Source organism: Amblyomma mixtum, chromosome 3 (genome assembly GCF_055824585.1).
Source record: "Amblyomma mixtum isolate Tamu chromosome 3, ASM5582458v1, whole genome shotgun sequence".
NCBI classification, from domain to species: domain Eukaryota; kingdom Metazoa; phylum Arthropoda; class Arachnida; order Ixodida; family Ixodidae; genus Amblyomma; species Amblyomma mixtum.
In genome coordinates, this window is record NC_143014.1 from 246515402 (window position 1) to 246659580 (window position 144179).

Sequence of the window (144179 nt, forward strand, 5' to 3'; positions counted from 1 at the left end):
TCAACGATCCTGCATGCGCAAACCGCCTCTCGTCTGCCCGTTCACCCAGAAAAAAAAACAGTCCTACTACTTTCAGAACAGACCCTGTATGTTGACAGAAGCTTAGAGAAGCATAAGTCTATTGTCTGTTTTTGGGGGGACCTATGGGGGCATAGTCTGTTGTTTTTCTTTTCTGAAACTTCACATAATTTTGGTGATGAAATTACAAAAAGTCTTTATTCATAGATACCCCTCTTTTCCCAATTGTGTGTAAGCAGGGACGGGTTGCAACGTGGAAAAAAGATCATTAGTACAACGCATTTGGTTACAAGAAAGTTTGTTCCACACTGTTATGGTTCTTGCAATAATGAATTAACGTAAGCGTTTGTTCACCAAACGAAATTTTTTCACTGAATCCACTTGCCTACCTCTTCATCGAGCTGTTGGATGTGTAATGCATTTTTAATTTTTATTAGCCATGAAAGCAGACAGGTTATACACCTTGACTCTTTGCCGAGGTTTTCTTCAGCCACAAATTTTTTTTATGCAATTTTTGCAAACCGTAGTGCTCTTTCGTTTGCAGGTAACAATTTTCAATGTTCTTATTGTGATTTTTTTTGACATTGCAGCTGAAAATGCCTGTCATTCATGCCCAACTACTTTGCTAGAGGAAGCTAAATAGCATATACAGAAAACTGGAAGACATCCTGAGGCATGTGTATGAAATATATAGCACACAGAAAGTGGCAAGAGGCAATTCGAATTTGTGACATGTAACATTCTGTAAAGTAGCTCAGATAATTAAAGGGCCTCTTCACTGCAAGTACTGCTTGTAGATTTTTTGTTTGTGCAAATATTCTTCCTGCAAAATTCACATCACGCATCTATCTATTCCTTACTCAGATCCAAAGAAGTGAATCTATCTGCACCCTAGCTGTGGCTTCTTGAACCACGAAAGATAACAGTGTATCTGTTTCATAGAAAAATGGCAAGAAATAGAGCCAAGGTCTTGAGATGTGCAAGATAGGTATCACTTCAGTTCTCTTGGGGTGCTCTCCTGATGGCATCGGCCGTTTCTCATGTAGGTGGTGTGGGGGGCAAGAGATGGTTTGGAGACCATATGCCCAATGAAGCTGCAAAATTTCTTTAATAGTTACCTTAAATGGCACCATATGAAAGAGGCCCCTCATCGTCTGCAGTCAATACCTTTGCTATAGTAGTGTACATTTTGAGGCCACTCCATTCCAGGCATTGAAAACCTTGATTGACGAAATGTACGTGGTACAAGTCATGTCACAGTTCCTTAAGGAAGTAAGGTATTTGACATCCCTAATTGATGTTGGCTTTCACACAGGTAGTTCATAAACTATTAATTTTTCAGTCACCATCCTGCAGCTTAACACAGTGTGCATCCACATTGGTAAATACTGCATAAATTTACCCGAATATACGCAAATTGTAAACTAGGGCCACGCTCCGCGTATGAGTTAAACCTGTACAGCATACAGTGAAATACCACCAGAATGAATGCCAATTTATCAGTTAAACATTTTCTGGAACCTCATGTCCATCACACGTTATTTCTGGTAGGCTGTAGTTTGGCTTCATAACTTCAGAATGACTTATGCTGTCAAGAAGACTTCATGCGTCTGTATGAAAGCTGATGTCACTTTAATGCCCCTCAAATTTCTTATCTCATTTAAATATTTAGCTTACTGCTTTCAGTGTGGTTGCTGTTTGTATTCTGTAGCTCTGCAAGGATTCACATCAACAATGTTTTTGTATTGGTGCTCTGTAATTCGTTTCACTGAGGTTTCACTGCGCTACGATGTTCACCAGTGTTGTGTGGGTACTGTTGGCGGATATTGGTATGCATTCTCTACACTGGGCTCAAATAAGTGTGATAACGTTTTGCAAGTGAATGTGTGTGATTGCTGTGAAGTAGTGGTTGTAATGGTTGAGATAAGAGTGCCATAAGATGGCAGTGTAATTTTTTCAAAAATAAATACCACTTTGCACTTAGTGTGAACACTAGTCTCATTTATTTATTTACCAAACTGTGCTGTTTGATGCAAATGATATCACTGACACTTAATTGTACTGTTCCCTCCCTGCTTAAAACTAGGAGAGGGCTTTGATGTGTTGGCACAGCCGTGTAAGTGAAAACTGGTGTCTAATTCTTCTGTGGTTTATATTAAAAATATTCAATGCATAATGTCTTTGTGACTATGCTTACTCATGAAAATACAACATAATTCCTTCTCAGTGCAAGCTCATTATAATGGTACTTTGGTCGAGGCAGCAGAACACTACTATAAAAACTGAAAATTCAAGAAAATAATCTTGTGTACGTCAATTCGAAGTGAAGGCTTAAGGTAAGCGCAGCTCCAGTGGTGGTGCAGACTATGTGAGTATGTAGCAGCCAATAGCTATGTTAATAACCTTGTCTCTGTGTGTGGTTAAGTTTTCCACTTGATGTAAGCTACTGTAGAGCAAGCCATAACACATGCTTGTGAGTAATGCCACATGGCTTCTGTATCTTATTTTCCCCAAACTTACCATTTTATTCTCAGGCACAACTCAAACATTGCCACACTTGTTGCAGTTGCCCACTAATCCTTAGGGAGAAGTAAACTACGAAAGTGAGAGTAGCGTAGGAAATAATATCAAGAGAAGCACATTGGATGCAGATGCATTATTATGTACAGCAGTTCCCTATCATGGGGACACAGAAACACCAGTGCCTTGTTACGACAGTGTGCAAATCTACTGACAGGAATTCCTGACAGCCTCCTTGGTTAACTCGCTGCTGAGCCTGTGTGGCTTATTATTCAGTGCTTAGCAGGTTTTTAACATCAAGTGTGGCTTGATATGAATGTTAAAACTGTTGTGCATGTGGATGCGCATCAAATCTAGAAGGAGCTCCTCCATGCCACCGTGACACCTCCTTCCGAGCGAGTAACGCATGCCTTCCAGCGCGCGTCTCTGCTTACCCATTGCTGTGTGCGTGGCCTTGGCTTCTAGGCGTGCCGTGTCGGCTAGTCGTCGCTTTGCCGGACTCCACGCAAAATAAATACGCGGTTCATGTCTCAAGGGCAAACATTTACAGTCCGTCGAGCGGCGCCGAACATGCGAACGATCGCTCAAGTGACGCTCGTCACAGTTACTCGTGCAGTCCAGTATTGAGCCCTGTGCCACTGGCTCGTTGAGAATATATTCGGTGAAATAAGCAGACAATCATAGATTGCTCCCCTGCACGCATTTAGCGATCACTTTAACTTAACAGCACGAGCTTGAAGTGGGGTATGATCCGCGTAGTTCCAGTTCTTTATGTGCACCGACGTTGCGATCGCAAAGGTGAATATGAGCACAACAGTTTGCAAGACTTTCGGTCCTTTGGATACTTGGAAAGGTGAAATCGTACCCCCAGAAGTGGCGAAAATAGTACGGTCGGTGTGACGTTTACCAAATCCGCGGAAAATCGCAGTACGTCCAATCCTCCGGGCCGATCGTTAGGACGAAGAACATTTATTAGACGATGTGCCCCTGCGTCGACACGGACTGCGGAAGGGTGCAGATTTGTTTTTCCCTTCGATTTTTTCGTATTGTTTTTTTTTTATCTCTATGAGCGTTATTCTAACGTGAATCCAATAGGCTGCCGATGGGGGTCTGCTTCTGGACCTCCACTCTTCGTTTCTTTTGCCTGCGCCGCCTGGTGCTGCATGGACAAGTTCATTCGCGAATGCCACCCTAACATTCTGGAATCAATGGTACACTGAAAAGAAATTAATAGAAGAATCGAATAAAAATGAAAATATTAGCATGCAGAATGATGCCAAAAAAAGTACTTGTGTGGTCATCTTCCAAGTGTAACGAATAAGAAGCAGCAGCAGAGTAGCGCGTGGCCACGCAGCGCGTGCATCACTCGCGCGACAGCGTGTATAGGGGACACAACCTCGGCCAGAGGGCGCCGCGGACGCCAGTGAAAAGCGCCCTCTCTGAGCAACTCCTCGTAACTGGGCGGGCAGGACGACCAGCGCTCCTGCTCGCTTGCGTGTCGACGCGCGGAAAAAAAAAGCTTTGCGCGCGCGCGCTCGTCCTCCTCCGCACGCGCCGCTCGCGCGAAGATGCCGCTGTTGAGAGAAATTTGATTCTCGCGCGCGCGGGCTCGTGCTTGGATGCCGTTGTCGGCGAAATCTTTCGCGCGCTCGCGCTCCTGCTTTGTTCGCCTGGCCTTTCGCGCCTCCGTGAAAGCGGCCTTTTTCGCACGCGCGCTTGATACTCGTGCTCTTTCGCTCGCTCTTGAACACCGTAGTGCGTCGAGTGTGCAACGATGTACACACTTATATGTGGTTTCAAGAAAATAGTTGACAGTGAGTGCTTTTTTCGCAGTGCGAACATAAAAAAGGGAGAGCTGCTGGTGGCCCATGTGCACTGCGTTGAGCAAATTGTTGAGGAGAACAGTGTACTCGTAAAGGCGAAGTGTGTGTCACAGGTGTCTGACAACATCGTTTACGACGTGGAATTTGAGGTAAATCTTTTTACCTTTCAGCATGAGAAGTTTAGCAAGAGTACGTTCAGCTTTGTATGTACGGCGACCGCAACCATTTGGTGCGCTTAGTTTGGATGTGTGTCTCGGTCGTTGCACGCGAAGAAACGAAGTAAACAAATGTGGTTTAAGAGCACTGTTAAATACCTAAAATAAATAAATGTGTTCGTGAGGGGCATCAGTGCCGAACTTCGATGTACAAATGATCATTGCGCACGACCATCCAGGACAATTTTTGTGCAATGTCCACCAGTTTCCATTCCCTTGTCAGTTCTAGCCTTGCTTCTTTATGTCGAGGCCTTTCCTATCGATGACATTTCTTAGATACAGTGGCACGTGAAGTAAGAGTTCAAAAGCTTTTCCGATGGAAAAGGGAGGCCTTTCGGTTGAAGAGCTTTAGGGGAAATGCCTTTAGGATGAAGGCCGTGGGGCCAAATGCATTCACTCTGAAGGCTCGGGCCTTAGATTAAGAATTTCAGCGTAAATGCCTTTGACACAAAGGCTTTCATGCTAAATGAGTGACCTAAGGACTTTTACCTAGGGTTATTTAACATAAAGGCTTTTAGTGGAAAGGTCTAGAAGCTGAGGCCTTTAAAATGTCATTAGTTGCGAACTAGTAAACAAATATAGCTAAATATATATAGTAGCCCACAATGAGACAAATCCTTCCGCACTCAGAGAATTAAGTAGTCTCAAGTGCCCTCCGCAATTTTTTTTTTCAGCTTGCATGGTCATGCCCTCTAAAACGCCAGCTTACAATTTGCCGTGCCAAGTGCACTTGCAAGGCTGGTATCAAGGGGCACTGTAAGCGCGCTGCTGCTGTGTGCTTTTTCATCAATTCTTATGAAGAGCAGTCATGCACAAGCCAGCCTCAAAAATGGGGCAAACCAAGCAGCAAGAACATGAGGCCTTCATCAGACGACTTGATGGACTTGTTGCATAGTAAGTTTGCTTAGCCAGCCCGTTTCAAAAAGTTCCTCATTTTCTTCTAACCACATTTCTGTGGCTGGTCATACGTATTTTGTCAAATAGACTTTCATATAGTTAGTCCTCCGATAAGGCTAGTGCATTCTGCCAATGGTGTGTTCTGAACACTTTTAGTTTGCAGACACAAAGTGTGACATCATTTCATCTTCCTCGCATTATTAAACAGGTCAGAAAGCCAGGTACGTAGATGTGAAGCCTGCCACACGTACTGTGCTGCTCAAGTATCCAGAGATTGTGTGTCCACTGCAAGAAGTGCTAGAGCTCACGACCCAACACACAGACGAATTGATATGCAAAGAAGTCCTGGATGGCATTATTGAGAGAGCTTCGGAAGCTGTCGAAAGAGAGCTCCTGGAAGACCTGTTGGCGCCGATGCTGAGGAGGCCAGTCTACCATCACCTTGAAGTTATAGACGATGAGAAGACGAGACCGCAGGACTTCTTATCTGACCTCAGTTTGGATCAAAAAGAAAAATACAAGCAAAAAATACTGGTACATGGGAGTTTTGCCGACCTGCCTATTCTTACCCAGGGCCAGGCGAACTGTGCGAGGTATAGTGGATTGTAACAGAGAAATTCCACAAAGCGTGAATATCAGACCGTCAACATTACGTATTTCTCTTTTGTTATCTAGGTGGCATGTGGAACGGAGGCTCAGGATCAGCGCTTCTAAAGCTCACGCAGTCATGACAAAAAAATGTGATGAGGGTCTTCTCAAGGCTGCTCACCAACTTTCAAAAGTGACCTCCTACACAAGTCCTGCAATGCGCTACGGTTGGTTTCCTAAATCCATGATAACCCGGTAAATTGGAAATGATGTTCAAGTATGGTAGCCTATTGCGAGTCATGATTTGTTCGCTTATTGGAGTTCATGTGTGTACTACATTTTTAGTACTTAACTATCATGCGTTACTATTTGACAGGCATCAAGACAGAAAGCGCAGCGCGACAGAGCTTGGAACAGAAACTTGAAGCACGTATTGTCCAGGTGTGTAGCTGCTTTGTTTTGCAATCCATGCCCTCCTCTTTTATTAAACAATGTGAGTATTGTAAATTTTTTTAGAAATACTAATAACCATGTTGAATTTTGCAGACAGGATTGGTGGTGCTGCCGCAGCAGCCTTGGCTCTGTTGTAGCCCTGACGGACTGGTCAGGATTGGGGACGAAACAGTGCTCATCGAGATAAAGTGCACTTACAAATTTAAGGACTGTCCATTTGTGGACTATGAACTGAGGATGTGCCATCTCCCCTATCTCACATTCACTGACAACGTAATCACACTCAAGAAAACACATCAGTACTACACACAGGTACAAGTATCATTGTATGTACTAAATTTACAGAGATCACTCCTGTATGTGTATTCACCCAAGCAGTCAGTGATAGTAAGTGTACTTCGCGATGAGCTTTTCCTTTGGGAGCTTATCCCAAAGCTGGAGCGTTTTTACTTCAAGTTCTTTATTCCAACATTGTTTTAGCTTCTTACTCCGATTTTGTTTTCACCTTTCTCCAATTTTTGATAATATGTGCTAAAATCCTTCGTCTGTGATCACTGGATTCCACTGTTAGATTACCTTTAAGCCCGTACATTGCACTGTGTGTTCCGAAGTGAGAATACATTGTTGTGTTAAATTTTTGCAAAATAATGGGTCACAGCAGTGTGGTATATCGCAGTAAAAATGATTCCTATCTTGTGCCCTGAGCATTCATCTGTACTGAGGGCTTCGTCAGCCGTGAGAGTGTTACTTCAGGCGAAATGACCTCAAACATTACAGTTGAAATAATAGAAGTGTACCATTGAGGAAGTATTTTAATGTTTGGAATTTTGTTGCTACGAGTCTGATCTAGTCACTTGCCTAGTGAATCTAGTCTAGTCTAGTGAATCTGGTCACTTGCAAATACTGTAATGGACACATGAAGGGAAGATGAAGTTGTTTTTTAAAAATATAGGCTTCTTGAGGTATGAAGAAGACTTCTGCGGCACAATACCAGAGTCTGTGTGCATCAGAAAACAGGTCAGTGAAGCTAACTAGTTTGCCGAATAACTACATTTGATAATTAACTCATCACGAGAACAAGAGACCTAGTTGCAATTAATCATTAGTAGCCAGTCGTTAATATGAGCCTCACTGGGTTTTAAAGTTTCGATAGCACGATTATCCTCGCGCTGTGGCTCAATAAAATTCAGCTTTCAACTAGTTACGTGCACTGAAGGAGTTGCTTTGCCTTCATGTTTTTCAAAAGAGTGTATTTTGGCAAGATGCAGCCAAAATTTGTTTGGCCATAGCGCTGAGGAGAATTGCACTTTCGAAATTATGAAGATTCATATGGCTACTATAAACCATTGGCCAAAAATTTCCAATTCCAGCAAGGTGCCTCTGATAGTTAAAAAAAATGGATTATCAGAAATTAATTGGCTATTATCTCAAAACTGTAACGCAAAAAGACAAGGGACCATGAAACGAGGAGGCACGCACTCTTTGCGCTATTGTTTCAAAGCATGAACCAAGAAGCCCGAATTTCGACGTTCCTATTTACTTTTCTTCACCTGTACTGCTATTTTCATCAATGCTGGTACTATTCTGCGACAAAAACAGTCTTCATACCTCAAGGAGCCTATTTAAGAAAATTAGCCTTTGCAGAAACCAGTAAAACCATGTTTTCTGATGAGAGCATCATGCAGACAAGTTTATTTCAATCTTGACTGAAATTACAGGCATGCAGCTGCTGCGGTAAAAGGACAAAGTGCATGCATGGCTTCCAATTTTGTTTGGAATGTCTTGTCACTGACACCCACATGCTATAACAAAGACAGATTTTTGTATGGTGACAATAAAAGTAATGGTGAAACTTGATTTGTATGGAGTGTTGCATGAGTGTTGCAGATCATCCTTGTCACTTGGCGGTATCCCACCATCTTCAGATTTGTCACTCCAGTCCATTTGGTGCTCGTGCTCGTCTTCGGTCCTGTCTGCACTCACTGAAGCTTTTAGTGCTGGTGCTGCTGACACTGCCTCTGTGGTTGATGGTGCCAATTGTTGCATTTGTATACTCTGTAGACTAGATGAAGCTGCCTGCATCAAGCGCCGCTGACACCTGCATTGAACAAAAATGGCAAAAGCGAAATGTCAAAATGTAACAGCGATGTTAAGCTGTAGCAAGCACGTATCTTCCATGCAGTGCAATGAATTACCGCTTCTGACAGTGTGCATAGACCATAGCCTCACACGTTTACTAAAAGTGGCTGCTAATTCTATTCCCAGTTTCAGTGGCAGTCTTACCTTTGCGTTCTTTCTCGGTCAGGCGCTTTCTTCATGTACAGGGGTGGAAAAATAGTTGGAATGTACGACGGATGCTCACTCATATCACTTTTGCAGTTGTCCACAAAATGAGTGCTGCAAATTCGTGATGATTTTGTAGGTATCCATGGAGTTCCATCAGGGCTGCGCCAAGGATCAAGAGAAACACCGTTAAAATCAAGCATGCAACATTCAGTACCAAGCAGCATATCTGTTCAAATCATGTAGTTCTCCCAAAGATGGACTGAAATCTACTCCTGGGCGCTATTGTCGAACAATTTTTTAAATGAGGAAAATACGTATATATGTGGATCTGAAACACTGGTTCCCAAAGCATGCAACCGAGGTGAACTATTTTAACTCATTCTGCTAGGCTCGTAGTCATCCTTTCTAGCATAAATAAACCATTCAAAGATGAAATATTCATAAGTAATAATTTTAATGTTATTACTACTGCGATCTTTTTACTCTAATATAGATACAGTGACGAAATGCTGCTTGGAGGAAACGAGCCCGAAAGTGGAATGGTCGTGCGCATACACAGCGACAAGATTCTGGTCAAGCATATTTACTGTAAGCTAATCATCATGTCATCCTGTTGTGTCGCCGCGAAAAGCTTGAAGCAGCCGGCGGGGCCGAAGTGGCGCGGTCATTAAACACAAGCGCAGCGCAAACGGAGAGAGGCGATAAAGACAGCGTCCCGCGGCCGCGGAGACAAAAACAGTGGCCAGCGGCTGGCGAACGAGAGGCGGCGAGCACACCGAACACCAAGAAAACCACGTTTGAAAGTAGGAAGCCGGCGAGGGGAGCGCGGCAGAGCCGTACTCACAGCCAGCGTACGAGACTGTCGAACAAAACAAGGCAACCTGCGCCACGACCTGAGAACACGGGGTCTAGCCGTCTCTCGAGATTGTCTCCACTACTGCGTGCCCACGCCCGACACAGCGAGAACGACGAACCGACGACGAGAGCAGAGCAGCCTCGCCAGCTTCATGGCGCCCGTACTACACCACGCCGACGCAGCCCCAGCGATGTGGAGCACAACATTAGTAATTGTGTCTCGCAAGCGTCAGCATATAATGCACTTCTATTGCCAAAACTCTTGGCCAAAACAAAAACAAATACTGGATTCATCAGCGCGAGGTAGGTTAGCAAAATACTCCTTACTAAATTACAATGAAAACTAGTCACCTCAGTCGGCTAGCACACATTGGAACCCTATGCAGAATCGCCAGGCGTTAAAAAGCAAAACATCCGCCACAGTAGAAAGTAAAATAAGACTTACTTGACTCTGCGGACGGCAGTAATCCAGGCTTGCCGCCTCTTTTGCTCGTACCACTTTCCCGGGAATCAATGGAACTTCACAGGCGGTTCTCTGCCTTTGGTGTTTATAGAACTGCTGTGGCAGCCGACAACACAATACCTTTCGCCACTCTTCGACCGCCGCGCCCGACGCTAGGTCGCTCCCGCCATACTGAAAAATGTGCCACAACTCCTCGTTGAACGCCTGCTGCGAGACACCGGCGAGCGCAAAAACAGCGCGAGCAGCACGCGTAGGCATCGAAACGCAGCTTGCTGAATGCGCTGCGCCGGCGGCGCTGCTCACCAGCAGTTCCCAATCCGGCCGCAAGTGCGCATTGGCGCTGCGACAAACTTGAGGTGTGGGTCCCTATAGTTCCTTCGACTCGAGTGCTGCGGCCGTCCTCATTCTCCAACGGCCAGTGACTGCGGCAGGACTCGTTGTGGGTGAGTGGCATTTCTCTTCTTACTAGTCCTCTACTGACTGCCACGGCGGAGCCGTAAGCACCGTTTCTCAATTCTGCGCTGTCCTAATTATTCGTGCTGATTTAGCAGCATTCCCTATGGCAAACTTTCGAGGAGTCTTGCTTTCTCGTACCGCGAGTTCGAACGCCACCCTCACCATCCCATTGTGATGCAGTGCCACGTTTCACAACGCATGACAATCGGCTTGAGCCTTTAGCGCTGAGCGCATTGGCCTCTGTTGTCAGAAGCTGAATGTTTTTCAGATGAGGCAGCGAAAAGAACTGCTAGTTCTGCAGAGCGCTTTGAAAAGGGACTTCGCGTTCCGGTGGTCGATACCGGGCACTCTTTTTACATTCGGCTGCCTCGCAGCGTCGCCCTCCAGCATGCAGCGAGGCAGATTGGATAATTTCATAGGCTATCTCGTCGTCTATAGTAGATCTAACCTTGAAATGCAGCGCAGGAAAAGCGTGACGTATTATAGAACTGCTCATATAAGTTGGTACCCGCAATGGAGTCTTGAATAGCAGCAGATATTAGCCATTTTGAACATTCAGGCTTATCTCGTCGTTGAGAATAGACGCACAGAATGCACTGCAGGAAAAGCGTATCGTATTACAGAACTGCTTACAGACAGTGGTAGCTGCAATGGAGTCTTGAAGAGCCTCCGCGATTACCCACTTTTTCTTTCGCACATTTTCTCTTGCGAGCCAGAGCGCGAACGGTGGCATCCTTCGCCGCTTTCTTTGTGTGGCGACGCGCGTGGCAAGCTGTCGCCACGTGCCGAAGAAGGGGTTGGCGCCAGCACGTGCTGCACAGAACGCTGGGACGTTCGCCTAGGGCGGGCGCCGCGTCGACGGGCTGTAGGTCGCGGTAGTGTGGTAGAACACGAAGTGATCCAAATTAATCATGAATCATGCACTACGGCACTTAATTCATCCTTTTTCTTCTTCCCCTCCTTTCCTGATAGCATTCCCCACGGCGTGTTCAAGGCATACACAGAAAAGAGACAGCTGCCATATGTGCCCATTCCTTTAAAAACCATTTTTTTTCGTCGCGGTCTTCGCGAAAAATTACTGCGCAGAACGAACGGATGAAACACAAACTTTAAGATGGGCTTAAGCTCCCCTGCTTAATAATTAAATAATTCAAATGTTTTTTTGGGGAAAGGAAATGGCGCAGTACCTGTCAGACTTATCTCTGTGGACACCTGAACCGCGCCGTAAGGGAAGGGATAAAGGAGGCACGGAGAGAACAAAGGCAGGAAGAGGTGCTGTAGCCGCAGTGGAGGGCTCCGGAATAATTTCGACCACCTGGGTATCTCTAACGTGCCCTGACATCACAAAGAACATGGGCGCCTTTTTGCGTTTCTCCTCCATAGAAACGCTGACACCGCGGTAGGGTTCGAACCTAGGTATTCCGACTCAATAGCCGAGCGCCCTACCCACTGAGCCACCGCGGCAGGGCACGCCTGCTCGCCCGTTTTGGAATAAATACCTGTCACCGCTGGATTCTTTGACGCCATAGCTCGCTCAAATGGTAGCGGTTTGGTTATATTTCGCACACGCTCTCCTGCACGTAGAGGTATAAGCGATAAGTTAGCCCTGTTTTGCAGATAATTTGGCGATTTTCAAGCTCAGCGTTTTTCTTGTAGCAACGACACCTGGCGAAGCAGTTCTCATTCAGGCCATTTTCATTTTTTACATTTTCTTCTAATCGCATAATTTTTCTTCTTGGAACAAAAAAAAAGGCTCGTAATGCGCCCACTCTCGTTATGAGTAATTTAAGGATGAAACCTTTTTCAACTCAGTGTTGATGTGCTTTAACGTGTTATCACTAGATGGGGCTACCATTTACACATGCCCCTGCGGGACACCATGGGACGGCCAAGTAAAAGTTTCGTGTTTACGCTATTTACCAACGTTACTAGAGTTGGTTCCAGTAACGTTGCTATTTACCAACGTTACTAGAACAAACTCAGTTTCACAGCTCTCCCCGGAGAGCTGTCCCAAGTGGCGGTCGCGCGAACTAGTGACGCTGCGGTCGGGTCTTGCTCCCTCGTCGCCGCTCGGTGCGGCTCGCTGGCCCTGCTGCGCCCTTTTTAAAGTGGCGGTTCCACTGCCGCCATCTTGCAAGTAGTTCACATTCTGCCACCAGGCTACGACACTGATCCATCACTGAGAAAGTGTCTACCCGTCTTGCCCCCAGCGACCCGAGACTGGTTTTGGTTGAGATGTTGAGATACGTGTCCGGTCCTTTCTTGACCCGTGCTGCATGAAGGCTTTTCTTTTGCTGCTGCGCCTGCCTTCAGAGGATTACAAACGAACCATAGCAAACCCGGCTGCTAGTCCCCGTCGTGCGTGGGGGGAGGTGTTGGCTGGGGTGGTTCCGCATGTTTCTTTCTCTGCCTGTCCCTTGCCAAAGCCAAAGAGAGTGGGGCTTCCTTTATTCGGTCTATGGTTCCGGAAGGGCGAAGGGAAAAAGTTGGAGAGCCGGGGCGAGGAGGGTACCGTCTTTGTCTAAACGGGAACACGGGAACAGAGGACCGTTTCCTTCCCTCTCTTGTTTAGCCTTGGTTGAGTAGCCACAGAAAGCTGTACCGTCGATGTTACTATCTGGAGGGCCTCCTTTGAGGGAATGTGCCGTTTCGTTCTTGAGTTTTACCCGACTACAGACTTTACTGTTTTCAATGTCGTGACATATATTAGTGGGAGCAAAGAAAAAGAAAAAAATAATGCTGCCCAGCCCGCATCGCAAAAGGCACAACGTCGATACAGTGGAAACTTGGGAGAGTTAGTGATAATTGTCGACATAATTGCACAGCGCAAATTACTAAGTAAGCGAAAAGAGAAAGCGGACGCCAAAAATAAGGAAGGTGTGATATAAAGCAAACTATTTATGTTTATTTCCCATGTATGTATTTCTAGCGCTTTTGTTTTTTTTTCAATGAACCTTATAGTTGAAATCGGTGCCTTTCTTGTGTCCTTCCTTCTGCCCTCGTCTTTTGCGCGTGCAATGACTTCGTCACTGTTGATGCATAATAATATTAGCAGCTAGTAGTCGGAACACTCCTGGTCTAGAGTGTAACCTGCAAACTCTAGCGGATGCCTGTCCAACCTTATAAACTATGGTTGGTAAAGAAAAAGGCAGAAAGAAGTGGGCAATTTTCAATTTCTGTTTACCCTTGAGATGAATCGACATTGCGCAAGAGACGTGCTAACCCTCTCAATTACTATTGAGAGGGTTAGCACCGCAGGGTGTCAGAATGTGTTTACCTCAGAAGCAAATATTCGTCGTACATGCGGCGGCACCTTGCAACCAATTCCGATCAACTTAGACGGAATTTTGCCAAGGTTCACAAAAATGCAGTATACAGATGCATACCATTCACGAGACGGACTCGAGACTTTTTTATAGACATTGTACGAAGAAAGGGGGGGGGGGGGCGAGATGTGCAGGAACGCTGCCAAAAAAAAAGGGTGTCGGCTACAAAGCGATAGTTCTGTAGGCACTTAGGGCGACCCCCTCCCCTCTCTCGTTTGGACCCTCAACTGCGTGCTCTTATTCATTTTAGACGTACGTCTTTCTTGCATCCAGTTTGCATTATTAGGTTGCTTATTCTCTCCAGAATTTTCCATCACGTGCTGAAATGTATATCTTTCGTGCCTTGCGTCGATTTGCCTCGATTTGGTTGGATCAAAGATTGAAAAAGTGCGCCCGCGTGTGTGTATGTGTATGCGTGCGTGTCCACGCGCGCGTACCTGGAAACTGAAGGAACAGCTGCTATTTTCACACCGTCTATTGTCAGGCAACTATAGCCTCGTTTACATGAACCCGACTTCGGCGGGTCGAGCCAGGAGATCGAGTTGAGGAAGGTCAGCCCAACTTGACTGCATGTTTACATGAACTCGATTTTAGCGAGTCGAGATCGGTTCAACAGCAGCGACACCAAGCGTCGAGCGGCGCAGCGGGAAAGGGCAGTGGCAGCCTGGAAGATTGCGGCATGCACGGCTGCCTCGGAGGCGCTACGGCGCATTTATCACCTCCCCTTCCACTAGCCCGACTCCGACCGGTTTACGTGCTATCTGCTGTTGGGGTCGAGTGAGTCAACCCACCCCCTGCAGCGGAGTTGACTGGACTCGCTCCCCCGACTCCCGGACCCGACTCTTAGGTGTTTACACGAACCACGTAACCGGTTTTCAGCTCAAATCCTCAACTCAACCCGTCATGTAAACACCGCTTATAACGTGCTTGTAATCATTTTCCGAGAATTCCTTTTCCTGCGGCGCTAGTCTACCCCGCCTGCAGGAGGGGCGCACACCAAGGGGAGGGGGCGGTCCTTTGTGCCAGTTCCCAAAAAGGGGACTTCTCAGCACTATGGTCGGTTACAACTAAAGAACGAAGCGGCACACGCAACTGAGAGGGAGCTAGCTCTCCAGCCAATCACGTCGATTTGTGTGGCTGTGCATGCAGCCAAGCCTGCGAAAGAGAGCGAAGGAGTCGGCGCTTTGTCCCCGTGTCGCCGAGGGTGGATGTCCTTTGTTCGGGATAAGGCTAAAAGAATAATAACGCAAAAAGAAAGGAAAAGATTTTGCTGCCCCGGCATCCGCCATCATCTCTATAGAGCACCTGAGCTGGAGCAGGGGAAAAGACAGGGAGAAAGGCGAAGGTACTAGTAGGTGTGGTGCCCCCGTTTATTGTCTCAGCTGCACTGGCCACTAAAGGGGGAGAGGGCTGCGGTGCTCACCTTTCGCATATGTCCGCGCGAGAGCGTCTTTTGCGCAAAAGCGCTGATTGTTACAGGTGGGGTCATATTCGGCAACAGACGGTCGTGGCGGCTTCAGTCTCCACCGGTGCTGTCGCGGCGCACCTGTGGAGACCTAACAGAAAACTGTTCGGTCGACGCGCTTGGCTGGGCGGTCTCCTTTGATGGGCATGTGCTGCTCCGTTCTTGAGTTGTACCCAACTTATATACCACATGGATTCATTTCAGCGGTGGTCATGGCGCCCTCTGAACCACGGCATTCGTTTGAAAGAAGGGCGAGTCTAGTTCAGGAAAACTGCACCTTCTCGATGTTTAGTGCTGAAATAGTGCAGCTGCAGCCGCCATGGAAGCAGATGATGGTTTGCGGGTTGTGATAAACGGTGGATACTCAAGTAACTTTCACTCGTCGACAAGCTAGAACGCTGCTCGAGTTCTCCAAAGAAACGGATCGAGGCTGGTTCATGGCAACATGTTATTGTGATGTGCTGTTTGCACATTTCTTCATGAGATACGAGATGTTGGCTGCCGCTGATGTAGGCTGTAAACAGCTGGCTGCAATTCATTGGCATCGCAAAGGCTAGCGACGACCAGGCCTGCACTCGGCCATCCGTTTTGGAAGCAGACAGTGCCATACTGCGCTCAAAGTGCCGGAACTAGCGGTACACACCCGCCGCACCGCCGCTGCCGCAGAACTTTGCCGAACTGGTGCATTGAGTGCAGGCGAATCGAGCGCTCTCGAACTTTCCCCTCCACAGCGCTAGCCGGAACAACGAACAACCGGCAGCACGAAGCGAAAGCCTGTCTCTTCCCTTTCCTGTCGCTTTAGCAATGCCAAAGCTGTCCTCGAAAAATAATACGACGCCCAGAATGCGTTTCGTAGCGTCAGGTGAAAAAAATTGGCAGTGGCTTAGCTCTGCTATGCCTGGATATACGTAGCGTAAAGCGCTCCGGTGTTTCGGCCGCACGTTTCGCCTTGGCTGCTCGACGGCGAACTGCCAGGCGACAACCTCGGGATCGGAAGAATTTACATTTTCCAGTCTTCTGTGCCGTTTGGCAGCGGCTCGACTCTCCTTAGCTTACCAGAGCTTACATGTTAGCGCGACCGTCATTTCTCCGCGCACGCTCCTCGCGCATGCGCAGTAGCGCGCGGCGCAACTGTCGTAAACACGAGGTCACGCGTCGGAGAGGAGCGCACGCCGGCGGCGTCGGCCGCCGGCAGCGAGGAGCTCGCACCGGCTGTGGCGAGGAGGCGACGCACCTGCGGACCTGCGCCTCTCGTGACGTCACGCGGTTCTCGCGCATGCGCATAACAGGCGGCGCGCACACGCGCAAAACTCGGCTCTGACCCGCGTAGTGTAGCTTTACTAGCTTTATGCTACAAAACAATCCAGCAAAGTAATATGGCGGAAATCTGCTTGAAAGTTCGACGCACACTACATAGGGCAAAATTGAGGGAAACGTGCAAACATCGTAGAGATATCGTTCCCTCTCGTGAACACCTCCTGATTGCAAATGTTTAGCAGCGCCACACTCGTTATTTTTTTGAACTGTGATTATTTAGTACACGTGCATGTGTGTAGATGGCGCTACTTACTAAATTTATCTACATTTATCGCATGTCGCTGCGTTATTCCTATTATTGTTTGTATTCTGTGGACTTTGTTGTTGGCAATTGTTACAAGTTGATTAAAAGAATGAGCGACCGACATTTTAAGAGTATATTTGCCAGAAAAAAAGAAGCCGCGGAACGTTTCAAGAGCTTGTGCCCTTCATAAGGAGAACAAAAAAGGTAGCTAAAATCAACTAGACATTGCGCATTCCCCAAAAGCCGTAGAGTAAAGGCGATGCTTAGCAGCCTAGAGCGAAGTATTAAGTTTCTTCACGCAAAATCTCAGAACTGCCACGTGCTGGTTACCTGAAAAATATTGCATTCCGTTTTTAACTATTTCGAAAAAACGCTAACTTTGATCAGAAATAACTCTTAAACTAAACAAGGCAGATGAATGAAATTTTCAGAATGGAAGAGCGATCAGATGATCTCAAATTGTACAAAAAGTCGCCGCAGTGCAATGCATATCCCAAAAGTTATTGCATATTACATAGTTCTGTTTTCTATGCTTTTCAAACATGCGTGGCTAATAAACTAATCTATACACGAACTTATAGATGCTTAAATATGCTCACTAGCATCAGATCTCAAAGTATATCGAAAGATATTTCTCTAGGTGCAAGAGGTTTTTCACAATTTTGCATTTCCTGAGACAAGTTGAGCTCAACTGCCAGTTTTCATCTTTGCGTTTTCTTTTACAGTTGAAACAATTTTCCAGCTACCGTTAAACCAAATGCATCTTTTGAAAGCAGAGAAAACTAGCTTTTCGGAGATATCTGAACCACATTTATGAAGCGAACGAGCGAGGTACAGTCGACGTACAAATATCACCAAAAATGGTTCCCGCTCACCGTCAGAGTGGGACGGCGGGAACTTCCCTTTTGTGTAGTATCTAGCCGCGTTTACATGAATACGACAGTGGCGAATCGTATTTCCTAGCGTATCTCGCGGAGGCGACACGCCATTTTTTACATGTACGACAGCAAGTCAGGCGGTACAGTGGCATCTCGCCCAGTGCCTGCGGGAGAGGGGCCAGCGGCTCCCATCTTGAGCCTGGTCTGCTTTGTTACACGAGTGAGGGCTATTGTATAACGACCCCAGGAATGCGGTGGGGCGCCCCTAAACCTGTTTCCATTCATCACGGAAGTCATCTTGCCCTTCTCGGAAGGGGAGGGTGGCACTGATGATGATGACGTCACTCGCGTGCGGGGTCTCTGCCACGCGTGCCTTCTAGTCTAGGTAGTTCTGGCCTGCCACGGCTTTCTGGTTACGTCGGGGTTTTCGTATAACGAGCCGAGTGCCTTGTCGCACAGGCAGGTTTAGTGACACTTTCGCGAAATGCACTTCTCTTGAACGAATCACACTTTCGGGGCGCGCTGTCGCACGGCAAATAGGGGTGTCATTTGGAAATGATGGCAGTGGCGAGGGATGTTGCAGCACCTTTGAGAAATTCTTTTCTTTTTCGCGCAAATACCTACAAAAGACAATTTTTTTCGCAATTGTAATTACTTAGAGTCAATTTTCAGATTTACTTCCACATCTGAAAAAATGTTAACGACAAAAAGCATCACGATCCGTGACAAGTAATACCCCTGCTACACGGGAGTTTCGAACGCCTTCCAACTGAGTGTCATTCGACTCGACTGCCGCATTGTGCTGCTAGACAAATTTTTTAATAGCATTCAGCTGATATACATTCCAGTCAATGGACAAAAAAAAGACAAAAAAATTCACTGAACGAATAAAAGTTACAAAAGCATACACAATTGCAGTCGAGTGACGCTAGAGAGAACAATCGTAATTACCATTCACTCGCCCTATATAAACAACTTCAGTGCTTATACAATTAAAACGGCTAAATAAAGCGTGGTCACAAGGAGAAAGGACTTACGGAAAGGGAAGTACGTTGAGAACAAAAAGAAAGCAGTAACAGGCCGAAAAAAACAAGTAGTTTAATTGCGGCTTTCCAGTGACGAAGCCAAAGACAATCATTCGGAGATGTAACATTTTCATGTGTGTTCGCGTTTTTTTTCCTTCTCTTTTAGCAAATATTTTTGTGTAGATGCTAAATGAGTGCTTGAAGACCATAGTACATGACTGAATAGTTGCCGCCTAAGCGCGAAATTTACCCAGGAATGCACCGATGAGGACGACTGCACTCCAGTACTCTTGTTTACATCGCTGTGTACAAACTGCTATAGTGCTCATGGTTAAAGAATGCGGCGCGAAAAGACAAGGATAAACGAAGAAGTGGACAGGACTGGCGCTGTGGACAGCGCCAGTCCTGTCCACTTCGTTTGTCCTGACAGCGCCAGTCCTGTCCACTTCTTCGTTTGTCCTTGTCTTTTGCGCTGCATTCTTTAACCATGATCACTGACCAACAAGCCCAGACAGCCACTTTAGTTGATAGTGCTCGTTTGCATGACACAGTACTGGAGGTACGTATTAGTTATCTTAATTAATCTCATTTTTGTAACGGTGGTACCCTTGCTTATTTACAAAGTGCGACAACACTGTAGGAAACGCCGATGCGACTGCGCGCCAAGGAAACACTTGGTAGCCTGGTTGCTGACATCGCGTAGGTCCGGCGTTTGTCGGTAATCGTCCTTGCTTTCTCCGATGAGACCAATACCTCATTTTGGATCAGTTTACGCAGAAGCACATTCGGTGACCGTTCGCATACATTGAAACGGCGTTATTTGTCATCCACAAGGGACGGCAGCGACTGTTGCTGCTGCCCAAAACATTGAGCGGCAATCTAAGTCCCATCGGCGCTTCAGTGCGTGCGCGTCCTGTAATGTAAGCGGCAGCCGATCTGAGGTCACCTTTAGCAAAACTACACTCGCTGTACATTTGGGTGCGCTGAAACTTGAGAATTCGCTCTCCCCAATCACCGAAATTGCGTACACACACCCTGTGGACTCATTAGGCCTAAATGGGTCGCCGTCATCTGCAAAGCGAGAGTAGCTGTTCAAGTGTGCGCATTATTTGCGCAAGCTTTCATTAAAAGGCGCGATCAAGAAAATAAGATGGAGATTTTTAATTTTCAGAACAAATTTTTGAATGCCGCAGAACTGCTGTTGAGGCTACAAGCTCGCCTTGTCGGACGAAGTGGAGGGAGCCCACCAAACTCACTACGAGGAAAGTGCGTTCTGCAGCGAGTGTCACTAAAGCTCATCGTGTGACAGTGCTCAAATGACACTTTAAGCAAATGTCACTCGTTGAAAGTGAAGTGAAGTATAGTGCTCTCGCATTAAAAACTGTTCCAATCCGTGCTACACCTGGACTACCACATTGCAGTAATGCATGCGTAGTGTGTCGTGTTTTGTAGCAATGTATAGATATCGAGCGTTGTCACTACACACTCTTTTATGAATTTGTCTCGTTGCGCTTGCATTTCGTGCTGTCGCCCAGGACGCCTTCCGCGTGAGGGAAACTTCAAGAGAAACCTCATTTAGTGTTCTGGCTTCTTTGGCCAAGTGTCCAAGGGCTTGTGGTGATGGCTTGGCTAAACTACATGCTGGAAACGCTGCTGCATGAAATGAACGTCGCTTCTCAGCTCTCGGTCGCTGTTTGCGAAGGTGATCTCGGCGCCTCTTCACCGCGACAGACGCCCCGGCCCGCTGTCGCTTTGTCGTGGCGCTTGCCGAGCCAGGCGAAAGTGCGTCTCTTCGGGCTACTCCTTCCTCCTCTGTTCCCATTCATGTCGCCAACTCCGCTTTACTGTAGAGCCTAGGTCATTAATTTAGTGTGTATGTCTCTTGGCTCCGTTTCTAGTCTTTTCGTGTTCCTTTTCTGCCACGAAGGAGTCGCTTCCCGCCACTCGGCGTAGAGCGCTAATGACTCCTAGAGACTTGCACTGGTGACTTATGGTGATGTTCGAGCTGTTTACAAAGCCATACACTTTTATGGTTGCGCACTTAAAGAAGGTTAGAAACACGATGAAAGTTAAAATTATTCCAGATGTACTTTTTTTTTTCGGGTGACTTCTTGCGTCAAGTCGAAGGTGTAGCCTCGAAATGCATGCCTGTATTAATACACGCTGAAACAATACACCCACAAGTGAACAGCATCGAACAAAAACAAAATATATCACCTTATCGCATAGCCGGAGTCTAGGAAACGATTTCCTCGTTTTCCTTCACTCTGATTTCTGTTACTATAATTTTACTTGGTCGATGAGGCAGACAGCGTGCTCACTTATTCCTGAGTAACTGTCACCATAAAGAAGACTAACAATATTTTTGATTCTTGATTTTTCGATTATGGTTGTTTTCTCAAAATTCAGCGCATCTTGTCAGTGCTATATTTACTCAATCGGCCACATGACACGGCACAGATATCCAGACGCACGCTACGTGTGCTTTCGGTGCTCCAGCTTGCGTTCGTGCGTGCGTATGTGTAGCACACCGCGTGTGTAGCGAAAAATACGGCGCCGGAGAGACACGGCACACAGTGTATCACTGCGTCTCTACATCCTGGAGGCACCTTTTGGAAACCTTACAACTCGTCAAAAAGAATCTCAGAAAGCATCCTCGCCCCTTAAAGCGATTCAACCAGCCTGTCAACCATCTTGCCTTTTCCGTCCCCTCTTTCTTTTCCCACTAGGCGCCTTTCTGAGTATCCGATTACTCAGTATGCGTTCGTCAGACGCAGAGAAGGCTTCCCGCCACATTGATACTTTTCTTTCGCCCCCAAAGCCCTTCCTCCTCCCCTTCCTTCCGCAGTGTTGAAGGTATTCCGAACAAAGGTTAACCCGACCGCCCCCCCCCCCCCCCCCCCCGCGGTGTTCCCTCCCGTCTGCTCGCGTGCGGCTATGCGAGGCAGGAAAGGGGAAATGAAAAGAGAGAGGATGAGTTCAGGGTGAAGCGGCCCGTGGTGGCAGTCTGCCGAACTAAACGGCCATGTCCCGCAAAGCTGGGCTTGATTTCTACCGGTGCGAGCAACAAGAAACAATTTCAGCAATAAAATCATATTTTTGTCGTGATGCTGTTTTCTTTTAGGACATACTTAAGCAGTCTCTTAAAAAACCCTTTGACATCATACATTTCACTATAACATTTATGTCTGCGATGAAAAACTCCGGAATTCCGTGCGAACTCTTCGTGTTCGTAGGACACAGAACCGCCGTGGTCCACGAGGTCACTGTTCAGACAACAGTGCACTTTAACGCAGGAGGAATATGCTGCGCAAGTTCAACCTCCTGACTGCATGGTTCCCCTTTCATGACGTGTGCACCGTCTGGAATTTTCATGTGCGGGCGGAGGCAGGGAGTTATGGTGGCTTGAGGCCTTATGCCGAGATCACTGAATTCGACGCGGTCAAGTAAGGCATGAGGAGGGTCAGAGAGGTTCCAAATATTCCATGTAACAACCATAAAAAGAAGCCTACAAGATAGCCGAATAGCCTAAAGCATCTGTAAACAGAGTTTTCTGTTGCGCCGCCATACGAATCCCGCTCGGAGTCAGAGGTTAGACTATGCATACTCTTTTAGTTGTTCTTTTTACTGCGTTAGCAGTATAGCCTGCTTTCCCAAAAATAACCTCGCCGCGTGCGTGCAGCCTCCATCCTTGATGCCCACTCCGGTGGGTGCACATCAGGGCATTCATTGGTAAAAATGCACCTTCAAAAACTTTCACCCATCTCCCCACCCCCCATCACCCAGGTTGTTGTGAATGCTCAACGTATTCAGTCGCCCAAGCGTTCTACGAAAAAAAAAACGCTAACAATCATAAGCCTGTCGTGTCAGACACTAAGAACGGGAAATATGACTGCGAAAAGCAGATATAAGTCGCCAGACAGAGAATTCAAGATCGAGCAGTGCGAGAACAGCGGATGGAGCCGCGCGCTGGCGATTAGCAGCAATATTTTCTTAGAAGCAGAGTGATTTCAGTGAATCGGCATAACGAAATCACTTCATCGCAGTTACATTTTATCGCAGTAGATCTTTCTGAGCGTAATCACTACCTCATGCCAGCAAGCGCATGTATTTCCGCACTGCCGTTTTGTGTAATCGGTATTTAATTTTTTCCTTCTTAGTACATCTCCACCGTTGCCAAGAACCCGCCTTTCGTTGCTTATTTCCGACGCGGGCAACAAGAATATGCGGATTCTAAAAAAAAAGAAGCTGCACCAATTTATACATCCTTCTTTTGGTAATACTAGTAGTAATATCTCAGGTTTAACGTGTCGAGTAGACATTGGAGCTATATGACAGACGGTGTAGTGGAGGGCTCCAGATTAATCGGGATTTTTGACGCGCGACAGAGCACGCTGGTTTTTGTATTTTTGGAATCAGCAGCCGAGCTCCACAGCCATTGAGCCATTTTTTTTCTTTATTGCCCTACATGCTCATCGTGAGGGGCTTCATTTAGAACTTGCAGTCTGAGACAATGAGGCCTACAAAAGTAAATGTTGCACTACCCACTGCAGTTGCTCAGTGGTTATGGCGCTCGGTTGCTTATTCGATGTACCCTGGTTCGAACTCGTCTCCGGCGGCCACGTTTCGATGGAAGCGAAACGCAAAAGGCACCGTATGCTGCGCGATGTCAGATCAAGTTAAAGGGAAACTGCGCCACCTTGTGAGAATTTCGTGATACTCAAGGACTCAAATCTATACAGTCTGTAGGTAAAGGATACTAAGTTTTTTGCACTACCATTTAAAATAGTGACGTAATTGACGATTAAATTTTGCACTTCTCCTCAAAGCAACAAAGGAGTGCGGGGAAGTTCAGTGTGATGTCACGGAAGGTATGATTTTAAATTACTGCTGCCGTCAACCACGCCCTGCCGTGCCTCGTTGGACGCTTCCAAACAACGTTCGGCGAGCTTTGACTTCGGTTCCGTTGGTTTTTTTCCTTCAAAGCAGGCGTTTATGCGTTGAAAATGTACGGATACGTTTGATGACGTCATCATGCGTCCCCCACTTAGCGTTGTGCGCTGCGGAGAAGTTTGAAGGCCGTCGCAATTTTAATTGGTGATTACGTCACCGTTTCAAATGCTAGGCCAAAAGGACTTCGCATACTTTACCTGGAAGTCTCATTTCAAATGACGCCATAGATATTAGAATACATGGATCACCGTGTGGTATTCGCCTACTGCCACTAAATAATTTAGAAAATAATTTTTTCTCCCATGCTGTGTCGGTTTCATCAACCGAATGATGGCTTTGACGTGAGTTAGCATCAGGTCACGTGAGGCACGGGAAAACTAATACAAACGCTGATACGTTGTTTTGATTCACGGTAGCACTTATATCCGCCGACTTCAAGACCTATAATTACAATGAACAACGTATCAGCAGTTATATTGCCGTTTATAGCACCTCACGCGACCTAATTTCCACTACACGTCACAGCCATTGTTATGTTGGTGAAACCGAAACAGGATCAAGAAGAAATTCAAGCATAAATTATTTATTATGTGTTGGTGAATACCACGCGTTGCTCCATGTACACGAACGTCTAACGCATCGTTTGAAAGAAGAAAGCACGCAAGAAAAAGTTTCGTGTCTATAGTCCTTTACTGAGTTTGAGCACTCCTAACACTTTGATTAAAGATTTACACAAATATGTAAAAGGGAGGAGTAATAACTCAAGATTTCACATTAACCTGACGTACAAGTGTTTAGAATTGGCGGCAGTACATTACAGAAGCGTCAATTAGGCTTCTTCCCAGCCACCAGACCTCCTGTAAGTTTGCTGTCGCATATACTGGGTACCATTTTCGCACTTCCCAGCGCAGACAGCTACGGGTGGGTAAGTCTATGCGATAGATCATATCATTTTGTCCGAAAACAAGACGTATGCCGCGATGCAAAAAAAGTGGGGCTGAACCGGGTCCCGAACCGGTTCGGAACGGTTCCTTTGAATCGTTCTGGTTCGGGTTCAGTTCCAAGATGTCGAAAAAAATATGGGTTCGGTTCGGTTCCAGTTCCTGGCGATAATTCGGGTTCGGTTCCGGTTTCGGGTTCGGGTTCAGTTCCGGTTCGACACCCTGATGCTACCAAAGGTAGCAGAGTTGCGCATCTGTTTTCAAAACGCCGCTCGCGACTCCATTGGTGAAGCGCCATCACGTGGTGACCAGGCCACCGTGTACTGCGGAGAAGGCGATGCTCGGGACACTTTTTTGTAATTCCCGACGCCGCTGCTGTAGCTGTAGCGAACTGGATTGACAGCCGGCAAAGTTCGAAGCGTATTCACTATCCAACCGCTATTTACGTTCGCTGCTGTTCACGTGCGCAGCTCTCGCGTTGTTTTTTTTTTGCTCAAAGTTGCATTGAGGCTGAACTTGCGGCTCTGCGCTTTTTCGTGTACGCTATTTAAACTCTAAAATAGAGCTCTGCGCGTTGCGTATTTATCCCTGTTGGCATAAAACCTGAGTGGCAAACAATTTTTAAGCGAGGTAAAAACATGTTTAGGCCTCTGATTGTTTACTTCAGATGCTAACGTGCATCCAGTTTCGAGTAAACTGTATTCTGGATTTTATACTGTCCTTTAATTCCGGCTCATATCTTTTTGTAGGAGTTTCGGATTCAATAAAGGAGAATATAAGCAGGTTTTTTAACGCATGTCCGGTGATTAAATGTGGCCGCAAAGATGAATGAGTGCTGCATTTGTACGGCGCATTTAGAATACTGAGTCTGCCCTTAAATTATCAGGTAAATGGTTGGGGAAGGTGACTGTGGGAATCGCCTGCTGCCGCAGCTCACGGCGCGTGCTAGAAGAGCAACGCTTTTTCTTGAATATATTTTTTTACTGGGTTATGAAGTCAGCTGTTTCGGTGCTCATTGTTTGCGATCAAGCGAAAAAGTGGTTTATAAACCTCGGAAAAGCGCCCACGATCGATCGGAGATGCGCTAGGCATGTCGCCTGCAGAAACGGAGTGCGGCTTCGCCGCATAACTTCACTTGCTTGACAGGCAAGATGGCGGACCTACGCGCAACTCTGCTAACTGTGCTACCTTTGGTAGCATATACAGTGACTCCCTTTGGTAGCATATACAGTGATTCTAACGGCCAAGTGGGGGGGGGGGGGGGGGGCGCAGGGGGGAGCGGGCTTCAAAAAATGTGACGTAACCACCTCTCCTGAGTTCTTTCCTGAACGGCCGCCGCGCCGCCGCGCAGCTGCGAAAGGTGCTGACGCACTGTCAAGCCGCTGATAAGAGCGGCGGCCGTTCACTTCGCCAGGATCAGCGGGCACGCTCCGTTTGCTCGAAACGCCGTTGAGAGAGCGCTGCAATTTGGTAGCGCACGAGCGCGGTCACGTGGTATTTTTTCATATTTCGCGTTCTTCTTTACATGCCGGAAAAAAGGGCCCCGTTGGAGATACGATGCTACAATAAACTGGATCGGTTGTTTCTAAACCTGCTCTACAACCTAAGGTAATGCACGTTGGTTATAAGTTATATTAGTTATCGAGCCGAGTTATATATATATATATATATATATATATATATATATATATATATATATATATATATATATATAAATTTTATAATTTTTATTTTAGGGGATATGTTGTATTAGCAGAATTGGAGATCGTCTTCCAAACAGTCCAGCCAAGAAAAAAGATGTTCATGAAAAATTTTTTTGCGCGCGTAACGAAGCGAGAAAAAGTCACCCTGGTAGGCAGCTTGACACTGTAACACAGCATCTGTGAGCGTCTTTGACGTAGCTCGCTCCGCCCTGCACTTTGTGTCAATGCGTTTTTGTTCCAGCGCAGCATTCCGTGAGGCCGCGGAGCGAAGCGAGATAAGCAGTGATAGCGCAGGCCGCCAGTCCGGGACGCGTGACGCAAAGCGCAGGGCGGAGTGAACTACGTCAGAGGCGCTCCCGCCGCTGCGTTACGGTGTGAAGATGCCTACCAGGGGGAATTTTTCGAGCCTCGTAACGTGCGTGAAAAATTTTTAATTGAAATTGTTTTTTCTCGGTTGGACTGTTTAGAGGACGATCTCCAATTCTGCGAATACAACATATCCCCTAAAACAAAAATTAGAAAAGTTAATTAACCTATTTAGTTAATCAGCGAACTAATTAAAGCAGTTTTCCTCTTTTCGGGCGCCCGCCGTAGCCTCCAGTATAGCCCCAGTGCTAAAATAAATCTAAAGCAATTTCCTTTTTTTTAAAATTTTGGACCTTCTAAAAAAACACCCGGTATATACAGTATATACCGGATGTTTCAGCGAACACTCAAAAATTTTCACGAATAGGCTTTTTGCGGTAAAAATATGGCTTTTGCAGCATAGTACGTATTACACATGTTGGCAGAAACCAGAAAACCGATGAATCATCTTAAGTAGTAAGCCGGTTAACTAATCTTTAATAATTAACTTTTTAACTAATAGAGTTAGGCAACTAGTTGCAATTAGAGATTCGTAGCCGGTCGTTAGTAAAGCCATATCAGTTTTTAGATCTTCGAAAACACGGTTACCCTCGTCCCTGTAGCTCGTCCTGGCTGCGTCGGGCGAAAACACATGCGTTTTCGAAAGCACGCAGGCAAAGCAACCCCTCCAGTGCCCGTAACTAGTCGAAAAAGCCAAATTTTGTCCAGCCAGAGCATCATGGGCAATCGCGTTTTCGAAATTCTAAAAACGAATATGGCTATTACTAACCACTGGCTACAAATCTCTGATTGCAACTAGGCGCCTAACTCTACTATTAAAAAAGTTAATTATTAAAAATTAGTTAACCATCTTATTACTTAAGAAGATTCAGCGGTTTTCTAGCGTCCGTCAACACTGGTAATACTATGGCGCAAAAACCATATTCTTACCCCAAAAAGCCTATGTTCGAAAATTTTTGAAAGTGTTCGCTGAAACACCCGGTATATAACTCGAGCCCGCCTATAACGAACGTGACGGTCACGCTGATTTCGTTCAATGTATCCGGTGTTCGTAGTCAAAGGACTCCCCCTTATACAGCCAAAATTACTAAGTCCGCGAAAAGTGGCGTCAACTACCTGGTTAACGAGCAACAAAATACCAGCACATGACCATATAAAGACTGCTGTTTGGCCATAGTTGTTGCATTGTATAGCTTCATGAAACATGGACGACACAAGAGAACGACGCTGACATGCGCTGGCTTATACTACAGTACAGGCGAAATGCAATGACCCTGACTCAACAAATTACCATCTCTCCATTTCTTCCCCAGCGATGTGCGGTTGCGAATGCTGGACTGAATCCTCAACCTCCCTCTCAGCAGCCAAACGCCGTAGCGATTGTGTCAATGCGGCGTGTCTGAAAGCGCCATCTGCCGGCATAGATTGCTCCCTTCTTGGCAGCCTGCCTGTCATCACTGGCATTTGACGGCATATGCGCGATTGTAAGAAGGAAAAAAAACAAACAAAACCCATGCCGTTTAATTAAAAAACAACAACAACAACACAGCGTCAGCCCCAATGTACTTTATCGCGTTCCTCAGTGGGGGCGCATTCGAAACATGATTGCTCTCACCCAACTTATCCTCTTTATGGATCGTAGACAGACAAGGGGATTCACCTTGATCAAATTATGAAGAGTTTGTGCGTGCTTTTACAGTAAGGCACAACCCCACCGTAGACGACACAATAAAAAGGCGTTTTCGTCACAATAATGTGTTACTGTTGGTTCTGTTGTGCATCCGTCATCTGTATACCGGAGTGTCAGCGAGAATCAGTGCGGCAGTGGTCCAGTGGTCATTTCCCACCAGTGTTCAATGATCATAGGGGCAGAACTGTCACTTTGAAGCAATTGTTCAAACTTGCGCTTATATATTTTTTCAGCCAGATCGAACGCAGGAAAAGGAACAAAAACGGACAAAAACTCTCTTTATGGTTCAAACTTGCAAAGGTTAAATAAACTATAGCCCGACATCATGTTCTGATTTGCAGAACTTTGACGGCGATAGCTGTGTGAGGAGCTACCACCGAAGAATCCCTTGTGGTCACTTTTCACCGAAACGTCATCCAGGGGCCACATTTTGTAATGATTTCCGTCCTGCTCATTTGAATATTTTGCCTCTTTGCCTTTAGTCAAGCAGCGTCTTTTTTTTTATACCAAAGCAGCTACAAAATGAGAACTCAGATCAGCGCCCTGTCCAATGAGGGCGCTGGCGATGACACTGAGAGGTTTTCATTTGTCTAATGATTGAAACATACAGTACTCAAGGGCATTGTTGCAGGCTGAACGTTTCAAACACAGAAGAGTGCTCAAAATGGGCTAGTACCAATAGAAAACATACGCAAAAAGCAGAATGTGCCAGATGCATGTGGTATTATGACTTTGGTGGGCCTGCTCTGCATGGATTATGTCGGCTTACTCAGAGTGGGCCGTCTTGTGGTGGAGAGGAGAGGCGTGTGCGGCGTACGAGTATCGCGGGCACTTATTGTTGTGACGATTAAGGGGGTTACGGACACTATTTCCTGCTTCCCTTACTCAAGGCCAAAAGGGAAATAATCGAAGCTCTGAAGATTTGAAGACCGGGAAATTCGTGGGTGATCAGCACCCGTTCAATTGCACTGCTGCGCAAGGAGCTGTTACTTCTGGAGGACAATTATCTGGAGCGTGACAATTATCTTGGCCTTATCCTGAGCATATCTTTTCGCTGTTTTTGTTGATTCTCTGTGCATGTTATCTGGGATCTCTTTGGTATTATCTGTGTATTTATACATGATGTCGCACCAACAAAACATAAGTTCTTAGCGCTGTGTTCGTCTGCTTCCGCGTCCTACTGTGTTTGTCTCACTCTGGTAGTGGGGGGCCGGGCAGTATTATTTTTGTTCTTTTTATTAGCCCATTCTAATCTGTGTGTGTGTTTGCGCGTGCGCGTGTGCGTGTGTGTGCGTGTGCGTGCGTGTGCGTGCGTGTGTGTGTGTGCGTGCGTGCGTGCGTGTGTGTGTGTGTGTGTGCGTGTGTGTGTGTGTTTGTGTGTGTGTGTGCGTGTGTGTGTGTGTGTGTGTGTGTCGGTTCACGCTGTTCACTTCATGATGCTTCATAACCAACTAACCAGCAAAACGTCTTAATACACTGGAATAGGCTTCTTGTGGTCAGGGTGTTTCCTTTCCCGTAGTTTTAATCAGCGAGGGCTATTGATGTTGGAAAATTGCTTGTTTGTATCAGAACGCAAGTACTGTACAAAGCACACTGCTGCATGGTGCACGAGCTGTTTCAAAGTGGAAGAGTGGGATGTGTCCAGGAAAAGCTAAAACTATGACGGCCTTTTGTCTATAATGAAACGAGTGTGATCGCTGTTAAGCCGCTGTCAGGCCTAACTTGAAATAAAGGGTAGCATTTCAAACTCGATCGTGTTATCGACCTGACGGCTCTTTTTTCGTGACTTTGTATGATTCCTGGAAATATGGCGGCCTATAAACCATGATACGCAACAGGAGCATTGTCAGCCGAGGTGCCGGTTCAAGGCGTCAGGCAAGGTCCTTCAAACTTAGTATTGAAAATACCTTCAAAGGGTGCTAATATAACAAAGTCGTTGGATATTACTAGACGTCGCAAGTAAGGAGTCAATTTATTAAACCCTCTTGCTGGCGCTTGATATTTCGCCCCGTCAGCATTCTGTGTGGATCTGTCTTGCTGCTCGGCGCTGTCTTCTCCACGATGGCTGCCGAGTTCCTGGCTTCAGTGGTGTGACTGGTTGGGCAAGCTCGCCCCACTTTGAAAACTGCCTTTTCTCGAACCACGCTCTTACTCTGCGGAGCACTTAAGACTTGCGGCTGAAGACACCACCTCCTCTGCGGGTCCCCGTGTAGGACGTTACGAATCGAGGCCCTCGTTGAAGAAGACCTGGATGTCCGACCATGATGAAGAAACGTGCTCTTGTCAGTGCCCGTGCAGGGAAACCAAGCCGCGGGCTACATAATAATCTAAACATCGAAGCGAACGTCTACTTTCACTGAGCTCCTCCTTGGCTCTTGAATCCGCGCCTGCCATGACGAAGCCACGGGATCCGTTCGTGGCTGCAGTGCACCGCATAATGAACGCGCCGCGTGTCGTGGAGCGTAGAGGCTTGGCGCACGCCTTATCAGAACGTGCGCGGAGCCTCTACGCTGTGGTACCCCTTCGCTGCCTTGCGGAACGCAACGTGATTGCAAGTGAAATGGAAATGAACTAAGCGACCCTCTTCCAGGCTCTCTAAACGAGTCGGCATAAGGACCGAATCTAAAAAAAAAAATGAGACCACGCGGCACGTGTGTTGGACAAAGAAGAACCGCAAACGAGCCGGACCACATGACGGAAGAGGGGAACCGGCAGGGAGAAGGTGCGGATGATAAACCGAGGAGCGAAGGGCCTATGTAAGTGGATACGTGACTTGGTGTCCTGCTTGCGTTGTGGTAAGACTGTTATATTTGCATTGTGCGGTTGCAGGTTCATATGCTTAGTGTTAGTGCGGGTATTTTATCGGATAGACACTCGAGCACACACTCGCCTTGGAATTTGCCGCGTTACACTTTCAAGCCATGACAAGGAACGGCAAACTTTTTATTGTTTGATAGAGCGGCCTCTGGTACTTCCGAACCCAAATACTTAGTAGCGGCCCGCACTTTTTGTGGTAGTTTCATGAAATTAAGGCCCGAAACTTATGACGACTGATGTCCCGAGGAGTGCAGTCTATTAGAACCGCGAACTCCTTTTCTTCCCTCCTCCCACCCTAGCTGTCCCGTTTTTTTTTCTTTCACGGGAAACCCCTGAGCTTCAGCTTGTATCGCCTTAGGAGATCTTCACGTGGAAAAGCTGCACCGCCTTCGCTAAAAAGTCCGAGCGGCATATTGGTGGCCTCATCGCGCCGTCAAGCGAACGGCAGGGCGATGCGCAGCTTTGCCGTCCGGTGGCGCCACTTGAGCAGAGCCAGGGCGCCCCACAACACGGCCAGCACGACCTCCATGACAGCCATGCCCACCATGAGCATGACATAGCTGCCCAGTGTGTCCCGCACGTAGCCTGCACAGAGAAGTCACAAAGGTAAGTCCAGTTCTCTTCGCCTACAACGATCTCAAAAGAGTTGCGTTCGTCGAATACGACCAGCACTTCTTCGCACCATTAAGCACGCATGTGCAAAAGCGTGGGGCACCCATTGGGATGAAACTTTCGTGATCTGAAGCCACTCGTGCAGGATTTTCACCAATGTCGACGATAGCTCCAAAATGCGTAAGTAAGTAGTGCATGTTCTGTTTTATAGGACCACCAAAGTTGGAACAAATGAAAGGGCCTGCGTATGCTTGGTTGCCTACAAGAATCTCTTACAGTGGCTTAGCATCGTCTTTTAATGCATTGCAGCTCTCTGCATTGTGTTGTAATGGACATTTCATCCACTGAACGCTTCTTCATCTGTCAATCCGTGGTTATACATTTTGGTGCCGCAGGAACCCTGATTTGGAGGTAAACTACGTGAGTGGTGAGTCGAACTTCATCCATGCAACACTCTACCAAGAAACGGCCAGGTTTACGACAGTTGTATCTTTGAAAGTGTTAGGATTTTGGGATTCTACGTATGTTCATCGCAAACAAATGCTGCAGTAGAATTTCGTATCGCGTGCTTAAAAGAACGTGGTATGCATAAACGATAATTTTCCACTATTGTCGACATCCCTTCCCGATTTCACGCGCTCCTGCGACGATAACGATGAGCACGACTTCTCTCTTGCCATGAAAACAGGGAAGTAGGAGCTACCATAACAGGCTGCCTGTGCTGCGTCTGGCATCGATACTGACTGGGATCTCGCTGACGCAGATTGTGTAAGAGGCATAATCTCAGTCACTTGGCTCAATACTTTCCTAAATACCAGCCAAAAAATTTTGCGCAGCTGTTAAGGCACGGAGGCTGCGTACGTCAGTTGGCTAGGAGGCGCAGATGTCTGCACTTCAGTTGACTGCCTCACTTCGGTCGCTGGCCAGTGACTCACGGCGACAACTAATGATGTGACGGAGTCTTGAACCGTAAAGAAAAAAAAATGCACAGGCGATCATACGATTTGATGTGACAAATCTGCTTTCGCATAAAGTATTAGCTGTACGTTTTGCTTTTACATTAATCGCCTTCCAAGTGCGTTCTTTAAATTTTATTTCGCTGTATGCTTCTGGTAGGTGGAGACTTCTGGAGGGTGTGACATTGTCAGCCCCTGAAGCCTGCAACGCATAGAGGTGCTGAAAGTATGGGACGGTCTGAGGTGGTCAGTGGGTACCGAAACGGGGCAAGGTGCAGCAACATGATCCGCTCTTGTGAGCCGATGGCAAGGTGTACGGAGACCTCTTTCTCGCCACGCGTGAGTGCACTGGCGGGCTTACCGATGATGGGCGCCCGGGCGAAGAAGGGCAGCGTGCACGAGAGGCTCATCAGCGCAAAGGCCGCGGGCACCTGGCCCTTGGGGAAGCGCTCCGGCACGAACACGAAGAGCAGGAAGCCCCGGCTGCCCTGGCCCCAGCCGACCAGCACACTGCCGGTCACAAGCCACGCGTAGTGGTGGCCCAGCAGTCCCATGAAGATGAAACCTAGGCCTTGCACCACGAAACTGGTGAACACCACTGTTTCTTTGGTGGTGAGCCCCGCGTCTACGGCCGGCGCCAGGGACACGCTGGCTACTGCCCATCCTACGGACATGGCTGTCATCAGCATGGCTGCCTGGTAGCCCTGGAAGCCGCAGTCGTGCGCGAAGTCCACGATGGTCAGTGTGTACGTGAAGATCGCGAAGCAGCCGCACGCGTTCGTCGTGCAGCAGATGGGGAAGATTCCTTGCAGGAACGGCCGCACCTGAAACGGCATCATCGGGGCGCTTCAGTAGTGCGCCTGCAACCGGCTCTCCATAGCGCTTCAACTTCAGCTCTTCGTCAAGGCTATCAACGCTAGAAGAAAGTGCTTGGTATGACCATTTCGCATAGCGCTACTTACGATGACGGTGACACGAGTTCATCTGACAAAAATCACTCATTGACTAGGGAGGGTAAGGGATCAGAGGTGTTGAAAGATGCAGGCTGGGCCAGCCATCGAGCAGTGTCTTGCACTGTCACACCATGCGGAACTTTCCGATTGAGCGGCGAAGGCATGTAGAGCGCCTTCGACGCGCAGTCGGTCTCCGTTGAGGTATGCATGTTTTTACGCCTCGAAGCTGGCAACCTGCATTGCTCTGCGACCCCAGGTCCGCGAATTTGTAACGTTCGCCAAGCAAGTGTTTAATAGCTGGCGGTGTCACCATGCTGCAAGCAGGGCACTTACTCTGTATGGGAGGCAAACAACGCCACAGCCTCTTTTGGAAGCAGTCGCCGCTCTCCTCGGGCCGGCCAGTGCTATAGCATTTTTGGTGTGCACAAGTTGTAGTTGTATAGAGTAGGAGTTGTGCACAAGTACTTGGTGTGTGGCTGGCTGGTGAGCGGTGCTGCATGTTTTTCTCGTGCGTGAAGTGCTTCAGAAGCTCATTTAACCCTCGGCGTCTCCGTCGCCTTGGCAAAAGCACACATGCTGCGTTGGAATCGCATTGTAAGGCACGAGCCTTGTCGCGTTGCTGCGGCCGTCGGAAGAGGCTGCTATAGCAGCGGCGTGATTCGCTTCGTTACGACACAAGGCCGCGGGGCTGCAGTCGAGGTTGACAGAATAGCATGCATAACCCATTCACGGCATCAAAACTCAGACACTTCACCTATGATAGCCTCGGTAAAGCTGTTTCGGGCACCGCGGCTTGCACGCGTATTCCTAATGGTTCGCACCTTGGCTTCGCATGCTAAAAGAACTCTGAGTAATTACAGTGCACAGGAAAACAGGCGGCAACTTGCACGCTGCACGGATAGAAAGAAAAAACGAGTGGTGTTCATGATATGTACGTTCGGGGTGTTTCTTTTATGGTCCAAAATTAAAAAGGAAAGTTGTTGATGTAAAGAGAAGCTTTTTGCGGCATAGTAATACCGGTTTTCGCGGACGTCAAAAAACTGGCGAATCATGTCGACCAGTAAATGGTTAACTACGTTCTGATAACTTTCTAACTCTTACCGACAGGCACCTGACTTCAATTAGAGATTTGTAGCCGGCCGTTAGTAATAGCCATATCAGTTTTTAGAATTTCGGAAACGCGATTACCGTCGCCGCTGTGGCTCAACTAATTTTGGCTACATCGTGCCAAAATACAGGCGCTTTCGGAAAACATGCGGGTAAAGTAACCCCTCCAGTACACAGAACTGGTCGAAATAGCCAAATTTTGTCGAGCCACAGCGGCGAGGGTAATCGCGCTTTCGAAAATATAGTTACTCATATGGCTATTACTAACGAGCGACTACAAATCTCTAATTGAAACCAGGTGCCTACCGGTAATAGTTAAAAAAATTGACTATTAGAATTTGGTTAATCCCTTTACTAGTAACATGACTGGCCTTTTTTTTGACGTCCACCAACGCTGGCATTACTACACCTCAGAAAAGCTTCTGTTTACCTCAAATTTTTTTTTTAAATTCTGGACCTTCTAAAAAAAAACACCCGGTATACACAAATGATGCATGCCAACAGTAATCGAAAGAAAGGCAATCACAGATTAATGTTTATTTTTTATGGTGTTCATCAACGCAAATTAATAATGAAATTATTTCATGGCTGAAAGATAACTGAACAGAAAATGGAAGAAGAAGCAACAAGTACATGCTGCCGGTGTGATCCGAACCCCCTAACTTATAATTTTGCGTCCGGTGCTCTACCAGCTGAGCTACGGCGGCGGCTGTCCAATCTCCTGCATTTCACGGGTATTGATGCTGCGTGTAACCTAACGTTGAGAGTGTTCACCAGCGCCACCCTCAACCACAGCGATTGGTGTCCTGTATTACCGCGAGTGTCAGGTAGGTACATGATCGAGCGGCGAGGGCGAAAGCTTCCGCCCTCGTCGCGCGATCGCTGTAATGCAGACTGTTATTCTTCTTCGCAAGTGGCAAACATGGGGAGGCGGTACAGAGCTTCCTCACGGCATAACCTGCCTTTCCGCATCGCAAGTCTTTCGTCATTGCTTCATCTTTTTTTTTTAAATGTAGACATGGGACGCGAGGTACACGAAAACAAATACTGGGCCCGTACGTATTCTATACGTTGTCCATTTTTCATTCTGCCTTTCACGTTCATGTTGTCCTCTGTCATTGGTCACTCATATATACCTGCGGCTTCCAAGCGTCTGCGGGAATCGACCTCACTATTGGCTGCGATTGGCTACTATACGCAGCCAATGATGAGGTGCATCGCAACGCTCTGCCAACTACAGGTGAACCGGAGCTGGCCACATGCTGCCATTGGTGTGCAGCCATTGGTGAGTTCTGGTCGCCAACCACCCAATGACCGAGTCGCTGGCCACAGTCGCTTGAAAGCCGCGGGTACATCTGAGTGATCAGCGACAGAGGACCAAACTGGCGCGGAACAGATAACGGAAAATGAACGGCTAATGAAGTACGGTCCCTGGTCAGCGTTGGATCACCGACGAAGGTGCATGAAGCGTGTGCATACGCATGATGAAGTGCTTTCGTGTCAGAGATAATAGAAACAGTATCCACGGAGTGTTCTTGCGGACTTAATGCAGATATAAAGGCTATAAAGAGGAACAAAGTATATCTGCTTACCTTTTTTAATACGGCTCTCCACTTGCGAGTATTTTGTTTGCTTTCATCTTGCACTGGGATGTGACCGTTCGTGTTTTCGCGCACCTGCGTGGCAAAGAGTAATTTCATTTTACTCTGTAAAGCACGGAAAAAAAGACCACTTAGCCGAATGTAATCTGCATGATAAGGATGCTGTCACCGCTTCTCAATATAGTCGACGAATTCTGTGAATCCGTTGAGCATACTCCACACCAGTGGGCGTTGTGCTCCTCAGGGGAACCATACTCAGCAACTATACTGAGAATGACCCGTCGCTCGAGCCTCCTGCTGCTTTTTTTTTTTAATCTCGTGGAAACAGGGAAGATATTTTTAATAACATCGAGGCCGCGGAGCCCTTTACATAACTCCCCGGCCACGGGTGTGCTCGAAGTACATGCAGTGCACGTTGGACAGCAGGCATACCTATAACAGTGGCTTCGAGGTACTCCATGGCTGGAGTGTGATGTTACTGCCTTCTGATACGATGTGCGAACGAGCTCGTGAACAGGTGAGCAGTCATTTCAAAAGGCTGCTGCTGCTTGCAGCCTGTTCAAGCGCACTCGGCGCTCGGCAGAAAAGTCAAGGCAGAAGGCAGATCTTTTCGACAGTCGCTAGTCAACTTTACCTTAACAGGGGTCGAAAGTTAAACGCTTGAAACTGAGATGCGGCATGGATAATCGCTACCGGTGGGCGCGCAAATTTCTGCGAGAAAAGTAAAATACGGTGTTTATTTTATTTACTTGCGAATAGTGAGCACTTTCTATGCAGTGATTATCGCAGAAAATGCACCTCTATTGGTTCAAATGAGGCGTCGCGACAACGCATAAGAAAGCGTTAGATACACCGACACGAACCGGGCCTGCTCTAGATTCAAGGCAGCACAGAGATAGTGACAACTCAGAGATAATGAGAGAAAGTTCAGGTTTTTGCTGCCTGTTAAACAAAGTTTCTATCAGCCGGAACCTCTCTCCACAGGGGCTGATTTTTTAGCAAACGCCAAACTCCTGTTTATTTTTTTCTTCTCCGCTAAAGCAAGATGAGAACACCGCTACCTATCTGTGGACACCTGTTGGGACCACTGAAACTGCTGGAAAGCTCAGACACAAGTGACTTTTCCTTAGCAAGGGCTCTGTGCAGCTTGCTATCTTCGCATTTCTATACCAAACTACAACGCCACCTCAGATCCGAGATGTGGGAGGAATGGCCAACGCAGTGCGTGCCGCTGGTGTTTAGAGACTAGGGCCGTCGCATTCATGAATATTCTAGAGCATCTGCTGCAGCGGCTCAATGGCTGTGGCGTTCGACTTCTGAGCCCAGGCTCAGAGATCTGTATCCCGGCCACGGAGGCTGCATGCATTTCAGTGGAGGCGAAATGAAAAAACACCGGTGTGCTTTGGGATGTCAGTGCTCGTTAAAGGGTCACGGAGGACAAGCTGATAATGTCTTCTACCAATCGATTACCACATTATAATGACAAATAGCCTACTTTAACTAAAAGCAGAGGTTTTATAGCCCAGGAAAAAAATTATATACAAGTATCACTGTCACACGCCGTTTTCACTACCAAACTGCGTTGACATCAATTTTTTTTCTTTGCAGATCTTTGAGGCTAGACCACACCACCATCCACTTCCAGTAGGTGATCACGGAGCCTTTTTCGTTACGAGTCTGACTCCGGTTCATGGCGGGAAAAAGTGCGCGTTTATTAAATTCCAAGTTTCTCAGCAATAAATGAGCATATTATTGCCGAACAGACTTCAACAGAGCCGCAAAGGGCCAGACCGTCGATCTTTACTGCGAACAAAAATTTGCTGCAGTTTTCCTGTGTGTCCTCTGAAGAAAACTAGGTAATCAAAATTAACCTATACCCTCACAACCTGCCGAGCTTCGGACTCTGTGTTAAGCCACATTCTCACAGCCGGTTTTTCCCTTGCTCCGTCACCTCCGTCACGCTGGGAGCCGACGGAGGGGGCTGGTTTTGGACCGTTTCCCCCCCCAAATCGGGTGGCCGGTGCCGCCGGGTCCTGCTCTACGTTTCCGTCGAGCGGCGGCGACGGAGCCCGCCCCTCGGGGAGCGAGCCAGTCACAGCGCGAGCTCGCTTCACGTCACCCGCGGCTTGCTTGCTGCGACCAAGAGATGGCGCTGGATGGAGAAGATAAAAAAAGCCTGCTCATTTTGTACTCTCCGCCGGGAGATGCACGCGTCTTGCGCCCCGAAAAGCGCCCGCTGTCGAGGAACAGAGAGCGGATGACAGTTTTATTTCATATGGCATTATACGAGGTGTTCGAGCCAAAACGGGTCTCCGAATAAGCATTGTGTTTGCACTAGGCGTGGGATATACGATAAATTATTTGTTTTTTTTTTTCTGGAGGGTAACGAAGTGGGGGACGAAAAGACTGTTGCCAAGTTTAAAGCGAAGTGAAGGGGATGGCTGATGCAAAGGGGAACAATCCAGGTGAAGAAAGGAGAAAGGGGCGGGAGAGGTAACTGCGGAGATAACGAAAAGAGCAGAAAAAAACGAAATTCCGTTCACCCGCTGCTAGCTCTTGAGGCCTCATGGCTTTTATTAGCCGTTTGAATTGTTTTGGTAGCTTAATTCTTGAATGGTTCTATAAAGACCAATCTCTCAAGCCATTGATAACAGAGTTCATTACCACCTTACATATGTTCAATTTCGTGCATATTGGCCTGAATACTGTGACTGCAGCACTCATTTCTGCAGCAGCTTTAAAAGTAGCTTGCTATACTCATATATATTTGTTTTGTGCTGTACGTGTGGTGTTTCGCTGCAAAAACAGGGGAGTTGCGTAGAGTTAATAAACAAACTTCCATCTTTTTCTACCGCTAGCGAGATCGCATCGTTTTTTTTTCTGCGATAAGAGCCAAGCGAACCAAAGCGCAAGCGGACAACAGACGACTTTCACCGCTACATCGGACACCGCTACCTTCGGACAGCGCCGAGCAGCGTTTTTTTTTTTTTCGCGAGGAAGAAAAAAAAAAAGGCACTGACGTAGAGTCACGTGGGAGCAGCGAGCGCCCGCCCAAACTGGTTTGCCGGTGTCCGGCGCCTCTTTCGATTAGAACACAAATCCGTTCCGTTGCTCCCGCGGTTCCCGGCTCCGTCGCCGCCGCGCCGGAGAGGAGACCGGCTGTGAGAATCAGGCCTTGTAACTCCAAAACTACTATCACTACTGGCTTCGGGACGTCGAACCTCTCATAGACACCACCGTACGGTAAACACGGTAACTACGGTAACTACTGCTGCTAGGCAAGCCTGTCAACGGTAACGACGACAACCCAATACAGTACGGCAAATGTCGCTAGGCAATCCTGGCAGCGGTAGCAACGGCAACGCGTCACCGTATTTACCGTATGGCTGTGAGACTGGGCTAAAACTCCCAATTACGTTGTACGGCGTGTAGAGCCCATCTGTCGTGCCGTGAGCACACAGCGTGCTAGCACGAATTCCGGCACTGCGCCGCCGGACGGCAGCCAAGCGTGTCCCTACCGCGGGGTTCTTTGGGGCGGTCACCGTGGCGGGCCGCGGTGGCGGCGGTGGCTCCTGCTGCCACGGCGCCGGCGCCAGCGGCAGACAGCAGAGGAAGAGGTGCAGCGACACGGCGCCCAGCAGCAGCAGCGACGTGGAGAAGCCGTACTCGGCGACGAAGTACGCCGCCACCGGGGGAAACACGACGCCCGTCAGGCTCAGCGTGACCGACATGAGCGCGAACGCCGTGGCACGGTACTTGATGAAGTACTGCGACAGCAGGGCGCCCACCACCACGCCCACAGCCGCCACGCCCAGGCCTGCGCGCGCCGCCAGAGATGGTCACAGAGCGGCCCACAGGGGCCGCGACAACGGGGAGGAAAGAGGGAACTGGGAGGCAGAATCGCAGCCATCTCTAAGCTTGCGCATGGGACAGAGAGAGGTTATCTTTAATGGAGTGAAGGGAGGAACAAACGACGAAAATGACGTAGCGTTTAGCTACAAACTTTTGGGAGGTGGGTTGGGCTTGTGGACGTATACGAGGCATGAACTGGACATCAACAACCAAAGAGTGGGAACCAGAAGTGATCGGTATTTCATTCTTCAAGGAAGAGCTTTTTGACAAAAAAGAGAAACAAAAACACCTGACAAAAACTCAGACGAGAAACAGGACGTGGAGCTTAATACAAACTTCATACAGTTCATTCTTGAAGGTATTGGTGAGCGCTATCAAAGTACGGAGAAGGGACGAACACACAGGACGAAGCGCTTTCGTCCTGTGTATAAGGGCTTCGACCTGTGTGTTCGTCCTTTTTCCGTATTTTGATAGCGCTCACCAATACCTTCAAGAATGTATTTCCAACTAGCCCCAGCTCTTCATAGAGTTCAAAGTTTTGTCAAGTACTTTATCCTTCGCACAAGGTGAATTGCGAACAAGCTCCGGTCCCAGCTCTTTCGTCGTTAATTTCAAGTTGATCGTACTCATATGTTCCCAACCTTTCCCACTTCCCAAACTTTGTTACGTTCTGTTCTCTAGGCCATGTTAGCGCTATTCATAACACGTCTGTAAAGCACTTGGGCATCCCTGAAAGAAGGACGACAACGGCTGTGTTTAGCAGAAAATATAGTTGCGAGGAGCACATTCTAGAACACGTTTTTATTACTAGTTTCCGATTTTTTTTTCGTACCCGAACAGTGCGAGGAGAGAACTTTACAGCGCTGACAGAATGTTAATAGATATCGGTTGGCGTGGGAAAAGTGATCACGAAAATAAAAAGGCATTCCCTGCTATACATCATTGCCAGTGTAAATAAAGGATATAAAGAACACACAATTGCAGGGAAGCAGAAATAACAGAGGTCTCCAAAAGGAAATACAGAGTACAGCTATAGATCGACTGCACGGCTGTAAGTGTGTACAGCCGGCTAAATCTTTAACTGACATGATATTTGCATTCCTAATTGGACCTTGTAAAAGGGTTCTCTAGGCTAAACCACTGGCATATTCATGCTGTTATTTTACGCTTGTCGCGGAATTTGGTGGTCCATTTTTTTTATATTATACTTAAGTGGAGTAATTGCCTGAATGGATCAAAATTATTAGTAATCCGCATCATCTGCAGCTACGAATAGCCAAAACAAGCGGCACACGCAGCAGTGACTCTGTTCATCTCGGTTCGTCCTACCTCTCCTCCCATGCTGACAAGTCGTTTACCCAGCGATTGCGCAATTGCGCCACCAGAACCATTGCTACCTATTCCCCTTGTTTTGACTCTTCGTAGCCGCACACGATGAAAATTACTCATAATTTTGATTAAATGAGGCATTTAGTCTACTTAAGCGTAATATTAAAAAAAAATGTACCACAAAATGCCACCACAAGCGTCAGATTACAGCATGAATATGCCAGCGGTTTAGCCGAGAGAAGCCTTTTATAAGGCGCAATTAGGGATTTCAAAATCCTGTTCAAGATTTGGCCGACTGTGCGTGACGCCGGAAACAAAGGGAATACTGACCACTTTTTGTGCGCAGCCGCTGTGTTAGCACTTCAAAGTAGGCGGACATATATCTGCTTGCTCGGGCGTGTATGAATTCCGTTGGTCGGGAAGACTGTTTCACGTGTCGTGCCGAAGTGTGCCCGAAACGCTAATCTTTTCTCATCGCTCTGTTTCTTTCGATCGCTCGCCGTCGTTATTAGCTTAAGTTGCTTCAGTGAGGCTTATGTGGAAATGAAAAGCCTCTATTGGCCAGTATTTGTGTTGAAGATCAAAGTGATAGCATGCCCGTCTTTGAAGAGGCCATGAGATATAGTCCTTCGCTTAAAGTGCAGTTTCTCTGTGTCTGGGGCTACCCGCCTGTCCTAAGCAGTTTGAAGTTCGTAAAAATAACAGCGCGCCTGGCGCCGCGCGCAGACTATACGCTCACGATAATTGCCCGCTCATGCATAAGCGCGAACAGCTTTGTGTTTACTTTCTTAATTTTACGGGAATTTCGACGCTCTTATTCTTAATTTTACGGAGACTTTTGCGGAACCGGTCGTGTAGTGATATTTCGGTGCACGTCAACGAACCTCAGTTTATGCGAAACCCTCCAATTTGCAGCTTTACCTCCAATGCAGTCTGCTTCATAGCGTGCTTTCGCTTTCGAAGCTTTTCTTTTTCGGCCAAAATGCATAGGGTGTATTTTCTGAGTACTTTTTTTATCGTGATAGCTTTATCGCGATAGCGATAGCGTATAACGCGATAGCGTGTCGCAGAAAATCCAGCGTCATTGACAGTGGGCGAAAAATGCTCGAAAAATCCCCAGAGAAGCCACCCAGGAGGCAGCTGGGCCGCCCAAGTCACGTGACCTTGTGGCGTCACCACAGCCTGCCCGCCATATTGAGAGCAAACTGGACACCGTGACAGGTGGCAGTTAATGACTTAATGATCGGTCGCAAGAGGTTGTTCGGGGAGAGCAACCTAGATCGCTCAAGCACCACCTGTGGCAGCACCTGCCATCGCAGGACAGTGGCGCATCGCTTAACCACTGCACCACTGCGCCAGGCGGGGTATGGGGACTCCCAGGGATCTATGCATGTAAAGTAGAGAATGACCTTCTGTGTATAGGGGAATTCACCTATTACGCTATGACGTGTACCCTTAGGGCGGAGCTTAAGTGTCCCCTCCATTTTTTTCCCGAGAAATTTAGTAATTATCGGGGTTTTTGTTTTGTGATGGGTTATATCTGTTCAGTACGAAGCTTCGAGTAACCGTCTTCTGGCCCACAGTTCTTCAGCCTAGCTACAATAAGAAAAAAAGCTTCATTGAACAACTAGTGGCAAAAGCACTGGGTAGCGTCTGTTTGCGACATGTATTGTATTGCTACACAGGGCGTTCCAGTTTACTTAGCCAGGGTTTAAAAATACGCCGCGGCACTCTAAGACGACGCGACAAAATTCATGCTGTCACACTTTCTTGTATTGGGCTTAATTGCGTAATTTGTCTAGATTAATTAACCAACCACGCAAGGAAAGAAGATTAGCGAAAAATTGCAATGAGAGAGTTGTAGAGCGGCCCGCAAAACGTCCGACTGAACAATTTCTAATGTCCCATCTATTACGTATTACCTTTTTTTTTTGTTCACAGCAGATGCCCCTGAAATACAAAAAAAAAATTCAGGGGCACTTTGACTGTCTAAAGTGGGTAGAGGCGGAAGCGTTTTCCGCACCACCTTCGCTGTTTCTGTGACACTGGTGGCGTCACATGTAATTGAGTACTAATTACTAAGTGATGACAAATCACTAATTAATGGTTAATTACTTATTAATGCCTGAATATTAATTAACTGCTAATTAATGACGCTTAAGCTTCGCCTTTAGGAGTGGAACGCGACAGCGCGTTGTAGCGCTGCCAGGGAGTCCACGGAACGCCACCACCCGTTCGGCGCGATGCCTTGCCCTTTGAACGCAACGCTCTTTGAGGAAAGGAAATGGCGCAGTAATTCTCTGTCATCTCGGTGGACACCTGAACCGCACCGTAGAGGAAGGGAGGAAGTGGGAGTGAAAGAAGATAGATAAAGAGGAGCCGTAATGAAGAAAATGAAAATTGTATTTGAGGAAAGGAAATTACGCAGTAACTGTGTCACAAAATTCAGCGGGGGCACTTTTTTGACCTAAAGTGTGGTCACTGATGTGTGGTTAAGATGTTAAGCTTCGCCCCTAAGAGTGGAACGCGACAGCGTCTTGCAACGCTGCCAAGGAGTCCATAGAACGCCATCGCCCATTTGGTTCTACGCCTCGCTCGTCGGTAAATTGGTTTTTGAGGAAAGGAAATGTATCTGTCTCTCATTTGTCGGTGGACACCTAAACCTCGCCGGAAGGGAATGGAGGAGGATGAGAGTGAGTGAAGACACCGTATTCACTAGACGCGCCTTTGTTCATTCGAAACCATCGAGCTGGCATGGCGTAGTGGATAGCATGCTCGTCTCTCACGCCGAAGACCGGGGTTCGATTCCTGAGCTCGACCAATTTCTTAATCGGTTTTATTTATTTATATGGCCTGACTAGTAAAGCTAATTAGGCTAATTGTGTAATTAAGCAATTAACTAAGCTCAGTCCCACTTACTTGGAGCATCACTACACGATCCCTTCAATTAGTTGCATGGTTACTAGCCAAAGTACAATTGGCCCCGTTTGAAATTCGCGCACTGTGACGTCACGACCGTTTCCACCAATTGAAAAGCGTGACATTTTCTGTCGACAACTGCTGCTTACAACGATGTGACATTAAAGGCTTCCGCCTTAAAAAAACCACGTGGCATGCTCTCTTGCGCGCCGCGATTGCAGTGCTGTAAAACGTTCCGCCCACAAACGAACAGCTCATTTGGCCGGTTGCACTGCCGCATAAAAGGTGACAGGGCTGCGACAAAGGCGCTGGCTGTGCGATTTACGCCAGCGCTAGCGATAAGGGCTGCGCCTGCTCATCGCTATCATGAACCGCCGCCACGGAAGCATATCGATGGCGTAAATCGCACAGTAAGGTGTTGCGTCACTGGCCTGTCAGCATTTCTGCGGCAGTAAACCCGGCCAAATGAGCAGCTCGTTTGTAGGCGGAACGTTTGAGAGCAGTGCAATCGCGGCGGGAAAGCAGGCATGCCACGTGGTATTTTTCGTATTTCGTGGGCGTATGAAGTGAGCGAAAAAAAAAAGGTAATACGTAATATACGGAAAGTTACGAACTGCTCAGTTCAACGTTTTACGGACCGCTCTACAACTCTCTCATTGGAATTTTTCGCCCATATTCATTGCTTGCAAAGTTAATTAGTCTCGAATAATTGTGTAATTAAGCAGAATACAAAAATAGTGTGACTTGCTCCATACAACAGCCAGCAACATGTACTTGGTCGCGTCGTCTTAGAGCGCAGCGGCATATTTTTATACCCTGGATAAAATTAGTAGAGACACCCTGTATACAAGTGTACTTTTCTGTTTATGCGTCCGCAACTGCCTTCTTTACGTCCTTGTTAGGGCACGGAACACTTGAGTACAGAGTCGATCACATTTGTCTAGAGCGTTGGAGCGGTGTGCTGGGGAGCAAATGCAGTTAAATCTTATCGCAGCTGCTTCGCTGGGGATAAGGCGCTGGTGCCTGGGTGGTGCACATGTATATTGAGCTACTCCCCAGCGCAAGTATTGTCAGTGAAAGTCAATGCTTGGCTTGCTTTAGAATTTCGCTTTTTTTCGCCCGGACGGCATCGCTCGAGCGCTCTAGACAAGCGTGATCGACTCTGTACGCGCTTCACTTCACGTCACTGATTTGCCTCAGATATGAACCTCAGCCAGCACTCTTATGTTTGTTAATTACACTGACATTATAGTTACTGTTCACCATGCTGTCGAACTAGAAAGCATCACAAACGCAGAATTGAAAAGAAATTCTCAGGCTGTCACCTCACGAACAAATTAACAGTCAATACTAAGAAAACTAAGCACATGTATACTGTTCCAGTCGCGAAAAAAATCCCTGGATTCAAATGATATTAGATTACCTATTAGCCAGATCCAGCTTGAATCAACCAATCTCCTTAGGTGCCTTGGAGTGACCCTGGATAAGCACTTGCACAAGCAACATCAGATTGATTCGATTTGCGCGAAGACTGCGTCCGGTTGCTATGCTCTTCATCATATACATGGATATTTTGATACTATACTAACGTTCTACGCATCCTATACTTCGCAGTAATACATGCTGATTCACCATATTGCATTGAGTCGTGGGGCTGGACATACAATACTTAACTAGAGCCCATTAGACGATCACAAAAGAGAGCACTTAGAATAATTTCGTTTTCTACACGTGCATCCCTAAATATGAAACAGAGGGACATACCTACAGAAATTCTAACTTACCGGTATAAAGAAACGTTAATGGCGAGAGTGTGCAATAGTATACAGGCACAAAAATCTGGAATAGTCTACGGTAAGAGCTAGTAAAGAAATCACTACCTACAAAAGGAATTAAACACTCAGTTAACACTTGCACTTGCTTAACCTCACGTCATTCGCCTGATATTAACTGTATGTAACCCCATACCTATACCGTATTTAATATGTCACGTGACGTTTCTTTGTGATATGATATCATATTATGCATTCTTTGCGATCTGTGTGAATTGATATCACGCATTATTTGCGATCTGTGTGATGTGATATTGTGATGTGATATGATATTATGCATTCTCTTTGCGATCTGCGCGATGTGATATTATCGGCGACCTTTGTGAGATGATAGTATGTTTTCATTTTACGTTGCTGTAATCCTTGTACAAGTTTTACGCGTTCTGGTTTGATTTGCAAGCTTTTGGTTTATATTATCTTTGACTTCTGTTCATTGGCACTCTGCCGACTGCTTAGAGTGATAATTAACTTTTGTAAGTTTCCTGTGAATTTCCGTATACTGACGTCTCTAACTTCGACAATTGGTTGCCTGCAGTTTGTATCTTTCTCCATTGGACCCATTACTATCCGCTGGCTATCATCATCATCATCATCATCATCATCAGCCTGACTACACCCACTGCAGGGCAAAGGCCTCTCCCATGTCTCTCCAATTAACCCTGTCCTTTGTCAGTTGCCGCCACTGTATCCCTGCAAACTTCTTAATCTCATCCGCCCACCTAACTTTCTGCCGTCCCCTGCTATGTTTGCTTTCTCTTGGAATCCACTCCGTTACCCTTAAGGACCAGCGGTTATCTTGCCTTCGCATTACATGCCCTGCCCAAGCCCATTTCTTCCTCTTGATTTCAACTAAGATGTCATTAACCCGCGTTTGTTCCCTCACCCACTCCGCCCTCTTCCGATCTCTTAACGTTACACCTATCATTTTCCTTTCCATAGCTCGCTGCGTTGTTCTTAACTTAAGCTGAACCCTCTTTGTTAGCCTCCACGTTTCTGCCCCATAGGTGAGTACCGGTAGGATACAGCTGTTGTATACTTTTCTCTTTAGGGATATTGGTAAGCTACCATTCATGGTCTGAGAGAACCTACCATATGCGCTCCACCCCATTCGTATTCTTCTAGTTATTTCCCTCTCATGATCCGGATCTGCGGTCACTACCTGCCCTAAGTAGACATATTCTCTTACTACTTCCAGCACCTCGCTACCAATTGCGAACTGCTGTTCCCTTGCTAGGCTGTTGAACATTACTTTGGTTTTCTGCATGTTAATTCTTAGCCCCACCGTTCTGCTCTGCCTGTCTAACTGATTGATCATGCTTTGTAGTTCTTGTCCTGAGTGGCTTAGCAAGGCAATGTCATCAGCGAATCGCAAATTACTCAGGTATTCTCCATTAACTCTTATCCCCAACTGTTCCCATTCCAGTCCCCGGAATACCTCCTGTAAGCAGGCAGTGAAGAGCATTGGCGAGATCGTGTCTCCCTGCCTGACCCCTTTCCGTATTGGAATTTTATTGCTGGCTTTATGGAGAACTATAGTAGCTGTGCAGTCGTTATAAATATCTTCCAATATTTTCACATAACACTCTTCTACACCCTGATTCCGCAATGCCTGCATGACAGCTGAGGTTTCCACCGAGTCAAATGCTTTCTCGTAATCAATGAAGGCTATATATAAGGGTTGGTTATATTCTGCGCATTTCTCTATCACCTGATTGATAGTGTGAATGTGGTCTATTGTCGAGTATCCTTTACGAAAGCCTGCCTGATCATTTGGTTGACTAAAGTCCAAGGTTGTCCTGACTCTATTAGCGATTACCTTAGTAAATACCTTGTAGGCAACGGACAATAAGCTGATTGGTCTGTAATTCTTCAAGTCCTTCACATCTCCTTTCTTATGAATTAAGATAATGTTAGCGTTCTTCCAAGCTTCTGGTACTCTCGAGGTCACAAGGCATTGCGTATAGAGGGTGGCTAGTTTTTGTAGCACAATCTCTCCTCCGTCCTTCAACAAATCTGCTGTTACCTGATCCTCACCAGCTGCTTTCCCTCTTTGCATTGCTCCTAAGGCTTTCTTTACTTCCTCCTTCGTTACTGGCAGGATGTCCCATTGCTGTGCTTGACTGCCTCCCTCAGTAACTTGATGATTACATTCGCTACTGTATAGATTTGTGTAGAACTCTTCGGCTAATTCAACTATCTTATCCATATTGCTGATGACATTGCCCTGTTTGTCTTTTAGCGCATACATCTGGTTTTTACCTATGCCCAGTTTTCTCCTCACTGATTTTAGGCTACCGCCGTTCCTTAGAGCATGCTCAATTTTCTCCATGTTAAACTTTCTTATGTCGGCTACCTTGCGCTTATTTATTAACTTCGATAGCTCTGCTAGTTCTATCCTGTCTGTGGAGTTAGACGTCCTCATGCTTTGGCGTTTCTTAATCAGATCTTTGGTCTCCTGAGATAGCTTGCTGGTATCCTGTCGAACCATCCTACCACCTACTTCTGCGGCGCACTCTGTAACGATAGCTGTAAGATTATCATTCATTGTTTCAACACTGCGGTCGTCTTCATCAGTTAAAGCGGAAAATCTGTTTTGCAGCGACATTCTGAATTCCTCTACCTTCCCTCTTAATGCTAACTCGTTAATAGCCTTTCGCTTCACCAGTTTCGTCCGTTCCCTCTTCAAATCTAAGCTAACACGAGACCTTACCATTCTGTGGTCGCTACAACGGACCTTACCGAGGACCTCCACATCCTCTACGATGCCAGGGTGTGCGCACAATATGAAATCTATTTCATTTTTAGTCTCACCATTGGGGCTCTTCCAAGTCCACTTCCTGTTTGCTCGTTTGCGGAAGAAGGTATTCATAATCCGTAAATTATTTCTATCTGCGAACTCTACTAATAACTCTCCCCTACTGTTCCTAGAACCTAGGCCATAGTCACCTACCGCCTTGTCTCCAGCCTGCTTTTTACCTACCTTTGCATTAAAGTCGCCCATCAGTACAGTGTACTGTGATTTTACTTTGGTCATTGCCGATTCCACATCCTCATAGAAGCTTTCAACTATCTGGTCATCATGGCTTGATGTAGGCGCGTAGGCCTGCACCACCTTCAGCTTGTACCTCTTATTAAGCCTACTTACGATAGCTGCCACTCTCTCGTTAATACTGTAAAACTCCTCGATGTTTCCAGCTATATCCTGATTAATGAGGAATCCCACACCTAGTTCTCGCCTATCTACTAATCCACGATAGCACAGTACATGCCCGCCCTTTAATACTGTATACGCCGGCTATGTATCCGCTGGCTATGGGTCCAAGCATTGCTTGCGTAAATCGAGTAGTGCTACAAAGATAAAAAGAAAAAAGAAAGAAGGAAAGAAAGAAAGAAGGAAAGAAGGAAAGGAAGAAAGAAGGAAAGGAAGAAAGAAAGAAAGAAAAAAAGAAAGAAGGAAAGGAAGAAAGGAAGAAAGAAAGGAAGGAAGGAAATCCAGAGCGCAACATGGACGGACGAACCAGTCGACTATACGTGTTTGTGCCAGAACGGCATTGGTTGTACAGCTTCCCTCCCTTCGTTGGCTTGATAATGCAAGAACTCTGACGCTAGACGGGGGAAATCATCATTTTTCTGTATAACGGGGAAACAATGGTTCATAAGTCTAGAACGTGCGAGATATTTTTGCTTCTAGGCCCGGGTTAAGGGTTCGCATCCAGTACCCGAACGACTCGCCATATATTACAGGGCCTCTTTTACACGACTATAGAAGCATTTGCGTTCAAATGACATTGATGCATGGGTTCCCATGCCCCGCTTTCACAACGAGTGATAACACGTGTTCGAAGCGCAGCAATGCGAAGGTACCGCGGCGACAACAGCGCTGTACCGAGTCGCAAGGATCATGTCGTCCTTACCGTGAGCCACGCCCAAGACTACCGTCAGCAGAGTGATGTCAGCGATGAAGTAGCTTGCGAACAGTGTCGAAGATATGATGGCTGCGGCAGCTAGCAGAAGTTTCTGTTCGTTGAACCAGTGGGCCAGCCCTCCGTACAGGATACCTGTGCAGTGCAGACAAGACCGCAGTGAGGTCATGATGTTTCCTCCGTGAGGCAAAATTCTCCGCATTAAAATCGGAACTGAACAATTTTTCGTTAGTCAACCTAAACGCAAACATACTTCGGACTTATGAGTCCCATCGTGAACGCCGACGCGCCCCGACAGCCGTGCAAAGTATTTCGGTGCCTTATACAGCGATTAATGAAGGCTCCAATTTGAAGTTCCAGCTTTCTAAAATGGCATGTGCGCCTCCAACAAAGCGTGTGAGCAATCGAGGACGAGAGGTGGCTTTCATCGTGTTGCCCTGGCGAGCGCGACCATGGAGAGTGGTCCTCAAGACACTTTTCATTTGTGTGCATGCGCTGCGCATACAGTGCCGCGCATGCGCAGATGACTGTATGAAGTCCGCCAATCAGAACGCTGCTGACTTAATCCAGTGGTGATACGGATGCGCTCAAAAAAGCTGATGTGAAAAGGTCTACATATACGACGCGTAATTTTGCCGCGCATAGGAGCCTTATGCATGACTATTGCTGAACCACAACGTCGAGTGCATGCATTGGCGATTTTCGCGACCTGGAGGGGGCGCCTCAATATGCCCAACAAGACGGTGCTATGGAGGACTGCATCTGCATGGAGTCAGCCTAGGTAAGCGCGCTTGTTTCAAAATTTCACGATAAACTCGCGCTTGTTCGAACATGCTGGCAGCCTGGTGTGAGTCAAGCAGTCTCATTTCTCGACTGTATAAAATAATAAACTAAGAGAAAAATTAGAGGACACACAAGTTCACCTTAAGAGTGTTACGCGATAGCGTTAGAGAGTGACATTAATTAGTGCCATGAATTAGCGATACCAATTAACTACACGTTTCTGTACTGTAACCTACACATTGTGTGAGACGAAGTGCTCGTACAAGGCCTCTGTTTATGCTCACTGAACGAACATTCCTTATTGGCGTAGAGGTAGCGTGTCCGGCTCGCGAGCCGAGGGTTCGATTCTAGCACTTGACCAAACAATTTTTCTTTTAAGCGAAATTAAGATGGCTCTGATGTCACGACCCTCTCGACCAATCAGGATTTTCAAGTCACAGTGCCACGCCGGGTTTTCCGCTAAACGGAACCCTGGAGCTACAGCGTTCAGAAGGAAGAAATCGTATTCTCCGGTGGGAAAGGGGAGCGTTGGACGGACTACACGCTTTTGATAGAATTTCAGATCTATTAGATCGACGATGAAGACTATTGTACCACAGGCTAATGACAAAACTACAAGCGAATTTATTCACATTAAGGATTTGAGGCAAGCAAGACCCAGCGATTGTCATGCTGCTTGTGCCAAAAAAAGTAGAAAAAGTTTGTCAGTAAATGTCGCTGGGGGTTTAACTGATAAAATAAGCCGCGCCCTCTTGCCTTTTTTTTCTCATGTTATTAACTACGCGCTACTTTCAATATGAATATAAATTTCAAATCGTGTGTACAGTTGGAAAGCGAGACCAAGGAGGTCGCCTTTTCGGGTGCGCTTTTTCCACGGAGCAACTAAATACGCCCAGTGCTCTCAGTTTGTGGATGGAAGGCGCGTAATGAATGTAAGGTCGCTATAACGCAGTTCTATTTTTCCAGTTCTATTCAGTTCTTACCACCCGCTAGTGTGACTGACTTTCATGATGTTCTGTGGGCGCAAACTTGACGTATGAAGAAAGAAGGCACAGGACACGACGCGTGTCTTCATACACCAAGTTAGCGCCCACAAATCATCATGAACAGCTTCCAACTCCTTTACCACTGTGTGACTGATCGCTTCCTGTGACAGCTAACCAGGCTATGGGGCAGAAACGAAGTGGAAAAAAAAGAAAGAAATCAGAATGAAATATAATCTGAATGAGATGACTATACCGCACCCGGCCCTCCGTGGATAACGAAGCACCATACCACAACACATAGATGCCGTTGTAAGGCCTGCCATTAGAGACAGTCTTACGGAAATCTCTTCGCGCTTGAAATGTGTGCCCGTTGTAATGTGCGCTCAGCGACGAACGTTAACAAAGAGCGTCTCGTATTTAAATAGGCACTTCTATATCGAAGGAATCATGTTTTATAGGCTCGGTGCTGATGTCAACTGCACTCTCATAGCAGCACTGCGAGCGTTCCGCTACATCGTGGAAAATTGCTATTCTCTTTTTCCCTGTGTATTGTTGCCAGCTGAAAACTCACACAACGACACTTAGTGGCTCTTCTATCTCGTTATGCTATAGTGGAAACGTCCATGTAAGAGGCTTTTTAAGACACATTTTTGGAGCAAAACTCTGCCTATCTGCCATCGTTATTTTCTTCCCACAGCACTAGCTTTCAAAACAGCTTTAAAAAAAGAACCCCCCCCCCCTTTCTCTGGACTAGTCATATTGACTGTTGGAGCTTTTTCACTCTATATTAAGAGAAACCTGTAAGCAACAATAACACGACACCGGCGGTATTCAAAACCGACACATATTTACGCATGCATAATTCCTTAACATGCTGTGCGCCAGGCAACCAACAACAATGTTTATATCCATCGTTCATCGGATGAAAGAAGAGTAGAAATGAAATGAGCCAACACAAAAACAAGGTATAACGTAAAGGCTAAACCAGGCCTAAAGGCAAGCCGCTGGTGCGCAGCAGTGTAACAACAGTACCAACGCGTGAGAAAGATAAAACGCGGTTATCTAGGCAGTCACGCGTGAGAGGTAACGCCACTGGTCTCCGTGAGCTAAACAAACGTAAGCGTTCGTGGATACCGACTCGCCGAGTCAGTCCCGCTCTCTGCATGGCACTTTTCTTTTTTCTTTTTTTTTTTTTTACGGCCTCCACACGCTGAATGTCTGCATGGCAGAGGTGCGCCGCGTCTTCAGAGGCTCTCTTTCGTCCTTCGCACTCGCAGAGTTCGATTGTTTGCGCGGGTACGGAGCGAGGAAGGAAGGCAAACGGGCCGGCGTCCGCCACCCGGTGTACTGTATGCGGACGGCTGCTGACGTCGCACGAGCAGCGGTCGCTGATCGGAGCTGAACACGCGCCTGCTGTTTTCCAAGCGAGAGCAGCCACCCAACGCGGCGGCCACGAGACACCGACCACTGCTGTTTTTGATACCGTCCTTGAAGCAACTTAAGCGCACTGCGTACGCTGAAATTGAAAAAAAAAAAAAACATTTCTTTTTAGTTTTCCCATCCATCTCGTTCGCTAAAACCGTGCTGAACATTATTCGGTGTCTCACATTTTTTTCTGCCCTTTGGTACCGCCAGAACATCCCGTTATGCAAAACAAAGTGGCGAGAGGGCACGCCTAATTTCATCGCAGCTTACCCTCATTGCCATTCTGCCGATGTCGAGAGGAAACTAGGATTTTTTTTTTTTAAAGCTGAGGTGATTCTATAATAGCACTGAGGCAAATTGGAAATGTACGTGGTATGTTTTATGAACGCTGGCACGATTTGCCCTGTGCCGTGAGAGGCGCGATTTCTTCACTCCTGCGCGGTAATTGTGAGAGTTTTCTTTCGCCTTTGGTTGGGTAGATAGAAAGGAAGCGTAAGGCTGCACGGGCCACGTGTTTCCGTGTGTTCGCAACCGACGGCGACCCCTGCCACGGGCTGTGCTCGAAACAGCCCCACTCTTGGCGAGCGTACAAAAGCCGGAAAGACGGACGACGAACGAGCCTATGCTCCGCAGATACTCGCCCGGATGAGTTCTTCGCGCCGTAAAGCCTGTTTTCCCCCAACCAGCTCAGCCAGGGCGTCTCAGGGGGTGTTTCCAAGGGCCAGTCGAAAATGACAGCGATTCATTCGACCTTGGCGTTTGGGAGTGCGCACTTTAGCCTTCTTATGATGCCCGTCTCCCAATTACCATCTTAGACGTAGCGCTCTGATGGCTGCAGCATGGCTCGAGAAGTCCTGTGATACCCCTGGTGACATCCCAAGGCACTTGGGACATTACCGGGTAGCTACATCGTGAGTTGGTCGTGTGATGTAAACCGTCGTCGAAAATACTTTGCTGGTAGGGATGCAGAACAAGTCACAAAGGAGGCTGCAGAAGCAAACTCAGAAGCATTGGCACTGGCACTGAATACACGGCTGGCATACCTACTAGACAGTTGTTGCACTGCATGTTTTCGTTTGAACAAACTTCTTATATACTTATATTATAAACTTATATTTAGGGTCTTCGATTCTAAATATAACAATTGTCATATTTTGTTACATTTCACCCATTATTCTGAAAACAAGAAAAGTTAGATGGTAATTTTTTCCCCACCTTTATCAACTCAGATATGCAGACATGCTGAACTAGAACGGTACATAACTGCGCTGTACTTTTTTTTTCTAAAAACTCCTACGCAGCAGCTGCTTTTTCCAGAAAGTTTTATTTTATAAAAGCAGAAAAAAAAAACGTTCCGGAAAACAGCTACCAGACTGAATATTTGTTGCAAGCGACACTTCTAGTTCAGTTAATGGAAGATAGAACGGGGAATAAATTAAAACAATCTCGAATGAGCTCTCTGTTGTAGTTGCTGAAAAACGGGTCTTGTATGTGCCTAAATATAAATGGCAAGTATAAAGCCTTTAAAACACGAAAGAAAAAGTTTACGCATGACTTTCATGGGTGGGCTCTAAAAAGAACGCCCCCGCACTTTGCTGCCTTGCGATTATTTAACCACCTTGACCTTGGTGAGCTACTAAGTTATACGAGGGCTCTATTTTTTGTGGTAAAATAGCGTAAAACAAACTGCTGTACGATGCCGGTTAGAGGCAGAGGCAGGTTAGAGAGTCAGTCAGTCAGTCAGTAAGTCAGTAAGTCAGTAAGTCAGTAAGTCAGTCGGTCGGTCGGTCGGTCGGTCGGTCGGTCGGTCGGTCGGTCGGTCGGTCGGTCGGTCGGTCGGTCAGTCAGTCAGTCAATCAATCGATCGATCAACCAGTCAGTCAGTCAGTCAGTCAGTCAGTCAGTCAGTCAGTCAGTCAGTCAGTCAGTCAGTCAGTCAGTCAGTCAGTCAGTCAGTCAGTCAGTCAGTCAGTCAGTCAGTCAGTCAGTCAGTCAGTCAGTCAGTCAGTCAGTCAGTCAGTCAGTCAGTCAGTCAGTCAGTCAGTCAGTCAGTCAGTCAGTCAGTCAGTCAGTCAGTCAGTCAGTCAGTCAGTCAGTCAGTCAGTCAGTCAGTCAGTCAGTCAGTCAGTCAGTCAGTCAGTCAGTCAGTCAGTCAGTCAGTCAGTCAGTCAGTCAGTCAGTCAGTCAGTCAGTCAGTCAGTCAGTCAGTCAGTCAGTCAGTCAGTCAGTCAGTCAGTCAGTCAGTCAGTCAGTCAGTCAGTCAGTCAGTCAGTCAGTCAGTCAGTCAGTCAGTCAGTCAGTCAGTCAGTCAGTCAGTCAGTCAGTCAGTCAGTCAGTCAGTCAGTCAGTCAGTCAGTCAGTCAGTCAGTCAGTCAGTCAGTCAGTCAGTCAGTCAGTCAGTCAGTCAGTCAGTCAGTCAGTCAGTCAGTCAGTCAGTCAGTCAGTCAGTCAGTCAGTCAGTCAGTCAGTCAGTCAGTCAGTCAGTCAGTCAGTCAGTCAGTCAGTCAGTCAGTCAGTCAGTCAGTCAGTCAGTCAGTCAGTCAGTCAGTCAGTCAGTCAGTCAGTCAGTCAGTCAGTCAGTCAGTCAGTCAGTCAGTCAGTCAGTCAGTCAGTCAGTCAGTCAGTCAGTCAGTCAGTCAGTCAGTCAGTCAGTCAGTCAGTCAGTCAGTCAGTCAGTCAGTCAGTCAGTCAGTCAGTCAGTCAGTCAGTCAGTCAGTCAGTCAGTCAGTCAGTCAGTCAGTCAGTCAGTCAGTCAGTCAGTCAGTCAGTCAGTCAGTCAGTCAGTCAGTCAGTCAGTCAGTCAGTCAGTCAGTCAGTCAGTCAGTCAGTCAGTCAGTCAGTCAGTCAGTCAGTCAGTCAGTCAGTCAGTCAGTCAGTCAGTCAGTCAGTCAGTCAGTCAGTCAGTCAGTCAGTCAGTCAGTCAGTCAGTCAGTCAGTCAGTCAGTCAGTCAGTCAGTCAGTCAGTCAGTCAGTCAGTCAGTCAGTCAGTCAGTCAGTCAGTCAGTCAGTCAGTCAGTAAATCAGTGAGTCGGTTTATTTATTAGCCATGCCTGCCGTCACTTATTACACAATTGGCCCGACTTTAGAGGCATGCTTAGGACACAGTCCTAATATCGACAAGCTTACATCGCGCTCTGCAGCTGAAGTACTATACGAAGCTCGAGCTTTCGAGGAAAATGTACCTTTATTTCTGATGATGACGTCTTCCAACTAGACTGCTCGTCGACTAACGCAGGAAGCTGCCCCTCTCAAAGCCAGACCTGTACTTGGGGCTTGTAGTCCAGGCTGTAGCCAATCAAGGCCACTGTCGCGGATGCGTTCAGCCGGCGTCGCCAGTAAAAGATCCTCCTCGACGAGCGCACGTGGCTTGCGAAAATCTTAAACCTTTCACAATTCACGAACGATGATGATTAGTACCTCATCCTCTTTGATAAGACGCAAAGAGCCCGCAAATCTGCTTGCGTTAGCAGGTCGTTTTGCATATCACGCCTATGCATGTAAGCACTCTTTTTTAAATTTTGAACGGAAGAAAACGCTAGTGATAGCTACACAAATTCTCAGCGTGCAGCTTGATTATGGCCGATGAAAAGTTTAATAGGCCCTTGAGTAAGTAATTAAATCACAATAATTACCCTTGGACCACCATACCTAGACTGTTGGCTCGGGAGCGATCAGGAGCCAAAACTTTCGTTGGCTTTTCGTTGCGAGGCCCTTCTTGGAAAAGATGATGTCGTCAGAATTGGCGCACAATCCGCCTTTAATTATGCAACTACGCAAGCGCTTCGTCTGCGCCAGCGTCGACGCGACACGTACGAGAGCAGCATGCAAATAATACACGCGCGCGATGCCTTATCGCGACCGGCTGAAGATGATAGCGTCTTTTCATGCAGCGTGGCTGCCAGAAGAAAACTTAAAGGAAAGCGCAGAGGCTCGTTCGCCATCGTCGGATGAAAAAGAGGCTTATTGCTATTTCTTCCGGCAGTGTAAATGGCTAGCCCTTTGTGCCATAGGCGGTGCAAGCAAGGAGAAATTATTATTTTATTTCTTTCTAAATGCTCTAACTAACCAATGATTGAAATAAAGGGCATATTTTACACTGAATATTTCGATCCACGTGGTATGTGGTCTTACAAGCAAAGAAAAACACAGCCTGAGAAGCGCTTGCCTCGCACTTTGATTCCCCAAATACACAATAAGCCAATTATGCAACGCAGTTGCATTTTTAGTGTAACCTTTAACTGTATTTCGGAGCTTTTCACCGTTAATCCAGACTTCACGTCTGGACGTTGAGTGGTTGCGTGATAAAATGAGCTCTCTATTCGAAACAGTGAAGAAAAAGAAATGACTACATGATTGCGTTTTTTCTATAATGCGTTTGACCAGCGCAGCTGTTTCGTGCTTTTGTGGTTTGCGCTTTTGCGGCGCGAACAGCGTGGCGTCATCCTGGCATCCGTTGCGCCCCACGACCCTTATCTCAGCCTGTTCTGACTTCGGGCAAATCGGGCTGAATTCACAAGGCTCCCCGCACATGAAGTCGGCTGGTATCAGCAGGGACGTTGGATTCGCCCCCGTTAGCGATCGTGACTGGTCAGAGCATGGGTATCAGCACTTCACGTACCGAATCTCAGCGTGCGGATAACTTGCGAATTCAGCCGCTGTAGACGTCGCACAAACTTCGAACACGACAAGTATTTAGAAAGTTATTTGTGTTCCTTACATTCTACACAGTCAGACTCTCCTTGGTATTTTATGTGGCTCAGATTAGTTCGGCTGCTGCCTTCGTCAAGCCCGTGAGAAATGTCTTTCAACCGGTCCCCCCTGTGCTTTTAAGGCTGTTGGCATGGTGAATTCACAACGAAAGAGGCTTGTCACGCGTCAGGGTATGGCCAGAGTGGCCGCTGAAGATGAAGTGCGCGCGACGTGCCGGCAGGCGGCGCTTTCTGCGGCGCAGTGCCACCGAATGCAGGTGAAAACGCCTGTTTTGCTTCGTTCGCCCTGTCAGTTCGGCGTTATAGTCCTGCGGCCGTTTCGTTAATCGAGCAGCCAGCAGAGCGGCCCGAACACGCTAGTTCTCCCACATTTCCTCCTGTGTTTCGAGGAAAACAAGATTGTTTTCATTTTTTTGTTCCCTTGAAATTTATTTCGACACGAGCATTGCTAATGCGCGGGAGCAACGCCAAGCGTCACCGCAGCAGCGCTACTCCGGGACGGTTCGCTGTGCACGACGGCGTCTTGACAAGGTGAATTACGCTTTGGCGCTGTTCGCCGGCGTGCCGCACCGGCAAGTATTGCCGGCAGAATTCGACTCTCGCGGTTCAAGGTGATAGTGACCCTCCGCTCTCCATAATAATTACCCCGGTCGTCTTGTTATTGCCGCCGCCGAGTCCCGTGGCGTAACCGCATCGCGCGAACGGAAGGGAGGCGAACAAGGCGCTTACAAGATTACTACTTAGATTAGGCAATTCGCGAGGAAAAATTCTTTATTGCTTGACACTATGAGCTTGCACCTAGAGCGATGGCGTCAATAGTGTTACGCGGGCTTTCTTGAAGATGCGGCTGTAAAGCTTTCACTCGATGAGGACAAGAAACTCAGAACACAGGGAGTGTAAGCGCACGCGCTTTAGCAATAGTTGTTCCTTTTGGGGCGTAAGGGTCGCGGACGTAAACATGGTCATTAACTGCAGCATTGCTACGGGTTCCATTAGGGTGAGACGCTAGGGTCGCCACGCGCCTTCCCTTAACAACTTCTCGTTGTCATGGAGTGTGTAAAGGGTCTTTAACATTCCTCCTGCCTTTTTATGGTTGCCTGTTTCGAGCTCACAACTGTCGAGATCTGCCGAGAGCACCTTAGGCTACGCAGTTGAGATGGTTCCACACTCTTAACTAATCATGCTGCTACGCAGTGATTCAGGCGCAATGGGGTTCGATCTTCGGTGAGAAAGCACGCTCTGGCACACTGCATTCACAGATTCCGCCTTAAATGACAAGAGAGACATAAGTTTAACGATTGGAAGGGTAAATTGGTCGGCCGGGAAGATGAATATCTGACCAGATACTCAGCTGTGGGAAGGGGAAGAGGAGAAGAAATAGGGCAGTAATGGGTGGTGGTGTGGTGAGAAGAGAGATGTTATGTACACGCACATTTGATAGCATCACAACCGCAAGTCCACGCCCGTGTCGCTCAAAAAGCATGAAAACGTACGCATTGCCTGGACTGCTTTCCAACTCTGCAGCGAAGCGCCTACAGCAGTAAGTCTTCCGAAAGTGGCCTGCTGTCCAAACGCTTCAAGAAAGCGACCAACGTCAGTCTTTCGCGCGCATATACTGGACGCACCCCTAGTATATGCTTCACAGTTGCATTAAGAACAGTCAGGGGAGTCCGCTCGTCCAACTAAATATAAACACTTTCGCGTCTATGCATCAAGCATGCATGTGAGCGCGAAATTCCACGTGGAACCAAGCATTTAATTGCCGGTCTTTTAAGCCGGAGGTGCCGAGATTCTGGCTGGGCTCAGTATCTCGCCGTCGCACTCTTAATAAAGTTCGGAATAAGACAAGTGGTGTAAGGCACAACTGTACGGAGGCTAATAACTTCCAGCTAATGCTTCTCCGTGTTATTTAAGAGCTCCCGACATTTTTTTGCACGGCAGCTCGACGACGCTGCATGCATGACGATCCCCTCGCATCTCTCGTTCGCCCTGTCCGTCGCTGGCCAGCACAGAATTGTGAAATATCTACGGTACACTTGCACGTTTTTCCCAGATTTCTTTTTTTTTTCGGTTATATTTTGTGCCCTTCTCCGACGCAAGGTGTCTGTGAATGATGGAAGTTTACAAACAACCCCATCGAAAATAATACCGTTTCATTGTTGTCAGATAGTAAAGAGCAGCTCATTTTGGGTTTACAGTATTGCTGGATGCAGCGTTGGTGCCGTAGGTTCTATTTGTTCTCCTTTTTTTATTAGATTTAATTTCTTACTGCCGGAACGACAGCATGATTTCGAATTCCTAGAACGCGCGATTCAGCGCATAATCTTTGTCAAGAAGAAACAGCCTCGCATACAAAGGGGGAAAAAAAGATGAGATCCATGAAAGCAAGCCGCACGAGGGGCGAGCCAGGAGTTCGTGAACAAGTTGCATATTAAGAGGCCTTTTTCGAAGTCGCCTCCTTTACATAAATGAACCAGCCCCAGGGCAATCTCAGTGGTCAAAAGCACCCTTGAAAGTTATTTTTGTCGATGTCCTTCAGGGTACCCTGCAATATCCTCCTAATCTCATTTATCGGCAAAAGGCTCTTACATTATTAAGTTTAATTTTCAGTTTCCGGACCATCAGTTCGGCTAAGTCGGGTCGGTTAGAGAGTCGGGAAAACACAGTGCCGTGTTTCAGGAAGCTGAACACTAGCCGTATTGGAGCGGGTAACGAGATGCATGACAACAACCGAGGTGCGTCGTTATAATGCATCATGGCATCAACCCGCTCCTGGAATGCACTGCATTAAAGTTTGACGAGCACAAATAGGACTGCCGCATGCCACGGTGCATCACAAAACTGAGGCACATTGTCACGGTGCAACACATAAAAGTTATGACTTTACCGAAGAATTCCCTCACATTGACGTCCAAAGAAAATCGTACTGGAACAATCTATTCGCTTTCTGTCATTCAAAGGCGAATTGTTTGTGCGCAAGCGTTTTGGCCCGAAAAAACTGGGTAGCCATCTGCGTCGACGGGCCGAGTTGAAGCATGAATGAAGAGGTCGCCGCTGTTGATGATTTTGTACTCATTTTGAAAGGCTTGAATTAGTTGTATGCTTCAATGGCTCCCAAAGGTGCATCGTCAAATGCTATTTCCAGGATTTTATGGATGTACGAGTCTGCAAGAAAATTTGAAGCAATTTTTTTTTTCAAATGAGCCACAAATTTGATCGGGAAGAGGCTCAGTGACTTCACAGAAATGCAGAGTATGAACAAATGCGGCTTTCCACTGCAACAATAACTTGAGCGTGGTGTCTACTTGTACGAGCAGTACACGTCTTTCGGCGTTGCAGACATAAGCACTTGGGGCATTACTTCATGCATTTTATGCGCGACTAGTAGAAGCTCGATACACCATAGCCTGCATTTAGACGTTACTTTGCGTGCTTCTTGTTCTGCTAGCGGATTCGACCTTATCTTGTTTGTCTCAAATAAAGAGAGTAGCTTATTCGCCCCACTTTCTTTGCCTGTGGCGTCTAAAAAGTTCGCAAGCATTAAGACGCCTGAATATGTGCCGCAAGAAAAAAAAATTGAAATATTCTATCTAATGCATCCTTTCAAGAGCTGCAACGAGTACAGCTCTTTCACGGGGTTACCTGAAAAAATAAAATGCACTACTCTTCCATTTGTACTGTGCATGTTAAAGAACCCCAGGTGGTGGAAATTTCCGGAGCCCTTCACTACGGCGTCCCTCATAGCCTCAGCCACTTTGGGACGTTAAAACCCCATAAACCATAACTCTTTCGTGTGTTCTTTTTTTTTTCACCCTGGTTTGCTTTATAACGCGTCTCTTGAACGTTGAATTCGTTTATTTCACGCTTTTGAAGATGAGACCTCTGAGAAATCTAGTCTCTTCCTCCGGCGTTTAGCGCGGCATGTACGCATCCCACCGGTGGTGAGCTCATGCATGCGGCTTGACTTACTTCCAGTGAAGTAGGCACACATCATGGCCGTGAAGGGCTGCGAGGCGGTCTCCCTGGAGGCGCCTGTGTACTTGATGAGTCCCACGTAGAGGACTGGCGTGGAGCTGAGGCCCACCCATCCGAAGAAGGCGTAGGCGGTGCAGAAGACGCCCAGGTACCAGGCCCTCTTGGAGTCGGGGCCCTCGCGCGCTGCCCCCTTGCGGGCGGGTCTGGTCTGCGGCATGGCCATCGGTGTCTCTGCTCACCGGCGCCCAGGGTTCTGCGAGCGAATGCGGCAGTCAGCCTCGTACCCCTCTGCAGTGGCGTCAAGGGAAACCGTAAAAAAACATCTTGCCGTGCCGCAATACGCGTGCCTGCTTTAGGCATTGCTTTGTCGTGGTCCTCTAGCCCATGGCCCCTCGGCACCAAACCGTGTGGTCGGCCAGATAGAGCGACCAAAACCTTGGAAGCATGTCCGAGTAAAAAAGAGAACAACTAGATACCACTCCCTCTTGCAACGTACGCTTTTAGCGGACGACAGTGAGGCGCATTTACTGTAGTATCTTTTACAGTAGGATCCCTCTGTAAGCGTGAGTGTTGGTTGTTTTTTACCTATCGTTTTGCACCTATAGCGTTCGTGCTTGCTCACCTCGTGACCTCGTCATCGTCTCTGTGCGTGTACAGTTATGCGGTCAATGGCGAGTCAAAGTGTAACGGCCAGGTTAAACGGAGACGAGGCCCTTCCTGCCTCATTCAATTTTCATCGGCATCGTTTTCTTCCTGTTTTTGTTTTTTAGCTCTCCTGTCTCAAGGCGAGGCCAGAACGGGAGACCAAAAGTCGCTGCAATTAACAGCCAGCGAGCAGCACTAAGGTCGTGACGCCCTAAATGCCTCGCGTTGAGCCCGCAAACGGCCCTACATCCTTATGACCCGTTATCCGCGTACTCTGGTCACCACCTGATTTGATAACGGCGTCTCGGGAGGAAAAAAACAAAGTCTCAGTGCTGCCAGAGCGTATTCTTTCCGATTGGACCATAAAAAAAAAACACGTCGTCATAGCCGTCACATATGCGCCCCGGCAGGGCGGCTGTGCGCGTCACTATATTGCGGTGGACACCCAAACAGCTAAGCTTCAGCTCGCGCCTGTACGAAGGCGCAGTGAAGAGAAAATTTTCCTTTCATGACCATGTCATGGTGCCTGTGCAGCAGCGAGCCTCGCACATTTCCACACGAGCCCATTTTTTTTCCTTGCTCTCACAGCACACAGGCTTTTTTTCTTGCATTGCTCGTACAAATAAAAGAAAACATGCACGCTATTTTCTGTTCAAGGGGAAGGATAATCACGAAGCTTTTACGTACAGGCTTTGCCATCAGTATGCAGCCGAAGCGATTTGCTTCTCCACCATGCTGTGTGGCTCGTCAGCGTTCCAAATCCCTTGAAGGGCGAGGAACTCTCGCCTTCACCCCTCCGAAAGTTAGGACTTCCGAGATTGCTACCAGAGCCGTACTATACGGCTTAGAAGCTAGCCCCTTGGGCTTTTTACTTTTGTGGAAGGCTGTGCATTTTGTACCGTACCGTACAGGCATAACGTTAGGAGATAGGAAGAGAGCAGAGTGGGGGACAGGGAACAAACGCTAGTTAGTGAAATCTGTAGTCGAAGTCAAGAAGAAATGGACACTAGCAGGCCATGTAATGCGACGGTGGCCGTTGGTCACCAGGGGCAACGGAGTGGGTGCCTAGAGAAGGCAAAAGTAGCAGGGAGTGTTGAGTATCGGGTGGGCAGAACAAATTAAGAAGTTTGCAGGGGATAGGGTGGCTGAAGCTGGCGATTAACAGGGTTATAACTGGAGGTCAATAGGACATACTTTTGTCCTGTAGTGGACAGAGTTGGGTTGGTGTACGTATTACTACGCCGACACTTTAAAACAATTGCCTTTCGCAGGCAAACCTTGTGCACAGTATATCCTCTACATTTATCTCAGTGACAACGTATTTTCGTTGGCTGTTACTAAAGCCAGATGCCATTTCATATACCACACTGTTGAGGTCGTAGAGACAAGCATCTCAGGAACACCGTCAGGTACGGCTTCTGTCAAGTGTGCCACTATTTTTCGCTAGCACCGGGTTCGGAGCGCCACGATATTGGCACGCAAGGAAGTTCCGAGCTTAAGAAGTAGAATACGCGTGGTAGAGGCGCTGTTTCTTACCTACACTTCAAAAGTTGCTTTGGTGCATGGCGTATCTTAAATGAAATTGTTTAAAAGTAGTGAGTTCCTGCTTATATATAGATTTGTAAATATATGCGTGTCTTCGACGTACATGTACTGTTTACAAATCTGCACACACATCGTCAAGTGATTCCGAACTTCGACTACACAAGATTTATTTGCCTTATTTCTTTGCAGTGAAGGAAAACGGATAGTTTGTGAATGTTCCTTTCTGTTTTTTGTCAGCGATGTAGAGCCGTAAAATTGCTCTCGTCAAAAATTACGTCAGTATGAAATCCACTGGTGTCGGAGCAGATACCTGCTAAGGGTATCGAATTACGTGAAGAATCACGTGAATCACGCCGATGAGTCCGCAGCGGAAACCCGTGTGATGAGACTTAGAGGACTAGAGACATCTAATTTTAGTGGCGTTTTTTCTTCTTTCAAATGATGCGTTAGACATTAGAATGCATAGATCACCACGTGACATTCTTCTACGAACGCTAAATAATTTATAATTGATTTTCTTCTCTGATGCTGTTTCGGTTTCATGAACCGAACGAAGGCTGCGACTTGGAGTTGATCTTTAAGACACGTGAGGCACGAAGAAACCCTCAATGTAAACACTGATACGTAGTCTTAATTCACTACAACACTTAAATTGGTCTGATTCAAGAGCTGCAATGACAACAAACAACTTATCAGCAGTTATATTGCAGTTTTTTTCGTACCTCACGTGATCTAAAGGTTAACTACACGGCGCAGCCATCGTTTGGCTGATGAAACCAAAACAGCGTCAAGAATAAATTTAATTGTAAATTATTTAGTGGTCGTACGCGAATATCACGCGATGACACATGTACAGTATTTGGCAAAAGTAGCCAGGTTGCATGACTTGCTTCTAGCTCGTACAGTGGAGCCCTTACAGCTTCCCTGAAGCTGAAATGTTCATTAAAGGTAAGGACTGGGGGTCTTCTTACCTTCCAATACCTTCCGATCTTTAGGAAAGCCACAAGGGCTCCACTATACAAGCTAGAAGCAAGTCATGCAGCCTGGTTACTTTTGAAAGAAGAAAACACGCAAGCGAAAAATTGGTGTCGATAGTCCTTTAAGAAAAGAATTCCACGCAGAAAAAAAAAAGAAAACAAAGGGAAGGCATCACACGTCAGAGGAAAACATTGGGGGGAATGACGTTGGCTTCCAATACACCTTAGAGGCGAGCGGTTCTTGAAGGTAGTCCAGTGCAGGAGTATGCCGCATTTTTCCTCGAGAAATAAGAAATTTTCCTCTTCACGTCTTTCCAAAACGATGCAGGAAGCGAAGGTGCTCAGCACTGGTGAAGCGCAAATACCCGTGTGCACGAGCAAGAGAATCATTCAGTGATCATATCTCACAGATTGCCAAATTAGAGCACAATATTTTGGAGATTAAAGAAAAATACTCCATGTATATCGGTAAAATTGTGAGCACGGCTCTTACGGCTGGCAATAAAATAACAGACCAGGGGATAACGTCTCAATCCCATTCGTTTTTTGGTCCATGATCGGTCGGCGACCGTAGGCAGGCCAGTCACGGTTACCGTCACCGAGACACTAGCGCACCACCAGCGAGCCGATGTTAAAGTGAAGAGGTTTTATGCATCCAACCGCAGATTTACAAAGCTCCTTGGACTTCAGCTAAGGCCTGCACCGCCTTCACTATCTTTCAAATATTGCAGTAGCTCAATAAAGTACTGCTTGTTCGGCGCGACTAAACTGCTTTTGTCTTTTGCAGCCGCTGTTTTCTCAACCTCGCGAGTGGACAGGCCCCACATTTATGAAGGCGTTTATTAAGTCCGTCTTCGTGCCTATACTTTTCTTGTTTGCTTGATTGTTACACACTGCTTAACGCGAAAAAATGCTTTTCAACATGCACAAAAGAGCGTTACTAACAGGATAAAAAAAGGCATTTTCAGTATAGCTATTTTACGCTTGCCCTGAGTTCTCATTGTATATTGATCTAATCGGCAAAAATAACTACTTTAACACACTATGTTTCGCGACAAATGCAAGAACATAAGGGTGGAAACTCATTTTCGAGGGCATAATACACACCGCGTTGATTAGTGCGTCTCACGTGAACAATTTATCGGCCGCTGGAATCAACTTATTTGCGAACCCTTTAGGAAAATACTGTCTTCAGTGGATTCGAGAGGCACATATGCTATCTTAACGCAACACTAAGAGGAAATGGAGATCTTAGTCCCTCCCTCGGAAATGATGCTGCTTCGCGCACTCATCCCACTTGCGCTAAGGCCGACCAGTTAAATTCGCCGGGTAAAATTCGCCCCTTGTTCAGACACTTATAATTCGACCCATTGGATTATTTCGGAAAGTGCGTAGAGGACTGCGTGACCCTCTTCTCAGTATTATGAAACTTGGACGGAAGGCATGCGCGTTCGCACGCCTCCCTTCCTCATTTCAGAATACTCAAAGTGGAACCATCGGGTAGTATGCACGTGGCTGACTTTCGGATTCAACACAGAGTACGTTAGAGGATACTCAACAAGCTACGCGTACTCATCTCCCTAGGCAGTGTTGCAGTCGTTACGTTGGACGCCGCAGACACAAGTGCACGCTGCATGCGCGGGAAATCGTAAGAATATTTGCAGGTCAAAGAGGATGTGTGAATAATTATGACTGAGATTGCATACTGTCGGCATGAAAAGTGAGCTGACCACAGAAGCGCATTTAAAGTTTTATTTCTTGAAACCAGGCATAGAAGTAACGCCGTCGGTAGATGTTAAGCACGGTAAACAGCGCTGGTCACACTCGGCATTTTTTGACTGCAGTGTTAAGCAGTACTGAACTAGAACTTTAAAGTCCTTTCCGTGGTCCATTTACTTTTCCTGCCGATAGGACATTCGCGTAATCCATAGTACTACTCTGAGCTGGCGATTTATTAGCTTACTAGCTTGAGCTATAAAAGTCCGCAGCGTACCGTTCAGCTTAACAGGGGAATCGCTTGGAAAGGTGTCTAAGACTTGAAGCATCGTTCTAGTGCTTTGGTGGCATCAGATTCTTTACAGACCTTTACTACTCTTGCACATTTCTACTGTCACATAGACACGAATGTATTGCAAACTTGCTGACTGCCTAAGTCGGATGCGCTACTTCCAGATGAACGCATACTACCGCGAACCTGAGCCTGCAACCAACTACAGCAGGCTTGTTTTTCTCGGATGCTGCCTGAAGCAATATAACAACTGGAGTTATCACACAACGGGCGCACTTTGGCGCAAACCTCTTTAGTATATGAAGTCAAAGCTCTGAAATTCCTAACTGGGTGCTGCTCCCAATGTAGTGCTGTAGTGCCCAGCTTTCAGATGTCGGAAAATATATAAAGGAAATTGTAGCAGTCTAAAAAGCGACTCGCATTGCTTGACTGTGGTTACACTTTTGGGTTTGTGTGACGCCCTCTCGAAATTCATGCACTAATTTTCCAGCTATCATTGGCGTCCAGATATGTCGACCGTTTCCAACCCCCCTTCCATGCTTTTTCTCAGGTCCAGCTTGCTAACCGAAGGATATCTTATGACCATATCCCAGCAGCAGCAAAAAGGGCAAAAGGGATACAGCCTCACCCATCCTTCTTTTCAGAATAAAAAGGCAACGAAGAAAAAATCCTGCGCAGGCCTTTCAATGAAGCGAATGACGAAGTTCGGGCAACGCTTGAGAACCAATATGCTGCTGCTTGGATGTTTAGCGCTCTAAGACAGCCACGGACGAGAGACGCGGACTCAACTGCGTCATCTACCTTAACCCCGCCGCTTCAACTCTCGTACCCAGACATCCATCGCTTCTTGCTTGCGAATCGCGCGGCTACGCCGTTGCAACGGCCCTCGGCGCTGACCGCGAGTGGCGTTTAGGCGAAGCGGCTGCGGCGCCAGGCCCGGCTACTCACCAGGGAGAACACCGACTCCTCCAGGCGCTTCTCGGAGTGAGTGTCACGTCACGGAGGGGGTGCTAACAGCAGCGGCCGCTCGTAAAACAAATTGACCAACCTGAGAAGCAGTTGTTCTCGGCGAACCCTTATCTCCGGCCAACGTCGACGGTAAGGGGAACGCATCGGGACTCCCGGCTGTTTCGTCTCGGCGCCAAGGGGCACATGCGGCCGGCCGCGGTGGTGCCGCTACCGGCGACTGCCGTACCGCGGAGAACTAACGCTTTCTGGGAGGCATATGCTAGCGGCTCGAACTCGTGCACTGCGCTCGGACGCATGCAAGCGGTCTGGGTACCGGCGGTCCGCGTGCGGGCTCAAGCGTGGACAGCTGCTGGAAGGTCGACGTCGACCGTATGGCCTGCTCGTCGTTATCTTGCACGCAACAGCTCTACGCAATGGACATATCAAAACCCGAATAACGAGTACGGACGGACCGGGTTTGCTTTTTTAAGGGGCAAAAACTCAGCGGCACACGAAACAGCGGCGGCAAGCTAATCCAGTTGGGTCATCTTTGAACTCGTCTGGTGGCGGTCAAGTTGATGTAGCCGCGTGCGTTAGTCGTTTGTTGGTACCGAACGCTGCTTGACGTTCAGCAGCACTTTCGGGTTCTCCGCGGAGCGTTCATAAAAAAAAAGCATCTTCACCGTAGTGAATATTTATTGTTACTACCATTGTGCTTTGCCAGCATCATCTCAGGTGCACTTTCGTGTACGAAATATGCAAACAGCAACGTATTCTCATTGAACAACAAATAAGCCTGCGTGACCTCACCGGAATAACAGCCAGAAAACTTGCGTCTTCACAAGCCAGTTGCAGCTATTATACAGGAAAATAATTGATAGTTTTGAAATGACAACCAGCCGTTCCGATTTTCTTCATATATATACATATATTCCCTTCCAGTAAATTCCTAAATACAAAGCAGCAGAAAAAAGATATTTTGTTTGGCCACAATTTCAACTACAATGGTGTCTTTTTTTGTTAATATCTCGCAAAGCTTACTTAGCACATGAAGACTTCTATGCGATGTAACTCGTAGCCAGACCACCCCACCGAGAAGCCTAGCGCCCAGCATCAATATTATTGTAGTGGGATACAAAAGGGAACGTTGATGGTTCTGTTTCCATGTGTCGCCAAGGCTTTGTGTCTCCTCTCGGCAGCGCAAGCCTCTTGTCCAGAGAGGCAGGTCAGGCGCAACGTGGCTTTGTTTCTATCCTAGAAAGTGCAAGCTTGCTGTAAGCTGCAGAGAGGTAGGCCTAGCGCAACGTGGGCGGTGCAAGCCATCATTGGCCAGTCGTGCGTCGACTTTTTGAATTGAAGATAAGTTCCTGAACAAGTTCCCCCTTCCTCCGTATAATACAGTCCGACCTGTGGTGACAGAACGCGAGCTACCCTGGCTCACCAACAGCCATGGACGAATGAAATAAACGCGAGGAGCTTTGAGCGCTGAGCCATTTCTGCGGCCATAGAATGTTCACTCGTTCTTCGTGCTCCTGTTACTTTTCGGCTTACATGCGCGTTTATTTTACCACAGCACATTTAATCTTGCCTTTTTCTAGAAACATCGCCTGACTCTTTGCCATGCTTTCCTTCGTGCTGATTTCACATCGGCGGCCAGTGTTGCTGCCTTGCTTCCTCCCGCCCTACAGTGGCGGACCCTCTCCAAAGTCGTGAAAGGTGCGCGCGCGTGCTGCTTAATCCACGTCGGGCCCTTGCTCATTGGGTACCTATTAGAGGAGTGTTTCTCCAACGAAACACCGTCTATTCCCAGTATTGCTCTTCAGCGCCGTACAATAGACAGAAGAAGCGAAATGTCGCTAGCTGCTGCACATTGGACGCTTCGGTTATTAAATTTAGGGCGTCGAAGGAGTCACGACTGACTCTGTCTTCGAAATATTTCGCTACTCCGTTTTAGCGCTGTGTATGCTCTGTATGGCAGTCTAATTTATTCTCCATTCAGTCCTTTAGAGATGATGGCGCCAGTCATCAGCTGTAAATCAATTTGTAATGAGAAATCCGTAATTAGTGTGAAGCTTGCCTCGGTTTGAAGCACTTTGTTTTTGTGCGACTGTTTGGTTTTGTTATTTCTGCTTTGTTTTCGCAAATATTTTGAAATTTGAAGGGGTGAACTTTTGCTGCACCTGGATGTAGCTACTGACACTTTGCTTTTGTTGTCTATTTGGTGTTACCAACTATACTCGGCTATGTGAATATGGCACTCAGTGTTATTGAGTAGTAGTATATCGTCCTGGGACGGACCATATACTCTGGCTTCTACATTTAACACGTCGTCACTGCTGGTTCAAGCGCATTGGAACATAACCAGAGTAAATGCCCATTTGCACATTCATCTTTTCGTGAAATTATTTGGCTTCGAGGGCATCATATATTCTTAAAAGGAATCCCTGGCACATTTTTCCCGGTACTATCGTACTTCTATCTCCTCGTTCGACAAATGAAATTCACTACACGGCAGCGGAAATGTACCGTTCAGGTGGCGCAGGTTTTCACCTTTACTACGCGCTGAACCGGCCATACTAGTATCGCAAAAATCAGTCGCACACTGTGTAGTAGCGGGAATGAGACTGTTGTAGTCGTGTCTCTGGTACCCTGGTACGTGATGTATTTTTTAAGCACTCGAGATGGGCAATTTCCCTGAAAATGTTTTTTTTTTATCTTTTCCTCTCTCGTCCTCTCCTTTAAACCTTGTTCCTTCCTGCAACCTGATGCTTATTTCGTAAAATTTGCTGGTCCTTTCAACCTCACTTTCACTTCGTTGTCTTTGAGGACGAGGGGGGAAAAGAAGAAAAAAATGTGAGCATTTGCACATCCCTGGTATTTACTGTTGAAAGTTTCTTTTTGCCACAGACAAAGACGAACGTATGGGAAGGAACCCAGAGGCTTGACTTCTGGGGCAGGGGTTTTCGACGTAGTTTCTCACAACACAGCGCAGAAAATCGACTTCAACGGAGAGAAAGACTTTGAACACACAGGCGCTGACTACCAAACGGCCCCTTAGCGACAATCGAAGAGGACTGTGCACGCTGCCAGCATCCCCAGTTTTATGAGAGCACTACTAAACGGAGTCTAAAAATCATGAGAGGAATCCCAATGGGAGAAAAAAAAAGATATCGCGACTGTACTAAAATACGCACCGAGCAAAACGCCTGTAAGCCAAGCAAGCCGCTAAAATCAAAGCAAAATTGAAGTGAAAAACGTTTACCCGACAGGCAAAGTCTCTTTCGCGGTAAAGAAGCGACGTTCTGCTTGTGCGGGTAGCAGTATGCCGGCCAAACTGATAGGCGAAGTGGAGAGATTCAAGAAACATGCTTAGCACGCGTCGCCAGGTCTGCAAGGTCACCTGGCCGCACATCGCAAGCAGTGTGGTTGCTCCGTTCTATTCCAAGAATGCCGCGTCGTGTTAAAGAGCATGAATGCTTACGACAGAGACTGACGCCGCTAGGGCCTGGCAGGCAGGTTCAAACAGAGTGAGCGTGGCGGGGGAGTATGCACTGACGTCACAGCGGCGACCATTTATGGTGCATGCAGCATGGCGGAAGGCTGTATGTCTAATCAGCTTATCGCGACCTGCTCCGCTTTGCATTGGTGAAGCTGCACCACAAAATGGCCCCCATGACGTCACATGAATACCTCGGATATCCTGCTCGGTTGAACAGGACGGGCTAAGGGCTAACGTAACATCGAGGCCCTTGAAATGATTCAACGCAAAGCCGTCCGTTTTATTTTTTCAAAGTATCGTGTAACTGACTCACCAACGACCCTCATGCGAACTCACGGTATTGAAACATTACAGCTGCGGCGGAAAATTCAAAGACTGAAACTACTTTTCTTACTAAAAAACCATAAACTGTCTATGAATGCAGACCCCTTCCTCAAACCTAACACTACGCGCCAAACACGAAATCATCATACACAATCATTAATCCCTTACAGTGCTAGGATTAACGCCTTTAAATACTCATTTTTTCCACGCACCATTGAGGAGTGGAACAGGTGTCCGCCATATCTCTTAACCAGAGCTGATTCTTTTGACTCTATGTTTTCTTCACTGCATTTAATTTGAGAGCCATTTATTTCTACGTTTACTTTTTGTATTTTGCATCTGAGCCTTGTATTTATTGCTGTATTTTGTGTTACAACTTGTATTTAACATTTTTCAATTTTGCTAAACCTGTTCTTTTTTTCATATATTATGTATTCGCCCCTCCTGCTTGGGCCTACTGTAGGCCTGCAGTATGTTCTAAATAAATAAAATAAATAAATAAGTCAATGTACGTGACTAATGTTCTCGTTTTCATGACTGAAAAGAAAAAAAAGGTAAAGCTTTAGAAGCTCAACAGAGCTTTATTCATTCGGGCACTGCACTGTGTCACGAGCTCGTTATAGCGTGACACGAGTAACTGAGTTATTATTTTTTTCTTTTCGTCAAACAAGCGGGCCCATACAAAATAACCACGTTGTCGGCAGTCTGTCTTTTGTTTTTAGTGGCTTTCATGCTATGTGCTGATTTTTGTGTTGTTGCGATTGCTTTTTGCTTCCATTGGCACTCTGTTCCCTGTTTGCTATCTCACTATAGTTGTGCTTAAATGAAACTGAGAATGCTGACAAGGTATACATTTACATATCTGTTGGTCTGTGGCGAAGAAACTAGTTGGTAATCTACGCGTACGTGTCCGTGTTTCGCCCCGTTGTGGCAATGCTTGCGCCGTGCCCTTAAGAACGTTGAAAGGAACGGCACCTTATGTGTCGCGTTGTTTCTCCTCGCGTGTTCGTCACTGTTCGCGAAAAAAAAAGTTCAACAGTGTGAAACCGTGTTCGTTCAGTGGTTGCACCACCCCCCTAAAAAGTTAGTTCGAAATGTGAAAAGTTGGAGGCCTCTACGCGTTGAAACAATGGGCGCAGTTCTAGAAAGGCACGAGAAAAGCTACGAGAGTTTTGATGCAAAGATGCCGAAATTGTGTACATGTTTGGAGGACGACAACATTCTCTACACAGTGTAGCAAAACTGACGAAGGTATGCATTAAACAGCTATATCAAAGAACGGCAAGGATTAATGACGTTTTCCCGCGTAAAGGAAACTCATAGCTAAGCGCTGCGACGTTGCACACATAGCTTATCTAGCAGGTGACATGCTGAAGATATAATAGGAACATTGAGCTCCTACAATGGCGAAGGGGTTTACTTCGACACTCATCAATTAGCAAGGCATTGTGAACAGTTCGGCAAGTAGCTCGGAACGAGTTAACATTGAGGCACGGTCACCCGTTCCGTCTGCTGCACAGCGTGAACAAAAAACAGCCCTTAAACTAGCATTTTTGAAGTTTGAGGCCGGTACAAAAAACACTCCAGCTAGCAGCACGTAGCGGCGCAAACCAAGTTCGGGGAGTCGCGCGCTTATATGTTGCTAGCGAGTACATTTGGGTAACAAACAACAGAGTGAAGCTTGCGGTCAGAGCCAGTCTGGTGCACCATGCCTTCACGGCAAACGTCATTGGCCAGCTATTTGAAAAAAAAAAAAAAAATAACGGCCGATTTGCCTAGTAAGGTCAGATGCGATTTAGGTGCGCTAGCAGTTCGATTTTTGCTTCGGTTCCGGTGTTCAGATCCAGTGTTCACGGATGGCAGTTGTTCGGATAACGATAATGGATTAATGTCCATATATGCGGAATTGGTCATTCCCTACGTTCATAGATCCCTGGAGGTTTTCGTACTACTACTGGCGCAGTGGTGCAGCGCTGAAGTGATGAGTCAATGGCCTTCTACGGCAGGTGCTGCCATCGGTGGGTATTGGGTTGCTTGGGTTCGGTTGGACCCAGGTTGCTCTTCGCGAGCGGCCTCTCGCGATCAATTGAGCTGCCGCCTAACATGGTGGGCAGGCTGCTTACCTGCCGACCACTCGGTTGACAGGTAAGCATGCCAGCCGCAAAACCGGCTTCAGACAAACAGACAAACACACAACGGCTAAATACGGAGAATGGCCACCATAATTGCAAGCGCACTAAAAAAACCGGTTCCCCGGATTACACATACGCCCAAAAAGGGAAAAAAAAGTGCACTCGTTATTATTTTTGTGACGGAGTGCAATTCTGGAATGCATGCGCTGCTTGTTGTGTCACACTCACAGGTATTGTCGCGACGATGACCACGAAGCGCTGGGACCCAAAGTGGGCCGTTGCCTTTCTCGATTGCAGTGCGGTAATCCGAAGATGCAATCCGGCTTGCTGACGACTGCGGAAGCAGATCCTCCTCTGCGCGTGAAACAGGCTTGGAGGGCCGGTGAAGTCGTTGACACCCCTGGTCGGAGGTCGTAGCGCTCGCAGACGCTGCAGAGGTACGCTTTGCTCTTAGAGTGCAATGCAGCATGCTTGGGGCTCAGCATTGATGAAGCAGTTGTTTCGCAGTGAAAATAGTGTTCATCCTGCCGACAAAGCATGCTTACGGCTACACGAGCTCGCACAGGAAACAATTTGTCTTTGTTGGACGCGTTACTTTTGCTGAGCCCTGAAATTCAAAGGTGGAAAGCTCAATATGGCCGAGCGACAGAAAGAGGTCTCTCATTTTGCGAAGGGGTGAGGAAGGGGGAGCCCAAGTGAGCTCACCTCGATGCCACTACGGTTCTCTAGCAGCCCTGTGTTTGGACCGCACTTGACGTTTCTGACAAAGGCAGGCAGCCCCGTGCGTTCCTACCGCGTGTCGCGTCCGATGCCAGGTCATCTGCACCACACCAGAAGCAGGAACAACCACTTGGAATGACCAACACACTGCACAGTCGGTGCAAAAAAACGTTGTCCGCATGGCCTTGTAGCTACCGAACGGTGGCTGCGTGAGGTTTACACCCGAGAAACGGCGTCCTCCAACATGCGCGTAGCCTAATCCCGGACAGCAGAGAAACGAACTCGAGCCTATGGGCTGCATCTCTCATTTGGACGTACACTGAATCTAGCAGCGATCGAAGGGCTACACCTTCTTAAGGTTGAGCCCAGAGGTGCCAAAAGGTTATCCGAGAGAAAGCTAGTGGACCCGGGAAATACTTAAGGTTAGTACGAGAAACCGCCGCGGCTGGCTTCTTGGAGATGCCCCAAAAGGAAACTGTCACCTTACTTTGTCCGCCGCTCACCGACGTCCCGCGTCGCTGGAGCACAGAGGATCGACTTCTCTTAGCATCCTGTGCCCTACGGCCTGGGATTGGCGAAGGTGCACGGGCTACTTCAAGGCCGACGAGGTTGCGGATTAAAGCGCTGCAACATACTCGCCAGCGCCTCCTCGCTCTCCCATCTTCAGTTACGCTCGCAGTCGCCCAGCAGATGCCTCACCGCGGACATTTGCCGAGAGCTGTAGGAGTCGCTGCAAACCGAGGAGAGGGCACCTTCTCCCCCTCGAGGGAAACGAGAAGCGTAGGAATGCCCGATAAACCCACAACCAGTGGTGAAATCCACGCTCTTAACCGGTTTTTCATTCAAATACACGCCCGTAGTCCAAGGAGATTAGCATTTCATCGGCATGCTAATTGACCAGTTAATTCGCGACTCGAAGCACGTGAGTGAGAGCGCCAATACCTAGGATGAAAACTGTTCGAAATCCAGTGCTCGCTCCCTTTCCCGGCAGATAGCAGCAATTGCCGTCGTGGAATAAAAAACGATTCTCTATAGCAGACAAACTGCAACCACTGAAACCATCTTAACACCTAGGGTATTAAAGTGCAGCGCTGCCGAGAGCTTTCTGCCGGCCATAAGAGCAAAGCGCGGTGCAAGATTCGGGAAGCGCTGCTTGCAATGCAGTGTGAAATGTGCACGCCAAGGAAAGATTCGTTTCGCTCGACGCAGCGATTTCACCTGCGTATGAAGGAGCACTACGTGCAAGAAGCCCCAAGGTAATTGCGTTAAAGGTGCAAGAGATGTCACAATTCAATGTGAGGAGGAGGTTCCGTGAACAAACCAGCCAACTTGTGACGATCAAAGACGTTTTCGGCAACTTGGGCACTTCTGACGAAACTCCTTGCAACATCACGGACGAGCCGATAGTGTCAATTGGCACATCGCTTCAACCGCCGACTCCACAAACGCGACAGATTCGTGCAGAAAACTCCTCCCGCAGTGGTGGCTCAATTGAATAGGGCCCTCAGCTATTGAGTCGCAGGACCCGGGTTCAATCCCGGCCGCAGCACTGCCATTTCGACGGAATCGAAACTCTAAAGGCGCCCGTGTACGTACAGTCTTTGTCAAAAATAACCAGGCTGCATGTTTTGCTTCTAGCCCGTACAGTGCAGCCCTTACAGCTTCCCTGAAGCTGAAACGGTCGTTAAAGGGAAGGACTGTCTTTTTACCTTCCAACACCTTTTGATATTTAGGAAAATCACAAGGGCTCCACTATACAAGCTAGAAGCAAACCATGCGGCCTGGTTACTTTTGACAAAGACTGTACGTTAAAGATCCCCAGGTGGTATGAATTAGTCCGGAGCGCGACACTGCGGAGTCCCTCATAGCCCATGTGTCGCCTCGGGGCGTTAAACCCCACAATTTACAGAGAACTCACATGAGCGCGTTAAATTTGTGTTGTTCTGTTCACGCCAAACATTATCCCAGATGTAGTTTCACCACGAGCTGAAACGACTCAAATAAAAGTGACCATTATTTGCATTCTAAAATTTGAAGCCGTAATTTGTAGTGTTTATAGAGTTGACCTAATAGCACTGTGAAGTATCTGTGGCCTATCTTTAGTACACCACGGTCGTCATTATTGTGCCTGTTTACAGGTACTGCCTAAGATCGAACTAGCAGATGTCGCAGATAAAAAAATTACAGCTGATTTAGCTTACTTCGTCAAATGCGAACTATGCGCACTAGCACGTCGCGTTCCATTTCGCTTTCGGCTCAAGGCTTGGGCTTCAAGGCCAGGATCTAGGCAAAAATGGGCGAAATCAGTGATGGGGACCTTAGTGGTAGCGCGCTAAAAAATATAGGGACTGCTTAACGCGCCTGGAAAGAGAACTGCTATAGTGGCGCTTTCTAGATCCATTGCGCACGGATGGAAGTTGATGAAGACGACGACATGCAATTGCGGCACAGCGCGAGCCAGTCGCCGCCTGTGTCTTGGCCAAACCCCCCCCCCCCCCCCCCCCCCCCGCAGTGGGTACGCGCCATCATTTTGGGGGCAACAACAAGAGAGCGGCAGTTAGACACGAGGGGCGATCGCTTAACTGAGCAGCTTGGCAAAGTTTTGGGTGCCCGAATTAACCGCGCCAGGAGTTGTGGTCTGTGGTTTGGATTGTGGTGATCTACACCAGCTGAAAATGCTGGCGTGGCATGGACGTGTGTGTCACCCAAGTACTGTGGCGTACCATTAAGCGCGTATACAGGCACAGTGAAAACCAGGGGAAAGATCGCGTATCGGCTGTACAGCGATATGCTCAGGCATTTGTTCCCACATGATCTGTCAGCATTCGGCAAGGCTACCGCCTGTAACTTGTTTCTAACAGCAAAAAATTAGTATGTTTTGCAGGTTATTCACTGCGCCAGGATTTCTATTCATCGCTTCTACAAATTTTTTACACCTTTCGTTTTGGTTCTTGCATGTAACCCATAAGACGTGATTATCTTTGCCGACCTGTCAGCGCGGGTGGGCAAGGATTAGTTCATGTTTATGTGCGGCAGATTGTTATATTCTTTCACTATACTTCCAATCCGATACGTTGAGAGTTCTTGCAGACAAATTTAGTTAATGCTTTGTCCACATTGACTGTGTTCTCTAACTTCTCCGACCGTCCTTGTTTACGGAAGTTTAGGCATGAGGTATATTTTGCTGTGCGCCTTTGCTGGCAGTTTGTTTTTCAACAGTGTTGTTGGGCAGTGAAAACGCTTCTACAAATATTTAATTTCGATGCTTTTCCCTCCTCCTGTTTACAGCTCATGTACTTTGGATGGCCAGGACACGATGTCCGTACGCGGGTGCCAAAATGTTGATTTCACTGTGCACTCTTCTACAAGCTACATACGGGAAAATCCCCCATGAAGTCTTGGCTTCAAAAAAAGGGCATTTTTATGTCATTTGGGAGCTGCCGCCTCTGCATTGTTCCTGAAATAATCCAAAGTTGCTCCATAAATTGTAAGGACACAATTTATTTCTGGGATGTCTTGGAATGGAACTTGAAAAAGCGAAGTTATTCGACTTCTCATACCATACGATACCACACTGGAGTTCATTATGCTGATGAACTCCTAGATATGTTTTTTCTGACTGGACTACATTGCTTATGGAAAACTAGAATGACGGACCGCAACTGTGAATCAGTTGTTTCGGCGAAATCTCATTTCTGCCAAATGATTGTTCATCTGAGGGAAGTGTATGAACGGACCGAATTTAAACCGGAGTGGCACTCCCTCTTGGTGATATTCTCAGCCTTACATCCCGTGTAGTGCTCTGTCTTTTTGAGATGTCTTTCATGGCCTTTCTAAAGAGCTTTCTAAATAGTTCATGTTAACAGAGCATATTTTCAGTGTAATAAATACCATGATAAAAATATGCGGCGACAGCATAGTGCTCTCGGGCAGTGGGCAGCGAGGCTGATCTGTTCACCCCGCCGTGGGTATGAAAGCTAGGCGCAGCCATATTTATTTTATTTCTGAAGGTCTAGCTGGCTTCAGACACTCAAACAGACAACGAGTTTCGAGAATGGAAGCCTTAGTGATGGCGCACTAAAAAACTACCATTATTTAAAGCAATCAAAGCTGCTCTTTAATTTCACAGTCGTTCATGATAGCCAGCGTTGGTAAAAGCTGCCATCGGTCGCGCCCGCGCCTTAGGTGGACCTGATAGCCGGAGAAATTGCAAGCTGCTAGCACAAACCGGTATATATTCGGCGCACTGACGCCAATGTGAGCGTTTTTTATCAATGCACTAGACGAAAATGTCAGGATCTGGAGTCCGAGTATGCCCCGCACTGTAGGGATGTTTCGCTGTATAGTAAGTGTGCTCTAAGACGAACAGCTTGAGGCCTGCCAGCATTATTGGGCGGTTCCACTATGCAGTTCTCTACACCCTTGAGCTGGCGAAGCATTCTGGCTAGAATGATGTAAAACTAATATATAAATTTCATGACTCACATCTCGGTCGTACAGCTTAACCACACGTCAGTTACGGTACGCGCTGCAGGTTCATATATTACGATGCAAATGATTCGGAACATAATGGCGTGAATACGCTGCATAAGCCACGGCCCGCTTGCAGCGATGGTCTAGTTGGTAAAGAGGCTTGAGTTCTACCGCCCCTGTGAGCTTGAAGTGTAATAGGAGTGCCCCCGCGATAAATACTATCTTGCATGTTACCAAATAGTCCGTGCCACGCTTCTCTCATAACGCTTACACTTGAATTGGCTATCTTGGACTCCCGATACAGCTTTAGTGGGCATGTGCAGTGGCTTGGTCTTTTATGTTTAACTAGCCCACTTGCTCAGCTAGTGGCCATCTTGGCTACTTGCTTGCGCCTGATACACAGCCTGGGGGCATGACATTATGCTTCTGAGTCTCCTGCTCTGAACGCGAACGCGTCTCTGTAAGAGGATGAGATAAAGACAGCGAAGGCAAAAATGAACGCATTAATCGTAGCGCTAGAAAGTTACAAAGTTTTCAAACTGTTAAGGGTTATATTGGCGTTGACAAAAACGCACATGGATGTTTTGTTCTAGGGGTGCAAGCCGCCAAAATTCCATCCTGTGGTTGCCCTTGTGATCACTGATCACAAACGATGGTTTGGCTGAAACAAGACCAATTTTTCGAAGGTATTGCACTGCAGGACGCATACTAAATCAAGGTATCAGTTAGATAACACCAGCTGCACTCTTTCCGAACGCTTCATACATTTCATTTCACGCTCTAGTATTGTCCTTCCGTCTACCCACCATGCAGTCTGAAGACTCGGCAAAAAGCGAATACACGTTCTACGTCAAAGCACCTATGTACCACGTCAACGTTCTACGTCACAGTATGGTGAGAATTTCTCTCCATCCAGTCTGACGCAGCTTCTGCGATAAGCAGCAATACATGGATGACGCAAGGTTCACTGCCGCTTACTAAACCCACGGACGCATTTCCTTGAGTGGCTGCGGTTCTTTGGAGGTCGCATCAGATATCGTTGTGGCACGCGCACCGGGGCTGATTAGTAATTCGATGCATTTTTTACCTCTGTAAATGTTCTTTTTTTTTCCTGGTTTTCCGGGCTACTTTAAAGCGCGATGACAAAACCCGCTTCACATGGCGGAAGCGATTGGGTTGCCTATTTAGCCATTCGAAGGCGCAAGGCGTCTTCCACGAAGCGAATTGAAAAAGAACATCACTACGCATATTAATTTCCCGTAATGGTGTCGAAACGCGCCAAGGACGGTTGCAAATAAGCGATCGTGACCAAAAGCGCTTTCTGTGCTGTCTTTGTGTGTGTGGTGTGTGCGTGTATGTGTGTGTTTCCTTACGTTTGGCCTTAGAAAAACCGCATTCATTCAGTTGCTCGCTACTAATCCTAACCCGCGTTATTTAAAATTAAGAAAGAAGGAGAGAGAGAGAGAGTGCATGGGCGCTGCTTCCAGCTAGTCGCATTCAATCTTTTGATGGGTTAAGGACCCTGCAGTTCAACATGCTTCCCGGACACACCTAATCTTTAATTTTCTTTTAGGCAGTGCGGTTCATGAAACACGGAATTCCGAGGTGATGTTGATGAAGCTGTTTGTAGGTCTTAAAGACTGGCCGATGCGTCCTGGTTAAGGTACTTTAACAGATAATTTGGGGGGCATCTCGATTGGTCCCACACTGAAACTGCTAGGCAGTGTAGTCAACGAGAATATAAGAACACAAAGCAGTTTTACGCAAAAGAACTGCTTGATGGCCCGGGGCGTTACAGCTGGCCTTTCATAGTAGCTAGGGAGACGATAACAATAGTGGCATTCAAACAAAGAAAGGGCTCCACCGACCTCGAACGACAGTTACGCGAAAGATGTTTAAAAAATTCTAGGCCTGGTAATATCCAAGTACATGCACTCCCTCCTGTTAAATAACTTTCGTTCTCCGAAGGAACATGGCTACAAACTACATTATCATAATTAGCTTGCAAACGTGAGCTACAGGGGAAAGTCCTGTCTGATCGGTCTACAATTTGCCCTAGACTGCGCTTGCTAGAACCCCTCCTGTTCATAAACAACCGCAAATTTCCCGCAGTATCGCTATCCACCTTACTCTCTGCTGCTGCCTGCAACGTCTGCCCTCTTTTGAAATCCACTCCGTACCTCAGAAGCCTCCATTGATTATCTTCTGTTCGCATTACATGCCCTGCCCATGTCTTCGCTGTCAGTTGAACTAGGATATGAGCAACTCGATCTTATTTGTGCATTTTAACATTACTTCCATCGTCTTCCTTCTCGTGCCGTGCTCCGCAGTCTAAAATTTAATTTAAAACCCCTTCGTCAACCTCCAAGTTCCTGTCTCCGAGTTGAGAACTCGGAGAATACGCCTATTATATACTTTCCTCTTGAGGTACATTGCTGAGCTCTTGTTGATGACCTGAGAGAACCTGGAAATTTCAATTGCATGTTCCGGATGTGCTGCCACTACTGTCCTAGAGAGATGCATTGCATTGCCACTAATATTATCTTAACGCCAAAGCGTTGCGCCTCTCGTTCTGCAGAAAATGCGGCGTCGTCGCATTGTCGGCGCTGTGAACGAAAAATCGCAGGAGGAACAACCTAGGTGGACCACCCAGATCATGTGACCTTGTTGTGCCAGCACACAATCCCCCCAAGATTCTGAACAAACTGACCACCGTGCATGTGGCTGTTAAATTAATCATTGGTCGCGAGAGGTCGCTCGTGAAGAGCAACCTGCATGGGTCTCAAGAGCCCCATCGACGGCAGCCCTTGCCATCGCAGGGCAGTGGCGCATCGCTCAAGCGCTGCATCACTGCGCCAGGAGTGGTATGAGGACTCCCCCGGATCTATGAATGTAAAGCCGAAAATAACCAATTCAGAGTATTTTATTTATTTACGCATGCCTTACAGGCCTCCAGAGAGGCATTGTGTAAGGGGGGTCAAATAAAGAAGTTTGTGTAAAATAGGTTAGAAATAATAACCAGCAAAAGTGCAGTAAAACAGACAAAAACAAGTGTGTTAAAATGATAACATATCACAGTTCACAAAAATTGGAAACGGTACAAGGCAGCTATGCGTCATGAAACAAAAATTGGTGAAATGCACAAAGGGTTACACAAAAGCAAAAGAAAACATTTCAGGCATACCTGAGGATAGCTGCGCATGAACAGAACCAATGAGGCAATGGTCTCAAGCAGCTGATAACAAAGCTATATGAATCATGAGTATATAAATGACGTGCTAAGCGTTATCAACGAAGTGTTTGAGTAGATGTTCGTCAAAGGTGTCATGATTACACCGAAGGGCGATGCAATCTGGAAGATCGTTCCAGAGGCGGATGGCACGCAGGAGTGTCGAGAAGTTAAAAGCATGAGTGCTGCCATAAATGCGGCATAGCTGTAGTTATTATGTACTCTATGTGAGAAGTAGGAAGGAAGTTGTAGATGTGCTGGCGGTGAATCAGTGGCATGGACGTATTTATGAAAGATAGATAAAAGGGCCATGTCGCGACCAATTTTCCACGGACGGAGTGAAAGTTCGATCGTTAGTTGGGTTAACTCATTAACTCATTAGCGCCATCGCGTCATTCTTTCTAAGGCGGAGCTTAAGTCCCCTCCTATTTTTTTCCTTTCCAGACTGTCACCATTACTATAATTTTCTTCATATGAATTCTTAGACACACCGTTCCGCTTTGCGTGTTTAGGTCTTTAAGCATGCGCTGCGATTCCTCCCGTGAGTTTCTTAGCAAGCCAGTGTCATCAGCATATCACTGAAGACATTGCCCTAATGACACGGCCGGAGAAGAATATACGATAATATGAAATGCAAACATATCTAGAGTTATATGCTGCTTCCGTAGGCGACGGTGGGTTTTGTCTGCTGGGAAGAGCCCAGGCTTGACCAACTATAGGAATGCTTCATCTGCGGTATGGTGGAATCGCTTACCCGAACCAAAGTCTTCAGTGGTGCCATGAGGCGGGCGAGTCTCGGCGGAGTGCGGGTACGACTGGAGCACGCACGAGCAAGGTGGCGACAGCTCTTGCGGTATCACTTCAGCCGACCGCACGGGTCGGTGCTGCGCAGGCATCCACGTTGCCCGTGCGCGTTGTCATCTCTTTCCGCTTAACGTGCTGTATAAAATGCGGCTTTCCGCACTGTCCCTCGGAGATTGGTCGATACGTATTCTCGCGTGGGCAGCCGACGCGCGTCTTGTTTGCGTTTTATCGCTTCTCGACCTCCACACCGGCCGCGTCGTGACGGAGTACTCTCGAAGCTCGTGGCCGCCACACGTCAATTAGTCTCTCTCTGTGCCCCCGAGCTGGGTGTTGTTTTTATGAAGGTTATCTGCTCCAGGATCAAGTTTGGAGGAAGTCCAAGGACGGCACCCTGACTGCGAGTGAAAGCTAACAATGCAAAAGAGCTGTCTTTTGCGGACAAGGTGAATAGAGTCGCAAATGATTGCCGCAATGCGATCCGACGACCAGCGTATATCCTTGCGCTCGTTTTTTTTTCTTCATCAAACACGGCCGAATGATTCAGAGTTCGCATACACGCACGCACGCACTTGGAAGTTACTTCCGAGTGTGCGAGCTGAGAGCTGCAGCTTCCTTGACGACAATGCTAAAATAAACGAGCAGGAAAGCAGAGAGAGCAAGAAATGCAGACCCCCCTCCCCGTTCTCGTTCTTTGGTTCCTTTCATTTGCTCTCCTGCAGCCTCAGTGTCCACGTTGGTTCCTTGAGCGGGTTTTCGCTAAATCCTTGTAATAAATCATGCAGTAATGATCGATAGCAAATAGATAAAACAGTGTTCGCAAACCATAAAGAGACCTACCTGTGCGATTTCTTGAAATTAACTCCAATCGAATGGTTTTCAATTGCTCCTGACAATGATGGCGATTCAGACATCGAGGCCGCATGCGGAATTCCCGCAAAACGTGCAAGCCAGTCGCTCACGCCCCAACCAACCTCAGGTGCGCACAACGGTGATAAAATTGTCCTGCCATAAGTTCATTGATAAGTTCTAATTAAACATGGCAATTTGGTCATGTTGGTCTAGTCAAACGGCCTCAAGTGGTCCCTCGAGGCAATATTTCTGCGAGTGAGGTGGATGAGCAGTTCGTCGGGGTACGAAAGAAGCGGTCAGTGAAAGCAAGGAAACCATAGAAGAATGTAACCGTTTTTTTAGTATTGATTAGACGAGCAAATTAAATGTGCAAGCGTTTCTGCATGGCGGGAAAGCACTTGACACAAAGCAGATGACCATATTTTGTGGTTAATGAACCATACATAGTGAAAGCGCTCTGGCTAAGTGCGCTTAATTTACGGAAGGCACCTGCAGGCAAAGGTTACTGCAGTGCGGGCTGCACCTATAACTAACAAAGCCACGATTCGTGGGTTAACCGCTTAATGGAACAGCGCTAGCAGAGCAAAGGCTCACTGACAGGAGAACTTTGGGTGCAGAGACTGATAAGACGATTTCCACATGCGAGTGGTTGTCGTGACGTGCATAAAGGCTTGGTAGCCTGCTCATTTTAGAGCGTTAAGTTCTACTCGCGTTTCGCGCGTCAGCGTTATAACGCAAATCGTAACCCAGTGGTTGCCATGGTAACCGAAATATCCTGGTTACATAATGGAATAAAATAGCAACAGACGGCAGCACGATGCCCGAGCACCACAACTCGAAGCTTATTTACGTCAACTTTGTACTATATATATATATATATATATATATATATATATATATATATATATATATATATATATATATATATACATATATAGCGAAGTATACGAAGCGTATACTTCGCTATATACTCTTGTAAGCAGTCAAGTAATCCATGCTTTCGCAACCTATATATATATATATATATATAGCGAAGTATACGAAGCGTATACTTCGCTATATACTCTTGTAAGCAGTCAAGTACTCCATGCTTTCGCAACCTATATATATATATATATATATATATATAAGAAGGGGGTGAAGATCGGATGGATCCGGTAGAACATAAACGTAATTCGGTTGACACACGGTAGAAAAACAACAACTTTATTCTAACGTTTCGACCAGGGTCTGGCCTTCGTCAGAGTGATGGGGTACAGGCAAAAGACACAGTTTATAAGGGAATGTACGCGGGGAGGGAACATTCTGATTGGCGCATCGCAGCGGCAAACACCTCAGTATGAATCGCCAGTGAATGATAAATGTAGTAAAGAAAGCACAGTCAAAAATTACTAAATCATTGAGACCGCAAGAAACAGTATTAAATTTTTATACACAAATTTAATACTGTTTCTTGCGGTCTCAATGAAAATGTTGGGAAGCTGACTTGTCTATCATCATAACCGCAGCACTTCATAGTATCATGCCGTGTTTCATCTACACTGATCATTTTCGTCCTCTTTTTACTGTTAGCGCCGCTTTTTTCTTTTTTAGTAAATGGCTTATCTCTGAAATAGCACCGCATCTTAGTACCATACCCTTTCACAAGAGGCGTTGTTTAATCAAAAGTGGTATTCACCCGTGTCCTCGTGTCTGATGATTTTATTATATTTTTTATTATTTTGTTGTGTCTGTTCGCCTTTTCTTGTGCATTTCAGCTACGACCAAAACATTTTTGTATTATTTACATTTTTTTCACAATGTGATTGCAGTTATACTCCACGATGATTTAGTAATTTTTGACTGTGCTTTCTTTACTACATTTATCATTCACTGGCGATTCATACTGAGGTGTTTGCCGCTGCGATGCGCCAATCAGAATGTTCCCTGCCCGCGTACATTCCCTTATAAACTGTGTCTTTTGCCTGTACCCCATCACTCTGACGAAGGCCAGACCCTGGTCGAAACGTTAGAATAAAGTTGTTGTTTTTCTACCGTGTGTCAACCGAATTACGTTTATATATATATATATATATATATATATATATATATATATATATATATATATATATATATATATATATATATATATAAGCAAACAAGGAAAGGGGGGCTCGTTATAAATATGAGAAAAGCCAACAGCCACAGAAACCAAGGGGCGCAGAGGATTTTTCTTTTTTTTTAATTAATTTATTTATTTTTGTGGTGTTGATCACTTTATAACATTACTGAATATGTTATCGCTTAAAGCTAATTGATTAGAAAAGCAGAAGAAAAAACAACCACATGCCGCCGGTGCGATCCGAACCCACGACCTCCGAATTACGCGTCCGGTGCTCTACCGCTGAGCTACGGCGACGGCTGTCAAATCTTCTGCTTTCGGGGGTATTTATGTTTACGAATAACCTAACCTTGGGAGTGTTCACCAGCACCACCCACGTTCTTAAGCGGCGGACGTAGCACGTCCTGATTTACCGCTGATGTGAAGTAGAACGTCATCGAACGGCGAGGGTGGAAGCTGTGTGAGAGCCCTCTTAAGCTTCCTATGGCGTCAAGGCTGCCAGAACCGAGGCCCTCGCTACGCAATTAAGCAAACAAGGGAAGGGGAATGAGGGGCTAGTTATAAATATGAGAGAAGCCAACAGCCACAGTTGCCTTGAAGATTTTGTTATCCCTTATTGGTTTGGTTTATGGGGTTTAACGTCCCAAAGCGACTAAGGCTATGAGAGACGCCGTAGTGGAGGGCTCCGGAAATTTCGACCACCTGGGGTTCTTTAACGTGCACTGACATCGCACAGTACACGGGCCTCGAATTTCTCCTCCAAAGAAATTCAGCCGCCGCGGCCGGGATCGAACCCGCGTCTTTCGGGCCAGCAGCCGAGCACCATAGCCACTGAGCCACCGCGGCGTGTTGTCCCTTATATATATATATATATATATATATATATATATATATATATATATATATATATATATATATATATATATATATATATATGGCCGCCGCGGCGGCTAGAATTTCTTTGGAGGAGAAATTCTTGAGGCCCGTGTACTGTGCGATGTCAGTGCACGTTAAAGAACCCCAGGTGGTCGTAATTTCCGGAGCCCTCCACTACGGCGTCTCTCATAGCCTTAGTCGCTTTGGGACGTTAAACCCCATAAACCAAACCAAACCATATATATATATATACGAGGGGGGACCCAAAAGAAACCGAACTGAGAGCGCGCTACCATTCGTAGACGTAGTAGAGAGTTCTATTGCTAGATGGGGTTAGCAGAGACCTTCACGAAACAGCTGTTCAGACGACATAAATTTGTAGGCAAACATTTGAGCGTAGTGTTGTGTTTCGCTTGCAGTTACTTTGTTCCACCTGCGAAATCTTTATGGCAAATTTAAAAGAACAGAGAGTGTGTTTGATGTTTTGTTTCCAGCTTGAAAAATCGGCAACGGAAGCTTATCATACGTTGCAACAGGCTTTTAAAGAGGGTGCTATGAGCCGCACACAAGTTTCCGAGTGGTTTGGGCGCTTGAAACGTTGTGAGATGAGTGTCCAAGATCATGCTCGTTCTGGGCATCCTTCAACGTCTCGAAGAGATGAAAACGTTGAAAAAATCCGCCAAAAAGGAACAAAGATGGTCGTTTCACGATCGACCAAATTTCAGAAGAGACAGGGGTGAGTTGGAGCTCCTGTCAGCGAATTTTTACTGAGCAGTTGCAAATGAGACGTGTTTTCGCTAAATTTCTTCCTCGCATTCTCACACAGGATCAAAGAACATTCGATTAAATTTGAGTAGGGATTAAAAAAAAGAGATTGAAAGTGATCCAAACTTCTTCACCAAAGTCATTACAGGTGATGAGAGTTGGTGTCAGGGGTATGATCCAGAAACTAAGCAAGCGTTAAGCCAGTGGAAGTCTCCCAACTCCCCGAGACCAAAAAAAAGCAAGGCAGTTGAAGTCGAATGTGAAGACAATGATCATTGTCTTTTGTGATGTTCGTGGAATTTTGCACCAGGAATTTGTTCCCCCTGGCCAGACTGTTAACAAGCACTTTTATTTGGAAGTTTTAAAACGTCTGCGAGAGGATGTACGGAGGAAACGCAAGGAACGTTGGCGATCAGGTGACTGGTTCCTTCATCACGACAACGCCCCCGCACACACGGCCTTACGAGTGACCCACTATTTGGCCAATTGGGGATGGGCTGTCGTTCCCCACCTTCCATATTCACCAGACCTAGCCCCGTGCGACTTTTTCTCTTTCCGAGAACGAACAAAAGTCTAAAAGAGAAGCGTTTTGGTGATGTGGTGGCCGTACAAACAGCTTCGCAGAGGGCACCGGACGATATCAAAGTTGAAGAATTCCAGAGATGCTTCAAACAGTGGGAAAAAAGACTTGATAAGTGCATCGCATGTCATGGAGAGTACTTTGAAGGTGACTGAAGAATTTTGTGCAAGAGTTAATAAATAAAGTTTTTATACGAAAAATCCGGTTTCTTTTGGGTCCCCCCTCGTATATATATATATATATATATATATATATATATATATATATATATATATATATATATATATATATATATATATATATATATATATATATATAGGCGTCAGTCTCGCCACGTAGTCCCGGCATTAGTGTAAAATTTGTGGGCCAACCATTTGCCGCAGAATGTTCCGGATGGTGTCATGCGATTCAACGTTTTTTTTCAGCATAAACTTCCTAGTTAAGATAGATGTGTTAACGCTCGATATTCAATCGCTGCCTCAGCGTTGACTCATTTTTGAAAGTATCGACAGACCGCATGGAAGAATTGCTCGGCTCGCATGATATCGCAAATATCTGTGGGCACAGTAGACCAGATAATGCCATGTGGCTAAACAGTTCGCTTTTCTACTTCTCCTAGAGGAGGCAACGTTCTACTTTTGAACACTCATTACTAACAGGCCCACCATTTAGCCGTGCTACAGTACTATAGTCAGATACAAAAAACTCAAGCGGTAACCACACCTCATAGGCGGCTCCCCTTCAGCAATAGCCGTCGATCGGTTGTCATGACGTCGTGTTTAATTCCCTTGCGTAATATCGCAGCCGGATTAGCCACGTCGTCATGACAGCCGATCGACGGCTATTGATGAAAGGGAGCCGCCTCTGAGGTGTGGTTACCGCTTCGTTCGATTGATTTCTATCTGACTATGGGTCAAAAGCCTCGCTGGCACTTGCCTCTTCAGTTCCACGACATAACAGAAGCTTTACCACGAACACCCTTAGCTTCATTGCAGCACTACGGCGGCGGCATTTTGAGTAACTTGACCTCATCGGAGGAAAACACAAATAATTGTTAACGCGAAAGCATTATATGGCTATGTACGCGTGATCAAAAACTGTCCTCAAGTTTTATCCGCACGTTCATGTCGTTCTATAAAGATAGATATGTGAAAAAAAAGTTTGATTGCGTTAGGTAGTAGGTGAAAACAATCTCGCTAAATTCCAAATTTGGTTGATATGGAGTAATTGTAAATTAAACGCCAAAACACACTTAGACGTCGCAGTAGCTATGGACGTCGATATAGCACTTGGACGTCAAAATAGGCATGGGCGCCGACATAGCAGTTGGACGTCAGAATAGGCATGGACGTCGATATAGCACTTGGACGTCAAAATATGCATGGACGTCGACACAACACCGTAATGAAAAATAATGAGTTCAGTCAGGCAACGTGCCTTTAATAGGGCAAATAGTATCAGAGGCAAAGGGGCGACGAATGTGGACGAGATGTCAGTGCTTTCGCATTTCCTGCAATGCGGGTCGCCGCAGTGATCTCAAACTTAGTAATAGCACTGTTGTCGTTGGCACGGAGTCGTTAAGGCCTTCAGCATAAACATGGTTCTGCTAATGGCTTGCATAAATCCTTCATGCCATCCGCCATAGAACAATGGAATGAGCTGTCAGAACCGACAGCAACGGAGATGGAAGAGTTTACACACGAATCATCTTTGTCATCAGCCGCAATAAATGCATATTGCCTGGTGCTTCTTCTGTACGACATCTGCACTTCAGTTCTTATCCACATTTTTTTCGAGTTTCTTGTCGCACCCTTATCTGTAGTATAGTCCACTCTTTTCGCTGTTCCATGTATTGCTGGATGGCCACAGTGTAGTCATATATGTTCGGTTTGCCCTTATGTAAAGCCCTGCCAAAAAATTTCTTTGCCTTCTTGTTCACTATTATGTGTCGAAAGACCACATCATACTTTTTTTTTCTCCCCCTTATACAGGGCGGTTCACCTAAGACTTTACACAATTTCAAAAAAACAGGCTTTTCGAGTTAGAAGAGCGCTTTCTTCGGCATAGCATTGTCAGTGGTAAAGTACATCATAATTGGGCTAATACGGGCTAACTGCCAGGCTGGTTAACTAATATTTTATAGTGAACTTTTTAACTATTACCGTTCGTCTCCTTAAAAATATAGAGGCATGTAGCCGCCATAATTAATATCCATATCAGTTTCTAGAATTTCGAAAACGCGGTTACTTTCAGCGCTGTGGCCCGGAAAATTTTGTCTGTTCGTCAAGTTACGAGCATTGGAGAGGTTACTTTGCCGGCAAGCTTCTCGAAGGCACGTGTATTTTCGCGCGATCTAGCCAAAATTTTCTGGACCACAACGCCGAGGGTAATAGCGTTTTCAAAATTCTAGAAACTGATATGAATATTAATTACGGTGATCGAGCCCTATCAACAATCAAAGTGCCTAACAGTAATGCTTAAAAAGTTAACTATTCAATATTAGTTAACCAGCCTGCTAGTTAGCACGTCTTAGCTGTCTTCCGATGTACTACAGCGCTGACAATGCTACACCAAAAATAGCGCTCTACTAACTCATAAAGCCTATTTTTAAAAATTGTGTAAAGTCTTAGGTTAAAAACCCTGTATATTATACCGCGGAATCCTAAGGGCTAATAAATAATGGTGATGATGTTCAGCTTTTTGCTCTAAGTTAGAGCAATGGCATTGTCTGCTGGCATTCACTTCACCGAACAGCGTTTACTGATGATTATAAAATCCTCGCAGTCAGTGTCGACAACATTCTTTCCGAATACAAAGTCTCGGTGTTCCAGCCTTTCTGGAGGCCGCCTTGACGTCACTGTGCAAAAACGAAACCAAACTCATTGTGCGTGAAGTACACCATCATTCTCCTTCGGTTGTTGAGCACACTGGCATTGAAGTCGACATTGTGTGAAAGCATAGGTTGGACTTTTCGGTTTTTATTTTTTTTTAAATTCGGTGAAATTTTTACGGCTTTCATTTCATGCCGCAGTTTCCGTTTTTTTTTCGGTGAATGTTATTTCATACGAATTTGTTACTGTTTTTTTTCGGCGATATAATGTGGTACTGCTGCGCAGTCAACAGTCGCTCAGAGTTTATTTTGGCTCTTTTTGTCAGCCTGAGTATTCGATTTAGCAGTAATTGGCACAAGTCATCGTTAATTACTGGTAAAACACTTACAGCAGTGCCGAAATGCAGATAGATATGACCTCACCAATAAAAAAAAGTAACGGAAGTTAACTCACGGAGCTGTTGAACAAAAAACCTTCTCTTCGGCTGTGCTGACATATATCGCGCATGCCGTAAGGGTCGGTTCGCATCTGGCCTCCTGAAGCCCGATCACGTCTGGAGAAATTAATTATTTTCGAATAAAGTATTGGAGAATATTGCGTTTGCCTTTATAGGCACGAAATTTACTACACTGCCACACCTCTAAGGTTTCTAGGTTCCTCGAAGGAAGGTGACAGCTTTGAGCTGCAGCAGGGTGCTAAACATTAAATGCTCTTAGCTCCAATTTTCGGTAAATTCAGGCGAACATCTTCCAGAAACCATAGCGAACTTAAGACCGAACATAAAGCCGAACATGAAGCAGAAATTTTAATTGAACTTGACCTGAAACTTCAGAAATTCTTCGTCACAATGGTAGCCTATGGAGAAGAAAATTTCGAATACTTTGGCTCGAAAAGAGTTCGAATCAGTGCCGGCGCAAGAAGGGCGTTTCTTTTTCCGATGCCTTAGGACACTCGGCCACCGCCGCACTCTGGGGGTGTTGGGCACAGAAAAGCAATCTGACTGTTTTACGAGCAAGAAAAAGCACGCATGTGCAAGCCATACACGACAGGCCTCAGGTCTTGGAGGAAGGAAAATTAGAGGAGAGGCCGTCACGTGACATTTTGTGAAGCCGGAAACAAGCTCGGCGCCATCTTGTCCGGGCTGACGTCATGCTGACGTTTCACCGCCACGCCGATTGCACGCGCGTTTCAAAGCCAACGAAGGAGCGTGCTACCGCATGGGCACAGGCCCCCGCAGGTTTGCATGTACGGGGTAGAAGTTTTGACAAATGCCATTTGTTTGCAGTTGATGACTTTGTTGTAGAGCAGAAGCTTTTGTGTTGTTGTATATGATGTGAAAATATTGTAAATAGCCACGTTTTTCCGTACGAGTTGTTTTTTGTTAGAAAATAAATGTTTTTAATGATTGAAGTTCTCGGGATCCTGTGTGCATACGTATCTTTATATAGATATTGCAGTGAACAAAACTAACCCTTCGCCTTTATTAAAGAAGAAAAATCTTTAAGGTATTGTTTAAGCGCAGGGTCTCTTTCTTTTTACCAGCGGCGTATAACACTCCCCGAAAAATACTTCTGCCTACGCCGCTGGTAGTGGCTGTATTGTGAAAGAATTTTACTCATCTGCTTCGGAGCACGTGTCTACTCTTTCTCGTATACAGCAGTGAGGATGGGCAAGCATACTAAAAAGTTTGAGTTCTTGACCCTGAACGCAAAATGTAATATCATAACGTGTTGTATTGGTGGCCGTGCCAGCAATGACTTTTGACTCACAACTCCAAGAGCCACTCACGCAGGTGACAGAAACGGAGAAGGCCAAAGTGCATATAGTAGACAGCAGGGGAGGGTTTATCTGAAATTTTACACGGGATAACCATTCTGAACATCTTTTTCTCAATGAAAAAAGTCCAAGAAATAAATGTTTAAAATGTGACTGCCCCTCTCCATAAATCCATCCTTTGTAGCATGGCAACATAGCATGTTTCACATAACCACAGGTCTAGTATTGTGCATAATATATATTACCGTAGCTTTTCAGACTTCTAGAAGTTTAGGAGTACCCAGTGGCTGCAGTATAAGTTTCACGGTGTTGTGCATCATTTCAATGCCGTGTTTCATGTTTAATGTGCAGAGCTGCAGCTGTACGCACCGCTTTTCGCTACTTGATGAAATACTAGCTTCTAATGTCACTGCATAGTAGATGACAACACATAAAATGAAAGTTGATCTATTGTACGTAATGATCGAATGCATCAAATTATTTTCTTCAACATAACCACAGACATCAATGAAATTCAGCGCACATGTGGGTCCTCATTTCACTAAGTACTTTTTACCCCAAAAAACACAATCACAGGACATGGGCACAATAAACACGTGAGAAAAGGCCTCCTAATTCAGTTAGAGCTTCGCCTTTTTTGCACTTCTTGACTATGGCATCAGATAGAAAAGCAATTGCAAACCTGCAACAGGAAACCGGTCTAAGCATAGCGCGCGATCAGAAACACGGACTTGGCCACGATATGAACGAATACACTTGAGCCCGGCACGTCCCAGAAGCTAGAGCTCGCTAGACGCTTCAAACGTTACACGCTTGAAACGGGCGGGTAATAAAGTTTCTGCGAAGTGATCGCAGCTGCATGCTCCTTTAAAATATCGCCCTCCGCCCATGTCATGGCCCCCGCCATTCACACAAGCGCAATCGCGAAAAACGAAAATGACAGTTACACTAACACCAGTGACGATCACTGGAGCGTTGCAAGAACACGCCTAATAGCAACGAGGATCCACTGCCGATGGAAACGGGAGCGCGAATGGTACACGCACACTGCACGCACAGGACGTGAAACGTCCGCACAATACGCCGACGACCTCTATAGCGCACGGCGTATTGAATCACTGGTGAACGAACAGCGCGAGTGCTCCTCAGTGAGCAGCGGTAGTCTCCCGACGGCTCCGAGCAGTGACGCAGTAGACGAAATGCCCGTACGATCGTGGTCGCCGAGCACGTTGAAATCAATGCACGCAACAACGAGATTTTTGCAGCGAATTCCACCTGAGATATGAGTGAACGGCGCCAACGTCGGCCTGTGAGCACGATCAAAAACAAACTCGAGCAGTTGAGAAAAGTACGCCTACGCCGCACCGCAAATGCTACGCCGCAACCGTCTGCTACCGCCCGGTTTGCAAGCAGCAACTACGACGCCGTTGCTAAGCTGCCCGGACTAGATGGCCTCCCGATCGCGAAAAAACCTCGTGATTTCCTCCACACTTTTCTCCCATGGTGTTGTGTGGAAAGGGCCTCTCCTCTCTTTTTCCTTCCTCCATGCCTCAGGTGGTGTGGTGATGCATTCATCCGTGCGATGCCGTAGTATAGGAAGCATTTTTTTTTGTTGCGAAAGCAACACTGCGCGAGTCGCCGAGCCATTTCGCGGAGCTGAGGAAAGGCCATACCGCGCATGCGCGAGGAGCAGTGACGTCACACGGCGCGCCGCCGTCGCTGCGCGGGTGACTCAGAGGTGCCGTCGCCGCGCTTGCCAGTTGCGCATGCGCAGTGGCGGCGCATAGCTAGCGTGCCGGGGCCGCCGCCGCTGCCGCGCGCTCTCCGTCGCCTCTCTCTCTCTCTCTCTCGTTGCTTTCGCAATCCTCCAGGTTTAACCAGAGCTAAACCACTGCCAATTTTTTTTCCGATAGCACCTGCCACTACACCGCGAATGTGTGGTGTCTGTCTCTTCTGTCTTGGTGCATTTGCAGAGAAATTCTTCTTTAGCTTAAACGTGTGAACGTGTGCCGAGCTGCGGAGCGCCACGACCGCAAAGCTACGGGGTTGGATAGAGAGACGACCGCACTATAGCATTCAGTTTGACGGCTACAAGCTCGAGCTTACGCTTCGACACAGCTCTGTTAAAGCTGTTGCAGACTCTGTCTCTAGGAAGTAATAGAGGATCTTGATCGGTTCGCAGCGTTCTAATTCGCGAACAGCTTTGAGAGTTCAGGCCCTGCTCGCTTTCAGCCATCTTTCCCTCCCACTTGACTGCCGACAAATTGTGAGCCGGGGAATGAACTGGGTGTGAAGGCGGCACCTGGGAAAAGCGATGAAGATGACACGTGCGGCGATAATTTTGAGGAGTAGTGACTTGCAAGAGATTTGTGGTTTATTCTTTTTTATCACTCAAAGGCTGCGCGTGACGTCGTGAAGTGAGCATGTAATCCGCCTTAGTGAGAGAGAGAGAGAAAGGAATTTTAATGAGGGAAAGGTGGAGAGGTCGGCCGGTGGTAACATGGCCCTGGCCATGTAATGTGTTGTAAGCGTGCTGACTCGAGTGTTACCTGCCACTTTGGGCAGTGTGCCGCTTCGGGATTTCGACAACGCGCGTTACCTCGCTCGATGCATCGAGCCTTTAATAACTCCCTCATAAGGCACCGTCTAAACATCGTCTCACAATTTGTCTTCAGGGGAGTGGAAGCTGCGAGCGAGCCGTGCCGTCTTCCACGAGCGAACCATTCTCACGCGCTCGCTCGACAGCCAACCTCACCGGTCTGGAAGCCGTCGCGTCGTCGTCGTAGCTTCAACTCCCCTGAAGACAAATTGTGAGACGGAGTATGTGTAGCATGGCACTATGCCAATCGCTTGCCGGTGGGGCATTTTTCTCGTCACTTACGAATCTAAAAGGCACTTGTTGGCAGCTAACGCGTGCGGAGTGTCGGCGATAGCGAGGTTAAACATCTACCATGTCGTTCTTGAAAAACGAGCACCAGACGTCGGTCACGAGTGCCCACCCTCTCTAATTACGGGGGACATGATGGCTTCGGAATAAAAAGCAGCTGCTTTTCTTATCAAAAACAACAACAAGAAAAAATCAAGTTTATAGAAGAAGTATGCACCAAGGACAAGGGCGACCGATTGGTGATTCAAACGCTTCCCTGTTTAAGTGCAGCTCGATTTCTCGAACGGCTCAGCCAAATTAGGTGGTATTTTTTCTTTCATTCGTACGAATTCGTTTTTACGAATTCGTCTCGTTTTTCTTTTTCGTTCTCACTATGCATAATGCAGACTCACTTTTAAAGTTTCGTATTCTTACGCCTGTGTGGGTCATATAGGCAACCTCGTCTTTTTTTATTTCTTTAACACACATTCTGAACGAAATAGCTACGGCAGCTAGTGAATGGTAGCTATGTTATTGTGTAGGAAAAATGCTTTACGCGAAGGAAACTCCCTTAGAGATTTGATCCTTTCGTTACGAGCTTCGCAGAAAACGCAACTGAAGATGTGGCACACAACTGGTTCTTGGTCATGGAACCGGGCTACCATGCGTTAGTCCCGACTGCGCGGTCTTGCGCGCACTTGGTCGAACCAGCGTTCGAAAGAGGTCCATACTTCTCTACGTATGCTCAAATCCCTTCCGGTGTGTTATTCATTCGTCACGAGTCGCGGTATTGAGCCCCCAGTGCATCTAGTGGAGTGCAGAAACCATACACAGGCTGACGAAAGTACGTATTTGCCTTTATCAACGTGGACGCGAAAATAATAGAGCTAGTAGCAGTGACGATGCGTGGCTGTAATTGCTGGTGATACCTCCTGTGTATGTGGGGGAGATAGAGTGGTGAAATAAAGAAATAACTTCATGCTCACACGAAACAAACATTTACTACCGTCAGTGATGGCGAATAAATCGGTAGCACTACGTCACGGTAGATGAGGTGCGACGTGCGAGCAGGTCGGGTTTTACATGCTGCGACGCGAATAAAGCGCGGCAAAGCCAATCGGTGCACATGGGGTGACAGTTTTCGAGGTGCTCATCGAAGAATACTCCAGCGCTTCCTAAAACCTGCTAACTTGATGAAAGCTATTCAATAGTACGCAACAACAGGCCAAAAAATATTCCAAATTTTGAATCGTACGTTCCGAGTTTTTTTTTTTTTCTACGAAAACGCCGAAACTTTGACATCCTTGTGCCTTGAGGCCATAATTTTAGGATACACAGCAGCGGTGGCCTAGACATTAGAGCATCCGCCTCGCATGCGGGATGTGCGGGGTTCGATCCCCAGTGCCGCCGGGCACCCACCCGTTATACAATGGGCACAAGCTTTCTCCTGGCCTGGTGCTCGGCTTGCTTAGGGTGGAATGCTTGGGAAACGGGTCACTGACCCCAACTTGCGTAGACAAAAATACCATGCGACATACAACACTCTTGGGCCAAAGCTGCCCTTGTGCCATAAAAATTCATCACCATATCAATTTTCAGGAACAGACCAGCCGAATTTCTTTGTTTCCGGCGTATCGGAGAACATCGATTTCTATACCAGCATAACTTTTCCTGTTTCTGGCATACTTATTTGTAACTTAAAGTCTAGCATAATTATTTTTACCACAGTACATGGTAATCAACAAAGTTACTGCTGTTTTTGACGTCTCATTGAACAACTTAACACTGTCACGTTAGAAACATTGTCTATGACGAATAAATAGACGCGCGTTGTACGTTCATATCGGTCAGAGCTTCAGCAGTGAAATATGGTTTCGAGGCAGCTCATTTTGAGAAGTCTGCACTTTCACTTTAAGGTAGGCTTTTCAGGAGCCAAATCAAAATGAGTAATACGTCAAGCCTTGGGAATAATGCTGTGATTGAATGCACTGCCAGACATTGGTTCCAAAAGATCAGCTTTGGAGGTCTGCCTCTTTATGCAATCCGCAGTCGCCGCCTACACGTGCTGGACGATGAAGCCCTGTAGGCGGTCATAGACTAGGACAGCAGTCAGACATGTGGTGAGCTTTCCATGCGCTTCCGGGTTTCTGTTGAAACCATCAGGCTTCGCCTGCACCGTCAATGGTACGGTGTTCGAGTTGAGCATCTGTCCACCCCGCACACTGTCGCAAGCACGAGTGACAACAACCTGTTTGTCATAGCTAGCTCTTCCGGCTCTGATAGTGACAAGAAGTGTATCCTGCCTGAAAGCCCCAAGTGTGCCTGACATTGGGTTGCGCCACGGGACCCTGCGCCTCACAACTGGCTACTCTCGTACACGCACCTCAGAGCTGCGTTTCTCTTCGCTGCTGTGAAGAGGCAACACATGTGCAGTATTAGTCATGATCAATGCTCCTGCGCGCACCCTAAGCTCTTTTCAAGCACGCAAGCCGGTTATTTCCGTGCCAGTGTTCAGTTTTCTAATGAGACACAAAAATGGCAACTAAATTTTTGGTTACCATATAACTTTTTTAGTTATTATTTTCTCGAGGTCAGCGCATGTGGTCATTTCATGCGTTTTAATAATTGCCAAATTAACGCGGCATTGAAGATTTGTGTATGCACTGATGGCGCTGTCCGTGTCTTGAATTGGCCGACTCATTGCGCAATGCTGCTTCGGTCGATGCTTCGAGGTCGCACTTTTAAACCCTCGTATGGCAGTATCGCGGAGTTAATTTTTCACCTGTATGACGTTTTAGTAATGCACAGCAACTTAAGCACATAGAGGTCCCAGAGTATGAACACTACAGCGGCACGTATTACAAAATATGTGCTAGTATTACTTTTGAAGGAAATAGGGGGATATGGGAGACGATTTTCAGGTTACCGAATACATTAACGATGTTGGATTTAAACATCAGACGGAAACGACGCCGAAACAGGTGCAGATATAGGACTTCATTTTTAATTTTTTTATTCATTTACCCTAAATGGCCCTTACGGGCGTTTCATAGGGGGGTTAAAAACCCATAAAGCCATTGTAGTACATAATAAAGCGAAATTTGAAATCTGAAAATCTGGAAAGCATAAACAAACGCGCTCCCATAAACAGGGAACATAAATGGGTGAAAGAAAGGCTTGAGAACACACACACACACGTAGACCATAATGCAGAAGACAAAATGAAATTCTAGCAACAGTGTATTAAGAATCAGTAACCATGGAGTAAGTACTTTAGTTTGGTAACAAATGCGTCGTAATTTTTTTCGGAAACGATTTCTGCAGGCAGTTTATTCCAATGGTTAATGGCAAGGAGCAATGGCGAATTGCGCATAAGTTTGTTGTGAGCGATCTTGGATTGCACTTTAGAGCAGTGGTCTAATCGGGGGAAAATGCGATGTGCTGGTTTGATACGAGATTCTGTGAACGGCGAGGGTATGTGATAAAGCCTGTGAAAAGGAAGTTGAAAGCTTGGGGCTATGTGGAGAAATTTTGGCGCTCCACGAAAAAAGACGGTTTAACTGTTGATCGCTTGACTTCGAGGAACAGCAGTTTTTTGGACAAGATTTTGTGAACACTTGAAAACCAGACGAGTTCGAAAGGTTGCCCATTATCATAAAAGTCATTGTTTAATTGCGGTTAGTACTAGTCAAAAGTCATACGACCGGCCACAGCAGTAGCTCGGCTATGCCGCGAGGCTGCGGAGTACCGTGGTGAAGACCAAGTTGAAGGGCTGAACTGTGCCGAGTACACACCTCACTCCATTACTAAGGTAACCTATATATACCCCCCCCCCCCCCCCAAAAAAAAAAAAAGAAACAAAGGACTGCCATTTGCTGCTGTGTTAGCGATACAGGGACCAGAGTGTATATGTCCGAGATGCGCTAAAGGCGGTTCTTGGAGCCGTTCGTCCACAATTAATCGCAGGGACGGCAAGGGCGTTAGAAAAAAGCGTAGATTTTCACGCCTCAGGAACCGGCGCAAAGTTCCTCTAAGAAAGCCGACATTGCAAGAGTCCCCAAAAGAAAAAAGCGGCCCGTGCTCAGTAAACCATTTGTCAAAGTTTGGTTCCTTCTAATCCGGTGAGGTCTACATGACATCGCCGCTCAGCAGTAAAGTGTCCGTCGGAGGTATTGGGCACTGCAACAAAATCCAGTTTATTGACCACAAATAAGCGTGCGCGAACACACATATTCAAGCCCCGCCCCCCCTCCCCCCCCCAAAAAAAAGGGGGGGAGGGGGCGAGGGGGGAGAATGCGGCAATGCGCCTTACAACTGTGAGAAATTATTGTACGCCTGAGATCAGTTTGAAATTTTGTTCCCGAGGTTTTGCTTCCACATCACGACTAGGTGACGTGAGATATTGACGACGCAATCCGTGCTGCCACAAAATGAACCAAGAACTAGCTCATCTCGCCAACTTACTTGAAGGCAACAAAGAATTCCTTTCAGATTGACATTCTGAGCATGTTTTTTTCGCGATGGCTGGTGGCACGCGTTTGTTTTTTCGCCTTTCCTGTGTCGGATATTTGATTTTTTTTTGCTTCAGGTAGTTAGGGGGGCTGCATATCTGTCTGTAATGGTGATCACTCATCTTTGTGCGCTTTCTTTTTTAGAAGGTGTTTGGAATATTGCCTGCTTGCACGACATTCACATCTGGTTGTCGGTATTTTTTGTTAAAAGGCACTTATTAAGGAGTACGCATTGATTAAAAACAAGCTGCGAGCAAGGAAGCCTGCATTCTGTTTCTTTTCTGTCTCGTGTAAGTAGCGCCGTTGTTCGCAACAGTCATCGTGCGGATCATCCTTCTAATCCTTCCGCGGAGGGTATCAGACTCCTGGTTATTTTTACCGATCACACTCTTAGCACCCCTTGTTTTGCTCTCAAGCATCAGACCTCATCGGTATACATTTCCTACACAATACAAATTACGCTGCTCCTTCTGTTGACGTCATAATTTTAAGATGCGCTTAATAGTTAAAGTTATCCAGTTGCTAATAGGGTGCGCAGAAGGAAGGAATAAACTTAAGAAACTGCTGTGTGCTAGATGTGCTATTCGTTAGACATTTTTCACAAAGTTTAGTGAGTCATGCGCGCGTCTGGTTTGGCATAGTTAAAACGTACGCGCAGAATTTGCGCAAGGGCGAAACTACAGCGTTCAGAGCACTGGTTCCGAGCGCCATGACTTCTCGTTAGAGACTACTAAATTTCCGTTGTTGCCGCAATTCGCGGCATCCTGGGAGACTATAGGAGGCGCCAGTCGCCATCGCCAAAGCGTTGGCGGAAGCTACTGGAGACCTGGGCGAGGACCGCGTCCACAAACCGCTCCGGTCTCTTTTCTTTTTTTTTTTTTTGCAATAAAAGTTTTTTTTTCTCTCTCTCTCTTTCGCAAATACCGCAGTTTTCGGCATAGCTATCAAACCTCAATCTCCTTTTACTGCATGAAAAACGTCTTTAGTGACATTGCGAGAGTTTAAATAAATGTTATATGCCACTGAGATTCGCGTGTCAGATTGAACTGCCACATCGTACCCTCCGTAACCCTCAGTTCTGCGGTCTTAAGGCATGACCACGAACGCTCCCTTTTAGTGGGCCAATCCTTTGCGGTCCCACGTAGGGCATTTGTAATGGCGCACGCTTCTCTGCGAAAAATGCCCAGAAACACTCCGGAGTGACATAGCGCGTCTGAGCTTGAGTGTACGCGTTCCACAGAGGTCGACATCTGGGCAGAGATGCAGCTTTTGCTACGATTCCGCCGCTGAATGCTTGCGCAACAAGGCCCGTTCAGCAGGCTATCCCTTCCCGTTTCGCTCAAACTGCGCAGCCGACATGAATGAACGTGCCGGCCGCTTCTGGCAATGCAAAACATTCATCGAGGCAGACTCGCGTCCCCTAGCCACGCTTTCCCGTTTGCCGCGTGCGCTGCTGGCCGACAGCGCAGAGGGTTCCCCCGGCACAGCAGGTGGGCCCACGTGCCGTCCGCTTTGTTTTGCCTTTATCTTTTCTTTTATGCCGTGTACGCAGCTGAAGGGACAGGACAGATTTGTAGATTATGGGAAGCTCCACTTCTCAAGGTCGTGAGTTCAAACCTCGGTGTCCGATTGCTGTATCGAGGTGCTTTAATGACTCCAAAACCGGATGTTATTCCGTCTACCGAGTGACTGGGGTCGCAAGCCTGTCATTGGGCTGTGACGTGACCGCCTGATACGAGCATGGTTTCGCCGTCTGTTGTTGCTATGCGGGCAGTGGCAATCGATTGTTTTCTTATGCCGCTGAATCCCTGAAGGGTGCATATGTCGATGATGCTGTTTTGTTTTTCTAGCGCAGCGGCATCTAAGGCCAAAGAGCGCCAAACGCAAGGTTTTTGGTCGGCTCAGGCTAAAGTATGTACACATGTTAAAATCAACACCAGGTGTATAGGGCCTAAGAGTAAGGAGTATGTGCATGATTATAGTGTGTTAGAAGGGTGTACGACACATGGAATGGCCTAAAGTGATGTACAGCGCCTAAAATTTGTGTTAAGAATTGTTGCATATAAAAGACGAAGCCGGGTAGCCTCAACCACAGATGAGGAGGGGCTGAGGTTACTTGGAATAAGAGATCCCTTGTAAAAAGCCTACATGACATTACAATTTAAAAACCCTACGGAATGCAAACATGCAGCCATCACCTAAGAATAAAGAAAGGTGCATTGGTATTTTGAATGTGCATAGTTCTGGGAAGTGCTGTCATCTTTCTGTTTCCAACCTCGGGCACATGATTAATGTGTGGACAACTGAGATGCGGGCTCCACGTCTCGCGCATTGTGGTGCCGGTGTACCCTTCAAAAGATGTGTGATGTATATATGTCCTATCCTCCGTCTGCAGAGGGCAACTTCTTTGAATCTATTGTTTTCTTGTGGCATACCTTCCGATCCTTATTTTTACGGTGTGTAGTTTGCTGTCTGTTTGTTTCGTCACAATCCTGCTGCCATTCTTTGCGGAGCGCAGTCCTAATATGTGGCCTGAGGTCCTGGTATGGGCGTTGGTTCGGCAGCTGACGTAGCAAGCCTATCAGCTTCTTCATTTCCATCTATGCCACAGTGACCTGCTGCCCAGCATATTATAATTTTAAGGTTCAGTGTGCATGCAAACATAAGCCATTTCAAGAGGGAATTGATAACAGGGTTTGTATAGCGCTTCCCTGAGGACAGGGCCATAACCACACTTAAAGAATGTGAGTAAATAACAGAGGTTAAGATTTCCTTTTGTAGGATGGATCTAACAGCCAACAGGATACCATGACATTTTGCAGTAAATATGCTTCTGTGTCTATTCATTGTTCTTGTTTCAGAAAATTGACAGCTGTGCACTGCACACGAAACTGAAGAGGTCTTGGAGGCATCAGTGTAAAAAAGTGTGCACTGATAATTTGCTTGCAGGGACCTCAAGTGCTATTTTATGCCAGTTGGCTACCCATGTTTGCCAACGTTACAAAAAGATGTGTCACAGCCAACTGGATGCACTTCCCAGGGAGCAATTATGTATTTAGAAGAGGTTACCAGAATATTGGAGACTGACATGTTCATATGTTGGACAAGTGTGGCGACTCGAATGGGTAAGGGTGGGGTTTCAGATGGTCGGTTTGAAAAGCAGTGCACTGGTTGGGTTTCGCAATAGCGCGTTGCATGGGTGGTCATAGTACCTTCGTAGCGTATGCCATGCTTGTAAACTTCCCCCGTCGTTCAAGTGTCAATCGGTCCGCCTCAATGTACAAACTGGCAATGGGGCTTGTACGGAAGGCACCAGTAGCCAACCGCAGACCTAGGTGGTACACTGCATCGAGCATTTTTTATGGTGGTTCTTCGTGCTGACTCGTACACTACCGAGCCATAGTCTATACGTGATAGAACTGCGCTGTTTAGAAGACTCAGCAGGCAGTCTTGGTCTGTACCTCAAGACTGATGTGACAGGATCTTTAGAAGGTTCAGTGCCTTCATGCATTTGTCTTAACTGCTTAATGTGTGTGATGAATGTAAGATTTCCGTCGGCTATGACGCGAAGAAATTTGGGTCTTTTTGGAGAGAAATACTCTGCCCGCTAAGTGTGATGTCGGGTTTTGGTCTAATACCATGTTTTTTTGTGAAGAGTACACTGGCCGTCTTTTCTGTGTTGAGTTTAAATCCATTTTTGTTTGGCCACTTTGATACTTTATTCCCTCCTAGCGGAATTTGCCGCTCACAGATGGACAAATTACATGTCTTGCAGCTTGTTTGTAAATCGTCAACACAAAGATAGTAGGATATTGAGCTAGGCAGGATGCTCTTCAATGAATTCCTTTTCACAATGAAAAGCGTGCAGCTAAGAAAGCCGCCTCGAGGGACAGCATTCTCTCGTGAAAACTGCTTAGATAAGAAATTCCTTAAACGGACCTTGAATGTTCGTTCAGACAGATAACTCTGAATGGTGGCCAGCATAATCCCCGAGATGCCAAAGGCGAACAGGTCACGGAGAATACCATAGCGCCATGTGGCATTGTATGCTTTCTCTAGATCAAAGAAAACAGATAAATAGTGCTGTTAAGGCACAAACGCGTCCCTTACGTAACATTCGAAGCCAACGAGCTGTTCAGTGGTTGACCAGTTAGCCCTAAATCTAGCTTGACGCTGGTCAAAAAGACCATTGAATTCAAGGAAATGCACAAGGCGACGATTTATCATTTTTTCAGAGTTTACATAAAGAGCTCGTTAGGGCTCGTCAACCGTCCGCAAGTGTGGCTTCTTTGACTTGCTTTAATATCGGCATAATAATCGCTTCTTTCCAGGCTTTGAGAAAACGTCCAGTGGCCCATATCTTATTGAACAGCCATAGGATAGTTTCAAGGGTTTCTTCATGCAGGTGCTTGAGCATTCCATATGTGTTCTTGTCAGAGCCTGCTACTGTTGAGTTGCCACATGTGCCTTAAGCCACCTTCAACTCTTGTAAAGTAAATGGGCTAGTGTATCTTCCTACAGATGGCCTTTTTTTGCAGTAGGCTTCCGTTCCTCAGCTAGCTTGTCTCTCAAGAATGAATATGTACAATGCACTGAGCTAAAAGTGTATTGGAAGTGTTTCCTCAGTGCATCTGCTTGGTGCTCCAGTGCATCACCAGCAGTGCTAACGAAAGGAATTGCATGTGCACTATGCCCTTTAAGTGCTTTTGGTCTACTGTACCCTTTATGCGTATCTGTGTCAGAATTTACAGAGGAGAGAAACGACTGTCAACTTCGTCGTTTGGATATACGTCGAGTACGCCTGCCATTTGCTTTAGCTCGCTTAAAGTTTATTAAATTGTCAACCGCAGGATAACGCCAGAATTTTTATTATGTATTATTTTTGGTTCTTACGAGCTCTATTGCAATGTGAATTCCACCATGGTTTTCGTTTGTATTGTATTTTACCTGATGTTTGAGGGATGGATTTCTGTGCAGCGTCTATAATATGCAGTGTGAGCAAGTATTGAGATTCATCTATACCTGGGTCTCTAATTGATGAGCAGGGCAATGCTGAGAGTTCCCGGAAAAACTTCAGTCAGCAATCTGTTCGTTAAACTTCCTAGGATTATTTACCTTAGGATTTATATTTTGTGTGCATTTTACAGAAATGGGAAAGTGGTGACTTCCATAAAGGTTATCAATAACTGCCCATTAAGTGGCTGCCAAGAGCAATGGAGATCCAATAGCAAGGTCAATCGCTGTGTGTGATTTGTGTGTGGCATTGAAGTGCGTTGGTTCTCTTCTATTGAATAAGCATGCGCCAGACGACAATAGGAATTTTTAAATTAGCGCTCCTCGAGAATCGGTTCTAGTACTTCTACATAATGGGTGGTTTGCGTTATTTCGCGATGTTAGCAATGAAAACGATCAGAGTGACCTACAAAATGCGCTTACTAATATTGTACAGTGGTGCAAGCGCTGGGACATGACACTGAACGCCGATAAAAGTGTTTCCCTTCGCATAACTAACAAGATAAACGCTCTACAATATGTATATAAATTAGAATCATCATCATTGCAACAAGTAGCGTCCGTAAAGTACTTGGGTGTAACACTTACTAATAACCTTTCTTTGAACTCTCATATAGATAACATCTGTTCACTCGAATTCCGTAAGCTCTGTTATATAAGGCATAAACTTCGAAACGCCCCCGCTAACGTTAAGCTCTTAGGCTATAATACTCTAATTAGACCCAAGATTGAATATGCTTGCATTATTTGGGACCCGTATACTAAGTATAACATAAGAAAGCTCGAGAACATTCAAAGGAAAGCAATTAGATTCATATATTCAAAATATCTGCCCACTGACTCCCCCTCAGACTTGATGCATGCTAACGGTATTGAAGAACTACAGATAAGAAGACGAAATTTTCGTTTAGGTTTTCTTTCATTACTTCTTAACAATAAACTCAGACTTGACCCTTCTGCTTATCTTTCCCCAATGCCAACACGGAACACACGACACTATCACAAAGCTCTTTTAAAACCACATTTTGCCCGGACAAACTCGTTCAAGTTTTCCTTTTTCCCACGCACCATATCCGACTGGAACTCATTAACCGAACCTAATCAACCCTGAAAATCGGACGCGTTCCTCAGCCATGTTTGATATTGCGTGTTATGTATTTTTTCTGCTTTGTCTTGCACTGCTGTATTGTTGTTTTACTACATTATCGTTGCTGTATTGTTGTATTTTTGTTGCTATAATTTTGCTTTTTGTGAACCTGCCCTTCCTGCGTGGACCTAACCATGGTCTGCAGTATGTACATAAATAAAAAAAAATAAAAAATCGCCAGCCAACAGGAAGGGCTCCGGAAGCTGGTCAATGAGTTTTCAAGCTCGTCAATGAATAGGCAGTGTTCTGGTGGGATATATAGGGAACATACGGTTATTACTGTGCCAAAACTTAGGGCTCGTATCGCCAATGCCTCTAAATCAGAAGCCAGTGGAAGAAGGTATTGAGAAAGAATTGAATTCTGAACTACAATAGTAACGCCACCTGACAAGTGGGCACAGCCTGGCCTGTCCTTCAGGTATACAACATATTTTTGAAGAAAGTTTGTATGTGTTGGGTTTAAGTGCGTTTCCTGTAGGCAGAGTATGTTTGGTTGATATTGCGCGAGTATTTCATATATGTCGTCCAGGTTCTTAAGTAGCCCTAGGCAGTTCCTATGATTAATGCTCTTGACAGCCATAGTTCTTAGTGAGGAAGATTACTAGTGGGGGTTATTCAGATATCGCCGCCTTTATCAGGCGGCTTGACTGGAAGATGTCGTTTAGGTTAAAAGCGGTCTAGAAAACTCTGCCTCTCTTTCGGAGACTCCCTCAGCGTCTCCGACGCTGAGAATCTCGGTGTCACCTCCATTGCTTCCGCTGGAGACGCGGAGGCAGGTGTGATTTGTCTAGAGGGAGGGACTTCCTCTCGTTTGTCTGTGTTTTCCCAGATGCCTGTGAAAAGTTGACCTCTGGGACATGGAATGTTGGTGCAGCCGAACGCTGTTTGATGGGGGCCGAGATAGGCGCGCATCGGCGATGCTGTATTGCGTGCCCACCTTGACGAGACGCCGCTCGGCCCTTTGGGGCGCTGCGTCAGCGTAGGATCTTCCAGAGAGAAGCGAGAGCTTCTTCTGGGCTTCAGAGCCTTGATCTGAATTACTTTTTTCTCGTTCTGGAATGACTGACATATTCGTGAGTACGCGGCATGTTGCCAGTGACAGTTGGGACATTCTGTTTGGGTGGCACTGCAGTTTTCAGTTGGGTTCTCATGGGCGTCACACTTCACACAGGTGAGTTTTCCGCGGCATGTTTTGGATCCGTGTCCGTACTTTTGGCAATTGAAGCATCTTCTCCGGTTTGGGATATAGGAACGAACTTTACAATGGATGAATTCTGCTTTCACAGCATATGGTAGATGAGACTTTGCAAATTTTAGGACGATATGGGGTGTCACCACCTCTTCCCCGTTCCGCCTTATGGTGTTGGGACGAAGGGCAATAACACCTTGATCTCGGAAGCCTTCCAGGAGATCAGACACTGTTTCGCGGATCATATCTCTTTCTGATATGACACCTTGTACTGGGTTTAGATTGCGGGGGCGGGGGGGGTGACGGTCACAAGGAGGTGAGGAAACTGCTTTTGACTCAGAAGGATGTCAGAGCGATCTTTCTGGGACACGCCAATAAGAAAGTCACCAGAAGTTTTTTTTTTGGCTTTGTACTATTTCCCTATCATATTCTCAAGGGTTCTAGCGATAACAAAAACAGACAATGCTGCAACTTTGTCGTTATCTATCAGAGACCTGGAATAACTAAGAAATTAGGAAAGTGGTCACAGTCAGGTCGGGTACTGGCGGAGCTTTCATCGGTGCGGTTCCTTTTCTGGGACCGATCAGGTTTTTTGGAAGAAATATTCATGCGATATGGGTATGCTGATGGTTCATAAAATGCCGCCTGTCGTTCACCGTCTTATTCACAGGGAGGTCCCGGAGTCCCCCAACTGGTAGACAGACGGGGAGCCCGTCGGCCGGAGCGTGACTATGGCCTCGACCACCACCGTTTATGGTTTCTACCCTTCACCTTAAAAGCTATCGCCACGGTACGGATGACAGCTTCAGCATGGGGGCTAAAGGTCCGTGGTGGCGCCAAGTGCCATCACCTTGAGACTCAAGGTGCCCTTGCGGGAAGGTTGCATATCTTTATCGAGAGTATCCATGGCAGGATATGAACCAGGCTGCAGAGAGGTATTAGATGTTTTAAGCTTACCGGAGGCGCACTACCGCAGATGTTACCGCACGCCTCCTGCATAAGCGCAGTGGCCCCACCTGGTACCACGCACGTCACTGCTCATGCGCGGGAGGCGTCCGGTAGACCGGAATACTTTTCCGGTAGTGCTAAAAACGTCCATTAACTGCCTTATTGTATAGGGCAGTGGCGCCGCTTACAAGGAATGACCTTATGACAGCAAGGAAAGCAAACAACAAAAAAGGGCGAACAAAGGGTTCAAAAATTCAAATAATTGAGCCAAAAGGAAGAGAAAGATTGAGGCCAGTTATCGCAGTTCTTATTAGGCGACTAAGGTTTAACCGTTAGACGATTTGAGCAAGATGACATAAGATGCGGTAGAAGAAAACCGCTGGTTTTCGTGCGCTCAGCCAGACTAAGGCAGCGCTTCTCATTTCCGTGTGGTCTTAAAAAAAATCACGGGGTCCGGCCTTATACATTTAATTGCTGAAATAAGTATATATATATATATATATATATATATATATATATATATATATATATATATTGTTACGTGCTTAGCACGCACGGGGGGTTATTCACAGAGGGGATCGGTCGGAGCAGGATGGAAGCAGGAAGCCTACCAGCGTCCTTCAGCTCTTTCTCTTCCTTTCTCTCTGCTCGTCCTTCATCTTCTGCTTCTTCCGTCGAGGTTCTATGGAAGCACGTTACATTTCCCTCCTCGCAGACGAAGCCCGTCGGGCGAGTTAAACAGACCGCCTGGGATGGAATCGCTTGAGGCGGGCTACATGCACCACCTGAGACTGGCGTGACCGTCGACCACTAGCAGTTAGTCGCGATATAACGTAATTAACGTCACTAATGCACTCCAACACAACAAACGGTCCAGTGTAGTGGGATAGCAGTTTCTGACACAGACCACGCTTGCGTAGAGGGGTCCACAACCACACAATGTCACCAGGAACATAAGAAACTTCTTGGTGTTGGACGTCGTAGCGGTTCTTGGAACGCTCTTGCGAAGATAAAATTCGAACGCGGGCAAGCTGGCGAGCTTCTTCAGCTCTGCAGAGTGTGGTCGCAAGAGAAGGTTCGTCGTGGATGAAAAATGGTAGAATGGTGTCAAGGCCACAGCGAGGCGAGCGAGCATAGAGCAGGTAAAAGGGGCTGTAGCCAGTTGTCTCATGTTGCGCTGTGTTGTATGCATGAGTAACGAACGGGAGGACGCCATCCCAGTCTTTATGATCTGCAGCGACGTACATAGCAAGCATGGTGGTGAGCGTCCGATTAGTGCGTTCTACCACACCGTTCGTTTGGGGATGATATGGCGTGGAGTGGCGAAAACTGCAGCTGCTGAGGCGGAGAAGTTCTTCAACAACGTCCGCTGTAAATTGGCGTCCACGGTCGCTAATGAGAACTGCAGGAGGGCCGTGCCGAAGAATGACGAAACGAAGTAAGAAGTTAGATACTTCAGACGCAGTAGCAGCTGGTATCGCGGCTGTCTCACAATAACGGGTTAAGTGGTCTACGCACACAAGAATCCATCGATTTCCTTTCGAGGACCGTGGGAAAGGTCCAAGGAGGTCAATGCCAACTTGCTCAAACGGGGCTGTTGGAGGTGTGATTGGCCGCAGTTTGCCAGGTGGACTTGAAGTCGGCAGCTTAAAGCGCTGGCATTGCACACAGCTGGCTACATAGTGCTGGATGGTTGAACGCATGTTAGGCCAGTAAAATCGTTGCTGTGTGCGGTGGAGTGTGCGTGTCACTCCCAAGTGCCCAGACGTGGCGTCGTCGTGCATCATTTCAAGAACTGTGATGCGTAGGTTTTCGGGTACGACAAGAAGCATGCGTGCTCCTCCAGAAGCGAAATTCTTCTTATAAAGCAAACCGTCGCGAATGCAAAAAGTATTCTTTACAGAATCTTGAGCGGCATCAAACAAAGAGGTTAATGTTTGGTCTTTGCGTTGCTCAGTTCGGAAAACTTGAAGATCGGGGAAGGCTTGTGAAAGTGACGCCAAGTATTCATCAAAGTTGTCTGCGTCGTCATCAGTCGTTTGAAGCGGCAAACGGGAAAGACAATCGGCATCTGAGTGTTTACGGCCGCTTTTATGCACCACAGTGAAATTAAATTCTTGTAGGCGCAAAGCCCATCGAGCAAGCCGGCCACAGGGGTCACGAAGACTCACTAGCCAGCAAAGCGAGTGGTGGTCGGTCACGACGGTGAAAGCATCTGACATCTGACATCTGAAATTTCTTTTGACCTCGGGCCCCATCCTACGCCACTTCTGCCCATCTGCACCAATTGAAGTGCACACTGATGCAAGTGGTATCGGTATCGGCGCTGTACTTATACAACGCCATGGTCACGATCAGCACGTGGTAGCATATGCCAGCCGGTCATTGAGTAAGAGCGAAAGAAATTACACGGTTACTGAGCAAGAATGTCTCGCCGTTGTTTTCGCTGTACAGCGCTTCCGCAATTCCTTTTAGAAGGTGGCCGACTTTGTCTTCTTCAAGCATACTGGAGTTAACTAGCTTGCATAACTTTAAGATGGCTTCGATGTATGCCGTGCAAGTTTCTCCGGGTACTTGCGCGCGGTGAAGCAATGTCTGTTCAGCACGCTTCTTTGTTGCCGATTCATCCCCAAAATTTTTCTTGATTTCGGTCGTAAAGGTTGCCCATGAACTCAGTGTATCCTCATGATTGTCGAACCAGTCAAGGGCAGTGGCGGCAAGGAAAAACACCACGTTAGCCAGTTTGGTAGCAGCGTTCCAGCGATTGTATTTGCTCACCCGCTCGTAGTGTTTCAGCCACTCGTCAACGTCCTCTTCAGGTTTTCCAAAAAATGTGCGGGGCTCTCGGTAATGTGGCCAGTTGTTCGCTGTGGATGTCCCGGGTTGCTCGGCATTGTCGTCTCCAGGCATGTCCGATGGCAGTGGTGGGAAGCCTGCGAGTCTACGGCTCCTTCGGTAGATGGAATGCTCCGTGGTCGATACCCCGCACCTCCACCAAGCTGTTACGTGCTTAGCACGCACGGGGGGTTATTCACAGAGGGGATCGGTCGGAGCAGGATGGAAGCAGGAAACCTACCAGCGTCCTTCAGCTCTTTCTCTTCCTTTCTCTCTGCTCGTCCTTCATCTTCTGCTTCTTCCGTCGAGGTTCTATGGTACGTTACATTATATATATATATATATATATATATATATATATATATATATATATATATATATATATATATATATATATATATATATATATATATATATATATATATATATATGTATAGGGGATGTTTAATTTATTCATTTATTTTGCGCTATTGTTCGATTTAGAATATTACTGAATATGTTATCGCTTAAAGCTAATTGATTAGAAAAGCAGAAGAAAAAACAACCATATGCCGCCGGTGGGATCCGAACCCACGACCTCCGAATTACGCGTCTGGTGCTCTACCGCTGAGCTACGGCGACGGCTGTCAAATGTCCTGCTTTCGGGGGTATTTACGTTTACAAATAACCTAACCTTTAGAGTGTTCATCAGCGCCACCCACGTTCTTAAGCGGCGGACGTAGCACGTCCTGAGTTACCGCTGATGTGACGTAGAACGTCATCGAACGGCGAGGGTGGAAGCTGTGTGAGAACTCTCTTATGCCTCCTATGGCGTCAAGGCTCTCAGAACCGAGGCCCTCGCTACGCAATTAAGCAAACAGCGAGGGCCTCGGTTCTGACAGCCTTGACGCTGCCAGAACCGAGAATACGCTGCCAGGTGCGAGAATAAACCGTTTCTCAAGATGCCTAGTGGTTAAAACGCAAGAATCGCACCTGTTCCGGGGAGGACCTTTCTTTCTCCTGTAGACAGACAGAAAGGCTGCTGATGCACGCGTCCCCAGCCTTTTCAATAAAAAAACCTTCAATAACTTCCCTTTCTATTTTACTTCTTGCTGTCGCAAGAAATTTAGTGTCCGATAACATAAGCCGACAAACGTGGCGGGGTTGGTTGCAATGTAGTGCCATGTGGTCCCAGACTTGTTTTTGGCTTTGTAAAAAGCATTACCCGCTTCGCGCCTTTCGTGCTGCCCAAGACAGGGCTTCGCGTTGTGCTTGGTTCCAAAATAAGCGGCAGTGGGTTCGGGCGGCAATTGAAAGAAAGCGCACCTTTTTTTTCTACATATTTCGCGGGCTTTCTTTAAATGCCGAAAAAAAAGGACCAGGTAGAAGGTACTATCGTGGACAAAAGTGGTATACTCGACGCGACCGGAGCCGGCCGCCGCGGTGGCTCAGTGGCTATGGTGCTCGGCTGCTGACCCAAAAGACGCGGGTTCGATCCCGGCCGCGGCGGCTAGAATTTCTTTGGAGGAGAAATTCTAGAGGCCCGTGTACTGTGCGATGTCAGTGCACGTTAAAGAACCCCAGGTGGTCGAAATTTCCGGAGCCCTCCACTACGGCGTCTCTCATAGCCTTAGTCGCTTTGGGACGTTAAACCCCATAAAACCAAACCAAACCGGAGCCGGAGCAACAGAAAACTGCGTTTCAACGATATCTGCAGGCGGCATCTCGGACCCAGACAGCCAATCTGTGACCTGTATTATCGGCAGGCATGTCCCTTGACCCGTTTCAATGTTTCGGGCTTTTGCTCGCCAAAATGCCGAGCGGCGCCGTAGCAGTAGCAATCTGGTGGCCCTCTTTTCATTTTGTGTCTTCTTTTTTTCAACGCGCGTTCGAGATATGGCTTGAGAGCCGGCGCTCGCACCGTCATGATGCCCGCGCGCGCGTGGCTAACTTGTGGTGGGAGCAGCGCATTTTTGAACCATTGAAACGAGCCCAGCGACATGCCTGCTGGTAATAAAGGTCACAGATTGGCTATCTGGGTCCGAGATGGCGCATGTAGGTGGCGTTGCAACGCAGTTTTCCGTTGCTCCGGCTCCCGCCGCGTGGAGCATACCACTTTTGTCCCCGATAGTACAGTCTTTGTCAAAAGTTTAGAGCCCAGGCGGTTTGCTTCTAAGCCTCGCAGTGGGACTCCTGCAGCATTCGTGGTAGTCTTACCCATTGGAGGAGGCAGGACCAGAAATCTTCTTACCTTCAGCAAATTTGGAGCGCTGGAGATGCATTACGAACCACACAGTGTGGCTCAGAAGCAAACCCCCTGGGCTCCAAACTTTTGACAAAGGCTGTACATTGCCACATAAAAGTGGATCGGTTCTTTCGTAATCCACTCTAAACTTGAGGAAGCGCACGTGAATAACAATAAAATTGCATAATTTATCCGAGCTAATTAACTAAAAAAAAAAAAAACTCTCTGAGGAGCGTCACACGACGAGAAACAATACGTAGTTGGTTTCGCCCAGCTCCGGTAAGCCACTTTTTTGAATCCTTGGTTCATGTTACGTGAAACACCCTGTATATGCATGAAGGAAGTCTAGCCACAGCAGCCAAGGAGCATAGGAAAATGTTTTTTAAATCTGTGGGGCTGTTCAGTGAGATTAATGGTGTAATTATCTTATCCCGAAAAGAAAACTGATTACGAAACACAAGACGCACGTACAGTCTTTGCCAAAAGTAATCGGGCACAGGTGGTTTGTTTCTTAGCCGCGTAGCGAAGCACTTTTGGCAGCCCTTAAGCTATGAATCTGTCTAAAGTAAGGCGAGCCCTTGTCCTCACGTTTTTACACCTTTAAGTCATTAGGGATGGCGTAACGGCTCAGTTATGTGGTTGAGAATCAAAACACTGCTGCTCGGTTACTTTTGGCAAAGGGGGTACGTGCCGCCGGTGTGAACCGAAGCCACGGCCTCCTCTGAATTTAGCGTTCGGTGCTCTACCAACTGAGCTACGGCGACGGCTCTCCAGTCGTCTGCTTTCGGGAGTATCTATGCTGCGTATAACACAACCTTGGGAGTGTTCACCAGCGCCGCCCTCATCCACAGCGGTGGACGCAGGCCGTCCTGTATCACCGCGAGTGTGACGTGGAATGTCATCGAACGGTGACGGTGGAAGCTGCGCGAAAGTCCTCATGGGATCAAGACTGCCTGAACCAGAAGCGAGGCTCTAGTTAAGCTGTTGAGCAGACAAGGGATGGGAAATGAGGGTCTCGTTACGACATATATGTATATGAAAGAAATCAACAGCCACCGAAACTAAGGCGCAGAGAGAAATGCTTATTTTTTAATTCGTAGCACTGTTCAATGGGAGATTAATAGTGTGATTGTTATCTATGCTGGTTGTTTGTTTGCCCTTGTTTTCCGCATTGTTATACTATGAATCGTAACCAACTTGCCCAGCTTTCTGTCCATCATGGTAAGAGGGTAAGAGAGTCAGTTACATCTTACCCTGATGAAGGGTGGCGCACCATCCGAAGCCGTTGGATGTATAAACCAAGTTAATAGTTCAAGTTGTGAGCTTCTCATTCTGCAAGTTTTCCCTGGCCATTTGAGCAACGTAGAGTGCCTCTACTAAATGTGTGTGTGTGCGAGAGAGAGAGAGATGACAATTTTGTGATGACGTGATGACAATTTTTCTCACTGCTTGTGCCCGCCTGGCCCCATAACTAATTTACAATAATGACGTTCGTGTACTGCTCTTGGAATATTAAAAAAAATATTAAACCGAATTTTGAACATAATGTACGTCGATTCCACCCACTCATCCTCATCATCTCGCCCCTCCCTATGTCGCTTAACTACGCTTGCAATAACGCCACGCCGTTCACTACCGGCTGCTCACTTTTCTTCCTTCCTTACGGCTGCCCCCTCTTTGCTACAATAGATGCGATTCTCCTTTACCAACCAGACCATTCGATGTGTACCCCTGTTTCTGGAACTGCGCAACACGCAGAAGATTGTCGGCAAATCACCCGCTCACTCACGGCTGCAATCCAGTGGCGCCGGACGACGACCACCCACCACCGCACTTCCCTTTTAGCACTCTTGTATGGCTCTGGATCCCGTGAGGTACTCCTGCTCTGTCCTCAAAAATTGTTGCCAAGCATTATGGCCCCTACTGCGACATGGAGCGTTCATCTCCTGTTAACTATGTTTTCGAATCGCTCCCGACTCTCCTTATCTCCGCCGCCACGGACGCGAGGCTATCTCCAGCGGCTCAAGACATACGGCCCTTCTATCTTCGTCGCCGTAATTCTCCAGGCAGGCCCGGCCCGTCTTCTCTTCAGGGGCCATTGTAAAGACGAATATGAACATTCGTCTACTGTTGTGTGTGTGGGCTTGAGAGAGAGAGAGACAGAGAGAGAGAGTGTGTTGTGTGTGTGTGTGTGTGCGTGCGTGTGTGTGTGTGTGTGTGTGTGTGTGTGCGTGCGTGCGTGCGTGCGTGCGCGCGCGCGTGTGTGTACAGGGTGTTTCACCCAAGACGGTACACAATTTTTAAAAATAGGCTTTCTGAGTTGCAAGAGCGTTCTTTTTCGGTATAGAACTGGCAGTGGTGAAGTACATCAGAATGCAGCTAAAGCGTCCTTACTAGCAGACTGATTAACTGGTATTGAATAGTTAAGTTTTTAGCTATCACTCCTTAATTATTGAGAGGCTTGTAGCCAATAGTAAGTAATATCCATATCAGTTTTTAGAATTTCGAAAACACGCTTACCCTCGGCTCTGTGGCCCAACAAATTCTGCCAACAATAAGCCAAAATACATGAGATTTCGAGAAGCTTGCAGGCAAAGCAACCTCTCCAGTGCACGTCAATCGTCTAAATCGCCAAAATTTGTTGGGCCACAGCGCCGAGGGTAACCGAATTTCCGAAATTTTAAAAACGGATATGGATAATACTTACGTTGGGCTACATGCCGCACAATAATTAAGCAGCCTAAGGGTAATAGGTAAAAAGTTAACTATTCAATGTAAGTTAACCAGCGTGCTAGTTAGCACATCTTAGCTATATTCTGATGTACTGTACCGCTGAAAATGCTAGGCCGAGAAAAGCGCTCTTCTAACTCAGAAAACCTGTTTTTAAAAATTGTGTAAAGTCTTAGGTAAAACGCCCTGTATATAAGACAGGGGTATGGAAATAAGGGGCTCATTATTTATGACATACAAAGACAGGAAGCCAACAGTCCCTGTAATCAAGGAAAGCATAGAGGAATGCTCCTATTTCTCTCTTTTTTTATTTGTGGTGCTTGTGGTGTCGATCAATGGGAAATTAAGCGCACAGTACCTATTTCACGCCTGAAATATAAGCGTTCAGTAAGTAGAAGACAAAAATGGCCTTCGTGGGAAGCATTTTCGGACCAACGAACCGCCATGCGCGCTCTGAAACCTGCGCTGGTGCACTCTTTGCCCAATAGCGGCATCATGGGAGCTCTTGTTCTTCGATGACGATAGTGCATACCCAGGGATGGGAACAGTGCTGGAAAGCAAGGCGTCGAGGCTATCAGTGTGCTTTATAACAAAACGCGTGCAAGCTATGTCTCTTGAAGATTTCAAGGAGGAGGCGCTGCGTTTGGAGCTGCGACTGCACATTCGAGATAGAGTAATCAAGAAAGGAGACCAATGGAGAAGAAGAATCAGCTCTTTGTCCTTTGTCAAGATAAAAAAATGTGGCCTTTAGCTCCTTCCATCTGTAGTGGAAAGGACCGACGCGGACGATGCGTGATGCTTATCTAAAGGTATTCAATTGAAATAATATCATCAGGCTGGCTTGATCAGTCCATACGAGGTCTACCATCCTCGTCTTCATCGAAGTTTTCGCAAGCGTAGAAGAGTGTTTCTGGTCGCAGTTCTGTCAGAACACATACCTAAGTACCTAATTCTTGCGTGCCTATGGAAGCATAATCTTTTGTAGAAGGCCCTGGTCAATCTCTTCGCTCATTGTACCATGAATTTAGATAAGTATATAAACTGCACGAGCGTTTGGGGCGCATATAAATTACGCATATAAATTGAGTTTGGGGCGACATATATAATGAATTCCGTCATTCCAGCGCGGCAAGAAATTGTATTCTTTCAATGAAACCACCCTTCTGCACTCGTCCCCTATCCACACCATGTCTTCCTTTACCTACATCATCTTAAAAAAAAAATAAACAATTATTTTCACAGATGTGCGGAGTTTCAGCTAGGCTCCTGTCATTTAATTCAGCGCATTGTACATGACGTTTCACAGTCCACGAGGTTACTGTACAGCCTGTTAACAGGGTCAAATCTTCGGAAGTATCGATAACAGTCAGTCCAGAGTTTTTTAGGCTCGCGCCAGCAATGTCTTTCTCGAAAACTTGGTCGGTCGTTCTGGCGTGTCTCCTGCGAAGATCGAAAAACCAAACCTCCTCTGACCCGATATCATTTCAAAACTTGTGTAAGCGTGGACTGCGCCACCCTGAAATCCAGTGAAAGCTGATGATGTTTCATCCCATAGTTTTGGCCGTGGATAATTGCCATTTGAGGAGTCTTGATGAAGTTTTGTTAACCTCACACTCCGCCCACTGCTGATAAAAATATGCAGTAATACACGTAACCGCACAATATGTCATCTGAAGACCACAGCAAGGTAATAGAACAGACAAAAAATGAATGCAATTAGAAGCACCCTTGAAAGGTCAAAAATGAAAAACGAACTAAAGTTAAGCAGTTACGCCGCTAAGTCCTGGCGGAAGAAGGGAGCATTATTACATCATAATATATACATAAACTGCAAATTGGTCTTTTATATCCTTGAAATTTTGAATTTAAACGAGAAAATGAAAAATATTCTACCTTTCTGTTCATTACTCTCCGAAAAGCTGGGCAAAGCCAAGCTTTGGTTATTTAGCGCCACCTTACTTTTAAACAGGCATTAGTTAATTTGATGTTTTACTGGCATTACCTACCCCAAGACCGCTAGAACTCAATTTAATGCTGTCAAGATTGGTCCAATTTGAGCAAAAAATTTCGATGTCAGCCTTGGAGAACGAGAAAGGTGTTTTGAAAAGACACGAATTTCTACATGCAACCTTCTGGCATTGTGCCGCTGAACCGACCAAGCGTTCAACATTAACTGAAGTATTTATTTATTACAATGGGTTATTATTGCTCTTATCCTATGCAACATTTAAAGCGAGGCTGAAAGGTTTCCCAGAAAAATTGAATGAATTGATGCACTTAATGATTTTCCACCCTCGGAATTCGAACTTCTCATCGAAATTAGGCAAAGGAAAGTGAAAAACTATTTTATTTTGGCGAAAAGCGCAGCAGGAGCCTCGGGACAGCTCGCGCGCCTCATTGCCGCCTGTGATTGGTTGGGCGCCTCGTGACGTCAACAATGGTGTTTGCTCGGTCGGCACGCCGCCGCCGCTGCACATGAAGCGGGGCGCACGGTGATTCGAAGCGGTTGGTTTGCTTCTTATACGACGATGAAACACATCGAAGATTACCCGGAGGATCTTGGCGTCATCCCCTGCATGTTCGAACCGATTGCAAAGAGCAAACCTCTCCAAGAAAGAAACTATGCTGGCGCAAGCGGTGCTTTTGACTCGGACGAAGGCCAAGTGTCAGGTGTTTGGAGGAGGAGCTCAGTGCTGCAAATACAATTACATACCTCCGAAGCGAAGATTGAAAAAAAATATAATGAACGTATGTACTTGATTGCCGAAATAATTGAAGCAATCTGCCTGTTTCCTGATGTCTGCCGTAGACACCAATATTGCCCCAGGGTTAAAATAAATTTAAAGCAAGTTACCTTTCTCTTGAAATTATGGACCTGCTAGAAAAACGCGGTACGCATATTCATATGCTCCGTATCTGCATTCAGTTATACACCAGTACATGAATAGACTTATTGGCATAGCTAAAAAGCCCGCCGCACCCCTCTGTGACATCTCCCTGGGAGGTTATGAAACGTTGAAGGGAAGGAGGCAAAGTAGACTATTCCCCACCACGTGTTTATTAAGGTCTGCTGCACTGCGTTTTCTTGATTTCAATTTTTAATTGAGCCATGGATGCGACAAGTTATGCTTTATTTGAATAACTGGTGTTCGTGCATAACTGGTGTTCGGCTGGTGTTCGTGCAGCCGAAGGCTGCGCAGAACGTCGGCATGATGGGTCCACCGCTTCACTCGATGCTGCACACGTTTCTGTACCTCACCACAAACATAGAAACGCACAAAAACAGGAACACACGGCAGCTCGAAACAGCTTATGATGGCACGCACGCACAAACAAGCACGGTCGCGGAGGCTGCGAAGCGACGCATCACGAATGTAAATTTACGTCCCAACTTCGCGGTTTCCGGTTTCGGCTCGCATCGTCAGCGTCATCAGCAGCGCTGGGCGGACAGTGGGGGGCGGAGCTAATGCGCATTTTTAAACTGCGATTACGTCGTTCCTAAGTTATGAATGTGTAAAAAAATTTCACCTGCATGATTTATAAGGTTCCCACACCCACACGTGAGCACCTCAACGAATTCGAAAGACTCTTCAGCTTCCCTTTAAGAAGTTTAAGCCCGTTCCTACGAGGAAAGTATTTTAGCAGCAGGCTGCACGTGGGGCAAAGCACGACATTGTGGAGTTCTGCGTGACCTAAAGAAACTATAATGGTTTGGTGCTTACTGCAAAGGTCTGCCTTTATTTTATCGCTCACTTGGATGGTCCGAAGGTAAAATTAAGAAAAATTAAGAAAGCTCTTGTGGGTTTCTAAGTGGACACAGGCCACCACCCACCGCGGGTTCGAGCTTCGCGCGAGCCAAGGGCCCCGATCAGCCGTCACCACACACACACAGGGACACCGATGCGGTGCACTCAACCTCCGCTGGGAGGAGAGCGATTCGCCGCAAAGAAATAAGCCTCCAAGTTCACAAAGGAGACATTTATTCACGTCGTCCTTCAGCAGGTACACACGCACTCAATAGTCACCCCGTCCCGGGGGCGCGCGAGGAGCAAGGCTCCGCTGCGCGCACGAAGCGACTCGAGCAATGTGCGCCGCTAGCACGCCGCTGCAGGAGAATGTCCCCGCGGCAGTGCTGTGATCTCTCTCTCGTGTCGACCGTTGGGCCGGTTGCGAGAGAGAGTGGGCATTCAACGCAAGGTACGCCTGTCTGAGGTCGCTGGACCCCGCTGGACAGGCTCGAGCCGCTGCAGGTCAGAGGACACGTGCGGGCGAGCTCGAGTAAGCACTGGTCCGAGCGGCAAAGGCCGGCAGGGACAAACAGTAGCGTACGCACCTTACGCTGTCTCGGAGGGATCTCTCTCTCTGGGCCCCGCTCGGACGGTCGCGGGATGCGCGGCCGCCAAAACGGGTCCCGGATTCCCGCCAAAAGGCGCCAATGGCAAAGGCCCTTGGGGAGCCGGGGCGGAGCTGTGGCTAAATGACAGTGATTAGTCACCCAGCCGCCTCTCCACCGCCTGAGGCGGGAGCAAGGGAAAGAGGAGAAACAACGCGGGCGGCCGGCACAGCCGCGCAAAGGCGACGGCGGAAAGCCAGATTCCCACATCCCCCTCTCCTTAAATGCCCTCCTACCCATCGGCAAAGCACGCGGCCAAAATAAAGAGATCAATACACAAAAAAATAAGCTACACTTCAGTTCCAAAAATAAAGAAATGAATACACACACAAAAAAAAACTAGCTACACTTCAGTTCCAACATAAAGAAATGAATACACAAAAAAAAAAAACTAGCTACACTTCAGTTCCAGCCAGAGCAATGTAAAAAAACAAAGGAAAAACAAGGCAAACAACACTTGCATACGCTTCAGTAAATCAAAACAGCTTGCAGATTATATACACGGTACACAAGAAGATGTGAATACAACAGTACAACTATGTTACAGGTGGATGCCAGCCTCAAAGTTCGGTGGCGCGGCCCAGTGGGCCTGTCGGCGACTCACCGCTCGCAGACTTCAAGTTGAACAGGTTGGGAGGGCCGACGACTGATGGCGGTCTTCTTTTCGTTGATGTAGGGTGCGTTGATGACGACGGGGCCGCGGCAGAGCACTGACCTCGCGCCCTTGGACACGACATCACGTTCGGGCACAAGACAGTTAGTGCACCCCCTTCACGCCGGCTGAAACGGGCGAGGACGTTCGGCGGCGTCCAGATGTGTAACCTTGTCCACAGCGAGGGGTCCTTCTCATCCTCGCGCTCACGCAGAAGGACACAACGGCACAACTCACAGGCGTCGCCTTGGCTCATGGTTAGGCGCGCACACAGCCACAGCCACAAACACGCATACACCGGCACGTGCGCGGACGCTGGTCGGCGACAACGACCCCCCATCAGAAGCGTCCAGAGGCGCCGCGGCGAGAGTCAAAGGGTGCACTTTCCGCCCCCCATCGCCCCAAACGCCCCGCCAACTTCCCCTCCATACGGGCCGCACAAAACTCGCACCGCGACACACGGCTCCTTAACGAGCCAACCACCCACAGTCGGGCCGGAAATGAGAAAAGGCGCGCTGTACAAACGACTCCTAATCCAATCTATTCCTTCTAGAAGATAAGAGCAAGCACGAGCGGGCTGAAGTTTGCCTATGTACATGTCTGGTACGTTAGAACGAAAACAGACGTTAGAAGCAGGAAAACGAAAGTGGCTAGAACTGACTCAAACAAAACAAATAAATAAATAGATAAACACACAAGGCTGGAACTGAGCATGCTGCCAAAAAAAAAAAATAACACACCGTGCTTCGCCTGGGTAGGGCCTGACGAGAAAGCTCGCCAGCTAGCTGAGGCTGCGTGCCTTCGGTTGCGGAAAAGTCCGCCGTCCGGCATCAATCACACCGGTGACCGTCGCCTCAGATTGTACCGGTGCTCCGTACGCTTGCGTTCCGCAGCACCAGTTGTGCCTTTGCGCTCGCATTTGATACCAATGGGTACCGGCGCAAGCTCGTCAGACCGTGACGCGTAGGCCTTCAGGTCTATGAACCCCTGCTTGCTCCTGGGGAAAGGCCCCATCAAATCGCAGGTGGCCATCTGCCACGGACGCACACTGTCAATCGGTTTCATCATTCCAGGCGGCTTGCCGCCCCGTGACTTCACCGCTTGACAGACATGGCAGGAACGGCAATAGCGGAAAATGTCACGCTTCATGCCGGGCCACGTCACCGAATGACTCAGTTTTGCAAAAACTTTGGAGCCACTCAGATGACCGGCCAGTGGTTCGTCATGAGAGAATCGCAAAAGTGCGCCTCTCAGACTTTTGGGGATAACCACCTTGAACGGGTCGATGGACTCGTCATCGGTGGCTATGTACTTCAGCACGAGCCCGTCATTGTCCAGCAAATATGAATCCCCGGGGTTCGCCGCGACACACGCTGGCTTCTGCCCCCCTGCGCCCGCTACAATACAAGTAGCGTCACGGCGCTCCGTCTCCCTGAGACCGTCGCTCACCTCGCGACAAAAGGGGTCATTTTGCTGGGCTTTCAGTAGCTCTTACGGCTGAAAACGATTCCAGTCATCCCAGAGGGGAGCATGGTCTCGTCCCCACTCAGGTTTGCAGCCAAAATTTCCGTTCGCATCGGCACCTCCGAGGCGCTCACGAAGAGCTTTGCCTCTCGTCCGCTTTGCGAAGCGCTGCTCGCCTGGTTAGCGGAATGGTTAACCCGTTTGCGGGTTCCCCCTCCTTGCCGCCCGGCGGCTCGTCCGCTGTTTCGCCCCCTCCGCCTACAGGCGTCAAGGCGCCGCTGGCGAGTGGGGCACGGGATAGCGCGTCAGCTACCACGTTTGTGCTCCCCTTTCGACACTGCACGGAAAAGTCGTAATGCTGTATCAGGAGAGCCCAGCGCGCCAGCCGACCCGCAGGCTCGCGGAGCCGCATCAGCCAACTGAGCGCACTGCACCCCTGCCTCAGTGGAGGCTTGGGCGGGCTACACGAACGAGGGAGGCAAGGCTCCTAGTTCGATGAGCGGCGTGGTTTCCACAGGGAACCGGGCCAGCGCCTCGCCGTTCCCAGAGCAGAATTGACTGCTCGCGGGGCACGGCTGCTGCTGTTCGAAACTGCCGGTTGCGGCAGCGTGACACGAACTGCTTTCGCACTGGGCGGAAAGCTTGCACAGCTAAGGCATTCGACCAGCGGATGCACCGCAGGGTTCTTCCGATACAGCTCCAATGGGAGCCGCGTGGTCGACATTTTGGGTTGTCTCGCCGTGAACCCCACTGGGGGCCGCGGCCAACCACGGTGTCTAGCTATTCGAAGGAACAGCAGCCAGCGGATCAAACGACGCTACAACTCCGTAGGGAGCCGACATGTAGCTGCCGAGTGCCCCGCTGGGGGTGTTAGACACGGTGCGCAAGCGTGATCGTCAAGGCGACCTGCTCGGCTAATGTGCCGTCAAAGGCGTAAGCGCCAGTGACTTAGCACGTTGGGCGCCAGTTGTGGGTTTCTAAGTGGACACAGGCCACCACCCACCGCGGGTTCGAGCTTCGCGCGAGCCAAGGGCCCCGATCAGCCGTCACCACACACACACTGGGACACCGATGCGGTGCACTCAACCTCCGCTGGGAGGAGAGCGATTCGCCGCAAAGAAATAAGCCTCCAAGTTCACAAAGGAGACATTTATTCACGTCGTCCTTCAGCAGGTACACACGCACTCAATAGTCACCCCGTCCCGGGGGCGCGCAAGGAGCAAGGCTCCGCTGCGCGCACGAAGCGACTCGAGCAATGTGCGCCGCTAGCACGCCGCTGCAGGAGAATGTCCCCGCGGCAGTGCTGTGATCTCTCTCTCGTGTCGACCGTTGGGCCGGTTGCGAGAGAGAGTGGGCATTCAACGCAAGGTACGCCTGTCTGAGGTCGCTGGACCCCGCTGGACAGGCTCGAGCCGCTGCAGGTCAGAGGACACGTGCGGGCGAGCTCGAGTAAGCACTGGTCCGAGCGGCAAAGGCCGGCAGGGACAAACAGTAGCGTACGCACCTTACGCTGTCTCGGAGGGATCTCTCTCTCTGGGCCCCGCTCGGACGGTCGCGGGATGCGCGGCCGCCAAAACGGGTCCCGGATTCCCGCCAAAAGGCGCCAATGGCAAAGGCCCTTGGGGAGCCGGGGCGGAGCTGTGGCTAAATGACAGTGATTAGTCACCCAGCCGCCTCTCCACCGCCTGAGGCGGGAGCAAGGGAAAGAGGAGAAACAACGCGGGCGGCCGGCACAGCCGCGCAAAGGCGACGGCGGAAAGCCAGATTCCCACACTCTGATATATGTGAGTAGAAGCGTTTCTATGCGCCTGGACACGCCCAATACGGTTCTAAGAGGATTCTGGTGTGAGCTAGTTGGTTCATACTTTAAGAAAGAGATTATCACAGCGCTACGGAACGAGGACAAGACGGAACACGAAACACAGGACGGGCGCTGACTAACAAATCTTTATTGCGTCATAAAAACCAGCACAATTTATACCATTTTTCCTGGACCACGTGATACACTGTCAGCCAGTGGACATAGCAAAGGAACGCCTCACACGCTTGGCGATCACTGCACAGCTCAAAATAACTAATGACAAGTGCATGCACTGACATGCTAGAGCATTACTAAAATAATGATCCCGCCGCGGTGGCTCAGTGGTTACGGCGCTCGGCTGCTGACCCGAAAGACGTGGGCTCGATCCCGGCCGCGGTGGTCGAATTTCGGTGGAGGCGAAATCCTGGAGGCCCGTGTGCTGTGCGATGTCAGTGCATGATAAGGAACCCCAGGTGGTCGAAATTTCCGGAGCCCTTCACTACGGCGTCCCTCATAGCCTGGGTTGCTTCGGGACGTTAAACCTCCATAAACTAAACCAAACCTAAAATAATGATGAACGGACCACAAATACAAGGTGTGCATGACCCAGCTACAGCCTTCGACACCTACAGCTCCGAAAGACGAGCCAATGAGTACGGCAAAGCAGACGAAATCTTTAGGCTATATAAATCACTTAAGAGGGCGAGAAGGCGCAAATTCTTGAAAATCGCGCATGTGCCTCTATCATTAACATCGGCGGTGCCAGGAGCAATATCGAGTAGATGAACCGCGGCGATGACGGGGGTGAAATGGCGATGAAAAGGGGTGTAAAGTAGAGTACGAAAAAAGTGGAAACTTGCTAGGCAATAGGCCCTGTCAGTACTAAAAGCGAAAACGAAAAAAACTGGCACCAACAAATAGCACGGCAAAAAGTTAAAAATCATATAAAAGAGAAAATAAAAATAAAGAAAAACATCAAACAGCACCGGCCAAACAACTAAGACGTTAAAAACCGTCAAAAGCCTTTAAAAGACAGAGGAGAAACGATCCGCATAAAGTAAACAAACAAACAACGCGGCGAAACGACTAAAAACAAATAAAAGACAATGAGGTGAGGTGCGAGGATAAACCGTTTCTCAAGATGCCTAGTGGTTAAAATGCAAGGATCGCGCCCGTTCCAGGATGGACCATTCTTTCTTCTGTAGAGAGGCAGAAGGGCTGCTGATGCACGTGCCCCCTGGCTTTTCAATAATAAAAAAAAAAACCTTCAATAACGTCCCTTTTTATTTTACTCCTTGCTGTCGCCAGAAATTTAGTGTCCGATAACATAGGCCGACAATCGTGGCGGGGTTGGTTGCAATGTAGTGCTATGTGGCTCACAGACTTGTTTTTTGCGTTCAAGAAGTGTTCACTTGCTCTCTCATTGAAACAGCGTCCGGTCTGGCCGATATATATACATTACCGCACGTGAGGGGAATCTGGTAGACAACTGAGGACCGGCATTCCGTGTACTGACTGGAATGTTTTACTGTGCAGGTCACCCGCTTCTTCCGGTTCACCATCGGGCATATTTTAGCCAACTTACATGGGGAAGAAAACACAACGTTCACATCATATCTGGCTGCAACGTTTTTGACATTGCCGCCACGGTGCCTCAGTGGTTATGGTGCTCGGCTGCTGACCCGAAAGACGCGGGTTCGATCCCGGCCGCGGCGGTTGAATTTCTTTGGAGGAGAAATTCGAGAGGCCCGTGTACTGTGCGATGTCAGTGCACGTTAAAGAACCCCAGGTGGTCGAAATTTCCGGAGCCCTCCACTACGGCGTCTCTCATAGCCTTAGTCGCTTTGGGACGTTAAACCCCATAAACCAAACCAAACCAAACCTTTTTGACATTGTGCGACAGTTTGTGGATGTATGGAATTACCGGCAAACATTTCTTTTTCCCGGGCTCTTTCCCTCCTTCGCCTAGCTTCACTTTCTGGAGTAAGCCTTCGCACAGGCCTGATATGAGGAAAGGTGAATAACAAGCCAAAAGAAGGCGTTGAACCTGGCTATCGAAGATACAATCAACCATGTGTTCGCAACTCTTTGTTAGTGACGCATGAAGCGCACCAGTTACGACTGCCCGCTTGACAAGTTTAGAATGCGCACTGTCGAAGGGGAGCAAACCTTTCTTCGATCTAACGTTATAGGACCAACACACTCGCTCACCACTAAAAACCAGCAATAGACCTACAAACTGGATCCTGTTCTCTTTTGGCATTTCCCACGTGAAGTTCATTCCACCAGAAGAGGCCTTGAACACTCGGACGATGTCATTGAAGCTTCAGGCATGTCGATGGCCGCTGCACGGTCTAACACAATGAGGAAATCGTCCATTTAACGATAGATCTTGACGATGTGCTTGTATAGTATATGTTCTTGAACTGTACTGTCCATGATGGTCAAGAAAATGTCTGAGAGCAATGGGGCAATGGACGAACCGATACAGATTCCCGATTTTTGTATCAAGAGCAGTCCACAGTAGTGTCGTACAAAAAACAGCTTTTGATACAAAAATCGGGAACCTGTATTGGTTCATCCGTTGCCCCAGTGCTCTCAGACGTTTCCTTGACCACCATGGACAGGACAGTTCAAGAACATCTACATGACAAGCACATCGTCAAGATCTATCGTCACATGGGCGATTTCCTCATTGTGTTAGACCCAAAGAGGCAATTTTTATATAACCGCCTTGGTTAGACCGCGCAGCGGCCATCGACATGCCTGAAGCCGTCAAGGACATCGTAGAAGTGTTCAAGGCCTCTTCTGGTGGAATGTCCGGGGGCAAGGGCAAATATCGTGGCCGGGGGGCAAGGGGAAATCGCTAAATTTTGAACTTTCTGCTATGAAATTTCACTGCGTTCCGCTTCAGCTGGTTTTTTCATAATTTCTGAGCACTACGTCTTAACTTTAGCAAAACGTTCTGTATTTGTATTTGTTTGTTTACACTTATTAAGAAAGAAGAAGGCGATGTTTTGTAAATTCGCGTCAATTTTTGCCCCACATTCCGCTAACACCAGAACAGTTCTCGTTTAGTGCGTACGACGACGTAAATTATTACACCCACAGTTTTTTCTCTCTATCGGGAAGTAGTACACCGACCTGGATAGCTCGCCCTCCGTTTCGCACCTCTGGAATGAGCCCGCTCGCTAACCCACGCATTTTGTGCCTTGAGCTCTGATTCTTGCTCCCACGCTTCCTAGACTTCCCATCTTCGTCTTCTAAGGGCAACAACATGATTAGTACGCTCGCGGCGGAGATGCGCCTGTTTTTGCTTTTATAGCTTCGGAATCATATTGTGGGAATATTATTTTGGCGCTTTTTGGTGGTTCGCGCTTGGTTGTATACGAGGCTTTTACAGGTATAATGTCGAAATGTGCAGCAACGAAAAATACGTGAATAAAATTTCACAAAAATCAGGCCCCCGCACCGGGCCTGTGGCGCAATGGATAACGCGTCTGACTACGGATCAGAAGATTCCAGGTTCGAATCCTGGCAGGCTCGTCGATTTCTTTTTGTTTTGCTTGTCATGAAATTTTATGTATGCATCCCTACGGATGTATCCCTATCCCAGCAAAGGAGAGAGCGCATCACCGGAAGGAAACGTAATGATTTCGAGAGGTGGTGTGGGGACGTAGCCTGGCGACAGGGTGGAGACCGCTTGTTCGGCTCGCGCAAACTGTAGCCTCCTCGGCAGAAGTTATGAGCGGCGTTTTCTTCACGAGTCTGACATGTCCGCAGCTGGTGTTCTCAGGGGTGTCTGCGGCGGCGTGCGCTGTTTTAGCCGGTGATCTGTATGGCAGCAGTGATGTTTATCTCGGCTCCCTGCTGCCCGAATGAATAACGTAAAGGAGAGTTGCACCGCTCGGCGACGTCATGCACATCCCTCCCAAACTGGCCTTGCCGTGAAATACGGCTTAATTACCTGAATTAATGACACGGGCAAAAGCAAAGCGGCAAACGGATTATTCGAGAAGAGCCGATACAAAATGCGGCCCCGCGTCTGCTATTGCGGGCAAAGAGTGTTAAGATGGTGATGACGCGCCGCTCTTGCACAGAAGGCGCGGCTTTTTGCCGTTGAGAATGCGACCAAAAGCCCTAAACCCGGCCGCAGGGGCTGCAGTTTATCCCCAGCAAATGAGAAGCGACTCATGGACTCAGTGCACGCTAAAGAACTCCAGTAGTAAAAATATACCCGAGGCTGTCCATCGCGACGTCTTTCTGTACCCATCGTGTAGCTTTGCGAACAAAACTAACTGACCCACTCTGGGTTCAAAAGCTAAAAAATTAGGAGACACTTTGGCGACTAAAGTGGTGCAAGGCGAAAGCCTGAGTACAGCATTCTGTCACGAATGTGGTTGTGAATGATGATTCGAGTAAAGAGACGTGAGTGAACTGCCAAGGCAGAATCTACTAGCAACGTCTATGTTCAGCGTGAAATTCCGACGTAAACAGTTTGCTTTTTCACGTCTTGAGCTGTACTCAGCGTCGGCAGCGACATAAGTCGACCCACTTTAAACCTTCATGAAGTATTACATACGTTGTCATGGCAGGGACGAGAGAGAGAGAAGAGTAACAAAACCTGCCATAATTCTGTTTATTTGAAGAAATACTAATGCGCCTAAGAACATCGACGGCTAAGGAACTTGGTCTCCAAAATGCCTACTGACTCGTCGCGGCCGTTGGGTGGTATAAGGTTGGGTGGTTTTCTGTGGAAGCTGTATAGCTTTCCTTTGACTGCGCTTGGGTGGACGCCAATGAGTGATTATCTCCTTTACCGTACTGGTAATAAATACCTAAATTTATTAAAGAGACCCGCTGATCGCGAAACTAACTCCTGGAAAGCATGTCGGCTGGAGACGTTGAAAGGTATTTCTGGTATATATTGTGTTTGGATCATATACTAAGCCTTTTTTCAAAGTTTGGTCTGAAGATTGCGTACTTCGTCTTAGTAAAGTGTATTTCTAACCGGCTGGCACGCAGTTACAATGATAATTTACCTAACCGATATTTTGCTTCATTTTGTATACCTTGTCAACTCGGGCCATTAAAGAAAATAGCGTCATCAGTGTATAAAGGTATTTCGAAGCAGAGAGGGATACAATCTATGCTGTGAATGTGAAGAAGCAATAGAATGGGGCAGTAGCAGTCCCCTGGGTACACCAGTGTATACAAGGCTGTAGCGCGATGACACCTGCAGCCTGCACCCTGGGCGATAGGTAACTTTGAATAGCACTGAAGACAGAGCCTCTGTTGCCGTGAAACTCTAATTAACGCAGTAGGACTTAGTTACTGACAGAGTCGGAGGCTTTTCGAAAGCGCAAAAATAACCCCAGTGTGAGCATTTTGCTTTCTGTGATGTTGATTATTTTTCCTTTATATGAAGTAAAGCCTTTTCTGTAGATTTGCCTTTCTGGAAGCCGTATTCTTCTTTTGAAATACCTTCGGTCACAATGAAGTATGAAATCAGGCGAGTATTGATAACATGTTCAGCAATTTTCGAGAAAATGTGCTAGATATTAGGTGATCGAATATCCTTCTATCTATCTAGAAGGATAGGATCACCTATCCTTCTAGATCACCTATCCTTCTAGATCACCTATCCTTCTATCTAGATCCTTCTTACTATTAACGACTGGTGCAACTCATGGTTAATGACTGTTAATGTATCAAAGTGCAAAGTCATCTCTTTCACTCGTAAAAATAACAAATCTGGCTATACATACCGTATCCAAAATGATCTACTCTCTCGCGTATCACATTACAAATACCTTGGCGTTAACCTTTCTTCAGATCTTTCATGGTCTTACCATATCTCATCCATATGTGCCGTCGTCTCAAAGTCATTAGGATACCTACGCCGTAATCTCCGAAATTAACCATCTAATATTCGAAAACTAGCATACCTCACTTTTGTCCGTCCACAACTTGAATTTGCTTCTCCCATTTGGTCTCCCTATCATAAGAACATGATCATCGCGTTAGAATCTATCCAAAACAGGGCAGCACGATTCATTTCACGAAACTTTAACTACCGTTCAAGCGTCACTCAGATTAAAACAGATCTTTCTCTACAATCATTAAGAACGCGCCGTGACATCGCTCTCCTAACACTATTTCACAAATATGCGCACATCAATAGAACTAGTTCATTTCAACTCGATGTCTCATCCCGCACGTCGAAAAGATTATATAATCAGCTTAGTTTTGCAAGAATATATGGTGACACATTGGCTTTTAATTCATCTGCACTACCACGAGCCATCAGATTATGGAATAAACTGCCAGACAACATCGCTTCCGCATCTAATCTAGAATCTTTCCATTCTCAACTCATCACATATTTCACGGAAACCGTCGTTTAGCACGCCTACGTTCAAGTCTTTTATTTTTTTTCTGATTTTTTTTTGTTCTTTGCTTCGCTGCTACACTCGTGCCATTCGGATATTTTCTTATTTATGTTTGCTTGCCATGTTTCCGTGTTTACCGTCATTGCGCTATTTTACTCATTGTTCGCACGTTCGGTGAGCACATTATCCTTTATTGTAGTGCTTTATTTTATTTATTTATTTATTTATTTATTTATTTACAGGTACCTTACAGGCCTCCAGGGAGGCATTGAGTAAGGGGGGAGCAATATATATGTGCAACAGTAGCTAGAAGAAACCAAAAATGCGTAGAAACAAACTGTTACATTCTAAAAGCTGATTACAAATTATCACGACAGTACAAAATACATGCAGGAAACATTGAATAAAAAAATAGAATATAAATACGACATAATAGTAACGGAAAAAAAAGAACATGAGCAAATGCACAGGAAGGCAAATATGCTGATAAACAGGGTGTGACAAAAAAAAAAAACAGGCATGACTCGGGCAAAGAAAACGTGCTATGTGTTATCTGTATAATGTTTGACCATAATGTTGACCATAATTTTGTGCCGCGTATTCTTTTTTTTCTCTTTTCCTGTTATTTCCGCGTCGTTTCTTCTCTACTAATTTGTTGATATATTGTTTGTTTATCATGACTGTGTGTTTATCTTTTGTTTCCTTTGGTTATTAATGCACTGTATAGATTTATTTCTTTTTTATCATGATCGTATGTTTCCTTTTGTTTCCTTTGGTTATTAATGCACTGTATTATATTTTTTTCGCCCCCCTTACACAATGCCCAATGGGTCTGTAAGGTATTTCAAATAAATAAATAAATAAATAAATAAATTATTATTACGATTGTTATAGTTTTCGGTTGTATGTATATCGCAAACTCTTGCGATGTTCAATTTCTCTGGGAACTTGATTTTTGAGCATTTGGTTGCACATGTGCGACAAGAGAGGTGCAATAATATCATGGGCACTTTTTAGTACCTCAACTTTAATATTCTAAGCTGGAGCGGAACAATTATTTATAAGAAACATTATATTGATACATGCATTCGAAGAAGAGACAGAAGTAGCGCATGCGCTAGAAGAGGAAGAAGTTAGTTGGCTCTCTCGCGCGCGCTCGAACCACTCGGGGACCGCCGCAGGTTTTTCGTCTCTGCGCGGGTGTTCTTTTTGGCGTTGCACGCTACAGTTTGGTGGAGGTGCTGGGTACGCTTCCCGACCTGCAAACTCCGTACAGCGTCACTACGGACCTCACACCGGTTCACCAGCGACCCAGCCGCCGTCTCCGCGGAGAGTCGCCTGAATTTGGGCCCCTTCCCCCGCCAACAAGGACGACGCAGCCTCGACCGCCGAGTCCAACTGACATGGCCACTGACACCAGGACCCAGCCGCCGATCCAGCCTCTACCGTCGAGTCCAACTGCCGTGGCCGCTGACACCAGGCCCCTGGCGCCGATCCTTTGCCACCCACCGCGAACACCGCCATCTTTTCACGGTGACGTGTTCGAAGACGCTGAGGACTGGCTGGAGACGTTCGAGCGGTCGCACGCTACAACGGCTGGTGCGACGAGCGCAAGCTGAATAACGTCTACTTTGCCCTGGAAGAGTCTGCTCGGACGTGGTTTGAAAACCACGAGGCTACACTTCCCACCTGGGAGACGTTTTGCCGGAGTCTCCTGGCTACGTTCCCCAACGCTGACCGCCGGGAGAAGGCCGAAGCTGCGCTGCACTCCCGAAATCAGCGCACGAACGAAAGCGTGCGCATGTACACCGAAGACATGACCCGTCTTTTCAAGCGCGCCGACCCCAACATGACAGAGGAGAAGAAGCTGCGCCATCTCATGCGTGGGGTTAAGCAGGAGCTGTTCGCGGGCCTCGTGCGCAGCCCACCCCGCACGGTGGCGGAATTTCTAACCGAGGCGACCACGATGGAGACGACGCTGCAACAACGGGCCCGCCAGTACAACCGGGACATCAACTGCATGGTGCCCGAAGCCTTTTCGTCGTGTCTCGGCGGCAGTGCAGACACCTTGCGTGAACTAATTCGCTCCGTTGTCCGGGAGGAACTGCAACGGATCCATCTGCCTCAGGTTGCACCTGCGCCGCTGGCAGCGCTGTCCGAAGTTGTCAGGGACGAGGTGCGACAGGCTGCGCAGGCACCTCCTGTCCCCGAAGCGCCATCCCGGTTCGATGACCGACCCACGTACGCATCTGTTGTACGTCGCACGACAGGCTACGGTCCCATTACCCCAACGCCTGGCGTGAGCAACATCGGCACATGTCACGCAAGCGTGCCTGGCTACGGTGAGACCCCGTCGACCTCCGTGAGTAACATCGCCACGTATTCTGCAACCGCATCTGCTACAGCCGGGCCACGCCCTCGCAAGTCGGATTTGTGGCGTACACCGGACCGCAGGCCTCTCTGCTACCACTGTGGGGAGCCTGGTCACCTCTACCGCGCCTGTCCGTACCGCCAAGTGGGCCTTCGCGGTTTCCATCCCGACGCACCCTGCCCTCAGAACGGCGAACGACCGCATGAGATTGCACAGCATCTCTGGGCACGCCAGAACCCTGCCTACTCTGGAAGGCGCGAGTCCCGTTCCCCTTCGCCTCTCCGTTATCGCTCTTCCAGCCCTGGCCGCCAGAGTAGCTCTGCTGGCCGTCGCTCGCCGAGTCCGCGTCGGGAAAACTAACACCAGCGACCTCTGGAGGCAAGGCCGCTGACGTCGGGACGTGTCAAGATCCTCCATTGCGGAACCCTCGAGCCGACGATACCCGGACAGAGAGAGGCAGCGACAGTATCAGATACGCTGCATCCGATTTGCGTGTAACAATTGATGGCACTGACATTACCGCGCTGCTCGATACCGGTGCTGATTACTCTGTTATGAGCCGTGCCTTCGGTGGAGAACTTAAGAAGGTTCTGACACCGTGGACGGGGACTCCCATTCGCACCGCTGGTAGCCACCTAATTTCCCCTGTGGGCAAGTGCACGGCTAGAGTTGGGATTAGTGGTTTTACGTACGTTGGTGAATTTGTCGTACTCCCCGAGTGTTCCAGAGACTTGATTCTGGGGATCGACTTCCTGCAGTCGAACGGCGCTGTGATTGACTTTCAGGACGCACGTGTCACGTTCTCGACCAAACAGGCCGTGGCGCGCTTTGACTCCCGCGATCCCTGCAGCAACGCTCTGCGCATTGTCGAGAACGACGTCACGGTGCCGCCGCGGTGCAGTGTTCTGGTGCTCGTGCGGAACGACCTCTTTCATGACTACGAGGGCCTAGCGGACAGCCATAGTCCACTGCTGCTTAAGCGGGGACTTGCCGTTGCAAGAGGTCTCGTCCAACTACGTGACGGCCGCACCCACGTCGTCCTGACTAACTTTGCCAACGAATATCAGCACCTGGCCAAAGGCATGGCTATTGCCTTCCTCCACGACGTTGCTGAGGTTCCAGGTTTGTGCACCGTGGGAGGACCCTCTCCGGAGTATGCTGGCCCACATCACGTTCTTCAGTCAGTCAGAATAAATCCTGCCTTGCCGTCGGTTCAGAGGGATCTTCTGTCGGCCCTCTTGGCAGAATTTGCGGACTGTTTCGCTACGTGCTCGAAGGTCGGCCGAACTCCACTCGCCAAGCATCGTATCATCACTGACGAGACTACGCGACCCGTCTGCCAGCGCCCATATCGTGTTTCCCCGGTAGAGAGAGAAGCCATTCAGAATCAGGTTGCCGAGATGCTTGCAGACGATGTCATTCAGCCGTCCACCAGTCCGTGGGCATCGCCTGTGGTTCTTGTCAAAAAGAAGGACAATACTCTGCGTTTCTGCGTGGACTACAGGAAACTTAACAGCGTGACCAAAAAGGACGTTTACCCGCTGCCCAGGATAGATGACGCGCTCGACCGATTGCGGAACGCCAGATACTTCTCGTCATTGGATCTTAAAAGCGGGTACTGGCAAATCGAAGTGGACGAGAGAGACCGGGAGAAGACGGCTTTCGTGACGCCTGACGGCCTCTATGAGTTTAAAGTGCTCCCATTTGGTCTGTGCTCAGCACCGGCAACTTTCCAACGCATGATGGACACTGTCCTCTCCGGCTTAAAATGGCAGTCCTGCCTGGTGTACCTGGACGATGTCGTTATATTTTCGCCCACCTTTGACCAACACTTGGAGCGGTTGCGCATTGTGCTACAAGCGCTCAAATCCGCGCAACTCACCATCAAAGTCGAGAAATGTCATTTTGGCTTTGAGGAACTTCGCTTTCTTGGTCACGTTGTCAGCGCACAAGGTGTTCGCCCGGACCCTGACAAGACTGCTGCCGTCTCAGGTTTTCCACGCCCAACTGACAAGAAGGCCGTTCGCCGGTTTTTAGGCCTGTGCTCCTATTATAGGCGCTTTATTCAAGATTTCTCGAAAATCGCGGAACCGCTGAACGCACTGACCCCACGCCCTTCCTGTGGGGGACCGACGAAGAGGCTGCATTTGTAGAGCTTCGCAGCCGTCTGCAAAGCACTCCGATACTCGGCCACTTCGACGAGCATGCTGCCACGGACATCCACACTGACGCCAGCAATGTTGGCCTTGGTGCAGTACTGATCCAGTGGCAAGACGGTGCAGAACGGGTCATCAGTTATGCTAGTCGGACACTTACGCGCTCCGAGACCAATTATTCTACGACGGAGAAAGAATGTCTTGCAGTGATATGGGCCATCTGCAAGTTCCGACCGTACCTCTACGGACGACCCTTCCGTGTGGTAAGCGACCACCACTCCTTATGCTGGCTGGCGAGCCTCAAAGACCCCTCAGGACGCTTGGCTAGATGGAGCTTACGCTTGCAAGAATACGACTTAACAGTAGTTTACAAGTCTGGCCGCAAGCATCAGGATGCGGATTGTCTGTCGCGCGCGCCTATCCCAATCAATACCGAAGAAACCACCGATGATTTTCCTTTCCTGGGCTTTGTTAGTACCACCCAAATGGCGCAGCTTCAGAGGGCGGACACGGAGTTGGCGCCGCTCATCGATTACCTCGAAGGCAGTGAAGCTCCCATTCCGCGTGTTTTTCTTCGAGGGCTTCACACCTTCACTTTACGGTCTGGTGTTCTCTACAAGCGCAACTTTGCCAACAGCGAAGAAGTGTTCCTACTTGTCGTACCATCACAGCTGCGGTCTGAGATCTTGAGTGCCTGTCATGATGCACCATCCGCCGGCCACCTTGGAGTCAGCCGTACACTCGCGCGGATTAGACAAAAGTATTATTGGCCCAGGTTACTCCCATCGGTGCGGGCCTACGTCAAAACATGCCGTGAATGCCAACGTCGGAAGACTCCTCCATTGAAACCGGCCGGATTTCTTCACCCCGTCGATCCACCGAAGACCCCTTTCCATCAAGTGGGCATGGACCTCCTTGGCCCATTTCCGAAGTCTTCGTCTGGAAAGCGTTGGATAGTCGTTGCGACTGACTACCTCACACGGTACGCTGAGACCACGTCTCTTGCCAAAGGCACTGCTGCTGAAGTGGCGCAGTTCTTCGTCCACAACATTGTCTTGCGTCATGGAGCACCCGCCGTTGTTGTTACTGACCGGGGAACTGCTTTCACGGCCCGCTTAACCCAGTCCGTAATGACTCTGACGCACACGAGCCACCGACGTGCTACGGCGTATCACCCGCAGACAAACGGGTTGGTAGAGCGACTCAACCGCACACTAGCCGACATGCTATCAATGTACGTTGACGTCGAGCATCGAACTTGGGACGCCATTCTGCCGTACGTAACGTTTGCGTACAACACCGCCCTGCAGGAAACAACCCGACTGACCCCCTTTCAGCTTGTCTTCGGTCGCCAGGTGACCACTCCGTTGGATGCTATGTTGCCCGTCGACCCTTACTGCGACTCTGACGCTGACATCGACGTAGATACCTTCGTTCAGCGTGCTGAGGAAGCGCGTCAACTGGCCCGCCTGCGCATCCACCGTCAACAGGAGGCTGACGCCACTAAGTACAACTGTGGACGCCGTTTCGTCAGTTATGCTCCCGGCGACCTTGTGTGGATTTGGATACCTGTTCGTCGCCGCGGGCTCTCTGAAAAGCTGCTGCGCCGATACTTCGGCCCTTACGAAGTAGTGCGCCGCATCAGTGATGTGACTTATGCAGTTGCTCCGGCCCCGACAGCTTGTTCATCGCGCCGGTCGCACCGAACTGAAGTCGTACACGTTGTTCGCATGAAGCCTTACCACGACCGGCTACCTGACTGACCTGCGGACCACTGCAGCTGTGTTCTACCCTTTCGCTGACTTTTCACTCCCAGCCGCATCGTGTCGATGCTGCAGAAGAGGGGGGCAGTGATACACGCATTCGAAGAAGAGACAGAAGTAGCGCATGCGCTAGAAGAGGAAGAAGTTAGTTGGCTCTCTCGCGCGCGCTCGAACCACTCGGGGACCGCCGCAGGTTTTTCGTCTCTGCGCGGGTGTTCTTTTTGGCGTTGCACGCTACAATATAGTCCGCGAATTGAGCACTGGTTTGTAGAAAAAAAAGACATCGTAGGTTTCGGATTGCCTTTCAAACATGACATGGTGTGTGCAGATATTCTAAAACTTCAAACAGCGAACCGAATATGTTCCTATTCGATTATTCCGACTGATCAAATAGTGTATGCCCAAGATAATTCGAACCGAATTGAATATGCCCTAAACTTATCGTATACGTTTCGAATAACTGGCACGACGTTCGAATAAGGCCTGCCGTATTTTTCTTCCGCGCCGCGTACCATCTGCTGCTATGAGTATGCGCCGGTAGTAGGGCTCAGCGCCGCGACGCGCTCCATTTGTGTGGCGGCGATCGCAGTGCTCATACATGATGGCTGGACGACGCGGAAGGGAGGGCTCAGGCATGTTCAGCAAACCGTGCTTTGATGCCCGGTATGAGAGGCCATGGCTCGTACGTAGCAGTCACCTGCCTCATGTCCTGAGGTGCGGCTCTAGCTTATTCTCTTTCGTAAATAATAGCAAAAGGTAACATTCCTATACGTATCACATGACTGTCTTACTGCCATAGAGTTAATATATTTACTCCGTGTTTAGATCTTTTAATGAAGATTAGTGTTGCGTCTTTTAATTATAGCACCGTACCGCAACGCCTTCCCCAGCGTTTCAAATACCTAAAAATTCTGGGCAAGCACATTTTTTTTTCAGCAGGGCTCAGTTATGTTTGAGCGCACTTTTTCCTCAAATCATAAGATTGCACAAATAACAATCAATATATGTGCAGATCCTCCCTCGCTACTATTGAATTTTTGTGCTATTTATAGTCAAAAACGCGCCTATTTGGTTTTCTATATATGACAGTCTTAAGTACTCGGTGCGAGGGCTGTACAAAATTTAAAATCGAGATTTTGCTATGTATCGGCAGGTTAGACTGTTCCCATTAATATTTTGATGACAATATCTTATAATATTTCACAGTTACATCCCAATTACAAGTGGTGTTCAAGAAAGCTGCACTTGAATGTCTTGCATGATGGCTCGGTTTGTGCGAATATTCATACAGATAGTGAATATTAGTACAAATATTCCATTCGTATTCTATTAGTTTCAATCCCTATTCATTTTGTATTTGATTCAGTTCTTGATTAATGCATTCGTAGTCGATTCGGTAGCGAAGCTACACTTTTGGTATTTGATTCGGTTTGAAAACAGTACCATTTGCAAACTACTATAGTCAATATCACTTGCTTACGTGGCTTGATTTTCTTCTACTGATAAACAATGCTCAGTAAACTTGTCTCATAAGAAATGGTCTGTGTAGGCAACGCCACCTATGGCAATCTCTGTTGGAGCAGTTGTGGGTTCGCTTTGCTACTAAACTGTTTAATATCTTTCAAAATGGATTCGGAGCATGCTTATTAGCAAACTCTATTGCGTGCTCTATACAAACAGCTTTATACAAGATCAATATATTTATCTCCTCATGGCTCAAGAAACTTAGCAAAGAGCTTGTGTTTATGCCATATTATTTTTGCAGCTGTTCAGTAATACACGGCTTTTTAGACTTTTCGTAGCTGGTGCAAGGGACGAGGGGAAAGGTGACGTGGTAGGCATTTTGGCCTTTATCTCGGAAAATATCGTAAGAGCGACTGGGCTCTCCTTCAGTATAGGATTCCGACCAATTAAGTTTTGAAATCATGAATCTTCAACGGTTTACTGTTTCACGATTCATTTTCTTGCAAAAGGTATTTGGTTTATTACCGCAAGTTTTTTTTAGGATGGCGCAAAAATAAACGAAGAATGGAAGATGGTCCTTAGCGTCACAAGCCATCACACCCAATTGAACATCATTGGCTGAAAAATAACTAAACATAAATCAAGGGCAGATTCTATATGTGCAGTTATTTTTGTAGGCATATTTATAACATTTGTGCGGTTACAGCTGGACATTATATCCATGAAGTTTTTGGATACAATATTGTCAGTTAATATACCTCTATCAAAGTCCCCTAGCCCGACGATAGATTTGCAATGTTTTGTGAATGAGAGAATTACATTGTCAAGGTGAGAAGAAAGTTTTTGACGTTACCAGAGTCGGTTGGTAAACAAGGAGTATAATAACATCACAAGAGCCAGCAACATATATTTCGTAATCACTGTGAAGGATGGAAAACATCTTAAGTAAGTCATATAATATATGCTGATAAAATACAAAAAGATACCTCTCCCTTTTCTGTTTCTCTGGACAAGGACGCAGATAGTATTCTTCAAAGTGAACAATATCAGGCGACTCAGGGAACGAGGTTTTGGGAAGTGCTAGAACATCAAATATACGATTATGGAGTCGTGGTAAGCGCCAACGCCCTCTGCTTTGTTTCTAAGGGTTCTTGAGATTAGGCGAAACAAGGAAAATGTCTTAGTAGGATGGTACGGTAAGTCCACTACTGTTTAGTAAAATCCTTCGATTTCATAGTACCCGAGGTTTTGTGTAGGTCCCTCACGATCCATACTGCCAAAACTTATACATGGCAAGGAAAAATATCACTGAAGTAACGCTGACGCGCTCGCATCCCGAAAATCATTGTCGACATGTGCTGTCGTCCCCATAATCTTGGACAGTCTGCCTTGCATGCAATACGCATAGTTGCATCTCGGGTACCCTTACGGGCCAGCACCTTTCCGTTCTGCTGTCATATGATGGCCTAGCTCATTTGCAGTGCCCTTGTGCGTGCCATCGACAGAATATGCTTGTTTCGGGGTGTTAGGTTATCGTCAACGCGGATTTCTGTACTGCTTTTGAGTAGAACAGCAACCTTTTTCCGGCCAGCTTTCTTCTTCTTTTTGATTCAAACAAGCCACACTAGAATGGGAGCCACCCTGCCCTTCCTTTACGTGAAGACGGTGAATGCCGTTAATGTATTACGCGGTAAATGTGCGAAGGTCTAGAGAAGCACTCGACTCTTTAGTTGTGGATAGGAGATTTTCGCTTACTTGCGATTTTTGTCCTTGAATTTCGAGGTGGTTCTGCCTTCGACCACATTTCTCTAGGTCTTTAATTTGATGCTTTGAGTCTGACACTTCGCCCTAACCGTCGGAGTAATTTTACGGTCGCAAAGCGTGCATTGATGCCTGCAAGTTTGCTGTCCTACGTTTCCGCGACGTTTTAAGACTTCGGTTAACTTTTCTGATACAGCGAAGGGATACAGCGCGGGACAGAGAAGACACACACGGACGAGCGTATCCCGTTTCTCACTCTCTTTCCCGCGCTCTTTCTCTCCGCTATGTTACACCAGCTATCCCAAAGGGACACCATAGTACTTTTTTGACATTTTCGACAGATACGTGCGCATAAAGTGCTAATCTTTTCGGCTAACGGCTTCAGAACACAGTTTCATGAGTCGCTTTGGGACGTTAAACCCCGGTAAACCAGAACACAGTTTCTTGTGCATATCCGTCATCGTGGTCAATAATCTATGCGCAGATAACTCACCCTATTCTTCAGCCGAACGACCATTCGCCGTTCCAGAGTCATCTAAGGGGCTTTGTCTGCCAGATGACTGACCAGTGCGCTGTCCCGCCGGTACTCATGTTCAAGATTTGCAATGGGCATTAATGCTGCCACGTTACCTTGCTTTTAAAAGTTTTAGGAGTTATACCTGAACAGGCGTTGCCAATGTGGTAGTTAAACCCACGTGTTGTCCAGGTTACAAATAGGCCATTTTCCGGGATAGCAGTATAGGAAGAAGGGCAGGTCATGATCACCAGGAGCGCCGCGATCAGACATGGCAACTACTGCTTTGCGGCAGCCGACGGGGACCAAGCCAACATAATCGCTTAGCAAGGGTGAGTTTAAGCTGCTTCCAACGAATCCAGAAGTTTTTTTATCAGAAAATCACATTAAAATCCATGACTACAGCGCAACGAACGGGACTTACCTTGTCACATTAAAATCGCTTTTTTTTTAATGAATAAAGTCAAGGAAACGCATGCTGGTTGCATGGTTCAAATGGGACGGCCTCTAAAGGTCTCTGGAATTGCATCACAAATGATAGCATTAATTGCATGTGCGACTGTGTTTAGCCCTTTTAGGCCCTTTGTACACAACTGTGTGCATTGCAACTCTTAGCTTTTTCTCACAGTGTGTTCTTCTACGTAGCACCGTTTTTTTCGATTCGGGCGAATGAAGAATCCTTCGGCTTGCAAATAGGGTGCTTTTCCACGCCAACTAGCGCACGAAGGAAATTATACTTCACAAAATAGTGAGCGAGGTACCACTTCCTTTGCCATTTTCTTGTTTACAGATTTTGCAGATTTTACCATCTGTTCGGAAGTCAATTTTTTTTTCGAATTTCTTGAGCCATCCGCATATTCGACACTCAAAATGATTGTACGATTCCTAGAATGTTAGTTTCACAAGTCCTGGTATTTTATTATTACAGTTTTAATAAATTTTCTACATGCCGGTAAAAAATTACACATTGGTGTTCTTTGTGAGATTTCCGTTACCAGTTAGCTTTCTTTAATCCTCGCGACACGTATTTTTTAGGCTGGGAAATATTTTTCAATCGAAATGATAAATGGCAACTGAAGAGGTCAACACAGCAGTTTCTTCACAGCAAGATATGTAAAACAAGAACGACAGTAAAGATACGGTGGACGATGCTTTCATACATAGCCTTTCGGGACGTGTCTCTAATCATAAAAGGAGAACGGGATAAAAACACGCTCCTCTGCACACGAATCGCACTGAGTGAGTCAAAGGTACACGTGGAACGTCCATCAATGATCATACATTACAGGTGGCTCATAGCGGGCGGTCCTTGAAACAGAGTCGTTCTCTCCTCTCTGTGTATAAAGGGGTTTTGACGTCCGGTTGTTTTTTATATATATATTTTTGATGGGAGTCTTTACGCAATCGCGGAAATTCAAATACGTTACCGTGCCTCTACGCATTACTCATGCACCATCTGCATGGCACCGAAAGGAGCGGGTGAAAGAAGGCAGAACGAGCCTGAAAGCCTTCTAGTTACCCAGCGAAAATTATGAAAGGTTTATATTTCCTCGGTCATTGGTGACCATTTTCTTAAGAGCTGCACATTCAAATATACCGACAGAAGACGCAGGTATACCTGTCAGGTGCCTTTGCGCAATCTCGCATGCAAAACACTGTGTGGTCAGTCATATCTTTTCAACATAAAAGCTGCGCAGAGCCTAGGGAAACAGAAGAAACATGCACGATGCTTTTCGGCCAAACAAAGATTATCGGTGATGCGAGGGAATGAAAGGAACGCGGAATTCTTGAAGGCTTGCATAAATCGAGATTTGGTCCTGGCAGATGTGTAAGTGAGGCTTCCATCCACTTGTGCAGTAAAGAACCGGATTTTCGCCGCTTGGCAAGTTGATTCTGCATTTGATGGCATTGCGTACTTGGTGCGCATACGCTTTTTTGTTGGAGACAAAAAAAAAAAAGGCGCTGCCGAAATAAACCATTTGCTGTACTGCGTTCGTCCTGTGTGCTTATTTTCTGGGTTCCTTCCTTTGCGCAGTTTTAGGTTAAATAATGCCGTTCCAGCTAGCTACCCATCACGCAAATCTGGCAGTCATACCCACGCCCTGGATTCCGGGACATCGTTCACTCGAACTACCTGGCGGTGGTCAGGAGAGCTGTCGTTAAGCAGGCTACTTCTGCCAACATTGTTGCTATGCAGAAAATCTCGCTTTAAAAACCATCTCTAGAAAACGTTCACAAAATGAACAAGGGAGGGGAAAACCTCAGTTTGCTAGAGCCAACGTTTCGACAAGGGGACTTGTCTTCGTCTGGGCAAAGCGTTCATCATCGGCAGGGATTATATAGGGCCTTCGCTCCGAGGAGGAAGGCCCCGGGGGTGGGGAAGGAAAGTGGTGTGGGAGGGGATGCGTGTCAGGAAGGGGAGGGAGGTGAATCATCATTCGCTAGGCTGCAATAGTGCAACAACCTATATCCGGGGGGTATGCAATGAACAAAAGGCTTTGAAGGGGCTGCGACGGGGGGGGAAGGCGCTGGGTGAACCTGCAAAACTCAGATAAAAGGATTAGTCAGCGTGGTACAGGGAAATGATAACAAGGGAAAAAAAAAGGGGGGGGGGGGCTGGCACTGGAAGGAGAAAGGAAGGG

The 144179-nt window shown here is 47.2% G+C and overlaps 2 protein-coding genes, 2 long non-coding RNA genes and 1 other non-coding gene across 14 annotated transcripts; 3 read left to right on the forward strand and 2 right to left on the reverse strand.

The window, feature by feature from the left end:
- The first annotated feature begins 5459 nt into the window (after positions 1-5459).
- LOC149354261 (uncharacterized) lies at positions 5460-7489 on the forward strand. Its single transcript, XM_089577477.1, has 4 exons — positions 5460-6066; positions 6149-6288; positions 6438-6502; positions 6608-7489. The coding sequence occupies exons 1-4, from the start codon at positions 5888-5890 to the stop codon at positions 6992-6994; spliced, it is 771 nt and encodes a 256-aa protein (XP_089433603.1). The 5' UTR covers positions 5460-5887; the 3' UTR covers positions 6995-7489.
- An 866-nt stretch (positions 7490-8355) lies between these two features.
- LOC149354262 (uncharacterized) lies at positions 8356-13759 on the reverse strand. The gene is made up of 3 exons (XR_016291249.1): positions 10101-13759; positions 8798-8959; positions 8356-8612 (listed from the first exon to the last, which is right to left on the reverse strand). It is a non-coding gene; the product is annotated as an uncharacterized LOC149354262 (long non-coding RNA).
- Positions 13760-31411: 17652 nt separating this feature from the next.
- LOC149354263 (monocarboxylate transporter 12-B-like) lies at positions 31412-116006 on the reverse strand. 10 transcript variants are annotated; one of them, XM_089583240.1, is made up of 9 exons: positions 75547-75713; positions 75045-75159; positions 74568-74768; positions 62256-62514; positions 50375-50518; positions 40047-40345; positions 36520-36603; positions 33229-33691; positions 31412-31884 (listed from the first exon to the last, which is right to left on the reverse strand). In XM_089583240.1, the coding sequence occupies exons 4-9, from the start codon at positions 62482-62484 to the stop codon at positions 31733-31735; spliced, it is 1371 nt and encodes a 456-aa protein (XP_089439366.1). In that variant the 5' UTR covers positions 62485-62514; positions 74568-74768; positions 75045-75159; positions 75547-75713; the 3' UTR covers positions 31412-31732. The 10 variants fall into 10 exon arrangements, with proteins under 10 accessions (XP_089439366.1, XP_089439363.1, XP_089439365.1 ...); XM_089583237.1 differs by lacking the exons at positions 75045-75159; positions 75547-75713 and adding an exon at positions 83516-83787; XM_089583239.1 differs by lacking the exon at positions 75045-75159.
- Positions 31663-38269, forward strand: LOC149354264 (uncharacterized). Its single transcript, XR_016291250.1, has 2 exons — positions 31663-31905; positions 38137-38269. It is a non-coding gene; the product is annotated as an uncharacterized LOC149354264 (long non-coding RNA).
- A 12583-nt stretch (positions 116007-128589) lies between the features above and the next one.
- TRNAR-ACG (transfer RNA arginine (anticodon ACG)) lies at positions 128590-128662 on the forward strand. Its single transcript has one exon. It is a non-coding gene; the product is annotated as a tRNA-Arg (tRNA).
- Positions 128663-144179: the final 15517 nt, after the last annotated feature.

What these genes read in the sequence shown, in the direction of transcription:
- LOC149354263 (XM_089583243.1), bottom strand. Translation starts at nt 62,484, where the DNA reads ATGGCCATGCCGCAGACCAGACCCGCCCGCAAGGGGGCAGCGCGCGAG. An exon ending in AGTCTTGGGCGTGGCTCACG is followed by an intron (nt 40,346 to 50,374) that starts GTAAGGACGACA and finishes CGGCGCGCGCAG; the next exon opens with GCCTGGGCGTGGCGGCTGTG. An exon ending in GGAGAGCCGTATTAAAAAAG is followed by an intron (nt 33,692 to 36,519) that starts GTAAGCAGATAT and finishes ATGCCGTTTCAG; the next exon opens with GTGCGGCCGTTCCTGCAAGG.
- LOC149354261 (XM_089577477.1), top strand. Translation starts at nt 5,888, where the DNA reads ATGCTGAGGAGGCCAGTCTACCATCACCTTGAAGTTATAGACGATGAG. An exon ending in AAGTCCTGCAATGCGCTACG is followed by an intron (nt 6,289 to 6,437) that starts GTTGGTTTCCTA and finishes ACTATTTGACAG; the next exon opens with GCATCAAGACAGAAAGCGCA. An exon ending in TTGAAGCACGTATTGTCCAG is followed by an intron (nt 6,503 to 6,607) that starts GTGTGTAGCTGC and finishes TGAATTTTGCAG; the next exon opens with ACAGGATTGGTGGTGCTGCC.